General features: G+C 41.7%; 4 protein-coding genes across 35 annotated transcripts; 3 read left to right on the forward strand and 1 right to left on the reverse strand.

Annotated features, from left to right (window-relative positions):
• The first annotated feature begins 12522 nt into the window (after positions 1–12522).
• On the forward strand, positions 12523–28259 carry LOC110502505 (zinc finger protein Pegasus). Its single transcript, XM_021580564.3, has 4 exons — positions 12523–13017; positions 22032–22200; positions 25693–25866; positions 26064–28259. Exons 2-4 carry the CDS (start codon positions 22068–22070, stop codon positions 27032–27034), a joined length of 1278 nt encoding a protein of 425 aa, XP_021436239.3. The 5' UTR covers positions 12523–13017; positions 22032–22067; the 3' UTR covers positions 27035–28259.
• Positions 28260–28383: 124 nt separating this feature from the next.
• On the reverse strand, positions 28384–37438 carry cuzd1.1 (CUB and zona pellucida like domains 1, tandem duplicate 1). Its single transcript, XM_021580563.3, has 21 exons — positions 37142–37438; positions 36932–36958; positions 36625–36651; positions 36231–36387; positions 35795–35991; positions 34012–34110; positions 33848–33907; positions 33226–33324; positions 33080–33112; positions 32825–32923; positions 32136–32204; positions 31797–31895; positions 31663–31704; positions 31359–31454; positions 30974–31006; positions 30585–30741; positions 30136–30353; positions 29848–30023; positions 29276–29667; positions 28867–29111; positions 28384–28612 (listed from the first exon to the last, which is right to left on the reverse strand). Exons 1-21 carry the CDS (start codon positions 37200–37202, stop codon positions 28548–28550), a joined length of 2451 nt encoding a protein of 816 aa, XP_021436238.1. The 5' UTR covers positions 37203–37438; the 3' UTR covers positions 28384–28547.
• Positions 37439–42697: 5259 nt separating this feature from the next.
• Positions 42698–80970, forward strand: LOC110502508 (pleckstrin homology domain-containing family A member 1). 32 transcript variants are annotated; one of them, XM_021580567.3, is made up of 15 exons: positions 42732–42820; positions 53917–53962; positions 55991–56202; positions 64183–64239; positions 64595–64640; positions 70048–70145; positions 70524–70655; positions 70883–71023; positions 71140–71208; positions 71660–71724; positions 71834–71897; positions 73463–73552; positions 76445–76515; positions 77125–77199; positions 78117–80970. In XM_021580567.3, exons 3-15 carry the CDS (start codon positions 56062–56064, stop codon positions 78340–78342), a joined length of 1275 nt encoding a protein of 424 aa, XP_021436242.2. In that variant the 5' UTR covers positions 42732–42820; positions 53917–53962; positions 55991–56061; the 3' UTR covers positions 78343–80970. The 32 variants fall into 32 exon arrangements, with proteins under 32 accessions (XP_021436241.2, XP_021436247.2, XP_021436248.2 ...); XM_021580566.3 differs by lacking the exon at positions 53917–53962 and having other exon boundaries at positions 42698–42820; XM_090216953.1 differs by lacking the exon at positions 77125–77199.
• Positions 80971–83603: 2633 nt separating this feature from the next.
• Positions 83604–120108, forward strand: LOC110502507 (serine protease HTRA1A). Its single transcript, XM_021580565.3, has 9 exons — positions 83604–87140; positions 103664–103763; positions 104082–104286; positions 112732–112926; positions 113006–113038; positions 113272–113386; positions 117916–117973; positions 118226–118321; positions 119484–120108. The coding sequence occupies exons 1-9, from the start codon at positions 86681–86683 to the stop codon at positions 119650–119652; spliced, it is 1431 nt and encodes a 476-aa protein (XP_021436240.1). The 5' UTR covers positions 83604–86680; the 3' UTR covers positions 119653–120108.
• The last annotated feature ends 10635 nt before the right edge of the window (positions 120109–130743 follow it).

A 130743-nucleotide genomic window follows, 5' to 3' on the forward strand; every position in this document is an offset into this window, starting at 1 on the left:
GTAACGTGACTAGGCAACAGGATATGTAGTGAGTGTGAGTGTGTGTGTGTTTGGCGTCAGTATGCCTGTGTGTGCATGTTATGTATGTGTGGGTGTATGGTGTGTGTGTGTGTGTTTTGTGTTGTCAGGGTAAGTATGTGGGAGTGACTATGTAGAGTCCAGTGTGTGCGCATAGAGTCAGTGCAAGAAAAATGTCAATGCAGGTAGTCCGGGTAGCCATTTGATTAGCTATTTAGCGGCCTTGTTTAGAAGTCTTATGGCTCGGGGGTAGAAGCTGTTCAGGGTTCTGCAGGTTCCAGACTTGGTGCATTAGTACTGCTTGCCATGCATTAGCAGAGAGAACAATCTATGGCTTGGCTGGCTAGAGTCTTTGACAAGATTTTGGACCTTCCCCTGACACTACCTGGTATAGAGATCCATCACAAAATCCTCGTGGCAGCGGGGAAAATTAACCATTTAATTGTTAGAAATAACTATTCTGTCTCAGAAGCACCATAAATCGACCAAACACACACACACACACACACACACCCACGTGCACAGGTATACACACAGTAAGGACAATTGAACGCTCCCTGTTGGCCCCAGCGTAACTGTCCCTCCCTCGCCCTCTCAGTTCATTAATAGAAAAAAAATAATATTTGGGAAAAGGTACTATAAAAACTGAATAACTTCATGAGAAGGAAAAAGATGCTGTCTGTTTTAGGCTCCAAGTAGTGTGGGGGCGACAACCATACATCCTGGTACTTGTCAATTTTCTGTTGTTTGTGTGCCTTTCACTTCCTCTCTCATTTATTTTCCCTTTCTTCTCTCTGAGTAGGTGTGCTATTATTGGCCTGTCTATTAACCAGTCAAAATGGAGCATTGATTATTTGTAAAAACACAAGTTCAAATAAGCATTGCACAAGAAGAACAGATGACGCCCTGCCTACCTGCACACACTTAGGAAAATGGGGGCAGTTATTGACCAATTGATTTTGTACGTCTTTCCCCCCTGGAAAGACCTTGACTGTAACGTTAACCCATCTCTCCCTCCCACCACCACCACCATCACTAGCACCTAACTGTGTCCTCAATCTCCCCATGCCAGAGAGGAATCCATTCCCAGGCCCCAGAACGCAACTTTTCTGCTAGCAGTGTTATATATTTGGCTTTCCATTTCACTTTAATAGCGAAAACATTTGTAACATTAGTTTACAACCCTCCGACACCATTAGAGAAGCCTGTTGTCATTTGGATTATTAATGAAAAACTATTTTGTGCTTACTTACATTCCCCGCTTATTTTCCCCCAGTGCGACCTGCAGCAGATTCGGTTTACTTCGAAAGCCTTAAAGCCATTTCTTTATGTCTATGGGTCACTCCTCTCGATTGAGTTGGCATTGAAATGCTGCTGTGGGGGAGAGCTGTGGAGAGGGAGACAGATAGATGGAGGTTGCAGTAAGAAGAAGGTAAGGGAGGGATGAAAAGGACACTTAAGACCATGGGAGCAGGACAGGAGCCACAGGATAGATAGAGTGAGAAAGTAGTGAGAGAGGGGGATGAAGGAAGGGTAGGATGAAGGCAATAAGAAAAATAAAGTAAAGAGGGGGTATTTTGAGAAGGCACAAAGAAGACAGGAGGATGGTCAACAGAGAGAGGTCAGAAAAGAGGGAAATGTTATGAAGAAAAATAATGTGAAATTAAGAAACAACTGACCAGAAAAGGAAGAGAAACAGGAAAATTATACAGAGAAATACAGCTACTATGACAAAATAAGAGTAGGACAACAGAGAGGGGTTTATACAATGGGGCACTGGAAATGATATGTCACATTTAAGATACAAAGATTACATGCTGAGGAAACAATGGGGTATATTTAAGATGACTTTCATATTCCAGTGACCAAAATGTTAAACTTGTCACTTTGACAGGATATTTGGTGTTTTATGAATGTATCATTGAAAAACTTTGGGTTTCATTCGTGTCCATATGAGAAAAAAACTGACAGCACAAACATATAAAAAATAAAGATCCTCAGTCATGGCTTAACAATAGGGCCAGACAAAGCAGTCTATACACCCCCCTATAGAGGATGCATCCATACTCATTATCCTATACTGTACATGGTGAATCTGAATGCCCCCCTCACACACACACTTCCTCAGGGTTTGGTCTGTATTTTATGTGTTTATACAGTGACCATAATAAATTATGGTGTGGCGTAGCAGGTTTGTCACTGTCACAGGTAAATTACGTAATTAATGAGTGCGTAGGGGAGTTGATAGGGGCCGGAGAGTTAGCTTTTAAACATCTCTCCAGCTCACTGGCTTTAGGGAGGCCCAGCTGGACATAGCCAGGGGATCGATCAGAGGTCAGGGGTCAGTCAAGCCTCCTATTAGGCCGGGCCGCTCCCATCATTGCCTGACTAACGATGCCTGCAGCAGCCTGGACTGGGGATGAGGCTGGGGCTTGGACAGGGCTGAATCTGGGACTAGGGCAGGGGCTGAGGCTGGGGCTTTGCCTAGGTTAGGGTTGGGGTTGGGGCTTGGTCATAGCGTTAGAGCTAGTTATTCCAGGTTACGTGGTTGGTATGTAAAAAACTGCAAGGCCTATATGAATGTTGATGGTTTTTATATGGAAAGGTTTGATGTTTCAAAAATCAGAGCATGACAGCGTCTATAGGATAAGGCCCTTGGGCAAACTTCATGAGTCATTGGATAGAATAGAACAGAAACCAGCAGGGGAGCATGGGAAATCATTTCCAGTCAAGATTGGCTTTAATCAATACACTCAAAGGGCAGAGCCCTCATTAATCTACAACTTCCCCCACATTAGGAACACTGTCTAATTCAGACTACTCTTTCTTTACCTAGCCTGACTCAATGACCACTCCACTCAAACCATTTAGTGATCTCCACAAAACTGTTAATTTAAAGTGTAGTTATCTTCTACCAGGAAGGTAAGTGAATAGGACATACATTGCAGGCTACACTAACCATAACGGTAACCTGTTTCATGTTACTTCCAAATGGTTATTTCCCCGAAGTAACACAACAATATGTCAAACTCTAAAAATCAAGGTACACCCATTTTTTACATCTTAATTTATCAGTGAAACACAGACTTTGCCCATTATATATGACCAAGAAACTAGGATTTGTGCGGTGAATCCATTTAATCCAAAAGGGAGAACATCGGCCTCCTTCTGTTTTGAACAGTGTAGCCGACATGTTGCAAGCTGCTGCTTCACATGTTACCAGAAACCAGCAGAGCATTAGTGTTTAAGGATGTGCCAGTGGATACACTATATTATCCTCCTATGGACAGGCTAATCCGTTACAACCCTTCTTGCGGTGCGAGTGAAATGCTCGTATTAGGGCAACTGTGCATTCAGAGGCATCATTCAGGACAATGAGCTATAGCCAAGGAGTGACAAGCTAGAAAAATGCCCCCACTTTTCAGGCTGTACAAATGACGTTTGGCCACGATAACTCACAACTGGACACTGCATTTAACGGCAGGAGCGAGCTGGCCAGTCAAAAGCTATTATACCATCTTCTTTATTTGTGGCCCGTGGTTTTGGTAGTCAGGCTCTCAAATAAATACTGCTAAAATGCCACTTCAGTCCAAAATATTGTCAAATTCTTTCTCTGACTTGTTTGGATCCAGGTGGCAACCTGTTTCTGATGTTAGAAACCTTTAAGAGTCATGTGGTCAGGCACCAGAACATCAGTCAGTCCCAAACAACATCACAAGTAATAGGATATGCAAAAGAATAGATGTGGCCAGTAGTGGTTCCCTGAGGCTCCGTCCTCACCAAAGCCCAATAGTCAAATGAATTGATTACGAACTTATCATTGAATAATCACTTGCCTATAAAGAAGAAATGGCTTTGAATATATTTAAAGAATGATAGTCTTTCAAGAGTAACTGTACAATGTGTCACTGGTGACAGTCTATTTGATTGTTTTCAATATTTCATATTTCAGTCCTGTGAAAAATCAGACAGAGCCGAACTGGGCTATCACGGGGGAAGTGTAAATTATTCTAGTGGGGCCTTAAATGCCGTAATAAGGCAGTCACAGGAACATTCCGACTTCAGACTTCTTAAGGTGACAACGGCTTTATTGCGCCTCGCCTCATAAAGTCACATCAATGCTGTTCACCACTATTGTAAAATGTCTGTTTAACATGCGTCTGTGTCGCTGTGTCTGTGATGGGTGTTATAGGTTTAAAGGCCTCAACAATTCCTGTTGAAACACAAAAGGAGCAGAAATATGAAGTCTCAGGGTTACATGATACATAATATTTTATAAAGGATAAATTGCTTTGTGTTAAGATGAGACAAAAAATAAGCCCTTTCACTGCCATAGAAGTGTCACATTTCTCTTTTTGCTCATTACCCCTCCCAAAGCCTTGGCAGCCTTGGTCAATAAAATGTTTGTCTGTCCACTGAGTTGCTACATCTATTAGAAGATGAAAGTTTGTCTTTGGAGAAAAGACAATTTAGTAAAGACTGTGGTGAGAGAATTCTCTATAATCAAGGAAATTATTGAAGGAAATTGGTTTTTTGATGTGCTTATATTGAATCTAATCCGTCCTTTGTGCAGATATAGACTGCTCCAAACCTTACCAATCGGGGGCTTCACAGTAGCTTTGTGAAAGGCCACTTGTTTTGTTCTCTGTATAATTGGGGGGTGTCTCATTGCTGCGTTAAAAAAAAGAAGCGGGTGGAGGGAGGGCCAGCCTTGTTTGCCAATGTAAAGTGTGATCCAGATAATAACATTCTCATTAAAGGCGGCAATTACATTAATTACAGTGGCGCGAGGCACGGCTGCAAGGAAATTAAGTGGTGAAGGAAAAGAAAAGCTTAATATATACCTCCTTTATCCTATTCCCCATCTCTCCAGCCTTTTTCTAATGTTCCACGCAGAGCGAGGGATCTCAAGAAAGGCATAGTCTCGCTACTAAAAGAATAAATCCCGTCAAAGTCCCCCTTCACCTTTCTGCCATAGTGACGGCTCTGGCTATCGTTACTATGGCTGCACTTGTCATGGATTAAAAAGCCTTTCTTTGAGGCTAATGTCCAATGCAGCTTTTACAAGAGCCCAACATATGACTGAAGTCTTAGAAAACTGCTTAGGGGCCTTCTCAAATTAAATCCCAATTTATTTCAGGAGGAGGGAATTACTTGTTTCATGTTCTATAAAACCACAAACGGAACATAAACCGAGCCGTTGTGAAGAGAAGGAAGTCTTTTCATCCAGCCCTTTTAAATGTGAATTAGGGCAAGTGGATAACTCTTCAACCTCCTCAAAGGCAGGTGTTGTCCCTAGGCCTGTTTCACCCTGCCTATATGTGACAGACAGTAGACAAATTCAAAACAGAAACACAATTTGACATAATTTGACCAAATTGACTGATTTTGAACGTTTTTTTTTGCAAACTTCTATGACTATTGTGCTTTATAAAACACTAAACTATGTCAATTAGCATGTTAAAACAAAAAAGTTTATCATTTACCTAATCAACTAATGAGTAGCAGTGGCCTGACACACAATGCTATAAGCTACGTTATCGGTTGTCGGCATACAGTTCATTCAATAAACTATACGTGTTCCTGGAGCATATGAAGTTATTCCCATTTAGTTTTTCAATGTTACTTTTCCAAAGTGCCTGGCCTAAGTATTAATGGCTGTAAATGTCAACTTAGGCATCAGTGTAGACCTGCTCTAAGCCTCATTAATACACAATGACCTTTACTATACAGCCTACACTACATCATAGTGGGCATATCATTAATTTGAAATGATCATGAATTTGGCTAATCATTCTCACTGTGAATAACTTTAGTAGGCCATGTGCAGTGCTAGGCCTAGTGGGCCTCTGTATAAATAGCCTGCCTACCACTCCGCAAACTGGGCATGAAGGTGACTATTTCTGGAAACTAGCCCAAAATGCACTTTTTACTTTAATTTTCAGGAATACGTTTATGAAAGTGTGACAATACGGGCTTGCACTCATTGTAGAAATACTGCTGTAATGCATTCCTGCTAGTTTATTGATTGTTATCTTGCGCTGTCACGTATAATTTAAGTTAGATTGTTGTTGGAAGAAGGTGAGGACCAAAGCGCAGCGTGGTACGTGTTCATGTTATTTATTAAATACACTGAATGACAAAAAAACAACAAAGAGCGTGAACGACACAAAACAGTCATGTAAGGTGAAAAAACAGGAAACAACTACCCACAAACACAGGTGGGAACAGGCTACCTAAGTATGGTTCCCAATCAGAGACAACGATTGACAGCTGCCTCTGATTGGGAACCATACCAGGCCAAACACATAGAAATACAACACACAGAACAAAACATAGAATGCCCACCCCAACTCACGCCCTGACCAAACCAAAATAGAGACATAAAAAAGGAACTAAGGTCAGGACGTGACACTCGCATTTGTAGCTTGTGTCAATGTGCCTAGTGCTTCTTTAAATTCATGCATGGAACAAGTCATTAAAAAGTTTATTTTGACAAAAAAAACACGGTTCAGTTTATAACATTACTTCCTCAATTTACCAATTTTAGAGTCTGTGTGTTCGTCTTGAGAGCATGTGCCTGTCTCATGCACTACTTTACCTGTGTAATGCACGTAGGTTAACATTTTTCAACTTCATATTCATAATCTCCAGCACCACTCCAACATCAACATTCAGTATGTGATAATGGCACATTTCTATGTTTTGTAGTAAAAAAAAGATAGAGAAATATGTGTTTCCAATGATATTACCAACCAATTTAGTAGACAAATTGTAGGCAATGCCTACTCACAATTGGTCAAAATCACACAATGCATATCGATGACGTCATTGGAAACACTTATCTTCCTCTATATTTTTATTGACGTTGGGGTGGTGATGGAGATGATAAATATGAAGTTGAAAAATTGTGTAGTTTCCCTTTAATCCATTCTGAAATGTCAGTAACATAGTATTACGTTAAAATCCAATTACCATTATTTGTTTATTTAAAATAAATAGTTATTGCAGGCCTATCTCATTCTGAGGTGTATTTTTGTTTCATGTGTGGATCCACCTTGTAATTGGTAGACTATATCCTATTGGACTACTGTTTCAGGCCATTTACTCATGTTAGTCGAGAACGCTGGTTGTGTAGGCCTATAAAAAACATGCTGTTGATTTAGCTCTCAGGTATTAGTATATTAATACCTAGGCCTACCTAATAATAGTATGAGTATAGACTAAGCTGTCTGTTTTTAAAAAAAAAGTTTTTGCAGTGTTTAAGCATTTTGCTCTATCCATTAGGTTGCTACAGTAAGTAGCCTGGCAATAAACAAGTATGCAAAATCCTACTACACCGGCTCTGACGCTCGTCGGATGTGGCAGGGCTTGCAAACTATCGCGGGTTACAAAGGGAAATCCAGCCTCGAACTAAATGCCTTCTATGCACACTTCGAGGCAGGCAACACTGAACCATGCATGAGAGCACCAGTTGTTCCGGATGACTGTGTGATCACACTCTCTATAGCCAATGTGAGTAAGACCTTTAAACAGGTTAACATTCACTAGGCCGCAGGGACAGACACATTAGCAGTACGTGTACTCAGAGCATGCACAGATCAGCTGGCAAGTGTCTTCACTGATATTTTCAACCTCTCCCTGACCCAGTCTCTACCTACATGTTTCAAGCACACCACCATAGTCCCTGTGCCCAAGAACGCCAAGGTAACCTATCTAATTGACTATCACTCCGTAGCACTCACATCTGTAGCCATGAAATACTTTAAAAGGCTGGTCATGGCTCACATCAACACCATCATCCCAGACACCCTGGACCCACTCCAATTCGCATACCACCCCAACAGATCTGCAGTGATGCAATCTCTATTGCACTCCACACTGCCCTTTCCCACCTGGACAAAAGGAACACCTATGTGAGAATGCTGTTCATTACCTACAGCTCAGCATTCAACACTATAGCGCCCTCCAAACTCATCACTAAGCAAAAGACCCTGGGACTGAACACCTCCCTCTGCAACTGGATCCTGGACTTCCTGATGGGCTGCCCCCAGGTGGTGAGGGTATGCAACAACACATCAGCCACGCTGAGCCTCAACATGGGGGCCCCTCAAGGGTGCGTTCTTTGTCCCCTCCTGTACTCCCTGTTTACCAACGACTGCGTAGCCACGCATGACTCCAACACCATCATTAAGTTTGCAGACGACACAACAGTGGTAGCCTGATCACCGATGACGATGAGATGACAGTGTGGTGCCAGGACAACAACCTCTCCATCAGCAAGGCAAAGGAGCTGGTTGTGGACTACAGGAAATGGAGGGCCAAGCATGCCCCCATTCACATCAACGGGGCTGTAGTGGAGCGGGTCGAGAGCTCAAAGTTCCTCAGTGTCCACATCACTAAGGACCAATCATGGTCCAAACACAACAACACAGTCGTGAAGAGGGCACGACAACGCCTCTTCCCCCTCAGGAGGCTGAAAAGATTTGGAATAGGCCCTCAAATCCTCACAAAGTTATACAGCTGGACCATTGAGAGCATCTTGACTGGCTGCATCACCGGTTGGTATGGCAACTGTTTGGCATCCAACCATAAGGCGCTAGAGGTGGTACTGTGTATGGCCCAGTACATCACTGGGGCCGAGCTCCCTGCCATCCAGGACCTCTATACCAGGCGTTGTCAGGGGAAGGCCCTAAAAGTTGTCAAAGACTCCAGCTACCCAAGCAATAGACTGTTCTCTCTGCTACCGCACGGCAACAGGTACCAGAGTGCCAAGTCTGGGAACTAAAAGGCTCCTGAACAGCTTCTACCACCAAGCCATGAGACTGCTGAACAGTTAATCAAATGGCTACCCTGACTATTTGCATTGACACCCTTCTTTTGCAATGACTCTCCTGGACTGGCTCTATGCACACTCACTAGACTCTAACCACACACTCACGTACACACACATGCATATTGATAACACACACATACTGTACACACACTTACAAATATACAGTACACAATTTCATACTATTTCACACTCTTCACATACACTACTGCTACTCTGTTTATTATCTATCCTGATTGTCTAATCACTTTTACCCTTACCTATATACAGTTGAAGTCGGAAGTTTACATACACCTTAGCCAAATACATTTAAACTCAGTTTTTCACAATTCCTGACATTTAATCCCAGTAAAAATTCATTGTTATAGGTCAGTTAGGATCACCACTCTATTTTAAGAATGTGAATTGTCATGATAATAGTAGAGAGAATGCAAATTTATTTCAGCTTTAATTTCTTTCATCGCATTCCCAGTGGGTCATAAGTTACATACACTCAATTAATATTTGGTAGCATTGCCCTTAAATTGTTTAACTTGGGTCAAACGTTTCAGGTAGCCTTCCACAAGCTTCCCACAATAAGTTGGGGGAATTTCAGCCCATTCCTCCTGACAGAGCTGGTGTAACTGAGTTAGGTTTGTAGGCCTCCTTGCTCGCACACGCTTTTACAGTTCTGCCCACAAATTCTCTATAGGATTGAGGTCAGGGCTTTGTGATGTTCACCCCAATACCTTGACTTTGTTGTCCTTAAGCCATTTTGCCACAAATTTGGAAGTGTGCTTGGGGTCATTGTCCATTTGGAAGACCCATTTGCGACCAAGTTTTAACTTCCCTACTGATGTCTTCAGATGTTGCTTCAATATATCCACGTAATTTTCCTCCTTATGATGCCATCTATTTTGTGAAGTGCATCAGTACCTCCTGCAGAAAAGCACACCCACAACATGATGCTGCCACCCCGTGCTTCATGGTTGGGATGGTGTTCTTCGGCTTGCAAGCCTCCCCCTTTTTCCTTCAAACATAACGATGGTCATTATGGCCAAACAGTTCTATTTTTGTTTCATCAGACCAGAGGCCATTTCTCCCCAAAGGTATGATCTTTGTCCACATGTGTAGTTGCAAACGGTAGTCTGGATTTTTTATGGCGGTTTTGGAGCAGTGGCTTCTTCCTTACTGAGCGGACTTTCAGGTTATGTCGATATAGGACTCGTTTTACTGTGGATATATATACTTTTGTACCTGTTTCCTCCAGCATCTTCACAAGGTCCTTTGCTGTTGTTCTGGGATTGATTTGCACTTTTCACACCAAAGTACATTCATCTCTAGGAGACAGAATGCGTCTCCTTCCTGAGTGGTATAATGGCTGTGTGGTCTCATGGTGTTTATACTTGCGTACTATTGTTTGTACAGATGAACGTGGTACCTTCAGACGTTTGGAAATTGCTCCCAAGGATGAACCAGACTTGTGGAGGTCTACATTTTTTTTCTGAGGTCTTGGCTGATTTTTTTTGATTTTCCCATGATGTCAAGCAAACAGGCACTGAGTTTGAAGGTAGGCCTTGAAAAACATCCACAGGTACACCTCCAATTGACTCAAATTATGTCAATTAGCCTATCCGAAGCTTCTACAGCCATGGCATCAATTTCTGGAATTTTCCATGCTGTTTAAAGGCACAGTCAACTTAGTGAAGGTGAACTTCTGACCCACTGGAATTGTGATACAGTGAATTATAAGTGAAATTATCTGTCTGTAAAGAGTTGTTGAAAAAATTACTTGTGTCATGCACAAAGTAGATGTCCTAACTGACTTGCCAAAACTATAGTTCGTTATTAAGAAATTTGTAGAGTGGTTGAAAAACATGTTTTAATGACTCCAACCTAAGTGTATGTAAACTTCCGACTTCAACTGTATATTACCTCAACCCCTGCACATTGATTCGGTACTGGTACTCCATGTTTCTAGCTTCGTTATTGTTAGTTTATTGTGTTACTATTTCCTTGTTTTATTTGGTACATTTTTCTTACTTTTTAACTGTGCATTTTTGGGAAAGGGCTCGTAAGTAAGCATTTCACAGTAAAGTCTACACCTGTTGTATTCGGCACGTGACAAATACAATTTTGGATCCTTTTAGTACTGTCTTCTTGTCAACTAGAAAACCTTTTTGAAATTACCATTTCGTTTGACTTGAATTACTGGACTGTGTATTTATAAATATCGTCATCACTTCTACACTGTGGGACTAGAACACTGACTGTAAAATAAAAACATAATTTTTGATCACACTACTAAGTCTGTTGTCCAATTTAAGTGCTGCCAGCCCAACTAACTATGCTGTCGGGTCTTCTTTCGATAAGGCCTATCTGCAAAAGCAATCCATGTGGAAGGCTTACAAAAACAAAAATATTTAGGCCTGAACAAATGAAACCCCCTAAACACACAAAAATGTGCTTTGTCTTTTCCAACTGACAAATTATTGTCAGTGTGTGTAAATGATTTAAAGGCATCTGCCCCATTGGAAACCTGAGCATAATTAAATTGCAATAAAATAACATTAGTGTTGACAAGCTATTAGGTGATGTTATTGACTGCTCTCTGGGTCGTAGTTTAATCCAGTGAGCTGGACTGTCATGTCTGCCTTAGGCCCCAGCCGCTAGTCCCCTGGGACTGCTATTGTCAGCTGACATGGAGAAGCCTTGTTATCTTGGCAGTGAAACTCTGTGCAGGTCTATTAGCAGACTTATCATGTAGACATTTTGAATCTTAATATACCTGATGTCAACAATTGCCTTCACCAATATTTAGAGTGGAAGTTTATTTCAAGTTATACCCTTGTGTTCATGTTTATGTTATGAGTGGATGGATGCATGCTGGACACTGCTAATTTATGGACAAAATACACCATCTAGTGTACAGAAACTGAACTGGAATAAAAATCCACTGTATTTCTAAATCTGCTCATGATAGTGCTGCTAGAGACAGACTTCAGATTTCATTGTAAAGATTTTATTCTGAGTGGTCCTTGGTTCAACTTGAACAGTTCATGCCACCATGCCTCGCTGTTAGATCGTGTACATTACTTGCTGTACTGCTCTTGTAACATCACAAGGCAATGTGGCACTGAAAAGGATACAATGGCCTCACTCAAACTGCTAGTTTATCACCCTCTTTTCAATGCTTCTCAATGGTTTTCCTACAACTTGACACAAATGGGGAAATATGATCTTCTCCAAATGTCTTAACTGTTCAATTATTGATAGTGATGAAACATAAATGAGTCAAAGCTATTTAAAGTAATGAAATTGCTTTTGCTCAAATGTAGAGCTTTGTAATTAAAGGTCTATGTTTGGAAGTGTGAGCGGTTTAATCGCCTAATGTTATGGGTACAAAATAGTCAACATTTTATATTTAGTGAACACTGACAAATTAAAGCAACAGTTTCCACAATTCAATTAAATAATAATGCAATGAATGCAGCAGAATGCAATGTTAAGCCTGTCAAAATTGGGTCAATTACAGGTGACTATTATTTGGCACTGACAGCAAAACAAAGTTTGGAAAGACGTATGTACCATCTAGTTGATTAGTGCAGTCTGCTTGTATTTAATAAGATCTTGAGAAATAATTAAACTCACCCTGCTGTACTACCACAGAGTTTTAAAAGTGTCTTTGGTGGGCTACATCCACTGAGGTACACAGTATGTGAGCTACTACAGCAGTTATTTCCTAGGAACTGTTCTTCGCGCAATTATTGCACCTTGAGGTGGGACGAATTTCGCGGGTGCACTGGGTGAACTCTCACCTCCACAAATTGCTTCATTGTTTTGATTCAGATAACGTCGCTAGCTCGATATTGCACATTTATGTGATTAGAGACCAACCGACTGATTCTGTAGCACGCTTAGCTATTCGCCATAGGAACTCGATGCAGCCGTAGTCGAGTGATGCCTATGTAAACGGAACAGTTGTTTAGGTCGAAAGACAGTAGCCAGCTGGCTAACCTGAAGTTAGCAACAACAACATGAACGCTATTTCAACGGAACTGATCAGTCACTTGGACACTTGTCGTCACCGGTCAATTACTGAGTTTGCCACGAATAATCGTCTGTCTTTCACTAGCTGGCTAGAGACAAATTAATACTTGCTAACAATTTGTTTACATTTTGAAAAGGTAAGTTGATTCGCTAGCTAGTAAGCTAGCTCCTTGGTTACCTGGCCAGCTGAGTGTTCCAGCAATCAATGGTGGAATCGATGTTCTGTCGATGACATTGGCTAGCTAAAAGGACCTGCTAAAGTTTACATTTAGCAACATTATTTTGTCATTTAGCAACATTTTTTTTGTCATTTAGCAGACTTACTTACAGTTATTGCATTCATCTTAAGATACTTAGCTACTGGTAGGTGGGACAATCACAGGCATAGAAAGTACAGAGCAAGAAGGGAGAGGAAGTTAAGTGCAAGTGTTGGTTCAGGAAATGTTTTTTTGGACGGGAGGTTTGAAGTGAGGAGGTGGATTATTTAAGATACTATTTGAAGAGGTTTTCTGGTGCTTTCGGGAGATGGGCAGGACACTGCTGTCATAGTTTCAGGGTAGGGCTGGGCGATATGGCCTAAAAATCATATCGATTTTTTTTGTTTTTAACTTAACGATGTATATCTAGATTTTCAGTTTTTTAATTCTCAAAATAAGTATTGTACAATTAAAGGTCAGATATACTGCATTTCAAACAGTCAGCAATAATCTAATGAATTCAGGACTTGTGAAGTTATACCCAGGCTAAATATAATCCATAACCATTAATAATTTAATTATTTTATCAAAATAGTTTAACCTGCTATTTTTCTTGTTGCAATAATCACTGATCTGGCATTGAAGTCTGTCTATGAAAATGACATTTTTTATTACAAATTCAACTATAACCATGCATAATGCACATTCAACTTCTTGTAACAGGCATTACGGACGGCAGTGGTTAGAGCAAATCACATTTTATTTGTCACATGCGCCGAATACAACAGATGTAGACATTACATTGAAATGCTTACTTACAAGCCCTTAACCAACAATGCTTTAAGAAAAAAAAGTGTTAAATAAAGAAGAGATCAGTAGAAAATATAGAAGTAACAAATAATTAAACAGCAACAGTAAAATAACAAGCAAGACTATAATACAAGGGGTACCGGTTCTGAGTCAATGTGCAGGGGCACAGGTTAGTTGAGGTAATATGTACAGTCATGGCCAAAAGTTTTGAGAATGACACATTTATTAATTTCCACAAAGTTTGCTACTTCAGTGTCTTTAGATATTTCTTGTCAGATGTTACTATGGATTACTGAAGTATAATTACAAGCATTCCATAAGTGTCAAATGCTTTTATTGACAATTACATGAAGTCGATGCAAAGAGTCAATATTTGCAGTGTTGACCCTTCTTTTTCAAGATCTCTGCAATCCCCCCTGCATGCTGTCAATTCGCTTCTGGGTCACATCCTGACTGATGGCAGCCCAGTATTGCATAATCAATTCTTGGAATTTGTCAGAATTTGTCAGTTTTTGTATGTCCACCCGCCTCTTGAGGATTGACCACATGTTCTCAATGGGATTAAGATCTGGGGAGTTTCCTGGCCATGGACCCAAAATATCTATGTTTTTTTCCTCGAGCCACTTAGTTATCACTTTTGTCTTATGGCAAGGTGCTCTATCATGCTGGAAAAGGCATTGTTCGTCACCAAATTGTTCCTGGATGGTTGGGAGAAGTTGCTCTCGGAGGATGTAATGGTACCATTCTTTATTCATGTCTGTGTTCGTAGGCAAAATTGTGAGTGAGCCACTCCCTTGGCTGAGAAGCAACCCCACACATGAATGGTCTCAGGATGCTTTACTGTTGGCATGACACAGGACTGATGGTAGTGCTCACCTTGTCTTCTCCGGACAAGCTTTTTTCCGGATGCCCCAAACAATTGGAAAGGGGATTCAGAGAAAATTACTTTACCCCAATCCTCAGTAGTCCAACCCCTGTATCTTTTGCAGAATATCAGTCTGTCCCTAATGTTTTTCCTGGAGAGAAGTGGCTTCTTTGCTGCCCTTCTTTACACCAGGCCATCCTCCAAAAGTCTTCGCCTCACTGTGCGTGCAGATGCACTCACACCTGCCTGCTGCCATTCCTGAGCAAGCTCTGTACTGTTGGTGCCCCGATCCCACAGCTAAATCAACTTTAGGAGACGGTCCTGGCGCTTGCTGGACTTTTTTGGGCACCCTGAAGCCTTCCTCACAACAATTGAACCTCTCTCCTTGAAGTTCTTGATGATCTGATAAATGGTTGATTTAGGTGCAATCTTACTGGCAGCAATATCCTTTCCTGTGGAGCCCTTTTTGTGCAAAGCAATGATGACGGCAAGTGTTTCCTTGCAGGTAACCATGATTGACAGAGGAAGAACAATGATTCCAAGCATCACCCTCCTTTTGAAGCTTCCAGTCTGTTATTCGAACTCAATCAGCATGACAGAGTGATCTCCATTCTTGTTCTCGTCAACACTCACACCTGTGTTAACGAGAGAATCACTGACATGTTGTCATTTCGTCCTTTTGTGACAGGGCTGAAATGCATTGGAAATGTTTTTGGGGGATTCAGTGCATTTGCATGGCAAAGAGGGACTTTGCAATTAATTGCAATTCATCTGATCACTCTTTATAACATTCTGGAGTATATGCAAAATTGCCATCATACAAACTTTCACTTTGTGAAAATTAATATTTGTCATTCTCAACTTTTGGCCACGACTGTACATGTAGGTAGAGTTAAGAGGCAGGCGAGGGCTTGGTGTAAACCATAGAGAAAGAGGGGAAGCAAGAGGTTTCACTCTTGCTAAAATCTTTTTGCAAACAGCTGCCGTTTTGACTACTACCCCAAAACGTTGGAGTCTTCGTCTACTTCTCTACTATTCATATCTGTTTGCGGAACCAAAATATTCACTATGGATCTTACTGTACAGCTGCATTACCATTTTCTTCCAACTTCCCCTACTTCTCTGTTTGTCAAATCTGAAAACGGATTAGGAATGGCATCTACCAATCTGTAGATAGAGCTGTTTTAGTAACCCATCAACTGCACTCTTTATACAGTGCCTTGCGAAAGTATTCGGCCCCCTTGAACTTTACGACCTTTTGCCACATTTCAGGCTTCAAACATAAAGATATAAAACTGTATGTTTTTGTGAAGAATCAACAACAAGTGGGACACCATGAAGTGGAACGACATTTATTGGTTATTTCAAACTTTTTTAACAAATCAAAAACTGAAAAATTGGGCGTGCAAAATTATTCAGCCCCTTTACTTTCAGTGCAGCAAACTCTCTCCAGAAGTTCAGTGAGGATCTCTGAATGATCCAATGTTGACCTAAATGGCTAATGATGATAAATACAATCCACCTGTGTGTAATCAAGTCTCCGTATAAATGCACCTGCACTGTGATAGTCTCAGAGGTCCGTTAAAAGCGCAGAGAGCATCATGAAGAACAAGGAACACACCAGGCAGGTCCGAGATACTGTTGTGAAGAAGTTTAAAGCCGGATTTGGATACAAAAAGATTTCCCAAGCTTTAAACATCCCAAGAAGCACTGTGCAAGCGATAATATTGAAATGGAAGGAGTATCAGACCACTGCAAATCTACCAAGACCTGGCCGTCCCTCTAAACTTTCAGCTCATACAAGGAGAAGACTGATCAGAGATGCAGCCAAGAGGCCCATGATCACTCTGGATGAACTGCAGAGATCTACAGCTGAGGTGGGAGACTCTGTCCATAGGACCACAATCAGTCGTATATTGCACAAATCTGGCCTTTATGGAAGAGTGGCAAGAAGAAAGCCATTTCTTAAAGATATCCATAAAAAGTGTTGTTTAAAGTTTGCCACAAGCCACCTGGGAGACACACCAAACATGTGGAAGAAGGTGCTCTGGTCAGATGAAACCAAAATTGAACTTTTTGGCAACAATGCAAAACGTTATGTTTGGCGTAAAAGCAACACAGCTCATCACCCTGAACACACCATCCCCACTGTCAAACATGGTGGTGGCAGCATCATGGTTTGGGCCTGCTTTTCTTCAGCAGGGACAGGGAAGATGGTTAAAATTGATGGGAAGATGGATGGAGCCAAATACAGGACCATTCTGGAAGAAAACCTGATGGAGTCTGCAAAAGACCTGAGACTGGGACGGAGATTTGTCTTCCAACAAGACAATGATCCAAAACATAAAGCAAAATCTACAATGGAATGGTTCAAAAATAAACATATCCAGGTGTTAGAATGGCCAAGTCAAAGTCCAGACCTGAATCCAATCGAGAATCTGTGGAAAGAACTGAAAACTGCTGTTCACAAATGCTCTCCATCCAACCTCACTGAGCTTGAGCTGTTTTGCAAGGAGGAATGGGAAAAAATGTCAGTTTCTCGATGTGCAAAACTGATAGAGACATACCCCAAGCGACTTACAGCTGTAATCGCAGCAAAAGGTGGCGCTACAAAGTATTAACTTAAGGGGGCTGAATAATTTTGCACGCCCAATTTTTCAGTTTTTGATTTGTTAAAAAAGTTTGAAATATCCAATAAATGTCGTTCCACTTCATGATTGTGTCCCACTTGTTGTTGATTCTTCACAAAGAAATACAGTTTTATATCTTTATGTTTGAAGCCTGAAATGTGGCAAAAGGTCGCAAAGTTCAAGGGGGCCGAATACTTTCTACTTTTTTTACTGTAGCTGCGGTAAATCATGTCAAAAGCTAGCAGATTAATTATTTACCAACAAAAGCTGCAAATTCCAATAAAACTACATGTTTTAAAGTTCACTTTCTTTGCTTTGTCTAATAACACTATCAAGAATCTAGCAAAGTCATTTTGTGGGCCAGAGTGCAGTATTTAGTTAATATTAAAGCACAAACTTACTGTGCGTTAGCATGTTTCTCACACTTTCTTTAGCCAAAAGGCAGCAGTGTTGCCATGCAATGCTAGTTTTCCTGTCTCTTAAAATAAGGTTGGGCTGTACCCCTCTGATTGGAAAGAGCCTATTTGGAATAGTTTCTACCAATAGAAAGTTACCGCTGTTTGCCAGAGTTTTTAGAGTGACAAAAAGTGGCATGCTGACGTCATACAGCAGTTGTGTGGTTGTGGTCAATAGATGAGTGGTCAGTAGTTGTGGTTGTGGTCAGGAGTTGTGAAGTTGTGATCAAACGGTGTTTGGGTCTTTTGAGGAGTGTCAAAAAAGATACACATCAAATAACACTATTTGGCTTGTTGACCAATCAGGACCTGAATATGACTGCACGTCACAATAATTCAACGCATTGATACATTTTTTATGTAGTTATTACACATTGATTACACTATCACTCGTATTTCATGTCACAACTGTCCTATGAGGCTGGTAAAGTTGTCTTGCGCACCTACAGTGCTGGTCATAAAAAAAAGCTAGCTAGCTCATGGATGCAAATAGCGTTCTTCCCTAAAAACATAGCAAAACAACATCTGTTCTGACCACAACCACACAACTTCTGACCACAACCAAACAACTACTGACCACAATCACACAACTCTGGCCACATGTAGTGAACACAACCACACAACCTTTTACCGCAACCACAATACTGCTGACGACATCTAGTAATCACAGCCACACAACTTCTGACCACTCATCTAGTGACCACAACCACACAACTACTGATCACTCAACTGCTGACCACAACCACACAACTACTGACATCAACCACACAACTTCTGAGGATAACCACACAACTACTGACCTCTCATCTACTGACCACAAACCACACAACTGCTGACCACAACCACAAAACTGCTGACCACAACCACACACTGGCTTACCACATCTATTGACCACAACCACATAACCGCTTACCGCATCTATTGACCACAACCACACAACTTCTGACAGCAACCATACAACTGCTGACCACATCTAATGATAACAAAACACAACTTCTGACCACGACCACAACCGCACAACTTTTTACCGCAACCACACAACTGCTGACGACATCTAGTGACCACAACCACACAACTACTGATCAATCAACTGCTGACCACAACCACACAACTACTGACCACTCATCTAGTGACCTCAACTTACCACAACCACACAACTGCTGACCACATCTAGTGACCACAACCACACAACTACTGATCAATCAACTGCTGACCACAACCACACAACTACTGACCACTCATCTAGTGACCTCAACTTACCACAACCACACAACTGCTGACCACATCTAGTGACCACAACCACACAACTACTGATCAATCAACTGCTGACCACAACCACACAACTACTGACCACTCATCTAGTGACCACAACTTACCGCAACCACACAACTGCTGACCACATCTAGTGACCACAACCACACAACTACTGATCAATCAACTGCTGACCACAACCACACAACTACTGACCACATCTTCTGACCACAGCCACACATCTTCTGACCACTCATCTAGTGACCACAACTTACCGCAACCACACAACTGCTGACCACATCTAGTGACCACAACCAGACATCTAGTGACTACAACCACACAGCTTCTGACCTCATCTACTGACCACAACCACACAACCTCTGACTACAACTACTGACACACAGAACCACACAACTTCTGACCACATCTAGTGACCACAACCACACAACTTCTGACCACAATCACAAAGCTGCTTACCACAACTACTGACAGAAACCACACAACAACTGACCACAACAACTGACCACAACCACACAACTTCTGACCACACAACTCCTGATCACAACCACACAACTCCTGATCACAACCACACAACTCCTGATCACAACCACACAACTCCTGATCACAACCACACAACTCCTGATCACAACCACACAACTCCTGATCACAACCACACAACTCCTGATCACAACCACACAACTCCTGATCACAACCACACAACTCATGATCACAATCACACAACTCCTAATCACAACTACACAACTCCTGACCACAACCACAACTACTGACCACATCTAGTGACCACAACCACACAACTACTGATCACTCAACTGCTGACCACAACCACACAACTGCTGACCACAACTGCTGACCACAACCACACAACTGCTGACCACAACCACACAACTGCTGACCTCATCTACTGACTACAACCACACAACTTCTGACCACATCTTGTGACCACAACCACACAACTTCTGACCACAATCACAAAGCTGCTTACCACAACTACTGACAACAACCACACAACTACTGACAACAACCACACAACATCTGACCACATCTAGTGACCACAATCACAAAGCTGCTTACCACAACTACTGACAACAGACCACGGCCACACAACTTCTGACCACATATAGTGAACACAACCACATAACTATGGACGACAACCACACAACTTCTGACCACAACCACACAACTCCTGACCACAACTACTGACCACTCATCTAGTGACCACAACCACACAACTTCTGACCACATCTAGTGACCACAACCACACAAATACTGATCACTCAACTACTAACCATAACCACACAACTACTGCCCACAACTTCTGACCACTAATCTAGTGACCACCACCTCTGACCACATCTAGTGACCACAACCACAACTACTGATCACTCAACTGCTGACCACAACCACACAACTACTGACAACAACCACACAACTTCTGACCACAATCCCAAAGCTGCTTACCACAGCTACTGACAGCAACTACTGACCACAACCACACAACTTCTGACCACATCTAGTGAACACAACCACACATCTACAGACCACAACCACACATCTACAGACCACAACCACACATCTGACCATATAACTACCATGTTGTCTCACCAACTTTTGACCACAACTACTGACCGCTACTACTGACTATCGATGGGAATTCAAAAGGATTTCACTATTAAAATAATATAATTGAAATTCAACTTTTTAAACTTATTTCACTACCACAAAAATACGAAAGAGCTTTAGCAAGCCCCACAACTTTTAAAGTTACAATCTCGTTGTATACAGGTTCACACAGCATAGAAGAGCAAAGGAGATGAGACCGATTACAGGCATTTAGAATATTGCGCAAAAACATACATTCTAATTCATTATCGCCCAACCATACTTGAGGGGGAAGCTGGTTCCACCATTAGGGAGCAAGGACAGAGAAGAGCTTGAACTGGGATGAGCGGGAGCTGCCCTCCAGGGAGAGCCAAGAGACTAGAAGTGGTAGAACGGAGTGCTCAGGTTGGGGTGTAGGGTTTGAGCATAGCCTGAGGGTAGGGAGGGGCAATTCCTCTTGCTGCTCCTTAGGCAACCACCATGGCCTTGTAGTGGATGCGAGCTTCGACTGGAAGCCAGTTCATTCTAGAAAAGTTGCAGAGGTTTGATGGCACAAGCGGGGAGCCCAGCCAAACGCGAGTTGTGATAGTCCAGACGGGAGATGACAATTGCTTGCATTAAGACCTGCACAGCTTCCTCTGTGAGGTAGGGCCGTAATCTACAGATGTTGTAGAGCATGAACCTGCAGGAGCGAGCCGCTACTTTGATGTTTGCAGAGAATGACACAGTGTTGTCCAGGGTCATGTCAAGGTTCTTTGCACTCTGGGAGGGTGACACTGTGGACTTGTCAAATGTGATGGAGAGGTCTTTGAGCAGGCATATCTTCCCCGGAGGAAGAGCAACTCCATCTTGTTGAGCTTGAGGTGGTGGGCCAAAGAGCCATCGTCAGGAAATTAGTTTATCAAGGTGTCAAGCTCATTGAGGAACTCGCCAAGGGCACCTAGTGGGTGATAGATGACAAGCTTGAGTGAACAAGTGACAGTGACCACATTGAATTAAAATGAGTAGATGGACAGGTGAGAGAGGGAAAGGAGAGAGTATCTCTAGTTAGGAGAAATGAGTAGCCTTGTGCCACCACTCCAACGACCAGATGCTCTTGGACTATGAGAGAGAACTAGTCAGATGAAGAGAGAGCAACTGGAGTAGCAGTGTTCTCTAGGGTGATCCATGTCTTGTCAAAAAGTTTACGACCTGAAGGGCAGCATAGACTGAAATTAACTCTGCGTTCTAAATCACAAGTTATGTCAATGTATTGTCATGTTGTTTTTCGCTTATCTGTCTGCCTTTTGACACTGTCATCATCATGTGCTGTTATGGATACAGTTGATTTATTGCACCTGAAAGCATCTCTACCTTCCAATGGGCGAGGAAAAGCCAGAGACGTTGGACTTTGTCAAAGACTTCCAAGAGTATCTCAGCCAGCAGACTCAACATGTGAACATGATCTCGGGCTCCGTCAGTGGAGTCAAAGAGATGGACGACCTACCAGCAGGTAAGCCTAGCCCAGTTTAGACCTGAGGGAAACTCGGGTCTGGTTTTAACTTTTACCCACCTTGCAAGTTATTTGCCGACCGTTCCTGTTTGCTACACTTTTCCCGCTTCCTAAACTATATCCGTAATTTGTAGACTGTTCTGATTAGGAGGTCGTCGTTTGCATTGCGGAGCGGTGTCCAGGAAATAATTTAAATCCAATTGTTAGATGCTACTACCCCCTCCAGATCAAAACCAAACATTGATTCCATGTTGTGTTCTCGCCTGTCTTTCACTCCTGTTTTGTTTAGCTAATCCGGCTTGCAATATGGGCAGACATGCTGCCCTAGACGCAGCTTGAAGACCCCATGTTGAATTGTACGTTGGGCAGAAATTTGCATTTGCATCATGAAAGTTTCCTTTCACGACTTCTACAAGCCAGAATGTTGAATGAAATACTTCTTCAACTTACTTTACCAGTTGTCCATGTGGTTGGTCCTTTTTATAGGTAGGAATGTGAGACAACATATCCACAGGAATGTATAATTCAACTTTTCAAAGTGCTGGTAGTGCGTTGAGATTTCTATCACATGAAGCATGCGCTTAAGACGAAAATACATGTACGAGGTGCATGCATACTTGGCGAGCTCGTGCGCGTGTTTACGTGGTTCTACGCATGCTTCAGGTGATGAAAACCTGAAAGAACTGCCAGCGCTTTGAAAAATGTATTTAATTATACTTTCCTGTTGATATGTTGTCTCACATCCCTACCTGCAAAAGGACCAACTGCACAAACAACCGGTAAAGTAAGTTCAAATATACTTAAAAAAAAACAAAAAACATTCTGGTTTGTAGAGCTTGTGAGAGGAAATGTATGGCATTCATCTCAGACTGTGAACCAGAGGTAACACAGTCTGATTGTCTGGCAACCCCAGACTGGAAGCAGAGGAAATGTGTGTGTGCAAAGTGAGAACAAAATAACATTTCCATATTTAATAGTTTATTGTTCACTGCTTGGCGACACAAACGGTGCACTCCAATCAGTAGCTCCGGATGTTGGACACATGCTGTTAAGCAGGTACAGCCATTTGACTATGAGTTCTCTCGAACGCAGTCGCTATGGAATGCCCTTAGACCTCATTTTTATTAAATAATTAATCAGAGGTCTAATATTGGGCTACAGGTAGGCCTTACTATGGCATCAACACAAACCACCATTTTGACTGTCAACTGACTCTTCCTCTTGTCCTCTGAGTAAACTATCTGATTCAAACAGTTTTATTCAGACTGTTTCATGCATGATTCTTTTATCATTCTAAAAACCATTAATGTGAGTGGAGTGTAATGATTAGAAAGTGTGTGCCCTCAGGCCTGGAGGGAAGCAAAAGTTATTCCCCTACCTAAGAACAGTAAAGCCCCCTTTACTGGATCAAATAGCTGACCAATCAACCTGTTACCAACCCTTAGTAAACTTTTGGAAAAAATTGTGTTTGACCAGAGACAATACTATTTTACAGTAAACAAATTGACAACAGACTTTCAGCACGCTTATAGGGATGGACATTCAACAAGCACAGCACTTACACAAATTACTGATTGGCTGAGAGAAATTGATGATGAAAAGATTGGGGGAGCTGTTTTGTTAGACTTCGATAATGTCAAAAGCCGCATTGATCAAAGTCTGCTGCTGGCAAAACTTATGTGTTATGGCTTTACACCCCCTGCTATATTGTGGATAAAGAGTTACCTGTCTAACATAACACAGATGGTGTTCTTTTATTGGAAACCCCCAAGAAATCCAGGTAGAATCAGGAATTCCCCAGGGCAGCTGTCTAGACCCCTTACTTTTTTCGGTCTTTACTAACGAGTAAAGCCAGTGTGTCTATGTATGCGGATGACAAAACACTATACATGTCAGCTACTACAGCAACTGAATGACTGCAACAGTTAACATAGAGCTATAGTTAGTTTCATAATGGGTGGCAAGGAATAAGTTAGTCCTAAATAAAAGCATTTGTATTTGGGACAAATCATTCAATAAACCCTAAACCACCACTAACATTGAGTGGCTGCTGCCAACACACTGACTCAACTCCAGCCACTTTAATAATGGGAATTGATGGGAATTGATGTGAAATATATCACTAGCCACTTTAAACAATGCTACTTAATATAATGTTTACATACCCTACATTATTTCTCATATGTATACGTATATACTGTACTCTATATCATCTACTGCATCTTTATGTAATACATGTATCACTAGCCACTTTAAACTATGCCACTTTGTTTACATACTCATCTCATATGTATATACTGTACTCGATACCATCTACTGCATCTTGCCTATGCCGCTCTGTACCATCACTCATTCATATATCTTTATGTACATATTCTTTATCCCTTTACACTTGTGTGTATAAGGTAGTAGTTTTGGAATTGTTAGTTAGATTACTCGTTGGTTATTACTGCAATGTCGGAACTAGAAGCACAAGCATTTCGCTACACTCGCATTAACATCTGCTAACCATGTGTATGTGACAAATAAAATTTGATTTGATTTAAATCGTGTAATGAATCATGTGGCAATTGAGCAAGTTGAGGTGACTAAACTGCTTGGAGTAACCCTGGATTGTAAACTGTCATGGTCAAAACATATTGATACAACAGTAGCTATTATGGGGAGAAGTCTGTCCATAATAAAGTGCTGCTCTGCATTCTTAACAGCACTATCAACAAGGCAGGTCCTACAGGCCATAGTTTTGTCGCACCTGGGCTACTGTTCTGTCGTGTGATCAGGTGCCACAAAGAGAGACTTAGGAAAATTGCAATTGTTTCAGAACAGGGCAGCACGGCTGGCCCTTGATGTATACAGAAAGGTAACATTAATGATATGCATGTCAATCTCTCCTGGCTCAAAGTGGAGGAGAGATTGACTTTGTCACTAATTGTACTTGTGAGGGGTGACATGTTGAATGCACCGAGCTGTCTGTTTGAACTACTGGCACACAGCTCGGGCACCCATGCATACCCCACAAGACATGCCACCAGAGGTCTCTTCAGAGTCCCCAAGTCTAAAACAGACTATATGAGGTGCAGAGTACTACATAGAGCCATGACTACATGGAACTCTATTCCACATCAAGTAACACATGCAAGCAGTAAAATGTGACGTAAAAAACAGATAAAAATACACCTTTTGGAACAACGAGGACTGTGAAGCAACACAAACATAGGTACATGCATACAAACACACAATAACATACGCACTATACACACACATACACATGGATTTTGTGTTGTAGATATGTGTTAGTAGAGTTAGGGGCCTGAGGGCACACACTTAATATGTTGTGAATGTATTGTAATGCTTTAATAAATATATACCTGCCTTAATTTTGCTGGATCCATGGAAGAGCTGCCTTGGCAGCAGCAAATGGGGATCCATAATAAATACAAATATCGATATTTCTCTTGAACCTGTGTTGTGATTATTCCTGTACCTGTGCAGATTGCAGTCAGAATGGATTAGACCACCCCTCAGCGGATATGTCCCTTGATGACGGCTCAGGGATGCTGGTGGATGGCTTCGAGAGAACATATGACGGCAAACTCAAGTGCCGTTACTGTAACTATGCTACCAGAGGCACAGCACGACTCATTGAACATATCCGCATTCACACAGGTGAGCTTGAATAGAACAGATAACACCATGCAGATGCTACCAGATGAAGATCACTCGCTGAGCATTTTCTCTTATACAAAGCTTTCACCCTATTATTTTCATTAGGCCTAGTTAGTTAGTTATCAGACAAAAAGCAAAAAACATGACATTTAAAATGTCCTAAGACTTTATTCTTCCTCTTTCCTCTGATTAAACAGGAGAGAAACCCCACAGATGCCATCTGTGTCCTTTTGCCTCTGCCTATGAGCGCCACCTAGAGGCCCACATGCGCTCCCACACAGGAGAAAAGCCTTACAAGTGTGAGCTGTGCTCCTTCCGCTGCAGCGACCGCAGCAACCTTTCACACCACCGGCGCCGCCGCCACAAGCTCTTACCCATGAAAGGTGCTCGCTCTTCTCTCTCCCACAAGAAGATGCTGAGCGTCCTGCAGAAGAAGACCAGCCTGGGCTATGGTCGCCGGCTCCTCATCAACTTCAGCCCCCCCTCCATGGTGATGCACAAGGCTGAGCACCTGGACGACTACTCCCACGAACTGCCCCACCTGCGCCAGGAGACCTACGACGACCAGGGTGCTGGTGGAGATGGAAGCTCCAGGGACAATCACCACCATCACCACCACAACCTGGTCATGGAAAACCCCCTCAACCAGCTCTCCACCCTGGCTGGTCAACTGGCCAACCTACCCTCTGAAGCTGAGGGCGAGACCCAACAGCCTCCCATATCTCCAGGTGCAGAGTCCTGTGTGGACGAGAAGCCCTTCCTCATCCAGCAGCCTCTCCCAGCCACCGCTTCTGCTGCTGCGTCAGCCAGCACTGCCCATGCTGCCTCCTCCTCCCCCATCACCCCAGAGCCCAGGCCCCCACCACACAGCAACTGCAGCCCCGGGGCAGGTCCCTGTAGCGAGCACAGCGGGCGCACCAGTACCCCCAGCATCACCAATAGCCAGCCCAGCACACCAGTCCCGGGCCTGCCCTCGTTGCATCAAGACCCCCAGATGCTGCACCACTGCCAGCACTGTGACATCTACTTCCCTGACAACATCCTGTACACCATCCACATGGGCTGCCACGGCTACGAGAACCCCTTCCAGTGCAACATCTGTGGCCACAAGTGCAGGAGCAAATACGACTTTGCCTGTCATTTTGCCAGGGGACAGCATAAGCAGTGACTTGTCACCGGGTCAGTGACGAAGGACTGGAGATGATTGAAGGTGTTTTTATTTAATTCCATAATGGTGATTTTTATTTATTGCTGTTGATCTTTCTGAAATTGGACATGATGTAGCCTTTGCAAATTCTGTATAGTGAATTTGATTTTTACAGGAAAGAAAATAACATTTGACAGTGCCCATGTGTATGTAATGTGTAGGGATGGAGTGGTTTAGAGGTACAACTCACTTGACCGGTTTGATCGTTAAACATTCCTTATGTGGGTTTTTGAACGTGAACACCATTTTCAGCCTTACTAACATACTGTAGTTATAGATGCTAACATTGTATGAGAGTGCTCGTTTATCGGCTTTAACCGTAACCCACTAAACCATTTCAGAGTGCAAAGACGGCACCATTCATGCCTCCCAACAGTGCCTACCATATTCACAATCACTTTACATTTGTACATTTGACATCTTCATTTTTTTTTCTGTTTGTTTTTTTTAGATGCGGGTGTTATGTTGTCGTTTGATGGATTTGTAAACCGTGCCCTTCCTTCCTTAACCATCAGCTTTTTGCTAATTGGGTGTCGTGGAAAATAAAGCATAACCTTATACATTGTGTTATATTGTGACATTTAAATGGAATATGTCATTGTGAGATCCAATACCTCTACTGTCAAAGCATTATCACCATATCTTTTCTCTTTTGTCAATCCCGTTCAGTCCAGAATTGCCAAGTAGCACCAGAGATGCCATGTTTTAGCATACATGCCATGCCTTTTGGATTTCTTCTGTCCTTATATAATCAAGGCATTGCATATTAGGGATCTGTGCTTTCTTAGACATTTATTGAGCATTGTAATCTACATTTCCCGGTCGGTTAGGTGTTGTGTCAATGAAGTTGAAATTATACTGAAGTGAAGATTACTGCCTTAGCAGGGTTGTTTTGTATTGGATACTGTTGTGTCTGCATAGCAACATTTGTGGAGAACATGGTTACTGTTTCTAGGACTAATTGCATGTCACCGTGCTTACAGGCGTCCAATGATTGAGGGGTTGGGTAAAGGGAAAGTTAACAGGGGGGAAAGAACTTGTAATGGAGTTTGTTTAATGTGTTGTATCTTGATAGAGCAGGTGAATGTAGAAGCGTTTTGGCGATCATCATGTCCCCTTGGATGACAACTTGTTTTATGTGAGAGGAATATTAACACATTTCTAAGTAAAAGTGTTTTCTAACAGATCTTTTCTGTCCTTTGTCCTTTTTCTTGGTATCTATGAATTGACATTCAGTCAGAATGCAGAAGTTCACACATTTGACATATTTCAATGCTAGCACATGGAATAAGATGTTCAGACACCAATAATTGTCTGTTGAATGCTTTTAATCATTTAGCCAAAGTAGGAAAGCGATACAAGATTATAGTGTACATTAGCAGGGAATATTGGCTACTTCATTGCCTCAGGTGAAATTAATCAGAATTATAGTATTAATGATTAGAGTAGTTAGTTGAGGCTGGTCAGCTTAGTCTTAAGGTTCCACCTTAGCCTGGATCTCCTCCTTCTCAGCCACTTTCTCATCTGGCTTCTCCAGATCTGGGGAGGGAAAAGAAAGACCTGTTTTTGCATACATTTGTGTCTGCACAGTCTAAATCAGAGTGATAATATACATACCGGAACATATTCAGAACAGTATTACAGAGTGCTCCACTGCTCCTAATTGTTTGAGTGTTTTCAACAGCCCAATGCAAACATTAGCAGCAAATTAGCCATACAAATTTGCGAACAGGTTAGGGTGTCCCACATCTGTCTAGAGAAATCATAACATCATAGCCCTATTAAGAGTTAACCTTTGAGCTGGATGGGGCCCAGGATCAGGGTGTGGCTCCCCTGGGAGGATCCCAGGTCCCTGGCCTTGCGGGTGCGGCAGCCTCGGCGGCAGCGGGAGTTGTAGTCAGAAGCTTGGCAGATGGTGACTTTACACTGCAGGTACACTGACTCATCAGCTCGCAGGAACTTGAAAGCCTGGAAGGTGAAGCGGGCGTAGCTACTGGTACCAGAGGTGTAGGAGTAGTAGGTGGGGTCCCTCCTACATCTGTGGGTGCATCAGAAACAAATGTTGTTTTTAATCAAGAGCCTATGAGTGTCCTTGAAGAATAAGCACCCCTTGAAAAATGTATAAACACAGATTTTCCTTCTCAGCAATATCTCTTGGCCCTACAATTTCTGCAGGTCAGATCAGCAGTGCCTGTTTCTTACCCGTTGCGCACCAGGTCATATGATCTGGTTTGAAAGTCATGAGGTGAGGGAGAGGCCACACAGGTGTCCAGGAACAGATGTAGACTGCTGTCTGACCTCCTCAGGCGGACTTGGACGTACATGTTCTGGTTGAGGGTAATCTTGTATGGAGTCTGGGTTATCTCACTGTAGAAGTTGCTGTTTGTAAAGAAGGCCATGGTGCTGTTGAATCTGCCTGTGCCTGTTATGGTACCGTTACCCTCATCGTTGGTCTTGTACATAACCTGGACCATGGTGTCCTGCTCCATGCGACACTCCACGTGCAGCAGAAAATGAGACTGCCGCGTAATCTCGCCTGAGTCGGACCGGTAGGCACGGACGGCGTTGATGTACTCCACTCTCCCTTTCTCAAACTGTTTAGAGCGTGAGATAAAAAGGTTATTGGACAAGAAACAGAAAATTATTGGAAAATGTGAATGATAGTTGATGTGACTATATCCAGTGTTTGCAGCACACTAGCTAGATCTCTATGTAGCTTTTTATATGCCATTACGTAATCTGGTAATCACTTTGCGTTTGGTGAATTAATTTACCTTTCGCTGGGTCCCACAGGTATTGATTGGGAAGCTGAACACCACCTGGTAGCTGTTGACCTGAGGTCTACAATGCTGGTCGTTCAGGTACAGATTGTTACCATCGTAGCCCATTGAGAGCAGGTAGGATCTCTGGATCACTATGTTCATGTTGTCTGAGGAGCAGTCCACTCGACCTGAAACACCACAACATAAATAAAACCAACCCGAGGCTCCGGAGCTATAATATCAATGTCAGAATAAATGTTTAGTGTTTGATTAACTTCACCAGATTATCAATCAGACTACCTTGGTTTGATGCGAGGGAGCTGCTGAACATGGCCCTGAAGCCCCTGCTGACCACTGATTGGTCAGAGCGAAAGAGAACTGTCATGTAGTTAGAGGTGGAGTGGTAGGCAGCCAAAGAGGTGTCGTTGTTGAAGTCACAGATTGTGCCTAGCATTTGAGATTGCACAGACGATCCATCGTACACAGAGATGTAATCACAAGAGCAGCAGTTCTCCAACCTGAACCAACAAACAGCATACACTTATAGAATATGTCTAAATGTGAACTCATAGTCAATACGGACGGTCCATTTCAAGATCTGTCTTAATGCACATTCAGAATGATAGAAATCCATCAGATAGTTGATCAAAGGGAAGTGTCAAGGTGAAGCATTTTAAAATATTTTACATTAAGATGCAACAAACCAGGGTAATCAAGGGAACAATTTCTAAAGAGGAATCTTAACTCACTCCAGGTCAGTAAATGACATAAAGATCCTTTGGCCAGAGGGGGCCGATAGATGCCAGACACAGTAGGCGTTGTCATGGTAATATTCTGGATAGTATGGACTTGAGATGGACCCAGAGCCATGCAGGTTTCCTCCACAGGTGGGGTGAGTCCCTGAGACTGGGGAAGAGAAATTAAACTCAAAATCCATTTGGAATTCAAGAGTCAGACATCTTGTGACACCAAATGTGATTTCCTGTAGATAATCTTCAGGAAATCACATTTGTCATCAAGAAAGGTTCAGTTAGTTACGTTTGTGCAACACATTGATGTCTACTTGTATTGTTCTGTCATTATACAGCTTATTAGATCAAATCCCTTTTTAAATGGATGATGTGGGAAATGTTAATACCTGTTGATTCTGGTGGGGTGGTGGGGCAGTACGCTATGTGAAGGAAAAAAATAAGAATTAACAATATCCAAACCAAACTGGGTAAATGCAATTGTGCTTAAAGCTCATACAGTCATTTAGGGAGCGTGTCTGGTATTCATTGTTGAAGATCTTTTTTAAAGCTAAACTTCAACTGCATTTTAACTGAATGTATGACTCAATATTATTTTCAGATTAGCTGGGACATATTTTGCATAGGTCTACTTAGAGTGGAAGGGCAACCCAAGTCTTGGCAACAGGGATTTGTATTTTTATCCAGAATGTCTCCACATATTTGCCATCTTTACAGTGTGCTCTTTCACGGATAATACCTGGACCCATCTGATCTACTGTATTGGACACGTACTGTTGTAGTCATAGCAACAGTTGCCATAGTATTGACAGGAGCTGGAGCAGGAACACCTTCCAAGATTGAAACCACAGTTGTACCTACAGGAAGCCTCTGCAGGAGGCAATAATAACACCACTTTACAATAACACCACTTTACAATAACACCACTTTACAATAACACCACTTTACAATAACACCACTTATTTGACAAAATCTTTAGAACATTAACAGCACAACATTTTCTACACAGGTGACCAAACTAGATGATGCCAAAGCTGAGGGTTTTCAAATTTGGGTGTAAGTATTGGGAGAGAAATACCTGAGGTTGTACCAGTTTCGTACGTTGTGCTCTGGCAATAATCTGTGAGAAGGAAAGATAGGGATGGACATTAGCATAGACAATGTGAGCCTTCCCAAATACTAACAATCACAAACAGCTCTTTAACATCATACCATTGTAGTCATGACAGCAATTGCCATAGTATCGACAGGATGAGGTGCAGGAGCAACCACCGGCATAAGAACCACAGCTGTATCTACAGGAACCCCAACCTAGTGTATTGGACAGACCTCATTTGTGACCAAAGTTCATGAACAGCATTTGATGATTGTTTTCATATTATTAATATTGTCAGATTTTTTTTTTACACAGATCAGCAAACTAGATGAAGATAAATACCTGTGGCTGTGGACATAGACCCCCCCCCAAAAAAAAATATTTGACCAAAATATGTTAATTTTGTTGAACTACACTAGTTGTAAAGTACAATTCTAACACAGCTGAAGAAATACCTCCGGTTGTTGCAGTAGCTGGATCTGCAGCTGTGGTGATGGAGTCTGTGGTTGTGCCATAGCATATCTCTATACAAGGTTGATAAAATGGCACAGAAGGGAACATTTTAACGGAGGATGAGCACACAGTGTTACAATATAATTTTTACAATTATTTTCTGATTACCTGAGACTTTGCATACTTATTTTAGAATTGAAGAGCAACACAAGTCTTGGTGGTAGATATTTGTGTTCTTGTCTTGACTTCATCCACATTTTGTAGTGTGCTCTTTCTCAGACAATACCTGAACCCATCTGATCTATCTGCTCCTGTATGTCTCAGTTGGTATAGCATGGTGCTTGCATTGCTAGGGTTGTTTGTTTGCTTCCCAGGACCACTCATACATAAAATGTATGGACGCATGACTAAGTTGCTTTGGATAAAAATGTTTGTTAAAGTGCATATATTGTTTGATTTATTAGGATCCCCATTAGCCAACGCCAATGGCGACAGCTAGTCTTACTGGAGACCGATACATTAAGAAAAATACATTACAGACAAAAGAGTACAATTGACATACATTTTTTTAAATGAACATGTAGTGTGTGTGTCTTTTTTGAAACCAGGTTTTCTGTTCACTTGCGCAACATAAGATGTAAAGGAGTTCCATGCACTCAATACAATATTATCTATTGTATTGGAAACGTACCATTGTAGTCATAGCAACAGTTGCCGTAGTATTGACAGGAGCTGGAGCAGGAACAGCTTCCAAGATTATAACCACAGTTGTACCTACAGGAAGGCTGAGCTGTAGGAGAGAAGGCAATTTTCAAACTAACTCTCAGTTGCTGTAACATTACTTCTGAGACCAAAGCTTTAAAACATGTACAACATGTTCAGGTCACCAATCTATATGCTGGCAAAACTGAAGGTTTTACAGGTTTAAAATTTGAGGACAAAATACCTGTAGGTGTTTCTGTTGTACCCGGGCAATAATCTGTGAAGGAGAGATGATACCACGGGGATGGCCATTAGTATTTATCAAAGAGCACAGGCACACTGCTAGTAATAACAGAAACATAGCCTTTAACATAAATGTCTATATCATACCATGATAGTCATGACAACAGTTGCCATGGTTTTGACATGATGAGGTGCAGGAGCAGACCATGCCACTGTAGCCACAGTTGTACTCACAGGAATAATAATCTGTTGTGATGAACAGACAGCACATTACTCAAAGTTACTGTAAATCCTGTTCACTTTTTATTTATACATGAACAGCAGATTTTATTATTTATGATTTCTTTGTTATCAATCAATCCAATGTATTTATTTAGTCCTTCTTACATCAGCTGATGTCACAAAGTGCTGTACAGAAACCCAGCCTAAAACCCCAAACAGCAAGCAATGTAAGTGTAGAAGCATGGTGGCTAGGAAAAACTCCCTAGAAAGGCCATAACCTAGGAAGAAACCTAGAGAGGAACCAGGCTATGGCGGGTGGTCAGTCCTTTTCTGGTTGTGCTGGGTGGAGATTATAACAGAACTTGGCCAAGATGTTCAAATTTTCAAAGATGACCAGCAGGGTCAAATAATAATAGATGTTATGTTACTTTATGTTACATCTTCATCATGCTCTCCAAAAAGCTTTGAAATTGTACAAATTATTTTTGTGATTTTTTTTTAAATACACTAGCTGTAAAGTAAAATTCTAACACAGCTGATGAAATACCTCCGGTTGTTGGTCCTGCATCTGTGGTGCTGGGTTCTGTGGTTGTGTCATAGCAGATCTCTATACAAAGTAGCATACAAATGGCACAGAAGGGAACATTTTAACGGAGGAGGAACACATACTGTTACAATATTCTAAACTTGATCCTAACTCCCTGCTCTTACGTTGATAGTCCTGGCAACAGTTGCCCCTGTATTCACAGGAATATGAGCAGGAGCAGTTGCCAACCTGATAGCCACAGTTGTGTCTACAAGAACCTCCATCTACAAGAAAAACAAACAGATGAATCATGGTTCACTGATCATAATTCAGCAATGATACCAAGCCAACAAGCTGCTAAAATGAACAGCACATTTGTATGCATGTATCATTATTTGTTTAGTTAAAATGTTTGCGTAATGTTTGAGTACAGGGAGGAAAATAATACCTACAGTCCATTCGGAAAGTATTCAGACCCCTTAACTTTTTCCACATTTAGTTAAGTTACAGCCGTATTCTAAAATGTATTAAATTGTTAGTTTTTCCCTCATCAATCTACATACAATACCCCATAATGACAAAGCAAAAACAGGTTTAGACATTTTTGCAAATGTATTCAAAATAAAACAGAAATCATTTCCCTAAGTATTCAGACCCTTTACTCAGTCCTTTGTTGAAGCACAGCGATTACAGCCTCGATTCTTCTTGGGTATAACACTTCAAGCTTGGCACACCTGTATTTGGGGAGTTTATTCCATTCTTCTCTGCAGATCCTCTCTAGCTCTATCAGGTTGGATGGGGAGTGTCAGCGCACAACTATTATCAGGTCTTTCCAGAGGTGATCGTTCGGGTTCAAGTCCGGGCTCTGGCTGGACCACTCAATGACATTCAGAGACTTGTCCCATAGCCACTCCTGAGTAGGCTTGGCTGTGTGTTTAGAATCATTGTCCTGTTGGAAGGTGAACTTTAGCCCCAGTCTAAGGTTCTGAGCACTCTGGAGCAGGTTGTCATCAAGAATATCTCTGTACTTTTGTGCATTCATCTTTCCCTTCATCCTGACTAGCCTACCAATCCCTGCTGCTGAAAAACATCCAACAGCATGATGCTGCCACCACCATGCTATACCGTAGGGATGGTGCCAGGTTTCCTCCAGAAGTGATGCTTGGCATTCAGGCCACTCTACCATAAAGGCCTGATTGGTGGAGTTCGGCAGAGATGGTTGTCCTTCTGGAAGGTTCTCCCATCTCCACAGAGGAACTCTGGAGCTCTGTCAGAATGACCATCAGAGTTCTTGGTCACCTCCCTGACCAAGGCCCTTCTCCCCCGATTGCTCAGTTTAGCCGTGCGGCCAGCTCTAAGAAGAGTCTTGGTGGTTCCAAACTTGTTCCATTTAAGAATGATGGAGGCCACTGTGTTCTTGGGGTCCTTCTGCTGCAGACATTTTTTGGTACTCTTCCCCAGATCTGTGACACGACACAATCCTGTCTCGGAGCACTACGGACAATTCCTTCGACCTCATGGCTTGGTTTTTGCTCTGACATGCACTGTCAACTGTGGGACCTTATATAGACAGGTGTGTGCCTTTCCAAATCATGTCCAATCAATTGAATTGACCACAGGTGGACTCCAATCAAGTTATAGAAGCATCTCAAGGTAGATCAATGGAAACAGGAGGCACCTGAGCTCAATTTCGAGTCTCATAGCAAAGGGTCTGAATACTTAAGTAAATAATATATTTATGTTTTTTATTTATAATACCTTTGCAAGGATTTCTAAAAAACAGTTTCACTTTGTCATTATGGGGTATTGTGTGTAGATTGATGAGGAACATTTTTTAGTTAATCAATTTCAGAATAAGTCTGTAACGTAACAAAATGTGGAGAAGGGGAAGGAGTCTGAATGCTTTCAGAGTGCACTGTAGGCCGTTAATGTCTCTTTACATATATTTACTTAATCTCAATTCCTTACCTACGACACGATACTCTGCTTGAAACCCCTTGTACGTTGAGGAGCTGTCACTTGTGAATTGCACAGTAATTGAACTTCCGGTGGAGTAAAAGGTTGAGCTTTGTCCTCCACACAGCTTTCCCAGGAGTCGGTTGTAGGTGGAATAGCCATCGTACACGGAGATGGAATCATACCTACAGTTGAAGTCACCCTCAAGACTGTGGTCGGAGACCGGAAAGATGAATGAAGTACAATGGCGGTGGCTGCCTACTATACGCTGGTAATGTAGCACTTATTACCTCTGGTGACTGATCTGACCTGATTAGTGTCCTGGACTTGCTTTCACTTATCAAATCATTTTTTAGATAGGTGATCATTTGAAAGACCAAATTATGGATTTTGAGGGTTTTCTAACATATCCAAGTTTAAGAATAAACATGAACCAAAACCTACTTACTTGACATAGGGGAATTCCAGCTGAACGATTTGGCTGCCCGGTGGGGTCTGAATGTTCCATGTACAGTAGGCATTGTTGGGGTAGTTGCTGGGGTAGTTGGGGCTGTTGAATTGGCCCTTTGATGCAGTCAGGTAGCCACCACATGGGGCACTGGTGCCTGAGCAAAACAACCAAAAAGTGACAACGTTAAGAATGAGAAGTAGAACAGAGACTGACTGGCAGTGTCGACTGACACAATAAAAAACTATGTTGATTAATTGGAATGTTGATACAGTGAAGTATTTGAACGAACAAGAGGAATAAACAAACATGGGTTAGTTAATCAAAATGGTTGATAAACAGAGCAACATAAACACAGCTCAGAAATAGTAGCAAAATTCAGAGTTTGGAATACCTGATGGGTCAACTGTTCTCCAAGGTTCTGTAAACACAAATGTCATTAGGTTCCATGTAGTAATACTGTTACTACTGCACTGCACACCTAACATACATGCTAAAGTGCGGGAAGGTGTCAGATTAGTGAAAATAATGAAACCTTTGCAAACGTATGGTCATTGCACAATACATCTGACATTTGTATTGACCCTGAAGAGTGCAGTCTTTCTTCATCTCATTAAGTCATTTCTAGAAATTGGTACAAAGCAAAAAGACAGGACTATATGTTATTTGGGGTAAGAAATCAGCTCATCAACAGAACTTACCTGCTGTGGTCCATGTCTCCCACTGACCTGCAATGAGAAAGTAAGAGTAATTGAATATGAACCTTTGCATAAGAGAGAGACACCAGAGGTGTTACAACAACCCTATAATCATACACAAATGGAAGCCATTGTTACGAACAAACAACACTTACAATGAGAGATCGATACCAACAAAACATATATACAGTGCAGTATAAGTGAATACATTACCTTGAGCTCCATGTGAGACTATCACAGAGCAAAGAACAAGAAGAGTGGTAGCAATCTCCATGTTTCACCTTCCCCTTGACGATGACACAGTCCCAAAACAGGACAGTTTATATACCTAAAGGCAGGCCTTTAAACATCCTTATAGTGCCCATAAAATCCTGAATGCGAGAAATCCCTTAATACTCAATGTGTGTGAGAAATGACCCACCTGGGCTTGTGGTCATAAAGTAGCCGGTTCACACGGTGAACACATTAAAATGACTGTCCACAAACACAACAAGTGTTAATTTGAGCTACAGAGAGGGGGGGGGGGTGAATTGTTTTATGGGGTTTGTTTAAGATATATAGCGCATATGAAATAATTCATTTTTATGATAAGGTGACGCACCATTACTTAGAACAGGCTGATAGAGTCAGGATCATTCCCATGGACAAACAGATTCTTCATCAGTGTTGGGTTGTTGGTCTGTTTCACTATGACCCTTCCACGTGTTTACTGAACTACTACAGGCACACACGCAGTCATGAACAGCATAGTAGTCTGAAAGGTACAGTATAAGAAATGGTTCTAAACGAGACCTGAGCAAAGCAGGTAGTGATCATAAATGCTTTACTGTGTTTTCCTTAGTGGTGTGCAACTGTTAATATTAAAATACCAGATAAATAAGCATGCATGATTTGGTAGGCTCATAACATTCAAGAAACTATAGGTGAGTGTTTAGCTGGGTCCATAAATGTGTCAGGGCTCCCTCACCTTGTGTGTGCATCGAGGGTCTACAGTATGCTGGTTTTAATCCCTAATATGATTAAATGTAAAAAGAAAAAGTAGAGCATCTCTTTATTGGGCAGACCTCTCCCCATATTTACAACCATTGAATCAATATGTTTGACCATGACAGTTTACAATCTAAGGTAATACCAAGTAATTTAGTCTCCTCAACTTGCTCAACAGTCATATCTTCCATCTGTATATTTCCGTTTCTCCTCTTCCACTTTTTATTTTATTTCATTCATTACCAGATTCTAGAATTGGGGGAATGATTTGTACCAAATACAATGCTCTTACTTTTAGAGATGTTCAGAACCAGTTTATTACTGGCCACCCATTCTAAAACTGACATGTATAGGGTTGATTCATCAGCATATATACAGTGTAGACAGACAGGCCTTGTTTAATGCCAGTGGCAGGTCATTGGTAAAAATAGAAAAGAGTAGAGGGCTAAGTGTACCGTACAATCACACTTTACACGTTTAACATTAGAGAAGCTTCCAATAAAGTAAACCTCGGTGTTCTATTAGATAGATAGCTTGGTATGGCAGAGGTTGAAAAGCCATAACACACATGTCTTTTCAACAACAGGTTATGGTCAATAATATCAAAGGCTGCACTCACAATCTTCTTATTATCAATTTCTTTCAACCAATCATCAGTCATTTGTGTCAGTGCAGTACATGTTGAGAGCCCTTCTCTATAAGCATGCTGGAAGTCTGTTGTTAATTTGTTTACAGAGAAATAGCATTGTATCTGGTCAAACACCACTTTTTTCCCTAAAGTTTGCTAAGAGTTGGGAGCAAGCTGATTGGTCAGCTGTTAGAACCAGTAAAGGGTGCTTTGCCATTATTGGGTAGCGGAACAACTTTGGCTTCCCTCCAGGTCTGAGGACAAACAGATTAAAGATATGACAAATAGGAGTGGTAATTTAGTCTGCTACCATCCTCAGTAGCTTTCCATCTACGTTGTCAATACTAGGTGGTTTCTCATTACTGATGGACAACAATAATTTCCCCACGTCACCCACACTAAAATGTCACAACTCTTAGTACAAAACTCCAAACAGATCATCAAAAAGGCTTTTTTGTATTATTAGTATTTTTTTTTACATTTATTTAACATTTTTACAATTGACCAAGTACAACACACAAAATCACACAGTAGCTTTTTCACCAAACATAATGAGTGTTTAATCTAGAAATACCTTTCAAATAAAGTAATTGCCTTTCACAATGCAACACTCACAATACTTTTCATATGATTCACTCCTCATTTGTTCAAAAATACATTTGACCATCACTTAATCCAAGCATGGGCCCCATCAAAGAGGTGATAAAGGTGGGCGTGGGCCCCCTCAAAGAGGTGGACATCGGAGAGAGGGAGGCAGACAGCAAGGAACTGTTGTGTCTCATGAAGTCCGGGCCATAATCATGACAGTGTGGTAAACAGAGGCCTTACCATTGCAGAGGATGCCAGATTAGTTCAAATAATGACAATCTGAAAAGATTGTGGTGTCAATTCGATCATGAGAACATTTCGCCAAAAGAATGTTATGTATGGGGTAAGTCTGCAGGATGTGCACTGTGCTTTACCATTACATTTACAGTACATCACATATTGTAATGCATGTACATCTATTGACTGTACACTCTGTTATACCCTCAGAATTGACAGAAGACCCCATGGTGGTGGCCATGGTGAGGGTCAGGAATGACATACGGCTGTCCGAAATTAAGCAGGCCATTGAGGAGAATGATGACACCTTTGCCAATGTGGCATCCATCAGCCTACCAACAATCACTCGCCTTTTTGAAGCGGCACCAGGTATCTATGCAACACATTTACCTGGTGCCTTTTGAGACAAACAATGACCGGGTGAAACAACTGCGGGCTGACTATGTTCAGGTACAGCACTATATACTGTATTACTGTTACTATTTGATGCACATGCTACTTCACAATATTATGTTGGAACTGTACTGTAAAAATAACTAACCAAATTATATTTTTAGAGGGTGATGGTGCTTGATGCTGCAGTGAACCATCACAAGTATGTCTTTGTTGATGAAGCAGGCTTCAACCTGGCCAAAACTTGGAGCCGTGGGCAGAACCTCATCTGCCAACAGGTCCAAGTGCCTGGTCAACGTGGGGGAAACATCTCCATGTGCACAGCTATCTCTGAAGATGGTGTGGTAGGACCTATGCCATTACTTGGATCCTAAAATGCTGCACACATTGTGTTTCTCGATTAAATTGAGCAGGCCTGTCAAGGTGAAGGGGTCACCAATATCATTGTGTGGGAAAGTTTCAGGTTCCACCATGCAGAGGTGGGATCAGGCATGGTTTTGGGCCCATCCCTGATTTGTGACCATTTACCTGCACACATAGTCTCCTTTCCTCGACCCTATTGAGTGTCACCCTCCCTCTGGCCATGGATAATGTATGCGATGACATCAACGCAGACCAGTGTCAAGCTTGGATTCACCATGCCAAATGGTATTTCCCGCGTGCATGAACAATGAGGACATTCATTGTGATGTGAATGAGAATTCATGGCCAAATGCTCGAGACAGGCTTGATGCAAATTAATGCGTGCTTATACGTTATGTTTAATTTTCATTAATGTCATTTGTTTCAATTAATGTATTATATTTGATTACAGACAGTACACATATGTTGCAATTATATCTGAAAAATACAGTTTCTATTTGTATGAATGATTGTAGATGATGTCTTCATTGATCACACCTTTGATTATAAATTGGATAGATATTATGGAAATTATAGATTTTCTGTCAATTTTGTTGGCTAATGTAAGTGTATTGCCTAATGTGAAAACTGTGTAATCAACTGTCATTTACAATACTGTATCATATTGCTTCAGCACTTTTAAGGGCGATTTAAAACACATATCTTGCATTGTTTGCTATTGGATTAACTGGTAGTTAAAACAACTAAATTTAAAATATATAATTATGTTGTGTTTTGGTGATTAAACCAATGTTCTCATTATATTTCACAATAAACCTATTTGAATAAATTGTGGTGTTGTGAGAGATGTTTACAATCCAAATGAATCCAAATTAATGAAAGACTGGGTGCGTTAAAAGCAGTGGTGGAAAAAGTACACAATTGTCATACTTGAGTAAAAGTAAAGATCCATTAAGAGAAAATGACTCAAGTAGGAGTGAAAGTCACCAAGAAAAATATTACTTGAGTAAAAGTCTAAAAGTATTTGATTTGAAACATACTAAAGTATCAAAAGTAAAAGTATCAATTTAAAATTGATAATAATAAGATCACAACGTTTTTATTTATTTTTTTACGGATTGCCAGGGGCACACTACAACATGCAGTCCTGCAGATCAGAGGCAGTAGGGGTGACCAGGGATGTTTTCTTGATAAGTGAGTGAGTGCTACTAAGCATTGAAAAGTACTTTTGGGTGTCAGGGAAAATGTATGGAAAGTGTACATTATTGTGTAAGAAGTTTATTTAGGAATGTAGTGAAGTAAAAATAGCCAAAAATATAAATAGTAAAGTAAAGTACAGATACCTATAACAAAACTACTTAAGTAGTACTTTAAAGTATTTTTCTTTAGTACTTTACACCACTGGTTAAAAGTGTGACCAGTTTGGAGTTTTGTACTAAGTGTGATTTAAAAATGTTTGTAGTAGGTGCATGCTTATCAATAACTGGAAGAAACAATTTCATAAATGCATCAAGTGCAGCTTCTGGATGCTTCTCATTATTCACATCAGAACAAAGAGTATGATGTGTTGTTAGAATGAGGGGTTTAGGAGTGTTGTGCAATGGCATTATGCTTTCTACAATTTACAACTTACACTAAGAGCAGGAGGCCCATAGATATGTCTGGAAATCATCCTGCTACTGCAGCTGTACAATGTTTCCACTATAGATGAGAACATCTTGTTTGTGCAGCCATGTTGACTCAGGTGTCTAATAAGGATGAATGACATCAACTAAAAATGGTTGTCTAGCAATGACCAACAACCAACTTGACAGAGCTTGAAGATTCTTGAAAATAATAATGGATAAATGTTGCACAATCCAGGTGACTCACAGCAGTAATCACTGCCAAAGGTGATTCTAACATGTATTGACTCTAATCAAGAAATGCTGGTGTTTTATGTTTCAATCCTTTTTTCATTTATTTTTTACAAACGTTAGAATTTTTCTTACACTTTGACATTACAGAGTATTTTCTGTAGATCATTGACAATTACATCCATTTTAATTCTGCTTTGTAACACAACAAAATGTGGAAACAGTGGTTTGAATACTTTCTGAAGACACTGTACAAGTACATCGAGTCCGATTAAACTGCATTATCCTGGTAAATTGCAGTATTACCCTATGCATTGGCCTAGGGTCAACTGAAAAGCACAGCAGTGGGATACATGTATCCTTGTATTTGCTTACTGCTTTTTACATTAGATATGCCAATTAGATTAATTGTTGAAATAATATTTGTTAGATTGTTAAATTGTTGCAGGTATGTTTGATCATCAATTTGAGAATACTGGGCCTAGCTGCTGCATATGATAGGCCAATGTGTGCTATGCCTGTGTAGTATACGACATGATATGAGAGTAGGCTACCAATTGTTTGTGTCTAGTTGATGTGATCGCAATAAGATCCGGCAAGTTTCTCAAAGGAGCCATGAGCGTAATAGCGGGCAACGGTGATGGACCTTTCTTTGACCAATAAATATATCAAGTCTTTGGCTTTGCATAAAAAAACGCAGTTCTTATTTTGGACGCTAGATGGGGCATAAACGCATTATTTGACATAGTTAGCCTACGCTAACGGCAGTCTGTTTGCCCCAGCACAGGACGAGGGAATGGGCTAGGCTGAATCAAGCACTCCTGCGTGAAAACAACTTGTGTAAGTTGCAAGCCGCCAAATACCAATGTAGAGTTTATTTGAGATTGACGTATTGGTAGCTAGCTAGTTACCAAGCTATAGTAAAGGCTTCGACGTGAACTGGCTAGCATTTGAAGCGCGTTTTGAACGTGCCATGCGTTGTTGGCTAATGTTATGCTTACCAGCTAACGTCATCTAGATGTCAGAGCTCATTCTGAGTCAGGTTAATTATAACTAACTACTGAGAACGTCAAGCCGCTGTATTATTTGCTTAACAAGTTAACGTTAGCTAGCTATATCCCGACTAACTTGGCTGGTTGTAGTTAACGCGTTCGCTAGCTAGAACTGATAGCTACTAACTACATGTGAAGTGTTGTTTTTAGCTGTCAAGTTAGCGCTAGCCTTCTAACGTTAGCTATTTCATAACGTAATTAAAAGCCACAATCTGCAATTCGTTGTAACGTTTGTTCAGCCAAACTAACGTTACTGCAGCCCAGTCATTTGTATTTAGTATGGGCCTCCTAGCTAACGTTAGCTAGTTACTTTACACAGTTGCTATATTTTAAGTTATGATGGGGTTAATTAGCTATCTACCTTACTAGCCAAGACGGTTGTACTAAATGAGCTCTCTTGATGACGTTTACACTTTTTATATATAAAAAACATTAATTAAAGTCATTCAGGTCCAAAGTTTTCCTCACGTGCTCGACCAGATTCATTCACTACTTTGCACTACTAGCCTATAGGGCATTGGGTGCCAATTGGGATGTACTCTCCCTCTGTTTTACAGTCAGAAAAATACCTCGGTTACAAACGTTATATTCCATAGGGTCTACTGCCAACTATGAAATGTGCCTCTTTACTCAAATCTGTTTGATCTCGTTACTCGACAGCTGCATCTCCAGTTCATAGTGAGCAGCGATTTGGTCAGGAAGTGTAGTAAACCATGGTCATAATACCAGGGTCAAAAATAGTGGTGAATACACAACCTGTCACTGTTGTGTTATGGTGTGGTTTTGTGCAACCTCTCGAGGTTTTTCACAAGTTCTGTCATTCGTTCGGGTATGCTTCTGGTTGCTGCTAGGTCAGACTATTATTGTGGTTAATCAGTGTTGAATAGACACTCTACACTGGGTTTATCTCAAGCTTTGCTAGGGGGGCTTTCAGATATCCTATTACACTTGTTTTCTTGCCTTGCATGACAGCAGAATTGTATAGAGAACTTTAGCTGTTTTCGCTATAAAATAACAAAGGCAATATTTTTGTTAACACTAACCAACCTGTTAGGCATGTGATGTAACCTACTATTGATTCATACAGTATTTTCTTGCATCAAATACTGCCTATTTGATGGACCACATCATCCAATTTACAGGACAATTTCTTTAGGACCAAGAGAGAAGAGGGTTCTGTGCCACTCTTGCCTCGAGTGTGTTTTAGTGCGTTGTTCAAGCCCAGGCCTTTTGTGAGACATTACAAGGTCCCTCTCAAAAATGTAATATGGACAAAAGCTAGCGTTATCGCAATGCATTGCTGTTGTAGTGTATTTTGAGACCATCCAGCTATAGTTTTAACAATGTTTGGTGGGTGGACTGCGGCGATTGACTTGGTCGTGATTAGAGGTCGACCGATTAATCGGAATGGCCGATTAATTAGGGACGATTTCAAGTTTTCATAACAATCGGAAATCAGTGTTTTTGGACGCCTTTATTTATCCTTTATTTAACTAGGCAAGTCCGTTAACACATTCTTATTTTCAATGACGGCCTAGGAACGGTGGGTTAACTGCCATGTCCAGGGGCAGAATGACAGATTTTTACCTTGTCAGCTCGGGGATTCAATGTTGCAACCTTACAGTTAACTAGTCCAACGCTCTAACCACCAGATTACATTGCACTCCACGAGTAGACTGCCTGTTACGTGAATGCAGTAAGAAGCCAAGGTAAGTTGCTAGCTAGCATTAAACTTATCTTATAAAAAGCAATCAATCATCATCACTAGTTAACTACACATGGTTGATATTACTAGTTTATCTAGCGTGTCCTGCGTTGCAAATAATCGATGCGGTGCCTATTCGCGAAAAAGGACTCTTGCTCCAATGTGTACCTAATCAGAAACATTAATGCCTTTCTTAAAATCAATACACAGAAGTATATATTTTTAAACCTGCATATTTTGCTAAAAGAAATCCTGGTTAGCAGGCAATATTAACCATGTGAAATTGTGTCACTTCTCTTGCATTCATTGCACGCAGAGTCAGTCGATATGCAACAGTTTGGGCCACCTAATTTGCCAGAATTTTACGTAATTATGGCATAACATTGAAGGTTGTGCAATGTAACAGGAATATTTAGACTTATGGATGCCACCCGTTAGATAAAATACGGAACTGTTCCGTATTTCACTGAAAGGATAAACCTCTTGTTTTCGAGATGATAGTTTCCGGATTCGACCATATTAATGACCTAAGGCTCGTATTTCTGTGTGTTATTATGTTATAATTAAGTCTGATTTGATAGAGCAGTCTGACTGAGCGATGGTAGGCACCAGCAGGCTCGTAAGCATTCATTCAAACATCAATTTAGTGCGTTTTGCCAGCAGCTCGTCGCTGTGCTTCAAGCATTGAGCTGTTTATGACTTCAAGCCTATCAACTCCCGAGATTAGGCTGGTGTAACCGATGTGAAATGGCTAGCTAGTTAGTGGGGTGCGCGCTAATAGCGTTTCAAACGTCACTCGCTCTGAGACTTGGATTGGTTGTTCCCCATGGTCTGCAAGGGCCGCGGCTTTTGTGGAGTGATGGGTAACGCTGCTTCGAGGGTGGCTGTTGTCGATGTGTTCCTGGTTCGATGCCAGGTAGGGGCGAGGAGAGGGACGGAAGCTATACTGTTAACACTGGCAATACTAAATTGCCTAGAAGAACATCCAATAGTCAAAGGTATATGAAATACAAATGGTATAGAGAGAAAGTCCTATAAATACTATATTAACTACAACCTAAAACCTCGTACCTATTGAAGGAACCACCAGCTTTCATATGTTCTCATGTTCTTAAACGTCAGCTTTTTTACATGGCACATATTGCACTTTTACTTTGGCTCATTTAATTTGTGACTGACTTCGCCATGATCTGAAAAAAGCATACCAGAAATTAATGCAGTTAGGTGGAAACTTATGGTGAAGGGGAGAGGCAAATATATATATTTTTTTGAGTTTGGATATTACTCACAATGACACAGTAGGTAGCCATTGTTCCACAAGCCCTCACCCCAACATCACTTTTTTACTGTTTCCATAATTCTCCTGTCTCTCACTTCCCCCATGATCTTTTTTACTTTCTCCCTCCCCTTCCTTCCCCTCTACTTTGGTGCTATTTTATTGCCCGGCCACTTGGTTACCAATGGTGGACAAAGCGTTCTCTCACATACGAAGAATGAGTGTGGATGCTGATGTTCGAGTTAGGACTAAGCCCAGAGTCTATGGTTCACTCCCCCCTCTGACCTTCTTGTTTGACCTTTCTAACATGGTGGCTCTGCAGTCTATAGCTTGCCCTCTTCCATCTCAGTTTTTGAGTGCTCTATTCCCTCACACATCGAAAACCCCAGTTTATCTGCACAAAACAGAGGCTGTTGCTTGTCATTTGTATTTATGGATCCACATTAGCTGCTGCCAAGACAGCAGCTACTCTTTCTGGGGTCTGGCAAAATTAAGGCAGTTATATAATTTTTAAACATTACAAAACATTCATAACAGATTTCACAACACACTGTGTGTGTGCCCTCAGGCCCCTACTCCTCTATCACATATCTACAATACAAAATCCATGTGCACGTGATTGTATAGTGCGTATGTTATCATGTGTGTATGCATGTCTCTGTGCCTATGTTGGTGTTGCTTCACAGTCCCCGCTGTTCCATAAGGTGTATTTTTGTTTTTTAAAATCTGATTCTACTGCTTGCATCAGTTACCTGATGTGGAATACAGTTTGATGTATTCATGGCTCTATGTAGTACTGTGCGCCTCCCATAGTCTGTGCTGGACTTGTGGACTGTGAGGAGACTTCTGGTGTCATGTCTTGTGGGTTATGCATGGGTGTCTGAGCTGTGTGCTAGTTGTTTAAACAGACAACTCGGTGCTTTCAACATGTCAATAACTTCTCACAAATACAAGTAGTGATGAAGTCAATCTCTCCTCTACTTTGAGCCAGGAGAGATTGACATGTTGATGTTTGCTCTCTGTGTACATCCAAGGGCCAGTCGTGCTGCGTTGTTCTGAGCCATTTGCAATTTTCCTAATTTCTTCTTTGTGGCACCTCGCCACACGATTGAACAGTAGTCCAGGTGCGACAAAACTAGAGTCTGTAGGAGCTGCCTTGTTGATAGTGCTGTTAAAAAGGTAGAGCAGTGCTTTATTATGGACAAACTTCTCCCCATCTTAGCTACTGTTGTATCACATTTTTACATTTTTAAAACTTTTATTTAACTAGGCAAGTCAGTTAAGAAAAAAATATTATTTTCTATGATGGCCTAGGAACAGTGGGTTAACTGCCTTGTTCTGGGGCAGAAAGTCAGATTTTTACCTTGTCAGATTCGATCTTGCAACCTTTCGGTTACTAGTTGGCTACCGGCAGCTCCACCCACTATTCTTAGGTAGCGGAATGATTTTTGCTTCCCTCCAGGCCTGAGGGCACACAGTTTCTAGTAGGCTTAAATTGAAGATGTGGCAAATAGGAGTGACGATATCGTTTGCTATTATCCGCAGTAATTTTCCTTCCAAGTTGTCAAACCCCAGTAGCTTGTCATTGTTGATAGACAACAAAAAGATGTTCACCTCTTCCACACTCACTTTATGGAAGTCAAAATTACAGTTCTTGTCTTTCATAATTTGTTCAAATATACTTGGATCTGTAGTGTCATTGTTTGTTGCTGGCATGTCATGCCTAAGTGTGCTAATCTTGCTAATGAAACATTATTCAAGTAGTTGGCAATATAAGTCGGTTTTGTGATGAATGAGTCATCTGATTCAATGAATAATGTTGTTGAATTTTCCTTTTTTCCCAAAATGTAATTGAAGGTCCTCTAAAGCTTTTTTATATAATTATTTGTCATTTATCTTTGTTTCATAGTGTGGTTTCTTATTTTTATATAGTTTAGTCACATGATTTTAAAATTTTCAGTACGTTTGCCAATCGTTTGTGCAGCCAGACTTATTTGCCATTCCTTTTGCCTCATCCCTCTCAACCATATAATTGTTCAATTCCTCATCAATTGACAGGGGTTTAACAGTTTTTACAGTCCTTTTCTTAATGGGTGCATGCTTATTCGTAATTGAGAAGCAATTTCAAGCACATTTCTGCTGTGGGATGTGATCAATACATGTTGATTTCATTCCTGTGCTGTTTGTAGGGTTGCATATTTTGGGGAATATTCAGAGGTGGAAACTTTCCGTGGGCATTACCCGGAATATGGGAATTATCGGAAATATATGCAAATTATATTATTACCATTTAAATGCAGATGTTTTTTGTATTGTGTATATATTTACCATATCATATGGAGACAGAAACATCAACCTTTTACCTTATCATAAGTAAACATAATTGCTAATGATTAAATGCTTCCAATATGAAAAAAAAAAAAAAATGTAGTTATGAATTTAACTTTAAATGAGTTGACTTCACTAGTGATGCACCGGTATAACATTTTTTGGCCGATACCGATTCCAATATTTTCCTTGCCAAAGAAACCGATAACCGATATTAACATTTTTAAGCTTTCTAGTACAGTTAAATAGTTCACACACACATGGACGCATCGGTCTAAGGCACTGCATCTCAGTGCAAGAGACATCACTACAGTCCCTGGTTCGAATCCAGGCTGTATCACATCCGGCCGCGATTGGGAGTCCCATATGGCGGCTCACAATTGGCCCAGTGTCGTCCGGGTTTGGCCGTCATTGTAAATAAGAATTTGTTCTTAACTGATTACCCATTACCAGTAAGACTTCATCAAAACCGATTTCTTTTACTTATTTGCGGTTCTGTTTCGTTGTTCATTTCTTCAGTCATTTCATTCTCAACCAGGATTTCTATGGAACGCCGTTTGGGTCTTTGTGTGTCAACAAAGATACAATTTAGCACTATTTGACGTGTCAAATAAGCCTATTGACCAATCAGGACCTGAATATGACTGCACATTACATGATAATTTAATGCGTTCATACATTTTTTTTACTTGCTAATTACACACTGATTACAGTTAGTTAGTTAGCTAACTATATAGCTAGGTGTCATCATCTAAAATAACCCCAATTTATAAGACCCTTCTTATGTGAAGCTAGCCACAATAAGGATTAGCCACAGTAGTAGACTTTATGGTTAGCCTTCAAAATAAAAGTATGGCATAATTCTACTATTTGTATTCATTTGCATCACTGTCAAATACACTTTTATTTTGAAGGCAAACCACAAATTCCACTTTGTGCCCAATCCTTATTGTGGCTAGTTTAAAAAAAGATAACACATTGCGGTCGAGCCTAACTAGACAGATGAAGCTAGCTGGCTGCTTGCAACATTAGCTTTGGGCAACAGGATTAAGTAGCTGGCTATTTATTTATGTACTGAAGTTCAATTTCATTAGGCGAACGACAAGTGGCAACCTAGCTAATACTTATTCACAACGATTCCTAAATCATTGCTAAGAATAATGAAAATGACTGCAGTTGATGCTAGCTAGGTACCAAGCTGAAGCTAGCTACCCCAGAAGTTGCGGTCGATCAAATTATGCTTAATTACCAACGCGGTATTGTAAACACATCGTTCGTGGCCGGTGTTTGCTTGTTTGCAGACTTTTTTGTACAGCTTTGACAGTGCTACTGTAACTTTTATGACACACAAAGACCCAAACGGCATTCCATAGTATGTATGTTGTGAAGCTAATAGCAGTGACACCATTACTGTGTAACTCCGGTAGGGCAACTTCTGAAAAACAGTGCACTTGGTAGTGTGTAACAGTGCTCGATCAGTCGGCAAAAGCCAACATCGCCCACGATAGAGAACGGTTGATTGTCAAGGGTCCATTATCTTGGCTTTAATGTATTTTGCCTTGAACATCAGACTCTGAGGCATCTCTTCACTGTCACTTTCCAACCTTGTTGAGGATGGCTCGTTGTCAGGCTCAAAAAGCCTCAAATTTGCCCGGATGGCCACCAATTTTTCAACCCTTGTATTGGCCAACCTGTTGCGTTGATGTATGTGTTCCCAAACAAGGACCAGTTGCTCTCTGAGGCGGCTGATGTTGGTGGGATTTAGAGGATGATGGAGGCAACGGGAAAGAGCCTCAGATCCACAAAGTCCCTTCCACCAGGTGGCTGATGTGATATGTTGGCAAGACTGCCATATCGCATCTCCATCCCAAAGCCCTTGCTTGGAAGTAATGATTTGCTTGACCTTCACTTGAACTCTGTTGAACTCTGTATCCAGCAAATTAGTGGATTAAGCATGTCTGGTTGGAGGGCTGGGTAAAGAACATTCAGGAATCTCTTCCAATACACATTGCCTGTGAGCATCAGAGGTGAACCAGTTGCATACACAGCTCGAGCAAGACTTTCATCAGCATTTCTGACTACGTTCCTCCATTGAGTCAAAATAAACTTGAGCTGTTGCTATCGATAACCATGTTATCGATGACCATGAGCTGTTTCTATCGATAAGGTGTCTGATTCATCATTTTCACCTAGAATATAAATAGAGGGACTTTTGTCATAGGTTGCTTGTTGTGAGCGCTGAGGGAACTTTATGCACTTGGCCAGATGATTCTGCTTCTTTGTTGCATTCTTCACATATGATTTGGCACAGTTTTGCAAATGTACACAGCTTTTCCTTCTACGTTAGCTGCAGTGAAATGTCTCCACACATCAGGTAGTGCCCGTGGCATTTTCCTGTAAAGATTAGAAAAGTTAGATTAAACAACTACTTTGTAAGATAAATGTTTTAAAATTAAATATATTGAAACGGGTGAATTAACACTCAGTAAGTAGGCTCAAGCAAGCTAAAAGTCTTTCGACTCTGTCAATCACAACATTCTTATTGGCAGACTCAACCGCCTTGGTTTTTCAAATGATTGCCTCGCTTGTTTCACAAACTACTTCTCCGATATAGGACAGTATGTCAAATCGGAGGGCCTGTTGTCCGGACCTCTGGCAGTCTCTATGGGGGTGCCACAAGGTTCAGGCTGGGCCGACTCTCTTCTCTGTAGACATCAATGATGTCGCTCTCGCTGCTGGTGATTCTTTGATCCACATCTACGCAGACAACACCATTCTGTATACATCTGGCCCTTCGTTGGACGTTGTGTTAACTAACCTCCAGATGAGATTCAATGCCATACAACTCTCCTCCCAGGGCCTCCAACTGCTTTTAAATGCAAGTAAAACTAAATGCATGCTCTTCAACCGACCACTGCCCGCACCTGCCTTTCCGTCCACCATCACTACTCTGGTCGGTTCTGACTTACAATATGTGGACAACTACAAATACCTAGGTGTCTGGTTAGACTGTAAACTCTCCTTCCATACTTACAGTAAGCATCTCCGATCTAAAATTAAATCTACAATCGGCTTCCTATTTCGCAACAAAGCATCCTTCACTCATGCTGCGAAACATACCCTCGTAAAACTGACCATCCTACCGATCCTTGACTACTTCGATGTTATTTACAAAATAGCCTCCAACATTCTAATCAACAAATTGGATGCAGTCTATCACAGTGCCATACGTTTTGTCACCAAAGCCCCATATAATACCCAACACTGCGACCTGTATGCTCTCTTTGGCTGGCCCCCGCTTCATACTCGTCGCCTAACCCACTAGCTCCAGGTCATCTACAAGTCTCTTCTAGGTAAAGCCCTGCCTTATCTCAGCTCACTGGTCACCATAGCAGCACCCACCCGTAGCACGTGCTCCAGCAGGTATATTTCACTGGTCACCCCCAAAGCCAATTCTTCCTTTGGCTGCCTCTCCTTCCAGTTCTCTGCTGCCAATGACTGGAACGAACTGCAAAAATCTCTGAAGCTGGACACTCTAACCTGCCTCACTAGCTTTAAGCACCAGCTGTGAGAGCATATCACTGCACCTGTACATAGCTCATCTGTAAATAGCCCATCCAATCTGGGTGCGGCAGGGTAGCCTAGTGGTTAGAGCGCTGGACTAGTAACCGGAAGGTTGTCAGCTCGGGGGTTTGAACTTGCAAGGTACAAATCTGTCGTTCTGCCCCTGAATGGGCAGTTATAACCCACTGTTCCTTGGCCGTCATTGAAAATAAGAATGTGTTCTTAACTGACTTGACTAGTTAAATAAAGGTTAAAAAATTTAAATAATAATCTACCTCATCCCCATACTTTTATTTATTTGTCTTGCTCCTTTGCACCCCAGTATCTCAACTTGCACATTCATTCTCTGCACATCCTATCATTCCTGTGTTTAATTGCTATATTGTAATTACTTTTCCACCATGGCCTATTTATTGCCCTACCTCATTTGCACATGCTGTATATAGATTCTCCTACTGTATTATTGATTGTATGTTTGTTTATTCTATGTGTAACTCTGTATGTGTCGAACTGCTTTGCTTTATCTTGGCCAGGTCGCAGTTGCAAATGAGAACTTGTTGTCAACTAGCCTACCTGGTTAAATAGAAGGTGAAATAAAACATTTATTAAAAAAACCACGTGGTAGCATTAACGAATTAGCAGAAATTGTTAACCTCTCTAGGGGGTGTGGGACGGTAGCGTCCCACCTGGCCAACATCCAGTGAAATTGCAGAGCGCCAAATTCAAAAACAGAAAAACTCATTATAAAAATTCATAAAACATACAAGTGTTATACATCAGTTTAAAGATTAACTTCTTGTTAATCCAACCACGGTGTCAGATTTCAAAAAGGCTTTACGGCGAAAGCATACCATGCGATTATCTGAGAACAGTGTCCAGCAGACAAATCATTACAAACAGTTACCAGCCAAGTAGAGGAGTTACACAATTCAGAAATGGCGATAAAATTAATCACTTTGATCTTCATATGGTTGCACTCACAAGACTCCCATTTACTCAATACATTTTAGTTTTGTTCGATAAAGTCCCTCTTTATATCCAAAAAAAAGTATCAGTAAAGTTCGTAGAAACATGTCAAACGATGTTTAAAGTCAATCCTCAGGTTGTTTTTAGTCATAATAATCAATAATATTTCAACTGGACAAAAGGTTTGTCAATATAAAAGGAAAACAAGAAAGGCACACTCTCGGTCGTGCGCATGATAAACCTCTGGGACACTGCAGTGTCCACTCATTCAGAGTGGTCTTACTCCCTAATTTTTCAGAATACAAGCCTGAAACAATTTCTATAGACTGTTGACATCTAGTGGAAGCCATAGGAAGTGCAATTTGAGTCCTAAGTCAATGGAATCTGTATATACAGTCAATGGGAAAACTACAAACATAAAACAAATCCCAATTTCACCTGCCATTTCAGTTCTGTTATACTCACAGACATTATTTTAACAGTTTTCGAAACTTTGGAGTCATATAAAATATATTTACCCCACCCAGTATTGTAATCAAAACTTACCAGAAAGCATGTAGTCCTTGGCTCAGACAGTGTACTAATGTGGGCTCAATAGCATCTCATTAGTGTGCAAGATTTTGAGAATCAGCTGTACATGTGTTGGACGAGTGCACTGCACATGTGATTGAAGAATGCACTGTGCATGCAGAGTGTTCCAATTCCATTGAATTGGAGATAGTTTAACCAAAATATGCCATAAGACTCTTTTGATGAATTTAAGCAAAATTCCCTAAATTCCCGCACTTCCCATGGACAATTTCCGGAAAAATGCTGGAAATTTACTGGAAAGTTTCCAACCCTAGTTGTTTGTAACTACCCTGGTAGGTTGACTGAACCTGAACCAGGTTGCAGGCACTGGTTACGGTATGAATGTTTTTCTTGAGTGGGCAGCTTGATGAAAGCAGCTTCCCACAAGAATGGGCTTTAGGTGAGGCAGATGAGCCTGTAGCCATATTACTTCAACAGTATTTAATTAACATGAGATCCTCTCTAATCTTTACAGGCATGTGGCTCTGAATGCAACACCACCACTGGCATTTGTATTTTCTGTAAGTGTTCCACTATCATCAAAGGTATTGTCTGAGTTTCAGAGTTGGTCAGAATATGAATTGTATTTCCACCAACCCTCTGATGCCTGACACAGTCAGTGTCAATTGGAGTTATAGGCCTACAAGTTGCAGCACTATTGAAATCTCCCCAAGAGGATATTACTGGAAGTGTGTGTGTGTGTGTGTGTCACTGTTGACCAAGAAACATCTCAGGCTAGTCTGAACCTCACCTTCATACACTCTTTAAAGCCAATGTTTAGGATCAGCCCTGACAGGGTGTTTGTCAAGCGTGTGTGTGTGTCTATGGAATGACTCCAGTGGATGCGGAGGCTAGCCCTGACGTCACCCCTTTACACAATGCACAACAAGCAGGCCTTTTGTCCCCCTTATCCTCCCACATACTGCTCATAATGTCCCGAACTCTTTCTCTGAATCAGAGGGAGGGAGAGAAAGAGGGTCCTTTATCATGGACACCAAAAGGTCTGTTTCATGCCAATTCCTTCAATCAGAAATGATGACAGTAGGGATGTTAATCGGTTAGCCAGCGGAAATACGTTTGACTTGTCATGCATATCGGTCTGTAGGTTAGTTTGCGAACCTCCCGTTCTTCATTCGGATGCATAGGCTATAGCCCGCCTACCTTTGACTATCAGCGCATCTCCCACCACTTTGCAATGTGAGCTTGAGGCAGTATAATTGTTTGAAACCTGAACGTTTTACTTTACTTATAAGGTAAGTCTTACCTTGCTCCAATGTAGCCTTGCAAAAATCCATCCATAGAAATGTAGAGGCAATTATAATTATTTTATAAAGAATTGCTCATGCCGTTAACCAGCATTTTTCTCCTGTTTTATTGGTTTTCATATCAATTTTCTTTTGTTGTTCAGAAGCCAAAAGCACAGTCCTAGTCATATTTCTTTCTAAGTTTCTAATGGAAATGTTCATCTGTCACGTGGAACTACTCACATTAGGTGTGCAGTTTAGGAATGTGATTTCCGCAAATTGCATTTGGGCAAGTGTTTGAAAATGTTTTATATTAGGTGCTTCATTACAGGAGTTTCATGTTCAATAATAGGCAATAGCCTTTTCACTGTTTCCATTAAGCTCTTAATAAGAGCTTAATGGCATACTTGTATGCATGCATAGTTTCAGAGAGGAAGAGGCGAAGCAAGAGGTTTCACTCTCTGTCCAAAATAAGTCCAATGCATTTTCTATGGCTTATTTTGGGCCTAAGCTTGTCGCCTGCCTTCCCACCTTGGTACGATTCCCGTTCGTTAGGGCGAAAACATAAGCATCCCGTCATTTTATACAGATCTCTGATAGTATTTTCTGTTGGTCACTTCATTTTACTGTTTGGAAAAAATTTAACCATTTTGTTGAGCAGTTAACGAGGGTCAGTTAGTCAGCAGCAAAATTGACATAAATTTGCATCCCTAGATGACAGTTTAACCATGCTACAGCAATGTGTGCAGTATTATATCCACACAAGTTTTACGTTTACCTACATGTTGTAAGCTTTCACTAGTCTTGATTTGGAGAGTTGAAATCAAAATGTGTAATTTGAACCACCAGGAGATGTCAGTCAGTTGGTTGGCTGGCTGCTCAGGCTTTGAGTTAATAAATATTGCTCAACCCAGCTCCTCAGAGTATCTGGTTGTTGAGATGTTGACTGAGCTCCAGGTCTGTACTGGAAATGAAACTCTTCTCAGTCAAGTTACCGTCTATGAAATTATTTCTCAGCTAATTCTCAGCTTTGAGTTTGTAGAGGCGAAAGAAAGGCTTGGGTAGACGGCAAAGGCTTACCAGATGTGAAGGGAGGGAGGAGAAAAAAGGATAGGGGGGATGGTAGAGTAGGTGACAGAAGGAAACTGATTACATGGAAAGGGATAAATGAGAGAGAGTTTAAGTTTGTCACACGATCCTAGTACCAGGTGGCTGAGAGGCTGCCAAGGCTTGCCAGAGAACACTGGACTGGACAACTCTTCAATACACCTTATCCATTCACTTCCCTCTCTTCCTTCCCTCCAGGCTCTCCTCCATCTAACCCCTTCTCCTCCTCTCTCCTGGCCCCTGGGTCAGGGAATGTGCCAGCCCCGGAGATGCCTTACGTGGATCGGCAGAACCGGATCTGTGGCTTCCTGGACATCGAGGAAAACGAGAGCAGTGGGAAGTTCCTGCGCCGCTACTTCATCCTGGACACCCAGCCGGGCAGCCTGGTGTGGTACATGGATAACCCTCAGGTAACATACAGTAGGACAGCTGGCGAATATTAGCTGTTAGCATTATGGATGTTACTTTCAGGGATGGGCATTTTTGAAATATTATATATTACAGGTAACTGCCAAAATAATAGGGTGTTGTGCCACCACAAGCCGCCAGAACAGCTTCAATGCAGTTTGGCATGGTTTCTAAAAGTGTCTGGAACTCTATTGGAGGGATGCAACACTATTCTTCCACATTGCATTCTATCATTTGGTGTTTTGGTGGTGGTGGTGGTGGAAGACGCTGTCTCAGGTGCCGCTGAAGAATCTCCAACAAGTAGGGCCCTGTAAAAGTTTTTTTTTTAAATTCCCCCCAAAGTCCTTTTTATTTTTCCAGGTTTCTGTTTCCCCCCCAGCTTTTTTCTTGCAAAATCACACTTTCTTTTAATAGAACATCCAATTGAGTTGTTTTTCTATGTTGACTACAATTCTTAACCACATCAGGAAACTACGTTTTAGGTTTTAGATTTTTCTTTTTTTATGTGCTCATTAATTCCAGTACGCACATAGCAAGAGGCTGTTGGTTAATGGTGTTTTTGTAGCGCACGTGATGGTAGAGTTGAGGCAAATAATCATGATTTTATTCTGCCAGGTAAGCATAGGCTACTTTGTAGTTAACATTGAACTGTTTTTGGGAAAGCCTTTCCATCTACCAGAAGATTTTTCATTAGCATCATTGCTAACGGCTACACAATGGTAGCTGTGCACACCGTACATACACAGGGGGGGACTCGTTGCCTCTTCAAAAAGTTGCAGGAAATCCAAGTCACTGATGCATTCTAATCATGTCTTATTATAAACTTTATTGTTATTTGTTAAGTTAAATTACATATTATTCTCTGGATTCCGTGATTCCGGCCGTGTTTTCCGTTTCGCAGATTTTATATGGCCCCACATAAGTGTTCAATTGGGTTGAGATCTGGTGATCGACACACACCCTTTAAACCCCCCCTCCCCCACCCCTTATACTCCTTTTAAGAAGGAAGTGGTCCGATGATGCAGATACTAAGCTACAGGACCAGCACAGACTGGAATATGTTTCTCGATTCATCTGATAACATTGAGGAGTTTAACACATCACTCATTGCCTTCTTTAAACCCCTAGAACGGTGGTCACCAAACTTTTTGTGAGTAAAGATCACTTTCACAGACTAAAAGCTTTTTTTTGCATTTACCAAATAAAAATAGTTATTTAGGAATGTGGTTTGTGCAGTAGGCAGGCCTTATACATTATCACAGTATATTGGCTATATGCCTCGCCTGCCAATATTGTTCTTCTCAGACCATATTCTATTTCAAAACTAGAGCCTTTGATAACAAAATAGATCACTTCAGGGCCTGACACTAACTTTTTTGTTTACAAATCTACCAGCCACTGAGATGTTTTACCAGCAAACATGTTTGTGCCATTATTATACCAAAAACAAAAAACAGATGAGCGTGCTTTGTAATGTTTCAAAAACAATACATGTATTACTAGTAAGCAGTTGCGACCCGCCATTCAGGGCAGGTGGGGCAGAGCCATTCAGGGCAGGTGGGGCAGAGCCACCTGTTTTCAGCCCCACCTGTTTATCTAAAACAAATATATTTTTTGTTTCCTGTTTTTGCATGTTATTTTTGGCGTTAATACATGTCACATATCAGTTTGCAAACAATGTCAAAGTTAATAGCGCCACATACAAGTTAATAAGGCCAAAGACAACTATGGTCTCTTATTTTCTTAAGGCAGCTCCAAAATGGAGGTGTTTCACCCTTGCTCAGTGCTTTCTGTTGTGGTGGGGCAGTCAGCAGAAAATACACAGCGTAGGGGTTTTCTTATATTCTCTAGTTGTGCCGGAAATGGCTCAGTGTTCTGTCACTCTTGGGGACACTCAGCGCAAAATCTACAGGGAGAGGTAGAAAGTTCAAGCCCCTTGGGTGCTGCCATAGATTTATATTAGAAGTGTCCATCCAAGAAGGCTCAAGGTCATTGGCCACAGATAAAATGACATCAAATCACGTTATATCTATCGTAGCTTTGATTGGACTGATCATGTCAACATCATACTTTCAAAAGCTTAGCTAGCAGGCTAGACAAGCAGGCATCATCATGAATCAAGTCGACAATCTACTGGCAAATATTTTTCAATCTTTGTCATATGAAGAGAAATTGAAGATATAACGTATCGGTGCTCATCGATACGAGTTGGAAATCGCAAATTCAAAAATGATTGGTTTGGAAGGAATCGGTGGCTAACTGCAAATGTTGCAAAGCAATCACTAGCCTTCTATACGGGGGAGAGGGTATGTGGTCCAAGTCTGGGTTTTTTCCAAGCTTAAAAGGATAAACATGCAACACCATGGGCCAGAAAAGGTTGATACATTGACTGTATGGCCAATCAAGCATGACTTCTACCGCGCTCCAAACAAATGGAAACTTAGAACTGGGAAATCTCAGATTTCAGTGAGTTCAAGACAACAGAGCTCTGGGGGGGAAAAGACTAGCTCTGACTGGGGAAATACGTTTTGAATGGTCATTCTACTTGGAATTCCAAGTGGGGAACTCGGGCCTCTTTCTAGAGCTGAAGATCATTGACATAATGATTCGACCTCGTTTTTTTTCTGAGTTCCCAGTTGTCTTGAAAACACCATAAATCCAGAGAACGCCAGACTTTGACAAAGTTTGATGACAAAATTTGACAACAAGGACTGCCGCGCCACCTTGTTCAAGTGAGCACCGCACAACAAGGTGAGTCCAAAAATGTCTTGTATGCTGCTGCATAAATTATGTAATATGCCAGCGAGATACAGTGCCTTGCGAAAGTATTTGGCCCCCTTGAACTTTGCGACCTTTTGCCACATTTCAGGCTTCAAACATAAAGATATAAATATACTGTATTTTTTTGTGAAGAATCAACAACAAGTGGGACACAATCATGAGTGGAACGACATTTATTGGATATTTCAAACTTTTTTAACAAAAACTGAAAAATTGGGCTTGCAAAATTATTCAGCCCCTTTACTTTCAGTGCAGCAAACTCTATCCAGAAGTTCAGTGAGGATCTCTGAATGATCCAATGTTGACCTAAATAACTAATGATGATAAATACAATCCACCTGTGTGTAATCAAGTCTCCGTATAAATGCACCTGCATTGTGATAGTCTCAGAGGTCCGTTAAAAGCGCAGAGAGCATCATGAAGAACAAGGAACACACCAGGCAGGTCCGAGATACTGTTGTGAAGAAGTTTAAAGCCGGATTTGGATACAAAAAGATTTCCCAAGATTTAAACATCCCAATGAGCACTGTGCAAGCGATAATATTGAAATGGAAGGAGTATCAGACCACTGCAAATCTACCAAGACCTGGCCGTCCCTCTAAACTTTCAGCTCATACAAGGAGAAGACTGATCAGAGATGCAGCCAAGAGGCCCATGATCACTCTGGATGAACTGCAGAGATCTGCAGCTGAGGTGGGAGACTCTGTCCATAGGACAACAATCAGTTGCATATTGCACAAATCTGGCCTTTATGGAAGAGTGGCAAGAAGAAAGCCATTTCTTAAAGATATCCATAAAAAGTGTTGTTTAAAGTTTGCCACAAGCCACCTGGGAGACACACCAAACATGTGGAAGAAGGTGCTCTGGTCAGATGAAACCAAAATTGAACTTTTTGGCAACAATGCAAAACGTTATGTTTGGCGTAAAAGCAACACAGCTCATCACCCTGAACACACCATCCCCACTGTCAAACATGGTGGTGGCAGCATCATGGTTTGGGCCTGCTTTTCTTCAGCAAGGACAGGGAAGATGGTTAAAATTGATGGGAAGATGGATGGAGCCAAATACAGGACCATTCTGGAAGAAAACCTGATGGAGTCTGCAAAAGACCTGAGACTGGGACAGAGATTTGTCTTCCAACAAGACAATGATCCAAAACATAAAGCAAAATCTACAATGGAATGGTTCAAAAATAAACATATCCAGGTGTTAGAATGGCCAAGTCAAAGTCCAGACCTGAATCCAATCGAGAATCTGTGGAAAGAACTGAAAACTGCTGTTCACAAATGCTCTCCATCCAACCTCACTGAGCTCGAGCTGTTTTGCAAGGAGGAATGGGAAAAAAATTTCAGTCTCTCGATGTGCAAAACTGATAGACATACCCCAAGCGACTTAAAGCTGCAATCACATTAAAAGGTGGCGCTACAAAGTATTAACTTAAGGGGGCTGAATAATTTTGCACGCCCAATTTTTCAGTTTTTGATTTGTTAAAAAAGTTTGAAATATCCAATAAATGTCGTTCCACTTCATGATTGTGTCCCACTTGTTGTTGATTCTTCACAAAAAAAATACAGTTTTATATCTTTATGTTTGAAGCCTGAAATGTGGCAAAAGGTCGCAAAGTTCAAGGGGGCCAAATACTTTCGCAAGGCACTGTATGTATACTGTAGCAAAGACAGTAATACTAAGTGTATGCTGTGTATTAAGCTGTTAATAGCCCATGTGCCTCAACCCAATAATTTGGTCCCTTTCCCCCTCATAACTTAGCCTACTGTTTTGACTTGGTGGCGCACATGTAGCCTGTTTTAGAAAAACGTCATAATTGAATATTGTAAGAACTTCAATTATATGCCCCCTTTATTTATCCTATGGTACTGACTTTGTGTACAGGAGAATACTGTAAGAACGGCCCATGTTCTGAATTCTGATCAGCTATGTTTTTTTTAAAGGCAGTAAATGAGGCTGAATTAACTGTTTCGCTGCCAGACAAGGTTCCGCTGATAGCCAGGTGTAGCAGTGGTAAGGATTCACGCCATGGTGCTGAGAAGACAAGCAGCCATACTGCTTGTTCTGCGCATGATTTCCTGCGAGACAGGAATGTCAGTGTTCTGCCATGGCCAGAGAAGAGCCTGGATCTTAATCCCATTGAGCATGTTTGGGACCTGTTGGATGTGAGGGCTAGGGCCACCCCCCCCCCCCCCCCCCCCAGAAATGTCCGGGAACTTGCAGGTGCCTTGGTGGAAGAGTGGGGTAACATCTCACAGCAAGAACTGGAAATCTGGTGTAGTCCACGAGGAGGGGATGCACTGCAGTACTTAATGCAGCTGGTGGCCACACCAGATGCTGACTGACTTTTGATTTTGACCCCCACCCCCCCCTTTGTTCAGGGACACACTATTCCATTTTTGTTAGTCACATGTCTGTGGAACTTGTTCAGTTTATGTCTGTTGTTGAATATTGTCATGTTCATACAAATATTTACACATGTTAAGTTTGCTGAAAATAAACGCAGTTGACAGTGCGAGGACGTTACTTTTTTTGCTCAGTTTACTGTAGTAGTAAAGGCCAAATTCAATATTTGATCAAATAATTTAACAACAATTTTTTAAATACCTAAATTGATCCTTAAATTCATAATCAAATATCCAAATTATCCATGGTGTGACCTTAAAACAATTCCAAATGTCAGCTTAGACTTTTAAGACTTAATGAGTGCATCAACAACATTGTCCCCACAGTGACCATACAATACGTACAGTGCCTTCAGAAAGCATTCACACCCCTTGCCTTTTCCACATTTTGTTGTTACAAAGTGGGATTGAAATGGATTGAATTGTATTTTTTTCGTCAACGATCTACACAAAATACTCTGTCAAAGTCTAAGAACAATTCTAACATCTGCTTTTTCCTGAAGTCCACGATCATCTCCTTTGTTTTGTTGATGTTGAGTGAGAGGTTATTTTCCTGACACCATACTCCGAGAGCCCTCACCACCTCCCTGTAGGCTGTCTAGTCATTGTTGGTAATCAAGCCTGCTACTGTTGTCTTCTGCAAACTTGATGATTAAGTTGGAGGCGTGCATGGCCACGCAATCATGAGTGAACAGGGAGTACAGGAGGGGGCTAAGCACGCACCCTTTTGGGGCCCCAGTGTTGGGGATCAGCGGGGTGGAGATGTTGTTTCCTACCTTCACCACCTGGAGGTGGCCTGTCAGGAAGTCCATGACCCAATTACACAGGGTGGGGTTGAGACCCAGGGCCTCAAGCTTAATAATGAACAGCATTCTTACGTAGGTATTTCTCATGTCCAGATGGGATTGTGCAGTGTGATGGCGATTGCATCGTCTGTGGACCTATTGGGGTGGGTAGCCAATTGAAGAGGGTCTAGGGTGACAGGTAAGGTGGAGGTGATGTGATCCTTAACTAGTCTCTCAAAGCACTTCATGATGACAGAAGTGAGTTCTATGGGGCGATTAGTTCAGTTACCTTTGCATTCTTGGGTACAGGAACAATGGTGGCCATCTTGAAGCATGTGGGGACATTGAATATGTCCGTAAACACACCAGCCAGCTGGTCTGCGCATTTTCTGAGGACTCGGCTTGGGATGCCGTCTAGGCTGGCAGCTTGTGGGATTTTTACTCGCGTCGGCCACGGAGAAGGACAGCTCTCAGTCCTTGGTAGCGGGCTGCGTCTGTGGCACTATATTATCTTCATTCCCAGGCAAAGAAGGTGTTTAGTTTGTCTGGAAGCAAGGTCAGGGTTCTGTGCAGGCCAGTTCATCTCGACAAACCTTTTCTGTGTGGACCTCACAGGGTGTTATCATGCTGGAACAGGAAAGGGCCTTCCCCAAACTATTGCCACAATGTTGGAAGCATGGAGTTGTCTAGAATGTCATTTTATGCTGTAGCATCAAGATTTCCCTTCACTGGAACTAAGGGGCCTAGCCCGAACCATGAAAAACAGCCCCAGACCATTATTCCTCCTCCACTGAACTTTACAACTGGCACTATGAATTCGGGCAGGTAGCGGTCTCCTGGCATCCGCCAAAACCAGATACTTCAGATTGTGAAGCGTAATGCATCACTCCAGGGAATGCGTTTCCACTGCTCCAGAGTCCAATGGCGGCGAGCTTTACACCACTCCAGCCGACGCTTGGCATTGCACGTGGTGATCTTAGGCTTGTGCTCAGCCATGGAAATCCTTTTCATGAAGCACCTGACAACCAGTTATTGTGCTGATGTTGCTTCCAGAGGCAGTTTGGAACTCGGTAGCGAGTGTTGCATTCGAGGACATTAATTTTACGCGCTTTAGCACTTGGTGGTCCTGCTTTGTGAGCTTGTGTAGCCTACCTTTTTGCAGCTGAGACGTTGTTGCTCCTAGACTTTCCACTTCACAATAACAGCACTTACAGTTGACAGGTGCAGCTCTAGCAGGGCAAAAAAATTGACAAACTGACTAGTTGGTGTCATCCTATGATGGTGCCGTGTTGAATGTCACTGAGCCCTTGTTTGTTGATGGGGATTGAAAGGCTGTGTAGTCACTTTTTATACACAAATAGCCAAATCCACTAATTTGAAGGGGTGTCCACATACTTTTGAATATATTGTGTAGCTTCCTCAATTACCTCATGCCCCAGCACATTGACTCAGTACTGTTACTCCCTGTATATAGCCATGATATTTTTACGCATAATTGTTATGCGAAATGGCCCCGCTTAATGTCAAAATTGTTGTTTTTGTTCAAATGTTTTGCGCTTGTAATGCATCTTTGAAAAATAACTATGACATACCTAATGAATAAAACACGGCTTTGGTGACACCCCCCTGTGTATTTGGAACTTTTGGAAATGAAGCTCCTCCTCCCTGTGCCAGCCCTACAATCTTTACAGACTTAGCGAGTGTGCTAAAACGTACGTTATTCATGCCTTTTGCGGAGAGTGAATAATTCCTCCATGTTCATTTAATAGAGAGAAAATCTAAGTTCAATCAGAATCTTAATAACCGAACAATATAGCTTAAATCCACTTTTGTTCTCATTTTTTGTTGAAGTTCCCTCGTAACCCAGTGTCTCTTATTTAGAATACCCCAAATGCATAATATGAGAGCACCCCGCATATAAGGTCATGGTTTGCATCAGGGTTTATAACAATTTACAGTATTCAATGCTGTATAATAGTTCCTCACCTAACTATTTCCCAAATAGAACCTGCCCATTGGTGCGGACTGTGTTGGCTCACTCAAACTCACATACATCTCCAAGGTAAGAGATTTGCTCATGAATTTGCACATCATTGATTTTATACAGTCTCAATAGGTGCTTGTTGAAAAAAGGGATATTAATATACACTGAGTAAACCAAAAATTAAGAACACCTTCCTAATATTGAGTTGAACCCCCCCCCCCCCCCCCTCCCCCAGACACAAACCAATGTGCCTGGCATTTAATATTTCTTTAACCCTCATCTACACTGATTTGAAGTGGATTTAACATCAGTAAGGAATCATAGCATTCACCTGGTCACTCTGTCATGGTAAGAGCAGGTGTTTTAAATTCTCTGTGTACGTTCACTGTGAGCAGTCGTTAATTGTGGTTTTTGTACTTCTCTTGACTCGTAGGTCAGCGACGCCACTAAGCAAAGGCCAAAGGCGGAGTTTTGCTTTGGTAAGATTGTTTTGAGAATAACAATTCTCTTTCCTCTGATCAATTCATATGGAAATGTTTGCAACTTGGCTGGGCTTTTTATGACCTCTTCAGTATTTATAAACCATAGCCACAGATTCTGTTAACTTAGTTCTAGATTTATTTATCTTGCTCCTTTGCACCCCAGTATCTCTACTTGCGTTTTCATATTCTGCACATCTACCATTCCAGTGTTTAATTGCTATATTGTAATAACTTCGCCACCATGGCCTATTTATTGCCTTACCTCTCTTATCCTACCTCATTTGCACATACTGTATATATACTTTTCTACTGTATTATTGACTGTATGTTTGTTTATTCCATGTGTAACTCTGTTTTGTATGTGTCAAAACTGCTTTGCTTTATCTTGGCCAGGTCGCAGTTGCAAATGAGAACTTGTTCTCAACTAGCCTACCTGGTTAAATAAAGGTGAAATAATAAAAATTGAAATAAAAGTTTATATGGCCATGGGCTCTTTTTCCCCAGTTGTGTTAAGCTGAATTGGCCAAATGATGAATACATATGGGGGTAGCTGAGTCCATGTTTCTGTCCAGCAATACATTCATATCTTTTCAGGATTGACAATGACCATCTGTCTGCCCTGACAGATGCCACTATGTACACAAGGCTAGAGTGTTTAGATTAACTTGAACCTGTCACCTCTTTCACCTCTGCATGCTTTCCCCTTGGCATGCTAAGGACATACCTGCTTAGGTTCAACAGAGGTATGCAGGGTAGCAGCTGACCAGGGTACTTACTGTATAAGGTCCCTTCTTGCCCTCTTGGTTTATCTGGTTCAGGTGTGTGTGTGTGTGTGTGTGTGTGTGTCAGCATTTAAAGACGATTTTATTGTCATTCCGGCATCTGCATTGGCCGTACAGCATTTTCTGAAGTCAGGGCATTCATACTACTAGTGCTTTGTGGTGCAGAGCTGTTGTCACAGATGTGAGTTTGTGTTTATACAGGACGTACAGCCCCACCTACCGTCAACCAATCATGTCAGTGTGCAGCTATACAGAGCCCTCCGCATTGCTAAAACATTTGGGAGGCGCACAGCCATGAAGTACGGAGCTTGATTTGGCCTTCACAAGCCTCCAGAGGTTCCGCAGTTGCGTCGCACCCTCTGTCCGGTGCCTCAGGACCGTATTGCCACATCAGGCATAAATTGTCTTTTAGACTTGGGTGGTATACCTTATAGAGGCATATTTGGAAATGGCCACTGTATGTTTTATATTTTTTCAATAATGTCAATACCGTTAACTATTTATTTTGAAGTTTTTTTTAATACATTTGAATATTTGTAACTACTTTTTAACCTCTTAAATGTGAAATCCCACGTTTGGGGGACCTGCGCTGTTCTGGTACCGGTTCCGATCGACATCTTTGCTTATAAATTGATCTGTGGACACCATAGATCGAAATGAGCAATAGCTCTGGTTCCCAACAGACACAGTAGTGTAACTTTTTTTTTTTTATCCCGTGTGACGTAGGATGTGAGATCTGAAACCACTTGTATCTGGGATGTCCCTCGTACCATTTAATTCGCTCTTCCGACTTTCCATCAACTCTTGGCTGAACTCCCCACTGACAAAGCACATGCGTGCAATCCTTACAATGTAGTGCAGATGGAGAGAGTGGTTTCATCACTGTAGCATATTCAGATATTGATTTATAGCCATTCATCTAAAATAAATCAGATAAAAAAAATAAAAAAAAATACTTTTAGGTCAATATTAATGGGATGAAAGGTGAGTTCCTAGCAAGTTCAGGAAGCCAAGCTAGAGCTCTGTGAGCCGTTCACAGCGATGGGGGCAGACGTTTTGATCAAGAGAGAAAATATGCAATGTTTCTTTAACACTTAACATACAAATATGTATTTTGCAGTTATAAGGAAGGTGAAATCTTAATTTTATAATTTGATGACACTATATTTATAAAGCATACAAGTCCTTTCAAGCCTTGTTCATACAGTTTTGTTGAATAGGATATGCATCATAAAATATTTCATATTATACTTGAACTTGTGTCCTCAAAAGTGACTACACCTCAGCAGTTTAACATTTTTCTTTTTACCAGAAAGATGAGATTTTAACCTTTTTATTTGAGTATGCAGCATTACTAGTTATTGTTTATGGCCATCTCATTATAAACAACTTTTGGGGGTTACTCAGATTTACATTTAACTGGTTTTATGTAAATACCTGCAGTCCTCTTGTGCAATACGGTAGGAGATACATTTTCCAGTTAGGTGATGTTTGTTTTAAAGGCACACAACGACGAGAGAACCTTGTGAGTCACTCACTGTTGTGCAGCACACGCCAGGTGATTTAGTTACAGTATGGAATTCACAATAAATGTTTGCCAGCTAAATATTTTTTAACATTAAGTTAAGTCTGAAATGTGCTAAATGCTTTGCAATTGTGCATTTGGTTTGATCATTTAGTAGCTAGTTGACTGTCTAGCGAAGGGGTTAGCTTCTTCCAAAATCAAGCTTCACTTGAGAGAATCCCCAATGTTTGTTTTGTGCTTGAAACGGAGTATAACAATTTGTTTTATTATTTGTATAGCTTTATAAGCTGGCATATATGTCCTTAAAATAGGTCAGTGGATCAGTGGGGTTTGAAAATAGTGCACCTGTGTTGAGTTCCGGTATTTCCGAATATCTTGGTGGCACAAGGTATGACAATCTGGATACCGCCTAAGCCTAGTCTTGGCTCTGATGCTGCTGTGTGACTCAACCACACACGTTTTTTGTGTGTGATTGCAGCTGTGAGTCAGATCTTAGACAACCTCTCCCAGCTTGTTATTCACTTCTATTGATAACCCCCACCACCTTTGGTACACACCTCTTCAGCCAGACTGTGTTGGTACAGCTTAAAGTGGGGTAAATTGTTTGTGGTAACATGGCATACACACCCCTGTCAGATACCATTTTAGCACATTTAGATTAATTGCCTAATCTTATTTTATTCCATGGTCTACTTGTCTCAGTATGTTTAACAAAATGCCCATGCCATGTCTGCCTGTTACTGATTCTCTCCCACTCATTGAATCACTCATTTATTCCACAGCATTAATGTTCAATCAATGGTGATGATCTCTCTGCTTTCCGTTTCTATCACTGTGGGATTTGTGTGGACATGACTTGTGAGAAGGACTCTAAAGTGCAACCATTTTATTGTCAAATATTTTGCTGTGCCAGATAACCTTTGTAATGATTAGGCTTTGCTGTACCGCTGTTTCTCAGTGCCCTAGAGCACAGATTCGTGACCATGGTGGTTGCACCATTACTACAGAGAGCCACTTGTCTCAAAAGTTGTCACCCATATTACCGGCATAAAGTTTATTTCCTTCTATTGCGCGCTGGTCTGGATGCATCTCTGTTGGTGGGTCGAATTTTACATTATTAAACTGTCGCAGGCTGTTCCAAAACCACTTGCGGTCCATTAACACCTTGTCAGTCATGTTATCTCTAGTCCTGCAGATGAAATAATTGTTCCTTTTTATGATGCAAGTATCAAGCTTGGTACACTAATACAGGATACCTTCAGGAACATTTTAAAGATTGGAGGCAGTCAACCGGATTTCCTGTTGCAAGAAAATAGGTTAAAACGGAGAGAAGGCGGTGAAGTTAGGGGGATAATAAGAGCCCAAAATCTGTCTTCTCCAGCAGGTACTGTTTTTTCATATTTCTTTGCTCACCAAGCAAGGAGTTTTTGTATTGACGGTCAATGAGTGTCAAATTTCAAACATTTTATGGCTTATTTGCTACGTGTGGCTTATTTGATTGTATAGATGTTTTGTAATGCTTAGGTTGTGATGAGTGTACTCATTTAACTTTGAGAAGAAACACTATCGGAATTGTGCCTTTTGTTCACAAGCGTGTAGCCCTCATTGGCCCACCTGATCTTGCCTCCGCCTGACTGTTTTCCATTTTTGAATACATTTATTTTTAATTTTAGAGTGGTATCTGGTCAATATAATGGGTAATCTGTGGGTAAATCATTCCAAACAATATTTACATTAATTTGTCATTTTTATCTAGGCTTGGGCGGTATCCAGATTGTCATACACTATATATTCAAAAGTATGTGAACACCCCTTCAAATGAGTGAATTCGGCTATTTCAGCCACACCTGTTGCTGACATGTATAAAATTGAGCAACCAGCCATGCATTCTCCATAGACAAACATAAAATGGGTTTCTATGGCCAAGCAGCTTCACACAAGCCTAAAATCATCATGTGCAATTCCAAGCGTCGGCTGTAGTGGTGTAAAGCTCTCTGGAGCAATAGAAACGTGTTCTCTGGAGTGATGAATCACGCTGAGAGAGAGACTTAGTGATGATGGTGTTTAAGTTGTGCTTGGCCATGCAGTCATGGGTGTACATGGAGTACAGGAGGGGACTAAGCACTCACCCCTGAGGGGACCCCGTGTTGATGATCAGCATGGCAGAGGTGTTGTTGCCTACCCTTACAAACTGGGAGTGGAGGGAGGTCTTTACTACTGGGGTCTTGATTGAGATTGTGTCATCTGTGGATCTGTTGGGGCGGTATGCGAATTGGAGTGGGTCTAGGGCTTCCGGGATGATGGTGTTGATGACCAGCTTTTTAAAGCATGAGCTACCGGCATGAGTGCTACGGGAAGTAGTTATTTAGGCAGGTTACCTTCGCTTTCTTGGGCACATGAACTATGGTGGTCTGCTTGAAACTTGTAGGTATTACAGACTCAGTCAGGGAGAGGTTGAAAATGTTGGTGAAGACTATTGCCTGTTGGTCCGCGCATGCTCTGAGTACATGTCCTGGTAATCGGTCTGGCCCCGCGGCCTTGTCAATGTTGAACTGTTTAAAGGTCTTGTTCACATCGGCTATGGAGAGTGTGATCAGAGTCGTCCGGAACAGCTGGTGCTCTAAAAGGCATTTAGCCCGTCTGGTAGGCTCGGCTATAATGTAATTTAACACATTGATCAGAAGGGGAGAAGGCGAAAAGTAGAGGAAGTTGGGGATTAAATAATTAAGAGATAACGATATATGGAGACAGGAGTGCTTTCTGTGCCGGAATCAGGAATTGACCTAAAAACCCTTTGTGATTGACAAGTGCGTGTGTGATTTGTGATGGCCTCCAGACCTTTTTTGTTAACATTGGGGATGAATGGTCATTACAAAGGGGATGGGTAGGGCTGCTGATGGCTTTGATGCCATTTTCCACTCTCATAATGGACTCAATGCTCCTGCTATGCCTCGTCTTATTAGTAACAGCAGACAATCCTCTCTATTCCCTCTCAACCAAGCTCTAATTAAGCTACAGTGTTTTATGTTGTCAACTTTTGAATTGGGTCACTCACTATTGTCTTCTCTTTCTTGGCCTTTCCCTTCCTCTTTCTCAGTCATCAATGCTGGCATGAGGAAATTCTTCCTCCAGGCCAATGATCAGCAGGACCTGGTGGAATGGGTGAATGCTCTCAACAAGGCCACCAAAATCACTGTGAGTCTCACTCAATTCTGCACTGTCTTCTAATACTAAGGACCTGAAGACCCAGCCTAGTCCTCTTTAGAAAACAATGATTTCCTGTTCATGACTGAATATTTCCTGTTAAAGTGAGTAAAATCTCAAGATTTCACTTGTGTGTGAGTCAGAGAGTGACTCAGGATGGTGTATTGTTGGTAGAGACCTTTCTGCCCTTGATTTGGGGGAGCTGTGCAGTACTCCCACTCTAATCTTGGAATCTCTCCAACCTCAAAAAGGGCTAGAAACAGGAGAGGATGTCTGCAGAAGTGATTAACCAACATACACAGAAACAGTCACAGAATCGAGGTCTACTGTACATGTTATGAATGTTTGTCACACTGTTTTCTCTTGCAGGTGCCAAAGTCATGTAATGCCCAACAGAATGTGGAGAACCAGAAAGCTCTTCTGGACATCCTGGGACCCAGGAAGCAGGTCTCCTACAGGACTGACATCATTGGGGGAGTTCCTATCATCACCCAGACGCAGGTAGCCAAGGCTAGCCACCCTACCTTTCCCTAACCCTAGCGAGTTGCAGTTGATAGTTTGAGCATCTACAGTCCTTCTTTAGGGTCCTTCTTTAGACATAATGACTTATGTCTACCCCCATAACTCGGCCTCACTAGATATTGCCTTACCTAGTCAGCCTCTTAAGTTGTAAATTTAACTGAGATGTTGTGGATGTAAATCACCTTTGGTGTATTTCCCTCCAACAGCAGGAAGGGGGAGAGGGCCAGGAGGGTTCGGAGCGTGAGTTGCTGCGGAGGTCGTACAGCCAGCTGCCATACTTCCTGGGCAGGCCGACCCAGGACCGGGCGGTCATCAAGTCTGGATACTGTGTGAAGCAGGGAGCTGTGGTGTGTGTATAATGGACTATGGTGGGGTACAGCGAGAGGCTCTGAGTTTGGGGTACTTTAGGTTAAAGTATGAGGCCATGAGTATGAGGAAGTAAATTGCTATTTTTTTCCCCCAGATGAGAAATTGGAAAAGGAGATATTTCTTACTGGAGGATAACACCATGAGTTACTTCAAATCAGATCTGGTAAGCAATTTTCATTAACACTGGAAAGAATACCGGAATGACTTATTACACGCACTCACACACTCACACTGCGTTTGTCCTCTTGTCCTGACACGCTCCGCCTCAAGTCCTTGGAATCTTGTGCCATTGTTACACATGTCCTAGCATGCCCCTGTCTCTGTGCCCTACCACGCACGCACGCACACACACACACACACACTCCACAAAGCACTTCCATGCTTGCCTATATTTTGCACCAGCATGTGTCTAATTTGCGTAGACAGTCTTTCTCCCTTGTCTTCCAAATATATTGCATCAATAAGGTCTTGAAAGTTGGTTTTACTCAACAAAGATGATTCCTAAAGACTGTGGAGCAAGTGTCATAGCACACGTTATAGCAGTATGTTATACATTTTGGGCTCTTTAAAATGTTATTTTTCATTTTCTTGAACTGCTCCCCCTCTCTCTTCAGGAGAAGGAGCCTCTGAGAATGATTCCATTGAAGGAGGTCCACAAAGTTCAGGAGTGCAAACAGAGGTACTACACAACCCTCAACATTGTCATGGTAGAACGTAGCCTCTACAGCGACCTACATGTGGCATGTTGCCAACTTTGATTTTGATCACTGTTGGATTTGTATTTCCAGTGACATCATGATGAGGGATAATCTCTTTGAGGTCGTCACCACTTCTAGGACTTTTTACATCCAGGTGAGAAGAGACCCAACATCTTTTTACCAACACACTATTACATAATGTCTAAATCAGGGATGGGCAACTTTGGTGGGGCCACAAAAAAATCGGAACTAATGATGAGGGGCTGGAGTGGCCGCTGGTGTACCACCCGGGGGACCCACAACCATACACTGGCTGAATTCAGTCGATGATAGGACATAGACAAGTTGTAAATACAACAACATGTACTGATATTTTATCATACAAAAATTGAGACGTATGGTCTGTTTACATATATTTTAAAGGCTATTTATGCAGAAAATGTGTAAAACCAGTACAAACTGTATTCATGAGTATGCGACAATGTTTTAGGTTGACAAATTATATTACGCAATTTCTGATATCTCCTGCATAAATAAAATCAGGATTTTGCCTCTACAGCCATTCATTCCAGTTAGATTGGTTTGATATTCTCCCTGACTAATATGTCTGCCATTTTCACCCCATTCTGGAACTTGGAGGGTTTATGACATAGCCCCTCTGGTAATTTAATAGAATCTATGGTCGTCCCCCTTTGGGCCAATTGAGATATCACGTGTGACCTAATACATTTCAGTTAATTACGATAGCCCCTGCCTTGGGCCAATCAGTGTATTTTTGTAAATGCTGGCCCTCTATGGTAAGACGCATAATTTACCCAAATTTCATCAGAATCCAGTGCTGTCTGAGATATCACGTACAGCGACAGGTCCACAGTTCCCTCCCCGATTTCACCTTGGGGGACAATTTGCAGTTTTACAGCTCATTTCCTGCAATTCAACACATTTTAACATAGGGTGCAGAGACATGTTTGCATTTTTAGGCTAATTTCCTGCAATTCTACACATTTTGCCCTGCCCTCTGCCATGTTAATATAATATCTGAGTGAGAGTGATTTAAAATCATTGGGGCCCCACCGGTCAGTAATTCAACCATGATAGCTAGCTAGACTAATTTTCCAATCCCCCCAAAAAACATTGCTGACATGGGCTAATTGAGTGATAATGAATCATGTTCTGAAAGCAGTTCTGCAGTGGTCACTAGCTGGCACAGCCACAGTCATATAATCTAATTTTAAACCTACCCTTAACCACACTGCTAACCCTAATGCCTAACTTCAAATTAAGATCAAAAAGCTCATTTTTGTTTTCATTAATTTTTTGTTAATTTTATAGGTCATTTTGATTTAGCAGAAGGCCTATCTAAGGGAATATCGCTCAGTTCTCCCTCCAGGACAAGACTTGTGACAATAAATGTAAACCGGTGACTGACATAACACACAAAAAAACTGCTGATGCACAACTACATTACAAAATCGCACCTTGTGTATTCTACTATTGTAACTCAACCGTAAAGAACCCCAAGAATGTTTTGAAATATATTTTGGGGAAATTGATCCACAGGCTGGCAGCCAGTTGCCCGTCTTTGGTGTAGATTAACGTCAAGAATTTTACCCCTTCGGTATATTTCTTTCCTTCACCCACTTTACTATTTGCCCCTTATCCCCACTCCCTTCCTCCACCCCCCTCCCTCATCCTCCCCCGTCTCCTCTTTCTTTGCAGGCTGACAGTCCAGAGGAGATGCACAGCTGGATCAAGGCTGTCTCTGGTGCTATCGTAGCCCAGCGGGGACCTGGGAGATCTGCAGCCACAGTATGTAACCACCCAGCAGGCCACTGGGGTTATAGGGCTACTGCATGCGCTGTCACTTCTGGCCAGTCTCCTGTCTCTCTGGTCCTTAGTAGCAACACAAACTGATCTGATCTCCATTTGTTTCACGTGTTCATGGCAGCCCAAGCCAAGAGCGATGGCTCAGACACACACTACACACACAAACAGTGAGGATGCAGGGAGGAGTGAAAAGTACGTCACATTCTGTACTGACTGCAGAGGGTAGAGGTTGGCATCCTCACCCAGGTCCCCCTTCTACTGTAGGTGTTTGCCCTCTTCGTGGCATTGCATAGGCAATCGCCACATCAGGGTTTCCATTAGAAAACTGTGGCACCGGACATTTGACTGGCAGCATTTTAATTTACTGGACATTTGAGAAATGTATCCATTGGGTGCGTAACCTGATAAGGGCGTCCACCCACTGTGCTCAAAATGACAGATCACAAGTCAAGGATGCAACGACGACTTCTGTTGTGCGTTTGAAGATGTTAGAATAACTGTCCACGTGTACTTTTCCTCAGCCAACAAGACGAGTAATGAACAGCAACATCACTAGTCTATGTCCCCTCTACTATCCCCCGTAGTAGAAAAGTGTATCTATTCTATTGTTCAGCTTGTCGTTTTGTGCGAGAAAGAGATGGCGTATTCCAAACAAACTCTGGGACAGTTGTGGGAGGATACATCAATATTCATGTAGCCTAGACTACATCAAAAACATGTAAAAAAGCAATGAGGCTGATGCAACAGAGCAGAACGTTTAGCTTAAAATGTTGATCAACTATTCTTTGTTCACATTATAGGCGCAGCAATGCGCACAAGGCAGTAGACTACTTGCTGATGTTCGTTGCATAATGCAGTTAACATTAAAACACTGTAGTCAAAAGCGCCCTGCACATGCGAGCGGTTTCATGAGCCTGAGATGAAAATATCTGTCTGAAAATGGGGAGGTCTGTTTTCAAATGATGACGCAAAGAACATGATAAAAATGTAACAAGAATGTTATGTCTACAAGAATCAATACCACTCCCTAAAAACACACCCCTATGGAACAATCCTTGGATAGCTTTTCAAAATTCACAGATAAATTGTCCCACATGGAAAACTAAAGGCATAGAAACTGTAAATTACTTGGTAATAGGAAATACAATTATTTCCATGACAGAATTAAAAAGCAATTTTGGACTGACCAATGTAGATATTTTCAAATGCATGCAAGTTTCATATCACTACATTTCGATCTAAAATCTTTCGGATATCAGAGCAATGTTGGGGGAATTCTATTTGAGCCAGAAAATGATACTCATATGATAGATAATATATACTAAACCTTGCAGAGATCCTATCCAACTGACAGTTTCTTAGAAAAAAATATCAACTACTGGTACCAAGAGCTAAAAGGATCTGATATCGGCACAAGATGGAGTATTGGAACAAAACTAACGAAATTATAGTTAATTAAAATGTATGCTTAATCCAGTATTGACTAATGTACCGAATGTATTATACAAGAGACAAAATTCAGAAATTCTACAGCACAACGGTTGAGTCATGTCTTAAGCGTAAAACCAACACTGACTCGATGATTCATGCCTTCTGGGAGTGCTGTAAAGTCTGAACGTTATGGGCAGAGTTAGAAAGTTGGCTGTCAGAAGTTTTACAATATACATTTACTTTAATTCTGTCTGCATATTTCAAGACATGGCATATGAGGGTTGGTTGAGACCCAATGGGTTGTACTGTACTTTTCTCATCAATCATGTAGAAAACCTTTGCTTAAATGAAAATCAAGTGATCCTGCATTGTTGGGATGTTGGAACAATCAAATGCATTATTATTTGAAGATTGAAAGGGTGTGGGCGACAGAAGGGAAGAGTGGTGCAGTTTGAGGCCATGTGGAGTAGAGCATTGCAGGCGCTGGAGATTGTGGTGGTGGAAACGTGGGTCTGGGCAGATGCGATGTCGAAGTTTGCGTCTGTCTGTCTGTCTGTTTGTCTGTCTGTCTGTCTGTCAAACAAAATGAAATCTTACAAAAAAAGAGAGTGGAGTTCTTTTGGCTGCTGGACAATGAAAGATAAGTGACTTGAAAGCCAGTAGAACATGAGAGAAATAGGCTACTGGTTTCAATGGCATATGGAAGGCTTGATAAAATATTTGCCTCCACGTTTGGTCATCTTTTGGTTAGGCTACTTTGAAGCTAGGTAAACAAGCCTCATAATATATAGTACAACATTCAGGTTTCAAACAATTAGGCATATGTTAAAAAAAAAAATGCATACCGTTTCCAGATCATTGCAAAGTGGTGTGTGGCGCGCGCTGAAGCTTGCCTACCGTTATATCCACTTGAATGGCGAATGCGAAGTGCGCTTCAATTATCAGTTGAGAAATAAAAATATCATCTCTTTTTAATGGTGGCAATCAAAGCAGTTAACACACAATTTTATTAAGAATTGTTTCACAGTGATTGGGCTTATAAAAGCTCATTTCACTCCAGGAGTTGTAGCAGCAGCTCTCGCACTGTCAGAGCCTAGTTTATCTCTCAATCTTTATGCTGTGCCAATTTAATTCCACCAAATTATGCAAATGAACCCATCGACCGATAAGCATGACATTGACTGGTATTTCCATTAATGAATAGGCAAGAAAGCATTTTGCAATGGGATTTTTTTATTATCCCGGACAGTTGGCTTGCGCCAATTTTATTTATCAGCTTTTAATTTTTTTTTATCGGCCAAAAGCAAGCTATTACCGACTAACGGAAACCCTGCTCCACATGTATACTTCTCTTTCTACCACTCCCTCTCTTCCCCCTGTACTGTGGGCTAGGTTGGCCCTCCCCAGCCTGCTCTAATCCAGCTGTCCACTGTGTTGTTGCAGATGCGGCAGGCCAGACGGCTGTCAAACCCCTGTATACAGAGGTATACGGCCCGAATCGGGGAGTGCAGCACGTATGTCAGCTCCTGTACCCCAAAGTGCCTTCTATATACTGTTGGTTTTCACTCACTTTTTGTTTTTTTATGTCATGGTGTGGACTGGAGAGTCACCCATCTGCCTCCCTAAAAACCAAACTGTACATGTCCCTCCCTGTGTGGGCATTAACCCCTCCACCCCGCTGCCCATTCCATAACTTCCAACTCAAAGTCCTCCTCTCCTCTACCTCTGCTTCTTTGCTTTTCCTGTCTTCCTCTCCATGCTCTACCTCAGCCCTGGGGTTAGTCCCATAAACTCATTCCCTTGACTTAATGTAGCTTAACCTCCCTGGACCTCTGCAGCTAGTCACAACCTCCCATTCACTTCCACACCCCACTCACTCCCACTTCTTGCTATTATTGCTGTTGTCACCATTGTTGAAGATGATACAACTTTTTAAACATCCCTCTGTAACTTTGAAACCCTTACTACACACACACACACACACACACACACACACACACTCTAATGCCTCTCTGGTACAGTGATGAAAGCTGTTGCACAGACCTGTTTCCTGTCTCTTGTCTATGTCCTGTCATGTCTCTTCATATGTCTCTGACTCTCCTTGTCTTTCTTTCTCTCTGCAGTCTCCTGCAGCTGTGTACCTGTCTTAGATGTCTCACATCCTGCCTGTCTCTAGTTCTACCTCCTGTCCGCTGCCTGTATGTGTGTTTACTCTCTCAAACTGTTGACTTGCATAACCCAGTTAACTTCTCATTTTCTAAGCCAAGACAACTTGCAAGTCTGAATGAATGTTGTCTTTGGGAACTAAATAGTCTTCTTAACATCAATAACAGTTTAGCTGTTGGTGTGTTTTGTGTTCTGCATATTTGTATGATGACGACTTCTGTATAAGCACATGTACTCTGAAGCTCTTAAACTAACCGCCCTGGCATACTTGAAGAATCACGCAGCCCTTTGTTTACTCACACATAAGCCGTTGCGGTGTAGGTGTTTCCATTGCATGGTCTGCTTCAAGTCATGCACATATGTTTTGGCAAATGTTCTGTGCCCGGCTGCATGATGCGGAATTATGATGACTTTGGTGATGCTTTGCACAACAGATTTGGGAGAAAATATATTTTTGAAAAGCCAGCAAAGGCAATCAGGAGTTATTTAAGTATCTGTCACTAACTATTTTTCCTGGGTAAATGGATTGGGTAAGTAGGTGCAGCTGCGTATGTTGCCTCCCAATAACAACACCAACTGGTCACTGACATGTTTTTCTTTTTTACTTACTTTATTCCCCACCCCCTCTTGTTTTTGTTTTTTTACAGAGATTGAAATCTGACTACTAACTGAATACTACTACTGAATACTAACTTTAAAAAAATGAGCACTACCACTTCTTCTGCTTTTCACTACCACTGCACTCCTCCCAGCACCCGTCACTGCTCTGCTAGCACTTCTACGGTCTGCAACTGCGGCTACTACTACCACTACTTCTACTACTACCACTACTTCTACTACTACAACTGCTGCTGCATCAGGTGCTACACCAAAAGTCTGGCACTGGCTCTATTCACAACTCACCAGATGACTGTGATTCTGTGGGACACACCCCTCCCTCCTCTCTCAGCAGGAGCACTGTGGCCGTTCCTCCCCTTCAACATTCTACCGCAGCCAACCGGGGCCCCCCTTCCCTCGCTCGCCCATATCTGCAGTGCCACCCTACCCAGGGTGCCCTTCTGTCGCGGGCAGTGCACGCTCGGAGCCTTGCGTGGGACAGCGAGCACTTCATGAGCCTCCTGCCGCGACCCAACCACGCCCGACTGTCCCTGCAGGAGACACGCCTTTCCAAGTGACCGCCGACACTGACCTCGAGTCGCCATGGAGACGGCGCAGCAGCTTCGAGCCCTACCCACCTGAACCGCCCCTTGACCTGGACGCTGACGACTTGCCGGTCAGCGAAGTCTGACCCATGAACTACCCCTACACTACCCCATAACCTGGCAGAGGGGGTGGGCTACAGAGGAGAGGCTGTATGACAACGGGGGAAATGAGAAGAATGCTTTTGAATATCTGTGAGTAGCTGAACAGTGGGCCGCTTGTCTCATTTCCACAAAACTGAACAGAAGTCATCTGGATGGAAATGACAGAAAGCAGGCACTGAATTCCAAGCCAAAGTTGGTCTGTATAATGTGTCTGACTTCCAACCATCTCAACCCCCTGTTCGTGAAGCTGTTAATCTACCCCAGCTAGTCAACCCTAGTCACATTAGAGTTGGAGGTCACTCAGACAAAGAGACAGGGGGGTTCTGTTCTCTCGTTTTCATTGTTAGGCATCTACTCAGTGGTCAAGGCATGTGGACACACATGATGTCCTGGAATCCCTGGAATCCGCTGTCTCTGTGTGGGCTGGGAGGGTGAGATTCACACTGAACTCTACACCAAAGATTCCGCGCTATTTGCCATTGTCTCCCACCTGCTTGCTGTGTTCTTATTTATTTAATAGGGTTAATTCAGTTTAGAAAACGTTTTTATGTTGATTTAAAATATACACACCGAGTGTATGAAACATGAGGAACACCTTCCTGATATTGAGTTTCATCTCCTTTTGCCCTCAAAACAGCCTCAATTTGTCAGTGCATGGAGTCGAAGGTGTCTCAAGTGTTCCACAGGGATTCTAGCCCATGTTGACTCCAATGCTTCCCACAGTTATTCAGTTGGCTGGATGTCCTTTGGGTGATGGACCATTCTTGATACACACGAGAAACCCAACAGCGTTGTAGTTCTTACCCACTCAAACTGGTGCACCTGGCACCGACCATACCCTATTCAAAGGCACTTCAATCTTTTGTCTTGCCAATTCTCCCTCTGAATGGCACACATACACAACCCATGTCTCAATTGTCTCAAGGCTTAAAAATCCCTTCATCTACACTGACTGAAGTGGATTTAACATGTGACATCAATAAGGGATCATAGCTTTTACCTGGATTCACCTGGTCAGTCTGTCATGGAAAGAGCAGGTGTTCCTATTGTTTTGTGCACTCTGTATACCTGCAGCTCATGACTACGTGGACTCACACAGATTAATTCAGACATTTGTGAGGCTAATATGTTATACCACTCTGTGCCAAGCAAGCTAGTAAGTGGGTATTTTTAGGTCCAATGCAACATTTATCTCACTATCAAATAATTTATGGGTAACAATTAAGTGCATTACTGTTAAAATTACAAAAATAGCTTCTTAGCAAAGGGCTATTTCTCAATCAAGATTTTTGCTTGGTCTTTCTGGGAGTGGTCTGAGTGAGGGGCATAATTGTAAGACCCTAATGGGAGGGATATCTAACCTGAAAACCATCTGTTACTGGCAGAAGTTTGAAACTCCTTTTTGTTTGTAGTTTATTCATTTATACCATCACCAGGCAAGCCAATCTCATCCCACCAACTTGCATTATCTTCACAATTTCAAAGTATTATTCCAACCTCATAGTGTGGAAATATATACAAAACACAGAAAAATCATGTTTTTGACTGCACTGCGCCTTTATGGCAGCAAGCTATATTCTCTAATGACTGAATAGTTGTCAAGTAACATAGAACTAATCATACCTGTTCATTTCATGCATTCACTGTTGTTTTTATTGAACTAATGTTGTCTTTAGTTATTTGCTTTAATTTATGGTGTATGACCAAATTATTCTAACATACATTTTCTTTATCTGACGTTAAAACCTATAACAATCCCACTCTCCCCACACCATAGTATTACAGTTAGAAAGTTGTTGGTAAACGCTGTGGACTGGTACGAGAGGACTGTGCAGTTCTAAACCAAGCCATGTACATTTGCCTAATCCTAATCCTGCTGGGTACTGTAATGGGGTTTGGATTTGTACCAATAGGACTTCGGTGAGAGAGTAAGTTGTGCAACAGAGCGAGGTGGCTTCATTAAGGGACCAAAGTGAAAAGCAGTTACTTCTAGGGTAGGGATGGTCATTGTCTTGCAGAGGTGTTTAAATTAATACTCCTACCAACATGGCCACCAACATGCTTGACCCCTGACCTCTTCATACCTGTATACTGAACAGTGGCTTTAACCATTTTTTTTAGTGACTGCTGCCCGATTTTGTTTAGTTATGACAAAACTGACACTGACTGCTTTGTTCTGCGTGTGTGAAAACATGGTTTTCTTTGGTGACAGTTTGTTGGGATTGTTTTATTTTATGTTGTAATATGTGTTTAGATGTATATTTCCGTTTGAACTTCCCTGTGCCTGTATTGCAGGGTAGTGAAGGTCAACCCAACCATGCTACTCAATGGTCTTATTTCAATAGATCTCATTAGTGGTTCTGCAAAACCATACAGCTGCTCAAGTGCCTGCATAAATTCTATTAAAAAACAACGCTGTTCTAATCCATTTTGTCTTGTGTACTAGATTTTAATTGTCACTATTTATTATGTGGATGACTTGAAAGAAATAAACACTTAAATGCTCGTGTTGATTTGAATTATTGCAATTCTGTTCAACCTAGATGAGCAGCGGCTCGTGATCTGCTCATCCAACTTTCCCACTTGCCATTTACACAAATAAAATCAAGGACTAAATCCAGATGACCCAGACAATTACAATTCTATGAAATCATAAACCTGGCTAAATACTAAAAAATGGTTCAACCTCTGTTACTCAGCCTAATAGTTAATTGTATGACTACTCTGCCCCCTGGTGGTGAAATATTAACATTTTGCTTTCTTCCCAGAGTAGAACTGTCACTACAACTCGCTCCTATACAGACTGACCTTTTGTAATAGTCAGTTAGCAGTCAACATTGTTTGGTGTTCTGTGTGAGCAGTGTGTGATATAAGTTGTGTGTGTGTGTATGGTTGAATGGAGGCCCACGGTGACAGTGATGTCATAGTTGCTTGTGGACAACAAAAACAACATCTGGATAGACTGTGGGCCGGTACGGCTCTCAGCGCCTGGAGTAGCCCAGTCTCTCTGCCTTTATTGGCCTACAACGGGCTTTTGTGGGGCATCTGAGAGACAAATAAAGCTGCAGTTGGCCCTAAGAGACCTTTGCATGTACTCATGCAGAATGATACATCACACCAACAATGTGTCCAAGTTGAGATTTGTCTTGCTTTATTTGGACTTATTAGGGTGTAACCTAAAATCGATTTCATCCAAAGGTGTTTTATTGGGTTGATATTGACCCTATAGGTTGCTATGTCATTTTCACAAAATACATTCAAATGGCAAGAGTGTTTAAAACACCAAATGTCATGAACTCCCCTCTTCTTAGCAATGCAAGACAAAGTGAACCATTATGAAAACAGGACCCTCTCCATTGGGATGGAGGAGGATGGTAGGCAAGCCCCATAGCACCACAGGGGGCCCTAGGCAACCTCCATCCCAATGCCTGGGCCATGAGTATTGGTCCAACCACCTCATTAAACCATAGTCATTAAAATATCCCATAACCAATCGTATGTGAGAGCGGTTTATGACGGTGATTCATTGGTCCATTGTTTGCTGGATCTTTTACAGCCCACCACAGGCATCTTAACATAACTGAGCTGTGTTGTTCACTACACTATATAAGCCACTAGCTATAACATAGGAATTTCCGCTTCTCACACATGCAATTGGCCTATATTTCCTCCAATAACAACAATTTGTGTAATCTTCAATATGTGCAACTTCAGAAAACTGTTTGGATTTCTGTTAGAATACCACGAAGAACAGTTTGCTAATTATCATAGGATCAATGTTTGTTGAAATAAAACGCTTTGAATGTTAGCTTTGCTTACAAAATGTATTGTGATTCATCCCCACCCAAGTTCCCCTCAAATTGGTTTCTGCTTTGTTTTGTTCATTTCTGACCACACATATGGCATAATTAATGAATTAAGAAATGGTGTATTTTTTTATAAGATTGAGCAATTATTTTATAACTGGCTTATAACCCACAGCCACCATAAAACCCCTCACACCATCACTCAATGTTTTTGTAGCCTAATTACATGAGTTGAGTAAGTTGCTAAGAGTGACTAGTTCGTATAGGGAACAGTAAAGAACTGGATGTTTAGGGCTGAAACTACATAATCTCCCTGGCAGACCTATATACATGCTTAATGACCAGGGCTGTAAAGTAATTAAGTAGAAACACTTTAAAGTACTACTTAAGTTGTTTTTTGGGGTATATGTACTTTACTATTTAGATTTTTAGAATGTAGTGAAGTAAAAGTAATACGAAAATCTAAATAGTAAAGACAATTATCTTATCTTAATTATTAGCATTCAAAATGTAATGAGTACTTTTGGGTGTCAGGGAAAATGTATAGAGTAAATGTAAAATGTACTTTTTACTCCATACATTTTCCCTGACACCCAAAAGTACTCATTACATTTTGAATGCTTAGCAGGACAGGAAAATCATCCAATTCTGCCTCTGATCTGGCGGACTCACTAAACAAACATTCTTTGTTAATTAGTCATTTCTGAGTGTGCCCCTGGCTATCCGTAAATAAAACATTTAAAACACAAGAAAATGTTGCCGTCTGGTTTTTAAATAAGGAATTTGAAATGATTTACACTTTTACTTTTGATACTTAAGTATATTTAAAACCAAATACTTTTACTTTTACCTTTGAAAGTTACGGTCACAAGACGCAGGCCTCCTTACTGTCCCTAGAATGTCTAAGCAAACAGCTGGAGGCAGGGCTTTCTCCTATAGAGCTCCATTTTTATGGAATGGTCTGCCTATCCATCTGAAAGACGCAGACTCGGTCTCGACCTTTAAGCCTTTATTGAAGACTCATCTCTTCAGTAGGTCCTATGATTGAGTGTAGTCTGCCCCAGGGGTGTGAAGGTGAACGGAAAGGCACTGGAGCGACGGACCACCCTTGCTGTCTCTGCCTGGCCGGTTCCCCTCTCTCTACCGGGTTTCTCTGCCTCTAACCCTATTACGGGGACTGAGTCACTGGCTTACTGGTGCTCTTCCATGCCATCCCTAGGAGGGGTGCGTCACTTGAGTGGGTTGATCTTCCTGTCTGGGTTGGCCCCCCCCCTTGCGTTCGTGCCGTGGGGGAGGTCTTCGTGGGCTATACTCAGCCTTGTCTCAGGGTAGTAGGTTGGTGGTTGAAGATATCCCTCTAGTGGTGTGGGGGCTGTGCCTTGGCAAAGTGGGTGGGGTTATATCCTGCCTGTTTTGCCCTGTCCGGGGGTATCGTCGGACAGGGCCACAGTGTCTCCCGACCCCTCCTGTCTCAGCCTCCAGTATTTGTGCTGCAATAGTTTGTGTTGGGGGGCTAGGGTCAGTCTGTTATATCTGGAGTATTTCTCATGATTTATCCGGTGTCCTGTGTGAATTTAAGTATGCTCCTTCTAATTCTCTCTTTCTCTCATCTCTCGGAGGACCTGAGCCCAAGGACCATGCCTCAGGACTACCTGGCCTGATGACTCCTTGCTGTCCCCAGTCCACCTGGTCATGCTGCTGCTCTAGTTTCAACTGTTCTGCCTGCGGCTATGGAAGCCTGACCTATTCACTGGGCATGCAACCTTGTCCCGGACCTCCTGTTTTGGACTCTCTCTCTACCGCACCTGCTGTCTCTAACTCTGAATGATCGGCTATGAAAAGCCAACTGACATTTACTCCTGAGGTTCTGACCTGTTGCACCCTCTACAACCACTGTGATTATTATTATCTGACCCTCCTGGTCATCGATGAACATCCTGGCCATGTTCTGTTATAATCTCAACCAGGCAAAGCCAGAAGAGGACTGGCCACCCCTCAGAGCCTGTTTCCTCTTTAGGTTTCTTCCTAGGTTCTGGCCTTTCTAGGGAGTTTTTCCTAGCCACCATGCTTCTACAACTGCTTTGCTTGCTGTTTGTGGTTTTATGCTGGGTTTCTGTACAGCACTTTGTGACATCGACTGATGTAAAAAGGGCTTTATAAATACATTAATAGAAAATCAATCAAATGTATCTTTACTTTTACTCAAGTATTACAATTTAGTACTCTTTTCACCACTGTTTATGACCTCTCATAATCTCTCCTGTTGTAAGGCAGTCTGTGTTTATAGCTTTCTATTGATTTGAGAATTATCATATCAAGTTAATCAATGTTATAATGGCCCACACAAATGAATGGGAATTTATTATTCACTATTTAATTTTCTAAACAGCTATATTAAAATGGTTATCTAAAGGTACATATTTTGATTACTCCATCCATTACAGGTACAGTGCATAAGGAAAGTATTCAGACCCCTTCCCTTTTTCCACATTGTTACGTTACAGCCTTATTTTAAAATGGATTAAATACATTTTTTACATACAATACCCCCACAATGACAAAGCGAAAACAGGTTTTTAGATTTTTTTTTGCAAATGTATTCAAAATAAAAAAACATACCTTATTTACATAATACAGACCCTGCTATGAGACTCGAAATTGAGCTCCGGTGCATCCTGTTTCCATTGATCATCCTTGAGACGTTTCTACAGCTTAATTGGAGTCCACCTGTAGTAAATTCAATTGACTGGACATGATTTGGAAAGTCACACAACTGTCTATATAAGGTCACTCAGTTGACAGTGCATGTCAGAGCAGAAACCAAGCCATGAAGTCAAAATAATTGTCTGTAGAGCGTCAAGACAGGATTTTGTCGAGGCATAGATCTGGGGAAGAGTACCAAAACATTTCTGCAGCATTGAAGGTCCCCCAAAACACAGTGCCCTCCATCATTCTTAAATGGAAGAAGTTTGAAACCACAAAGACTCTTCCTAGAACTGGCCGCCCGGCCAAACTGAGCAATCAGAGGAGAAGGTCCAGAGTTCCTCTATGGAGATGGGAGAACCTTCCAGAAGGACAACCTTCTCTGCAGTACTCTACCAATCAGGCCTTTTTGGTAGAGTGGCTAGACTGAAGCCATTCCTCAGTGAAAGGCACATGACAGCCCGTTTGGAGTTTGCAAAAGGCACCTAAAGGATTCTCAGACCATGAGAAACAAGATTCTCTAGTCTGATAAAACCAAGATTTAACACTGTCCTAAATGCCAAGAGTTACGTCTGGAGGAAATCTGTCACCATCCCTATGGTGAAGCATGGTGGTGGCAGCATCAAGCTGTGGAGATGTTTTTTAGCGGCAGGGACTAGGACACTAGTCAGGATCGAGATGAACGGAGCAAAGTACAGAGATATCCTTGATGAAAACCTGCTCCAGAGTGCTCAGGACCTCAGACTGGGGTGAAGATTCACTTTCTAACAGGACAACTACCCTAAGCGCACAGCCAAGACAATGCAGGAGTGGCTTCGGGAAAAGTCTCTGAATGTCCTTGAGTGGCCCGGACATGAACCCGATCAAACATCTCTGGAGAGACCTGAAAATAGCTGTCCAGTGATGCTCCCCATCCAACATGACAGAGCTTGATAGGATCTGCATAGAAGAATGAGAGAAACTCCCCAAATACAGGTGTACCAAGCTTGTAGCATCATACCCAAGAAGACTTGAGGCTGTAATCACTGCCAAAGGTGCTTCAACATAGTACTGAGAAATACTTTTTCTCAGTTTTATTTGTTTATATATTTGCCAAAATATCTAAACCTGTATTTGTTTTGTCATTATGGAGTATTGTGTGTAGATTGATGCAGGGGGAAAAACGTTTTAATCCATTTTGAGTCAGGCTATAGCTAACAAAATGTGGAAAAAGTCAAGGGGTTTGAATACTTTCCGAATGCACTGTATCTAACTACCATCGTGGGTTCGTCCAGCCTGTTCAAAGGGTCTAGTCATTCAGGCCAGTACTTCGATCCACTATATATTCTATAAGTGTAGCATATTCCAAGTTAAGCCTATAATTAATTCAAATAAGCCTAAAAGCAAAATAAATAAATACCGAAGCGTTAGGGCGTCACACTCATACACCAATTGCAATGCGTTTTATTGTCTGGAAAGTGTGCCGGGTCATGTGGAATTGAATAGGCTTTAAAAATGCAGTGCCAGCAAAAAAACGCTAAATCTCATATTGGTGCGCAGTGGAAGTGGATCTTTCCAAATCCCGCTGTATCTGCAGTGGCTGCTCTGCTCTACAATTTTCAGCTAACATATTCAAACGTAATGCAAGTTTTAGAGTAGCCCTGACACTTCTTGTTTACTTCACAATTTTGGGGCAACAGTCCGTTTCACAGTAATCCATCATGTTTTGGTCACTATTGTGCGTAACCGTTTGCTTGGCATCCCTACCTGCCGAAGCACAGATCTCAAATAGGTACGTTGTCGGCTGTCCCAGTCGTTGTGACAAGGCGATGTGCCCACGTATGCCAGTTGAGTGCTTAGCAGGAAAAATCCTCGACCACTGCAACTGCTGCCCGGTGTGCGCCTCTGGAGAGGGCGAAGCGTGCGGCGGCAATGGAAAGCTTGGAGACCCGGTGTGTGCAGAGGGGTTGGAGTGTTCGGTATCGGGCGGAGTGAGCTACTCTGCCACCGTCAGAAGAAGAGGGAAGAGCGGTGTTTGCGCCTGCAAAACTACGGACCCTGTATGTGGCAGCGACGGTGTATCATATCGTAACATCTGCGAGCTCAAGAGAGTCAGCAACCGGGCGCTGAAACTTCAGCAGCCACCTGTTCTGTTCATTCAACGGGGAGCTTGTGGAAAAGGTAACTTATTTTTTAGGCATATTCTTTCATTCCACCACTTGAATGTGCTAATTGTTTTATTAGTCCTTCTGGTGGGTTCCTAACTTTAAATCAGTGCTAGTGTAACTCCGCTTTAGACGCAAATACAATGTCTTCAGAAAGTATTTATACCCCTTGACTTATTCCACATTTTGTTGTGTTACAGCCTGAATTGAAAATATATATTTTTCATCCATATACACACAATACCCCACAATGAAAAAGTGAAAACACGTTTTTAGAAATGTTTACAAATGTATTGAAATACTGAAATATCAAATTTACATTAGTATTCACACCCCTGAGTTAATACTTTGTAAAAACACTTTTGGCGGTAATTACAGCTGTGAGTCTCTTTGGGTACGTTTCTAAGAGCTTTGCACACGAGGATAGTACAATATTTGCCCATTCTTTTCTAAATTCTTTAAGCTCTGTCAAGTTGATCATTGCTAGACAGCCATTTATTTTCAAGCCAATTTAAGTCAACTGTAACTCGGCCACTCAGGAACATTCAATATCATCTTGGTAAGAAACTCCAGTGTAGATTTGGACTTGTGTTTTAGGTTATTGTCCTGCTGAAACGTGAATTTGTCATACCAGTGTCTGCTGGAAAGCAGATTGAATCAGGTTTTCCTCTAGGATTTTGTCTGTGCTTATAGCTGTATTTGGTTTATTTTTATCCTAAAAAAAAACTCCCTAGTCCTTGCAGATGACAATCATACCCATAACATGATGCAGCCACCACCATGCTTGAAAATATGAAGTCATACTCAGTGATGTGTTGTGTTGGATTTGTCCCAAACATAACTTTTTGTCCTGAATATAAAATGTTAATTTCTTTGGCACATTTTTTGCAGTATTTCTTAAGTGCCTTGTTGCAAACAGGATGCATCTTTTGCAATAGTTTATTCTCTACAGGCTTCCTTATATTCACTCTGCCATTTAGGTTAGTGTTGTGGAGTAACTACGATCTTGTTGACCATCCTCTGTTTTCTTTTATCACAACCATTGAACTCTGTAACTGTTAAAATCACCATTGTCCTTACGGTGAAATCCATGAGCAGTGTCCTTCCTCTCCGGCAACTCAGTTGGGAAGGATGCCTGTATATTTGTAGTGACTGGGTGTATTAATACACCGTCTAAAGCCTAATTAATAACTTCCCCATGCTCCAAGGGATATTCAGCGTCTGTTGTTTTTTTTTTTTACATACTGTATATAGCATCCGGTGTCTCTTTGAGGCATTGAAAAACCTTCCTGGTTTTTGGTGTAATATGTGCTTGAAATTCACTACTCGTCGATTGAGGGACCATACAGATAATTGTACTGTATGCGTGGGGTACAAAGATAGTGATTATTGATTTTTAAAATGATTTATTAATGACACCCTATTGTTGAACCCCAAATGAGTCCATGCAATTTGTTAAGCACATTTTTACTCCTGAATTTATTTAGGTTTGCCATAACAAAGGGGTTGAGTATTTACATTGAAAGTATATAGTGCAAGTGATCAATGCTGTTCAAGACTCTTCACAAATTATTAAAGCAATTGAGAAGATCTCCACGGACCTGCGACCTTTGCATGCTATCTTGAACATGTACACTTTCTATTATTACATAAGAAAAGGTTTACAGTTAGACTACAGTAGGCTAGCCTCAAAATGTGGCTATGGATGTTACTCATTTGAAGGTTGCATAAATACTGTTAGGTAAGAGAGCCTTAGTTTCAGGCTTTTAACTGTATTACAAAAGTAATATTGAATTGTTTGGTGGACAACACAAACACATATCAACATTTAATGCTGGGATAGTTACATCTGAGCCACTGGCTTAATCTTATTTTTGTACTTTTATTTTTCATTGATTTGAGGACATGAATCCAACATATAATTTGTTAGCCTATTAACTTGTCGACAAGTTATTTACTGTATTGCAAAAGTGATATTGAATTGTGTTTGGTTCTCAACGCAACCAAATATCAACATTTGAAGATGTAAATACTATGTCACTGACTTAGTCTTGCTTTGATTCCAGTTTGTCGACAAATTAGTGATTGATACTTACTGTATGTTGGATTCACGTCTCCATCTCAACCAAACATCTACAGTTGAAGTCGGAAGTTTACATACACTTAAGTTGGAGTCATTAAACCACATTTTTTCAACCACAACACACAAATTTCTTGTTAACAAACTATAGTTTTGACAAGTCGGTTAGGAGATCTACTTTGTGCATGACACAAGTCATTTTTCAAAAAATTGTTTACAGACAGATTATTTCACTTATCATTCGCTGTATCAGAAGTTAACATACATTAAGTTGACTGTGCCTTTAAACAGCTTGGGAAATTCTGCAAAATGATGTCATGGCTTTAGAAGCTTCTGAAAGGCTATTTGACATCATTTGAGTCATTTGGAGGAGTACCTGTGGATGTATTTCAAGGCCTACCTTCAAACTCAGTGCCTCTTTGCTTGACATCATGGGAAAATCAAAAAAAGTCAGCCAAGACCTCAGAAAACAATTGTAGACCTCCACAAGTTTGGTTCATCCTTGGGAGCAATTTCCAAATGCCTGAAGGTACCACGTTCATATGTACAAACAAAAATACGCAAGTATAAACCCCATGGGACCACACAGGTACAAAAGTATCTATATCCACAGTAAAACGAGTCCTATATCGATATAACCTGAAATGCCGCTCAGTAAGGAAGAAGCCACTGCTCCAAAACCGCCATAAAAAAGGCAGACTACGGTTTGCAACTGCACATGTGGACAAAGATCATACTTTTTGGAGAAATGTCCTCTGGTCTGATGAAACAAAAATAGAACTGTTTGGCCATAATGACCATCGTTATGTTTGGAGGGAAAATGGGGAGGTTTGCAAGCCGAAGAACACCATCCCAACCGTGAAGCACGGGGGTAGCAGCATCATGTTGCGGGGGTGCGTTGCTGCAGGAGGGACTGGTGAACTTCATAAAATAGATGGCATCATGAGGAGGAAAATTACGTGGATATATTGAAGCAACATCTCAAGACATCAGTCAGGAAGGTAAATGGGTGGCAAAGGGGTCTTCCAAATGGACAATGACCCCAAGCATACTTCCAAAGTCGTGGCAAAGTGGCTTAAGGACAACAAAGTCAAGTTATTGGATTGGTCATCACAAATCCCTGACCTCAATCCTATAGAAAATATGTGGGCAGAACTGAAAAAGCGTGTGCGAGCAAGGAGGCCTACAAACCTGACTCAGTTACGTCAGCTATGTCAGGAGGAATGGGCCAAAATTCACCCAACTTTTTTTGTGGAAGGCTACACTAAACGTGACCCAAGTTAAACAATTAACAGGTAAAGCAAAAAAATACTAATTGAGTGTATGTAAACTTCTGACCCACTTGGAATGTGATGAAAAAATAATAGCTGAAATAAATCATTCTCTCTACTATTATTCAGACATTTCACATTCTTAAAATAAAGTGTTGATCCTAACTGACCTAAGACAGGGACTTTTTACTCAGATTAAATGTCAGGAATTGTGAGAACCTGAGTTTTTAAATGTATTTGGCTAAGGTGTATGTACATTTTCGACTTCAACTGTGTGTTAAAGAATAGGACTAAATCTAATTAAACTTGAAATGCACTTTAAATCAAGTTTGATTTATTCCTATTCTTTAACTTTGATTTTTGGTTGAGATGGAGATGTGAATCCAACACAATGATTAACTTGCAGATTACTTTTGAAATCAACCTAAGCTTAAAAACCTAGGCCGCCCAAATGTATTGTCTATTTTAAGTTGAACCCTGTGTTGAATTGAAACACCAGCTGTTGATGACGTTGAAAATGCTATATAGTCCAAAATAGTATCGTTGTTATACTGTATGATTTATAAAGTATGGTTAAGTTTAATTTCCCCTGTTAAATCTACCCTATGAAATGACTGATAGCATTAGTGAATATATTTAGCTATTAAAATAACTGTCAATAATCGTTCTCATGATACCACATTGGTTGTAGTCAGTGACAAACTTCAAAGCTAAGCAGAGCTGGGCTTGGTTAAAACCCTGGATGGGAGATCAAATGAATAGCTGTTTATAGATTAACTCTCCAGTAGGAGGTGCTCCCCAGGCTGTTTTTTTCTTCTTCTCATGCTGGCTATAAATCTTCTTTGGGATAGGGGGTGATATTTTGACATCCGGATGAAAAGTGTGCCCAAAGTAAACTGCCTGCTACTCAGGCCCAGAAGCTATGATATGCATATTATTAGTAGATTTGGATATAAAACACTCTGAAGTTTCTAAAACTGTTTGAATAATGTATGTGAATATAACAAAACTAGTGGAAGCTAGTTCCTATGGCTTCCACTAGATATCAACAGTTATTGGAAATTGGTTGATGTTTTTCCTTTGAGAAATGAAGAGGTACGGCTATTCAGAATGAATGTCAAGCCAAGTATACTCTTTTGTTTGGGGCGCCCTCAAAACAACAATTGATTGTGTTAGTCTGAATTTGAAATTGATTAAATCAAGATTTTATGTCACTGATCTACACACAATACCCAATAATGTTAGAGGGAAATTTGGTTTGTAGAAGTTAAAATGTGCTCAACAAATTGCATATTAAGTTGCATGGACTCATTCCATTTTAAATAATAGTGGTTAACATGATTTGATAATGGCACCCTACCCTATTAGGGTACCTCAATCGACTACTGAATTTAAAGCACAGACCAGGGAGGTTTTTCAATGCCTCGCAAAGATAGACACTGGTTGTAGATACAGTATGCAAAAAATAAATAAAGCAGAAGCTGAATATCCCTTTGAGCATGGTGAAATTATTAATTAGGCTTAAGATGGTGTATCAATACACCCAGTCGCTACAAAGATACAGCCGTCTTTCCTAACTCAGTTGTCGGAGAGGAAGGAAACTGCTCAGGGATTTCAACATGAGGCCAATGGTGATTTAAAAAAAGTTCCGGAGTTTAATTGTTGTGATGTCAGAAAACTGAGGATGGATGAACAACGTTGCATTTATTGCAATAGGTCATTGTTGCTGACTTTATCATGGAGTAGCCTATATTAATTTCTAGGATTAGATTAGAAAAATTGTCCATTAAGTTACAAAGAATGGAAAATTGTCTTTGGCGCTGCTGCTTACATAAACAATATAAAAACAGACATAAAACATACACATTACACACATTGAGCATTAACTCACGTCAGTTCATCAGAATCTTATTTAGGATTGTCTCTGCGGAGGGGATAAATAATTTCTTAAAGGTCCAATGCTAATCATTTCTGGGTAACAATGAAGTATCTTACTGTGATTGTTTTCAATGAAATGGTCAATGAGAAACAAAAATAGCTTCTCAGCAAAGGGCAATTTCTCAAGCAAGAATTTAGCTATTATTTGCAGAGAGGTTTGGTTTTCTTATTGGTGATGTCACCATTGGCCACAACTCCATCCCACCAAAATAGGCTAAAATGTCAGGCCTTTTCAAGCAGCTTTTACACTAAAATGGCATTATCATAATTTTCACAATTTCATAGTATTATTCCAACCTCATGGTGTGGAAATGTATATGGGCTTTTAATGCCATTCTTCCTTGCAAGTGGCACCTTTTGTTCTTCGAACGGGCGGCATCATTTGGATGGAGGCATGCCGCTTGTGGGTGACCTGAAGTGCTTTCCTTGTAAAGTTCTGTGTGTACACTTTTTGGAGTTGTGACTGATTGCCGCCAACTATTTTGCTGGCCTGATAGACAACTTGTGCCAGTTTACTCCTGTTTCTTACTGAAACATTCTCATACCAGAAGATGTTGAAGGTTAAAACACTCTGTAAGTGATCTGTACACCATGGTCAGTGTGTGTTTGCTTGCATTAAAACTTCGTAGCTTCCTTTAGTATAAAAACACTACCTTTTGTATGGACTCTACTCTGTGAGTCCTCAGTTTCAGCCAGTGCAGCTGAGCTGCAATCTGTGACGCTTGTAATCAGAATCAGTGGGACTCAACATAAACCAGACCGTCTATCCATCCCAGATATGTTTTTGTTATGAAATATAACATTAACAATTTGTGGCAACCTTTTAAGGGGTTGCTATTTCCCTCCTCAACTTTGTCATTGCTAGAGCATTGTGTCATATAGCCTTGTGAATTATCATGGCTGGGCTTGTGTCATATAGCCTAGTGGATTATCATGGCTGGGCTTGTGTCATATAGCCTAGTGGATTATCATGGCTGGGTTTGTGTCATATAGCCTAGTGGATTATCATGGCATCTGATGTTGTTTCAAAAGTAGAATTTCAACATATTTTTACAAGGTTTGTCTGGGCATAAGCAACATTAGAATAGTAGAATACATCAAAGTTTGGTTGTGCATCAGCAGTTTTTCTCTTGTAATGTCAATCACTGACAGTCACTCAATTAGCCATGTCAGCTAACAATTTTTAGCAATCTAAACTTGTAGTAATACAGGGGGCCCCCATTGATTTAAAATGTTTATTTGTCATATACACATGTTTATCAGATGTTATTGCGGGTGTAGCGAAATGCTTGTGTTTCTATCTCCAACAGTGCAGTAAGTAAGTCACTCTCACCCAGATATCATTAAAGAGCAACAGACCCTAAAAAGCAACTTCTCATTTTGAAAATGTTCTATGTGGCATCGATATGAGTCAGAATATTCTAGTGTCAAAATGGACTACTAAGTATTGATAGGATCATTTTGGTCATAAAGTCGGCCTCGTCCAAAACTGAGATTTGCGAGCTGATAGGAAAAAATTATATGTCAAGGGTTACCATATCAGTTTTTCTGGCAGCACCCAAGTAATCATCAATTCAGATTACAGCTTCACGCGACCCAATCATAATGTGGTGGTCAATTTGTGTTGACATTCAATACCTCTATGGGGCTAGTTAGGTCCCATTTACATTACATAATGTAAATGGGACAATATTTTTAAATGTCAAAGGCACAAACAATAATGACTTAATGACATACCAACTATAAGTTGTAGAAATTCATATACAAATATTGGCACTGCATCTGTTCCTAACATTTTCAAAATGTGAATGACTCTGAGGAGGATGATGCAGAAACGACCTTTACACTCACACCTCACCCACTGGTGGCAGAGAGATCAACAGTTCTTTAACTGTGTTCTTTAACTGTGTGTGTATGTCTGATGTGTTTATAGCAGAATCCACCTCTAGGCGAGTAAACTTTCACTGCGTCAGCTGCTGTGTGTGTGCATGTGCTCAGTGCATATCACAGTATTTGTTTTCAAAATGCTGCTTCAGTGTCAGACAGTTAATGTAAGTGTACAGAAGGCTATCTGAAGCTTTTTGAAGGTCTCTGTGTATGTATACCTTTTCCAACATGAGGACACACAAGGCAGGCCAAAGTTATGTCTGAGAGTGTCTCCTCCGTGATTGAGCAAACATTTGGGATGCAAATACTTGATCCAGCTCTTCTCCAGCTCCAGTCAGCCTAAAAAAGCAAAGTGCAGCTCTGTGCCAAGCTACATGAAGGCCTCTGGCCAAGTAAATAGAGGCTCCAGACTACTGGCCTCACTTAAAGCAAACGCATGAAATTACACTTGGTACATGATGTAATTTGCATCTAGTTTCTGAAGTTGTCGATTATGCAAGTTGTTTGAAGTGTCACAGGATTTAGGTAAAATGTTGCTGTCCCATGGGCCCCTCTTGTGTTTTCTCAACTCATTTAGTCACAGACTGGGATATATGACCTGCAAAAACTAGTTTTAGATTTATTGGTATTTTACAAGAGGTAAGATAATACCAATGTTGACTTTAGGATGTTGAGAACAACCTTTTCATTCATTTCAATTCACACCCAAAGGAACAGCAACATTATGCACATCTCTGGTGAGTGATTGGGGCTTGCTGCTTTTACAATGGCAAGCTGTGTTGATGTGCTTTCAAATCAAACGAAAGTTAATTGGTCGCGTTCAATGGGGAATGTGAATTGTCTTTGATTATGCTTGGTGGCTCATATACAGTATGCTGACCGTGCACATATTTCCTCCCAGCCTTCTCGTCTCTGCCTCGCTTTTGCCACTCTTCCCCTGTTTCTTTCTTTCTCTATAACCATGTTTCCATCCACAGTTTCAGGGAGTCAAGTCATATAGTATGAAAAAAAAAAGTTTAAATCACGACAGTTGTGATGGTAACAGAAGGTTTCGGTGTAATTTTATAAATGCCGACAGATAATGTGTTCGTTCTATATGGTGGGATCTTTTTGTGTTGTTAAAATGAATTATGCAGGAAATGGCATTGGAAACCCATTTATGCGCAAATATTGATATAATAACTATCATATCGAAAGTACATTTGGAGTCATGCGATGATATGGTGTTTGGTCCTCCCACTAAAATTTGGGAAACCATGCAGTTTTCAGGCTATAGATTAAATAAATGATGATGAACTTCACAGGGTGGTGTATGAGCATGATGCTCCTTTCCAATAAATGTGGAAGGTCCCATTCTGGTGACATGATGATCGATGCTTGACTGCCATTTCACAAATATGAATATTCTTGCTGTTATCCATAATAGGTGAATCTCGTCATGTAGACTAGCCAACCTGCACAGCCTACCCGTACTGTCTGCGAGCTCTTGGCTAGAGCGCATGTACCAAGACCGGAGGAGGCCATTTGGTATTTAACGCAACAGTTTTTGTGACAAAACTATGGGTAGAGTTGAAAATGCTATGGAAACACATTGAACTTTAGATTTGTATTCGGTACATGAGAAATTAAGCGAATATTTTTTTTGTGTTCACTACATCATCACGCAGTGATTTTTATCTACAACAAGTCCATTTGGTGGAAACATACTGTACCATTGGTGGAGAAAATGTGCATATTTTCTTTATGTGGAGTCTAGAATATTCTCATGAAAATATGTCGGCAATTTGAAGAGAACCTAGTTTACTCCTTCCTCTGCTTTATCATTTTCCATATTTCTTTCCCCATTCCTTTCCCAGTCTCTGATCCCAAATATAAGGCACATTCCCAGACTGTAGTTCACTACCCAGTCCTCTAGACTATACCCTTTCTAGTTTCACACTTTCAGTTCACCAGCAAGGGTCTAGGGTCTAGGGACAGTGACCAGGGATTGAATTGGGATTGTGCTTTTCTGTGTTTGTTCACAGAGCTCAGTGACTATGTTTCCTTTGACTTAGGGACTCTCTCAAAGGCTTAGTGAATGTGTATTCAGTGCAGCCAATGCATTTGCTGTATCACAGCCTCGCGAATTACAGTAATACTGCAGAAGGAATGCAATCCATCTGACACTGCAACCCAATCCCTCTGCATGTAGGATGGGGATAAGGAAGAGCAGCTTCCTTAGGGAAACTCTCATAAAGTAACACGGAGACTGGTGTGTGTTGGGGAGTGCTTGATACAAGAGTGAAGTTTGGTTTCTTGATGAGGTCAGTGAGTTGGAGTGTGTCTAATTAGAGGGAGAGATACATACCTGGGTGGAATGTCTCTTTGAGAGGAGGTTACTGAGCTGGCCCTTGGAGATCATGACTATCTAAAGAAGCTCATTGTTTCATGAGCATTTGAGTGGTTTTGTGTGTTGCTACATGTTGCATAGACATAACGAGACATGTAGAGAGAAAATGTGGCTCCATCCTCCTCTACTCTTTCCCCCAGTTCCCCCACTTCTGAGGAGGTAAAGTTGAGGGCACAAAATTGAGGGCACGGCCACTCTGCCAGACAGCCAGGCCAGACGAAGGTAACTGATAAGACAACATGGACCACCATTCAGGGAGCCAGAAAAGACACGACTAACATGTAGCCTGCAGGGTAGGAGTGTTTTGCCAGTAACCGAAAGGTAAAAATCTGTTGTTCTGTCCCCGAGCAAGGCATTTAACCCAATGTTTCATGGGTGCCATGGATGCTGTTTAAGACATCTCCCCACACCTCTCTGATTCAGAGGGGTTGGGTTCAGTGCGGAAGACACATTTCAGTTGAATACATTGTTGTACAACTGACTAGGTATCCCCCCCTTTCACCCTTAGATGACGATAGGCTTTGCTTTGCTTCTGATGGTACCCCTCTCTCTTCCTCTGTCTCAGTCTGTAGTAAAGCATGCCTGCCTGGGGATTGAGCACTCAAATCAAAAAGCCATCTGTCTCAGTTTAACTATTTGTTTGTAGGACCTTTTTAAGTATATTTTATTTGACACAATTCAACATTGAAATAAATATTGCCAGTGAATGTGGGTCGACTAAACTTATACAGTATATCATTCTGTAAGGAAGCTTATGCAGATGTCCTCTATTTCAGAACAGTAAAAAACTGATTGTTTTTCAAAGGCATTCCAATGCTATTCACGATTTTTTTTAAACCATTATTTAACTATGCAAGTCAGTTAAGAACAAATTCTTATTTACAATGACAGCCTAGGGACAGTGAGTTAACTGCCTTGTTCAGGTGCAGAATGACAGATTTTGACCTTGGCAGCTCGGGGATTCGATTCACCAACCTTTTGGTTACTGGCCCAATGCTCTAACTACTTGGCTACCTGCCGCCCAGGTTTAAGTAGATGCTCTCCATCCTTGGTCCATATGCTTTTTGATTTGTCTTGTGGTCGACTTCATTCCATCCGGCGTTGACCTGATCTGAACCCCAGCTCCTCCGACAGTGTCTCATTAATAAATAACCTGTCACTGTCTACGTACAAGGCAACAGTACCTTACACTGCTATGGAAGGAGCGCACACTGACTACATCTGGTTTGTGATTTTCCGCAAGAAAGGTTTCATCATCAACTGGCACAAACCCACTCTCCTTCATTTCCACTGCAATGATGTGTCTGTGGAAACAAATCAGGTATGTCTGTCAAGAGGGAGAGCCAGGTATCATCATAACGTTGAGAAGTGAAGAAGACAGGTTGTAAATTATGACCTCTCTAGAGAGACTTCAGACTGATCTTAGGTCTAGATGTGAGACTTATCCCTACTGTCCAATCCCATTGTGTTTGAGCTATGTTCTTTTCCATTCCGTGATTTTCTTGTTTTAAACTTTAAGGAGAATACTTCAGACCCTGACCTTCATTGCAGATCTACTCTAATTGTACTACACCAGCTTAGCTCAAATGCTCGTCGGATGTGGCAGGGCTTGCAAACGATTACAGACTACAAAGGGAAGCACAGCCGAGAGCTGCCCAGTGACACAAGCCTACCAGATGAGCTAAACTACTTCTATGCTCGCTTCGAGGCAAATAACACTGAAACATGCATGAGAGCACCAGTTGTTCCGGAAGACTGTGTGATCATGCTCTCGGCATCCGATGTGAGTAAGACCTTTAAACAGGTCAACATTCACAAGGCCTCAGGGCCAGATGGATTACCAGAACCTCTACCACAAGCATGCGCTGACCAACTGGCAAGTGTCTTCACTGACATTTTCAACCTCTCCCTGTCCGAGTCTGTAATACCAACATGTTTCAAGCAAAACACCATTGTGCCTTTCCTCAAGAACATTAAGGTAACCTGCCTAAATGACTACCGATCCGTAGCACTCACGTCTGTAGCCATGAAGTGCTTTGAAAGGCTGGTCATGGCTCACATCAACACCATTATCCCAGAAACCCTAGACCCAATCCAATTTGCCGATGACACAACAGTGGTGGGCCTGATCAACGACGAGACAGCCTATAGGGAGGAGGTCAGAGACCTGGCCTTGTGGTGCTAGGACAACAACCTCTCCCTCAACGCGATCAAGACAAAGGAGATAATTGTGGACTACAGGAAAAAGAGTACAGAGCACGCCCCCATTCTCATCGACAGGGCTGCAGTGGAGCAGGTTGAGAGCTTCAAGTTCCTTGGTGTCCACATCATCAACAAACTAACATGGTCAAAGCACACCAAGACAGTAGTGAAGAGGGCATGACAAAACCTACTCCCCCTCGGGAGACTGAAAATATTTGGCATGGGTCCTCAGATCCTCAAAAGGTTCTACAGCTGCACCATTGAGAGCATCCTGACTGGTTGCATCACTGCCTGGTATGGCAACTGCTCAGCCTCCGACCGCAAGGCACTACAGAGGATAGTGCGAACGGCCCAGTACATCACTGGGGCCAAGCTTGCTCCCATCCAGGACCTCTATACCAGGCGATGTCAGAGGAAGGCCCTAAAAATGGTCAAAGACTCCAGCCACCCTAGTAATAGACTGTTCTCTCTGCTACCGCACAGCAAGCAGTACCGGAGTGCCAAGTCTAGGTCCAAGAGGCTTCTAAACAGCTTCTACCCCCAAGCCATAAGACTCCTGAACATCTAATCAAATGGCTACCTAGACTATTTGCATTGTCACTTCAATGCATGGTCACTTCAATAACTACCTACATGTACATACTACCTCAACTAACTGGTGCCCCCGCACATTGACTCTGCACCGGTACCCCCTCCTGTATGTAGTCACACTATTGTTGTTTTTACTGCTGCTTTTTAATTACTTGTTACTTTTATCTCTCATTCTTATATGTTCTTGTATTTTTTGAAACTGCATTGTTGGTTGGGGGCTCGTGTGTTCGGCGCATGTGGCTAATACAATTAGATTTGATTTAAGATACTATTGGGTGTAACAAACCCAGTCATTCATGGATGAAGTTTTAACATGGGCTTTTGTTAGACTAAAATGAAACAAGTTGCCTAAAGTTATCATACTATATGACCCCCTTATTTTGGGGGGAAATCACAGCTATGCTGACGATATGAAATATGAATTCCATTTAGGAATTTCCCCTCTTGAACAGGAAATAAATGGGGTATGCTGAACGTATAATTAAGTGCAGTATGTCAGGCTAGTGCTCATTCTACACCTGTCTTGGGCCTCAAGCAGAACGTTTTTTTTTTCTTCTCAACCCATCACAGTAACGTTAAAGTTAGACTAAAAAGATTTTGGAATAACTTCTAATCATTGGCAGACCTATTCTTCTAGGTTTATGCACACCACTTTGCATTGGATGGCGCGTAATAGAACTTTATGTCCACTACAGCAAGGTGTAGGATTGTACGACAAAACATATTTTGTGCTCTCTTTCCATGTGTTTAACATCATTATTTGAGGAGGATGTGGAAAGATACGAGTTGTTTAAAGCATGATTGTTGTATTTACTTAAATGGGCAATCTGCAGTTCAAATAATAACAAAGCGGACACCCCACCTCGGTTTTGGTCAACAGCTCAGGAATCGGGTTGGAGAAATGTAACCTCTCTCACATTCATAGACTGAGCTATGAAAGCAAGGAATGACCGTCCATGATTTCAAAATTATAGTTTTAACCATGTTTTGAGGCTACATAGTCAATGTTTGTTTACAATTACATTGTTTTACTCCAGTTTGTAAACAATCTTATATTTGGGATTTCTGATCGGGTGCAACAGTTGAACTAAGCTCATGAGGCATTTTTAAGTTATATTCTTCAAGAATCACCCCATTCACGAAAAAGGTTTGTGTGATCGTGGCTTTCTAGGTAAAGCAGGCAGACAGGCATAGAGGCATTCAGTTACTGTTCGATTGAACGTTAGACTGGGAAAAACGAGTGACCTAAGCAGCTTTGAGAATGGTATGATCATTGGTGCCAAGCGCGCCGGTTCCAGTATCTCAGAAACGGCCTGCCTCCTGGGCTTTTCACACACAACAGTGTCTAGGATTTACAGAGAAGGGTGCGACAAACAAAAACATCCAGTCAGCGGCAGTCCTGTGGGCGAAAACAGCTCATTAATGAGAGGTTGAAGGAGAATGGCAAGAATCATGCAAGCTAAAAGGCGAACCACAAAGAAGCAAATAACGGCGCAGTACAACAGTAATGTGCAGAGCGGCATCTCGGAACGCACAACTAGTCAGTCCTTGTCATGGATGGGCTATTGCAGCAGACGACCACACCGGGATCCACTCCTACCAGCTAAAAACAAGAAGTGGCTCCAGTGGTCACACAATCACCAACACTGTGCAATTGAGGAGTGAAAAAACATTGCCTGTTCCGATGAATCCCGTTTCCTGTTACGTCATGCTGATGGCAGAGTCAGGATTTGGCATAAGCAGCATGAGTCCATGGCCCAATCCTGCCTGGTGTCAAATCAAATCAAATTGTATTTGTCACATACACATGGTTAGCAGATGTTAATGCGAGTGTAGCAAAATGCTTGTGCTTCTAGTTCCGACAATGCAGTAATAACCAACAAGTAATCTAGCTAACAATTCCAAAACTACTACCTTATACACACAAGTGTAAAGGGATAAAGAATATGTACGTAAAGATATATGAAAGAGTGATGGTACAGAACGGCATAGGCAAGATGCAGTAGATGGTATCGAGTACAGTATATACATATGAGATGAGTATGTAAACAAAGTGGCATAGTTTAAAGTGGCTAGTGATACATGTATTACATAACGATGCAGTAGATGATGTAGAGTACAGTATATACGTATGCATATGAGATAAATAATGTAGGGTATGTAAACATTATATTAAGTAGCATTGTTTAAAGTGGCTAGTGATATATTTCACATCAATTCCCATCAATTCCCATTATTAAAGTGGCTGGAGTTGAGTCAGTGTGGTGGCTGTTTAACAGTCTGATGGCCTTGAGATAGAAGCTGTTTTTCAGTCTCTCGGTCCCAGCTTTGATGCACCTGTACTGCACCTGGACCTCGCCTTCTGGATGATAGCGGGGTGAACAGGCAGTGGCTCGGGTGGTTGTTGTCCTTGATGATCTTTATGGCCTTCCTGTGACATCGGGTGGTGTAGGTGTCCTGGAGGGCAGGTAGTTTGCCCCCGTGATGCGTTGTGCAGACCTCACTACCCTCTGGAGAGCCTTACGGTTGTGGGCAGAGCAGTTGCCGGACCAGGCGGTGATACAGCCCGACAGGATGCTCTTGATTGTGCATCTGTAGAAGTTTGTGAGTGCTTTTGGTGACAAGCCGAATTTCTTCAGCCTCCTGAGGTTGAAGAGGCGCTGCTGCGCCTTCTTCACGATGCTGTCTGTGTGGGTGGACCAATTCAGTTTGTCTGTGATGTGTACGCCGAGGAACTTAAAACTTACTACCCTCTCCACTACTGTTCCATCGATGTGGATAGGGGGGTGATCCCTCTGCTGTTTCCTGAAGTCCACAATCATTTCCTTAGTTTTGTTGACGTTGAGTGTGAGGTTATTTTCCTGACACCACACTCCGAGGGCCCTCACCTCCTCCCTGTAGGCCGTCTTGTCGTTGTTGGTAATCAAGCCTACCACTGTTGTGTCGTCCGCAAACTTGATGATTGAGTTGGAGGCGTGCGTGGCCACGCAGTCGTGGGTGAACAGGGAGTACAGGAGAGGGCTCAGAACGCACCCTTGTGGGGTCCCAGTGTTGAGGATCAGCGGGGTGGAGATGTTGTTACCTACCCTCACCACCTGGGGGCGGCCCGTCAGGAAGTCCAGTACCCAGTTGCACAGGGCGGGGTCGAGACCCAGGGTCTCGAGCTTGATGACGAGTTTGGAGGGTACTATGGTGTTAAATGCTGAGCTGTAGTCGATGAACAGCATTCTCACATAGGTATTCCTCTTGTCCAGATGGGTTAGGGCAGTGTGCAGTGTGGTTGAGATTGCATCGTCTGTGGACCTATTTGGGCGGTAAGCAAATTGGAGTGGGTCTAGGGTGTCAGGTAGGGTGGAGGTGATATGGTCCTTGACTAGTCTCTCAAAGCACTTCATGATGATGGAAGTGAGTGCTACGGGGCGGTAGTCGTTTAGCTCAGTTACCTTAGCTTTCTTGGGAACAGGAACAATGGTGGCCCTCTTGAAGCATGTGGGAACAGCAGACTGGGATAAGGATTGATTGAATATGTCCGTAAACACACCAGCCAGCTGGTCTGCGCATGCTCTGAGGGCGCGGCTGGGGATGCCGTCTGGGCCTGCAGCCTTGCGAGGGTTAACACGTTTAAATGTTTTACTCAATGGTACAGGCTGGTGGTGTTAGGGTGTGAGAAATGTTTTCCTGGCACACCTTACATCTCGATACCTATTGCGCAATGTTTCCATGCCACGAAGAATTCTGGCTGTTCTGGAGGTAAAGGGGTGTCCAACCTGGGATGGGTTTACCTAATAAACTGGCCACAGAGTGTATATTAATTCAAAAGTAAAAAAAATAAATAATGTATGTTACAGTCACAGATTGCTGACTTAAAAAGCAAAATGTCTATGATAATCTTCAGAAAAGGCTTAATTCACAACCTGGAAAAAGACAGCATGATATAATTACATGGCATATCATCAACATTTCCTGACTTGTCTTCTTACAGAAGACTTCAAAAGGCACTTACAGACACAAACACAGGATAGTGTCTATGCCACAAACTGTCATCGTTCCCCTTCTCTTCAGATAATTACCAGTTTCCTATGCTGGACTTATTCTTGCACTGCTGTTACATTTTGTCATTGTATTTGTGTTTCTGGTGAGTAAATTCTTATTGCAACATCCTGTCTTTGTTGTATTTCTAGCCCAAGACAACCCTAACAGTCTGAGACACAAATACAATTTCATCGCTGACGTGGTGGAGAGGATTGCCCCAGCCGTGGTTCACATTGAACTCTACCGCAAGTAAGAGCTGTGTGTGTGTGTGTGTGTAGGTCCTTGAATATCTGTAGACAAATACCAGAGTTTTCTTTACGACCCACCTGGATGTAAGAATACACTAGTTGGGACAACACTTAAGTACTTATCCTTTTTCATTATCTCTGCCTCTCATTCTCTTTCTCCATATCCCCTGTCTCTCCATCCCCCTTCTCCCTATTTCTATTCACCCCTCCCTTTCTCTATAAATGTATCTCTCTCTCTCTGCATCTCTTTCTTTCCCTTTCTCTGTATCTCTTTCCCTTTCTACCCCTCTCTCTCTATCTTCCCCTCCCTCTCGCTCAGGATGGCATATTCTAAGAGGGAGGTGGCGGTGGCCAGTGGCTCAGGGTTCGTGGTGTCGGAGGATGGACAGATCGTGACCAACGCCCACGTTGTGGCCAATAAGCATAGAGTAAAGGTGGAGCTGAAGAGCGGCGCCACCTACGACGCCAAGATCAAAGACGTGGATGAGAAGTCCGACATCGCACTCCTCAAGATCGACTCACCAGTAAGAGGGGTCACTAGAGGTCACGGTCATAGTTACAAATCAAATTGAAATAACTTTATTCAAACAACTTACCACATCAATAGTTAACATAGGAGCCAAACGGAGGCATAATGAATGGGTTTGCAGTTAGAAACATTTGCAACATGTTAGTTTGCCTGTGTGTGCCACCCACTCCTTCACAAAGATTGTCACATTATTTCTTCAAATGGAAACTTTATGGAATATTATAAGCGACATAAATAGTGGGTTTGAGGAGTGTGGCTTTACACAGTAGCTCCCACGCTTCAGTCCTTTTTAATTCCTGCCTATGAGAGTGTGTGGGAATGACATTGACAGTTTCAACACCCGGGAAGCAGATTGGATTTTAAATACAGCCTTTCAGGCCAACAGCAGCCATCTTGGTGCCGTACTTTCCTATATTTTACAACTGCATATCGAGGCAACGTGAGCAACAATTGAACAACAATTACTCAATATTATTCCCTATAAAACAGCAGGGGAGTCGGAATTGCAAGATGTTATTGATAGAAAAGTGTTGTTCAGCTTGATAACATAGAGAGGTGATTGTTTGAGTGATGCATCCAAATGGTCCTTGTAAATGCTGTTGGCAAATGGCATTCAGAAGAAAAAAAACGTAATAAAACAGCAGTCATTACGCAACGATTCTCAGAAATATACCGTACTTGGAAGATATTCCGCAAAGACTCATTAACAGCAGATGAAAACCCATGTTATGCTCCAATGAGAAAATAGTTTGGATTGCAAAAGTTTTGCTCATAAATGGCCTTACAGGCCATGTAAGGTTTTTGCCACGGGAAAGTACAGTAATATTGAGAGGCTGTTGCTTTGTGGACCAGCGGGATACACATCCCACATGAATCATAGTCGACAACCATATGAAGGAATGCCTGGCACCTAGTCAAAGCCACGGGCTAGGAGTAACTGCACAGCAGAATGCCTCACCAAGCTTTCCCTTGCTTCAATGCACAGCTGAAAAGACACTCACGACAAGAACAGGGCTACACACTGCATCAGCCCAAAATGTCAAGACAAGCACAAGGTTATTTTTATGCAGCCTACATTGGTTCCCCATACTGGCCCTGAAAGACCACTGTGCTATATTCTCAGGTCTACATTCAAGACCTATGCTAGACAACAGTCAGGTGATATCAGACCCAAGGCAGTGATCCATCAATGTCTGAAGAAAAGATTATGGATGGAAATAGTTGTTGTAAAGAAAACCAGCATAAATATTATAATTCTCAAAACAGGACCAGTTGCAAGACACTGAAAAGTCGAATGCTTTGTGCCATGGTGGTAAAGACTACCACCCATCGACTGGTGGACCATGACAGCCCAGCGCTGATTGTGGATTGACCATACACCCGGGGCCCCATTGTGGCTCCATAGCTAAGACCTCTTTATATTTAGTTTATTTGGATCCCCATTAGCTTTTGCATAAGTAGCAGCTACTCTTTCTGGGGTCCACAAAAAAACACAAAACATGACAAGTAACAAAACACTGATAGTCAAGGACAGTCACACCATTGATATACAAACAATACAACAACAAAAATAATACAAACAATACAAATATATATATATTTGTGTGTTAGAGTGTGTCTGTGTTTGTTTGTGTCCCCATCACAGTCCCAGGAGTTATTATTTAATCCGTTTTTAAAGGTAATTTTGCTGTTTGCTTGAGTAATTGGAGGTGGAAGGGAGTTCCATGCGATGATAGCTCTGTATCATGCCATGAACTCGTTTTGAACATGGGGACTGTGAAGAGACCCCTGGTGGCATGTTTTGTGGGGTATGTATGGGTGTTTGAGCCGAATGTTGTTTGATTATGCAGACAATCTGGAATTTAAGTCACAGTAATATTTCTCATAAAAACTAGATGTGAAGCCGTTAATCTCTCGTCAACCCTCAACCAGGAAAGACTTGCATGCATGTTGTTGATGTTAGTTCTGTATGTGCAGTTAATGGAAAGGCCTGCTGCTCTGTTTTGAGCCAGCTGCAGCTTTGCAATGTCTCTCTTTGCTGCACTGGACCATATTACCAGCCAGTAATCAAGATGGGACCAGAACCTTAATAGCTAGTACAGTTGATTTTTGTGTCAAAAACACAGGACTTATTTTTAATAACAATATATCCCTCCCCTTCTTCAGATCAACTTTGTCAATATGACTTGAACATGATAATTTGGGCTCACGAGTGGCGCAGCGGTCTAAGGCACTGCATCGCAGTGCTAGAGGCGTCACTACAGACACCCTGGTTCAAATCCAGGCTGTATCACAACTGTCCGTGGTTGGGAGTCCCATAGGGTGGCGCACAATTGACTTCCCTACTTAAATAAAGGTTAAATATATTTTTTTTAGCAATTGACAATCCAATGTTATACCTAGGAGTTTAGCTTCCTCAACATGCTCAATGGTCACACCCTTTATGTACAACTCCAGTTGAGGTTTAGGTGTTAGAGAATGTTTTGAACCCAATACAATGCTTTTAGTTTTAGATCTATTTAAAACCAGTTTACCTATTCTGATACTGACTGTAGCTCCTTATTAGAATCTCAGTGAGCTCACTGGCTTTGGCTACTGACATGTAGAGTGTGGAATCATCAGCATACATAGTCATTCTAGCTTCATGTAAGATCAGTCGAAAATCATTTGTAAAAATAGAGAAAAGTAACGGCCCAAGGCAACTGCCCTGAGGGATTTGGCACTGTAGATATCTGATGTTAGAGAAGCTTCCATTGAGGAACACACTGTGGGTTCTATTGAATAAATAACTCACCAAACCTGTGATGGCAGGTGATGCGAAGCCATAGCAAGTGAGTTTTTAAGAATTTAAGATCAATAACATCAAAGGCTGCACTGAAATCTAACAATACAGCTCCAACTATCATCTTAATATCCATGTATTTTAATCATCTGTCATCTGAGTCAGTGCAGTACAAGTTGAATACCCTTCTCTGTAGGCATGCTGAAAGTCAGTATTATTACATATTATTCTATTTGGTCAAACAATCCTCTCCATCAGTTTACTAAGAACAGGCAGAAAACTGACTGGTCGGCTGTTAGAGCCAGGAAAGGGTGCTTTACTATTTTTAGGTAGTGAATTACTTTCGCTTCCTTCCACGCCTCTGGGCACCCACACTCCTTTAGGCTTTGGTTGACGATATAGCAAATAGGATTGGCACATCCAGTCTGCTACCATTCTCAATAGTTTCCCATACCTGGTGGCTTATCATTATTGATGGATAACAATACTTTTCCCACCTCTCCCACACTAACTTGACCAAATTCAAAACAGCCATCCTTCTCTTTCATTATTAGATATTTGATTAAAACAAATATGATTGTTCAATGTTGTCATTTCACTTCTGAGTTTTTCCACTTTACGAGTGAAATGATCGTTAAAATGATTGGCAATATCGAAAGGTTTGTTATCGATAACCCATTACCTTCAATGGAGATTAATTGGGTTTTCTGCCCATTACATCATTTAAGGTACTCCAAAGTCTTTTTTCCATTGTGTTTTATGTCATTTATCTTTGTTTGGGAATATAATTTCTTATTTTTTTATGTTTAGTCACAAAATGGCTCAATTTGTTGAGCCAGCTGTTGAAATCTTTGCCCCAGTTGTCCCTTCTATGTGAGACAGTGTCTACCCAGTTCCATGGGGGACAGCACATCCTTAATGTTAATGATACAGGGGGTAGGGGAGGGTGTTTGTGAGGGAAAGAGTCGAATAGAGATGGAGAGTCAGTGAAAGAGAAATTAGAGGATGAGAGAGGGAGGGAGATAATTAGACGGGGAAATAAAGGGAAAGTTGGAATTTCTTAATTTGAAATGTAAGGGAAAATATAGTCAGTCGTCACAGTTTTGTCCTCAGTGCTTCAGGTCTGTACTCTTAAGTATTCATCTCTTTCCCTCTTTTCCTCACTCTCCCTCCTTCTCTGTATCTCTCTTGCTTCAATTGGGAGTCATTATGAGAAGAGGTTACTATTGTCAAACTTTGTAGTGCATATAAGCCCACTGAGAAAGAATCAATCACACATGTGATCTTTGAAAATGTACTTTTTGGATGTAGAATACCCTTTCTTCCCCCTCGGCGCTCCATGAGAAGCAGAGTTTATTGGTGGCTGGGTTGGTCCGTTCCTGGGTTGTGGTGTGGTGTGGTGTACCCCCGTCTCTGGGGAAGACATTAGTCTGTCTGCAGCAGCTGGGACTTCAGAGGATGGGAAGGGAAAAAGTGCTACACTCCTTTCTGACAGAAAGAGAGTGGGATAGAGAGAAAGGAAGAGAGGGAAACAGTTCCATATGTCTGGAAAGCTAAGTTTGCTAATAGGCTAATGAGTTCTCTGTGTGATGTAGCGCTGGGAAGATATTGAGAGAGGTCATCATGTAGGGGAAGGAGCAGCTTGTTAACCCTATCAACTCACTGCCTAACTTGTCTCTCATACACAATAGTTCACTGACGATGTCCTCAATTTGGGCAGTGCCAATAAAAACTGAGGAAGTCATGTCGACAGACTGATTGCGGTTAAACATACCTAGCCAAAAGAGGACGCCACATCATCATCACTAAATGTATTAGCTCTTATTGGTTTAGGAGTCATCCAGGACATGCTCTGCTCCTCATCTTGTGGAAAAAGTGGTGTTCTTCTAGAAAGAAGCAGAGGGTAAATGAATCACATCCTCGTCTCATCCTCCATTTCACTCGCTCTCCCACAATCGTTCTCATCCATTTGGATGCAGCGGTGCGGACGAGGGCCAGGGAAAGCCGACTGGCCTTGCTCTTCTATTCCATGCTGCAGACTTGGCCTAGTTTGTAGGTGGTTGTTTTCCAATCCAGCGATGCAGGGAAGAGAGACCCAAACATCCCAACCGCATCTCGTCAGGTCTGCATGGCCCAGAGATCAAAAGTGTGTGGCGTCTAGCCGCCGTCAGTGAGATGTCATCCAGGGTGTCTGTAAACCTGAAGGAAACACAGAGAGAGCTTTTGACCACGTGTTGGCTGGGATATTTACAACAATGTGCGCATATTGTTTTTCTGTCCGATATCAGTGAAGGTTAGGTTAGCCAGTATGGTTGAAAGGTGTTTATATTAACTAGCCTATGCTATTAAATATTGTTCAGATGGCTAGCAATCAGTGAGGGAAGGGACATTTATTTTTCTTATGACATAGATTTTCCCCAGCCCCATGTGATATAGTTGGGTGCGCGCGTAACTCTTTCCCTGAAACTAGCTGTTATGTTGAGCTCACACACATACGTTTCCTGCCACCCCTCAGCCAATGCCGATCCCCAGAGCTGATGGTTCTACAGGTGTGAGCATGTCGGATCACGCTCCTCTTTATTCATTGTGGCACAACCCTTGGGCTAAAAGTTCACGTGTAGCCAAAGTACTGTACACCAACAGTCACACAACTTGCTAGTCCTCCCCATGATACCTACAGTATAATCTCTGCGTGGTAGCACAGTGCTACAAAGATAACATAATACCCACTGCCTTGATTTCCCCTATAGGAAGAACACAGTAGTGACCACAGTAAAGACCGTAGAAGTTGTAATAGGTTTAATCACCAAACAAAGGGTGTATGTATTTCACTAGCATGTCTCTTAAAACTAACGGGTGCCAGCTGTGTTGGTGTGTTTACAGTTGTGAATTTGTTGGGTTAAGTCAAATGAACCCGTTTTCATATATTTACGTGCACCTTTTAAACTATTAGCGACACTCCATCACAGCATGAAGCTTGACAAAACAAGTTTGCACCTAGGCTCAAGTCATAAAATAGGAGTTAATGCAGTAGGTTTTAAAAGCGATTCCAAACTGCCAAAGCTGTAATATGAAACAAAGGCTCGTCTATGGCAACAAAGGAGGCATTTTCCCTGTCGGTCCTTCCACCCCCTGCCATAGCAGACACTCTAGATGTACTGTACAATTTTCTAGAGATGGTTGAGATGATGAATATATGAATATCTGGAATGATACCACCACTTCTAGGTGCCCCTGTCATGCAATACTTTTTCTGGATGGCTACTAGTAAATACGGGCTTTTCTGTTGAAGTATACTGTCTCTGTCACTATCTCAGCCTCTATTAAAATCTGAAATTGTGCCATTCTCAGTTATGTATGAAGCAATCGAGAGCTTGGAAAACATTCATTGTTTAAGAATAGAGTGGTTGAAATTTCAATTAAAACGTTTTAACTTGAGACTGAGGACCAGGTATTAGTGCCTTTAACTGAAAGCATCTCGCATGATGTTGGGGGACGGCCAATGCAGGAGAGGGTTTCCTGCTCCTCGTCTTCTACCGTCAACCACCTTTTCTTAATGTGTAAAAACTGTTGGTAGATAAATCCGGCAAGATCTAGGACCATGAAGAAAAAAAAAACTGTCTGTGCAGTTGGCTTCTGCGCCCTCTCACCCGCTACTGACTGAATGCTGATATACTTGGTTCTGACTCACTACAGGCTGTCCGGCAAGAACAGTACGGAAGCTTCTCACAGTCCAGGACTTTTATTATCTTCATCACCACACACTGTAGTGTGGTAAATGTTGGGGATGAGTGTTAAGGCATTAAGACCGGCCCATGGTTCAAAATAACCTGGTGAGTCACTTATGGTCAAGTGAAGGTCAGAACCACCAAAAATTACATATATAGTATACGACACGGAATCCACAAGGACAAAAAAGTAGCTGCAATTGGTTAGTAGGTGATAGCTAGACTAACAGTCATCACACATGAAGAGTCACTGCATTTAATGTTTCCTTTGTGCCTATTCACACACACACTTCCACTCTCAAAGGGCTCATATCAGCTAGTCTAGGCATTCACAGTTTATGAGTGAATGTGTGTAAGCATGACTGTACCGCCCTCAAGACAGTGGCAGCATTGTGTGTAAGCAGATGGATATGTGCAGGTGTGTGTCAAGATGTGTTTTCATCATTCACTAGGCCGAGACATTTCAATAAGCACCAGTCGATTGTATAACAATCACGCTGTTATTACCACTATCACCACAGCAAGCGGCTGGCAGACAACCAGTCCTGACGGTCTCAGTGACTAAGACTCACCTGACCTCCTCTTGCCAACGTGTGCCTTTTCTATCTGGTTATCCCCTCACCCTGGTCAGGTCGGGGTAGGGGCGGTGTGTGTGTGTGTATTTCCACACAAGGATAAGAAAATTCAGACAAGTGGGGACATTTCGCCGGTCCCCACAAGGAAAAATGCTATTTTAGGCTTAGGGGTTAGGTTTAGGGTTACAATTAGGGTAAGGGTTCGAATTATGGTTCGGTTTAGGGTTAAAGGTTAGGGTTAGGGTTTAGGCAAAATAGGATTTTGAATGGGAATCAATTGTTTGGTCCCCACAAGGATAGTAAAACAAATGTGTGTGTGTGTGTCTTTGTTTGCGTGTGTGTGTGAGTGTGAGGGTAGGGAGTCACAGACTGAATAGCAGTTCAGACTGCTATTCCGGTATCATGTCTGGATGAAGGGAATGAGAGGGGGAAGGAAGAGAAGGTGGGATTGGGGGATGTGAAAAGTTCCCCTCAGTTACGCACTCATCTTCTCACTGTCATCTTCTATTAATACTTACGCTACAACTCAGGGGCCGAGTTCACATTGAGTTCCCGCAAGCTAAAATGGCGTATTATAATTTACATCAATTTTTATGGATTAATACTATTTGTAGGCCTATTCAGCTATTGTAGGCAACAGTCAGCAGTAAAAAATTACTCTAATGTTGTGTAGGGATGCCAATCAACATGTGTATACACTATATTGGAAAGGGGAATGTAGCGTTATCATATTTCATGATGGCAATATGAATACGCCTGGGTAGTTGACGACAGGGCGTGTTTTGGTGTTTGCATACAGAGACTTGGCTGTGTAAATCTTTGGCTTGTTGGCCAGTCAGTCTCAGTTACCTTAGCTTCCCACACGGTGACTCTATTTATAACCCAGGGTAAACAAAATGGATACAAGGAACACATGGGAAAGGTCTCAAGATGGTGCTGTTGTCAGGGAATTCATGGTGGGCACTATCGGCTTAACGTGATGCAGTGACGCTTTGGCTAGGACCATTCACTCATTGGCTATGACTGGACGGAATGGAAATTATTTCATGCAGAGAGAAACTGTGGCTGGATAAATATACCCTCTGTCTGTCTGTCTAGGCACTGTCTCTGGCTTGTCATGGTTGCCTAGCCATGGAGTCTGTGGTCCCTGAGTTTAACATAAATGGATTTGTACTGTTTCATGAGGTACTGGCCAGTAGTCACTTATAAAATAGATGCACTGTTGAGGGGGTGGACTGACCATAGAGTGAGAAGAATTGGAAGGGTCTATGGAATTGTGCTTGAAGGACTTTAGCTTCACTGTAAATATTAATGCTGTAAATAAATATGCCCTCCCTAACTTGTCCCCCCTACAGATCAAGCTTCCTGTGCTGATGTTGGGGCTTTCGTCAGACCTGAGGCCTGGGGAGTTTGTGGTGGCCATCGGAAGCCCCTTCTCACTCCAGAACACAGTTACCACAGGAATAGTCAGCACAACCCAACGAGGGGGCAAGGAGTTGGGCCTACGCAACTCTGAAATGGAATACATTCAGACAGACGCTATTATCAATGTGAGTCTGTGAACACATGCACACACATCCCAAAGGATTGTGAACTGAGAACTGAAGTGATGTCCTTTTTTGTTGACAGTATGGTAATTCAGGAGGCCCTCTGGTGAATCTGGTGAGAATACTCTTTGTTTATTGACAGTTAAACAGTATTTCTACATGTCTAATAGAAGGCAGACACTGTGTCTGCATGATGGCACATTCTAGTTTGAAGCTGTATGCAAATGTGTGATTGTGGTACAGTGTTATTAGTGTGTCACTGTGTGGTTTTCAGACACTAAATTGACTATTGTATATTGTTGTTGGATGATTGTATTATTGACTTCATTATTGACGGTGTTATTGTAGGATGGTGAAGTGATCGGGATCAACACTCTGAAAGTGACAGCTGGTATTTCTTTCGCCATTCCCTCCGATAAGATCAGAGAGTTCCTGACTGAATCCTACGACAGACAGTCCCGAGGTAGGACGTTGAATCCCTATAATCATTCTGGGTGTAACATCTAAATATGTCCCCCTAGTGTATGGTCCTGTTTACACGGAACCTAAACCGGCTGCGCGCGTGAGCCATCGTGCATAAATGTATTTTGTCCCCCTACACCAAACGCAATCCCGACACACAGGTTAAAATATCAAAACAAACTCTGAACTAACGACATGAATTTGGGGACAGGTCGAAAAGCATTAAATATGTATGGCAATTTAGCTAGTTAGCTTGCACTTGCTAGCTAATTTGTCCTATTTAACTAGCTAATTTGTCCTATTTAGCTAGCTTGCTGTTGCTAGCTAATTTGTCCTGGAATATAAACATTGAGTTGTTATTTTACCTGAAATGCACAAGGTCCTCTACTCCGACAATTAATCCACACACAAAACGGCCAACCAAATAGTTTAGTCATCTCTCCTCCTTCCAGGCTTTTTCATCTTTGAATTTATATGGTGATTGGCATCTACACAGTATTTCCACGACAACCTGCAAAACATTTAGTCTTTCAATCATCCACGTGGGTATAACCAATAAGGAGATGGCACATGGGTACCTGCTTCTATAAACCAATGAGGAGATGGGAGAGGCAGGACTTGCAGCGTGATCTGCGTCAGAAATAGAAAGGAATTCTATTTTAGCTCTGGGCATCGCAGATGCACGTTGGCGCGCGCGAGCAGTGTGGGTGCAATAACTGAATAACATGGATTTCTAAATTTATTTTGCAACGCTCGCGCACACGACGTGTCCGGTCTGGTCAGCATGTTAGCCATGTTTTGAGGATAACCATAAACACTTACAGACATTTTGATTCAGACCCCATTATAACTAAGCATATTCCATGGCTCACATCAACACCATCATCCCAGACACCCTGGACCCAATCCAATTTGTAAAGAAAGATCCACAGATCACCAATCTCTATTGCACTCTTACACCAGGGGCATTTCTTGGATTTGAAGACATTCGGGCCCAAAGCCAGTAGGGGCGTCCAGGGGCATTCTTCCCTGGCCCCCAAAGAAAGGAATTGTCTTTGAATTTGGCGCATTTTGACACGAACACCGAGATTAGAACATTTAGAGCTTAGGAAATGTTCAGGTAAATTCTACCTTCCTACCTGCCACAGCAGACACTGCCAGTACTCAATTACAGTTGCTACTGTGGGGGTCTCTACTCTGGAACACATACATCTACAGTGTATTGCCAAAAACCACTCAACAACTTCAAACAAACTGAGAGGGACACACGCACACACACAAACTGTGTCGTAATTAGAATCCATAGAGCAGCTTTAAGAGATACTGTCTACTGTGTGCTCACCCCTCCTCTGCCTCTCTACATCGCTTTCTTTCATCACTTTTTTTCTTGTCTGCCTCATCAGAAAGGTCTCAAGGTAGAGGTGCAGCATGTCATTAGTTCGTTTTAAAGTGTGACTGCATTATAGATTTAGTTTATTAAGAAATGCTAGCGTCCATGACTGAATTCAAATGTGAGTTGGTTTCGGGGTGTGGTTTGATGTGGGTGTCTCCTGTGTGTGTTCGCTGGTGGCAAGAGTTAGCCAAATTATTTAGCCAATTAGCTTCAGCCGGGTGGTGTACAACCTGACTGAATTTGGATAGCCTATCTCTCGGGCAAGTTAGGGACCATCAATAAATGACAATGTAAATGAGACAATATTTTTATGTTGCACACCATTTTAATTTTTTCTTCATTTCCATATTTATGTATGCATTTCTGAAATGTATCATTGGTTTGAGGTTAAGTAATTGATATTTGGAGCTATTGGAATTTTAACATGTGTGCCCATTACATTTTGTAATTAACCGATTGTCCCTAACTAGCCCCATAGGGATATCCAAAGTCAACCCAAATTTACCACAGGATTTAAGATCAGGCCGCATGCAGCTGCACTCCGAATTGATGATTACTTGTGTGCTGCCTACTTGTGTGCTGTGGGCATGTAGGAGGGATTGAAACAAACCCAACAATAATTTATGAAGTCACGACCACAAGTCTCACAAAACTCTGTTTTGGATGAGACTGACTTTATTCCCAAAATTATCCTATTTACAGTTTAGTCAATTACAGTACAATAAATGTTTCTGACTCATATCAATGCCACATAAGCTGTTTTATAAATGAGAAGTTGGTTTATAGGGGCAGTTGTCTTTAAAGTTACTAATGGGCAGTTCTTTTTACAAATAGTTACTTAGCCTATATGGAAATAACAGACATGAGCCAAGCATGTTTACCTTTAGAATGGAATAGGTTATAAGACCTCTGTGATTAATTTAATTTAGTCAGTTCTACCAACTCAACATTGCTCATTTTCAACAGGGGTAGCCTTTCCTGCAGTCGAATAACCAAAGTGCCCTCTAGTGGCCTCATGAGTGGGATTTTATTAATATTTTTCATAATTTCATAATTAATGAACTTAATTATATTTTTTTAACGGCCCAAAATCCGGTGTTTCTATGTCAAATGGTTTTGTTATATTTCATTCTTCTGCTATGTGTATAAAGTGTAATATTAGGATGCAAACTCAAAATTGAATACATTTCAATTCTATATCTGACATGGTACAGGTGTCTTCTTTTTTGAAGCCCATAACCATGTGTGTGAGGTATATACTTTTGTTTCAAAGTAGATTAGTTTAAGACTACCAAGAAACACTCTGTGCGACCCTGATTTAGCCCACTGCAATAAAAGGCTAAATATAATGTTGTAGTAAAGTTGAGCTTCAGTCCACAGATACTGTATGTGCTTCAGTCAGAAAAATGTCTTCGGTCTCAGCTAGCTAGCCAGTCAGTAGCTACCGAAGTGGCTAGCCATCCATGCTAGCGACAGATACGAAACCCATTAAATACACTCGCAGTAAATAAACACTTGTCCTAATACGACTTATATCAACATTCTTTGCTTGCCCATTCACTAAATATACTGTTAAATAACTCTGAATGACACCCAATAGCTTTAGGATGCTGAGCGCTAAGGCTAGCTTATTAGCATTAGCCAGCCCTTACGCTAAAGGAGACTAGCTAGTTAGCTACCACCAACCCTGCACAAACATGTGGCTAAATCTGCTGCTGCTTAGCTGCAGTTTGACTGTTCCGTCCGCTCCACCTCATTCATTGCTGATTTCAACCGGCTCACTTTTTTTGCCTCTCTTTCGGGAAGAAGTTCAAAATATCCATATTTGCTCTGTGCTATGATGAAAACTCTGACTGAGTGACATGCGTTTTGCTGAGTGATGACATTGACATCTAACCAGTGCTGTAAGGGTGGGCAAGGGGTCAAGGGACATCAGCAGTCCACCAGCAGTGTAGTTATAGAAAGTCATAGACTGAAATGTGAAAAACAAAAAAAGGTTTGGGGTTGGACCAAAAACATCTGGGGCTGAAGCCCCAGCAGTCCAGGCCTAATGACGACACTGCTCCACACAGCCCTTTCTCACTTGGACAAAAGGAACACCGATGTGAGAATGCTGTTCATTGATTACAGCTCTAGTTTTTAACATCATAGTGCCCATCTAGCTCATCACTGAGGACCCTGGGACTGAAAACCTCTGCAACTGGATCCTGGAGTTTCTGACAGGACGCCACCAGGTGGTAAGGGTAGGCAATAACACATCTGCCACGCTGACCCTCGACACGGGGGCCCCTTAGGGGTGCATGTATAGTCCCTCCTGTACTCCTTGTTCACCCACGACGCCAACACCATCATTAAGTTTGCAGACGACACGACGGTGGTACAGTAGGCCTGATCACCAACAACGATGAGACAGCCTATAGGGAGGTATGGCAACTGCTTGTACATTACTGGGGCCGAGCTCCTTGCCATCCAGGACCTATATATACCAGGCGGTGTCAGAGGAAGGCCCTAAAAATGTTCAGACTCCAGCCACCCAAGTCATACTGTTCTCTCTGCTACCGCATGGCAAGTGGTACCGATGCACCATGTCTGGAACCAACAGGGCCTTGAACAGCTTCTACTCCCAAGTCATAAGACTGCTAAATAGTTAGTTAAATAGTTAACCAAATAGCTACACGGACTATCTGCATTGACCCTTTTTGCACTAACGTTTTTGACTCATCACATACGCTGCTGCTACTGTTTACTATGTCACTTTATTCCTCGTTATATGTACATGTCTACCTCAATTACATTGTACCCCTTCAAATCGACTCGGTACTGGTACCCCTTGAATATAGCCAAGTTATCATTACGGATTGTGTATCTATTGTTACTTTTAGTATGATGTGTTTTTCTTTTCTATTATTTCTCTATTTTCTTTCTCTCTGCATTGTTGGAAAGGGCCCAGAAGTAAACACTTCACTGTTAGTCCACACCTGTTGTTTACAAAGCACCTGTTGTTTACAAAACATTTGATTTGACCCAGCCTCAGAATCACCCAGATATTCTTCGAGTCAAAAAGAAACCCCTTTTGCATATGATTAAAGAGCTGCCCTCTTCCTGATTTTTTTCCCCTTCTTATTGTGTTCCCTTAGGAAGAGCTGGGGCAAAGAAGAGATACATTGGTGTGAGGATGATGACACTCACTCCAGCGTAAGTAGATCCTAATTAACTGGTCATATTTGTAATGAAAAGGATGGGACGTTTTCTTTTGTCAACTCCTGATAAATACAATGAAATACTTGAGACTGTGAAAGTGTGCACTAAACTGGAGAATGTAGTTATCCAAAGCTGTCAAAAATAACATATTTGAACTGGGCCTGGTAAACTGCATTTCAGTTGGATACAGACAACTAAGCACTTTTTCTTAATGGGTTACTTAATTTCTTCCCCTTCACTCTCTAGGTTGACCAAGGAGCTAAAGGTGCGACACAAAGACTTCCCTGATATCACCTCTGGAGCGTACGTCATGGAGGTGATCTCCAAAACGCCGGCCGCAGCGTAAGTACAAACTAACAGGGAAAGAAAGTACAAACACACTCCATCTCACCAGTAATATGAGTTTATTATGAGTGTGAGGACAAGTTGTCTGACATTTTATGTGCTCAGGGGTATTATCTTTGGCTCTTTCCACTGTATGTACACGTTTAAAATGTATATAGACCTTCAACGTCCAACTCTCCCCACAAAAACCCACTTACATTCACACACTCTCTCTCCCATTTTCACGTGCAAATGCATACACACACAACCCCCCTTAGTAAAACATTGCTTGTTCACCCACTCAAAAATCATCCTCCTCCCACATCCTCAGCAGCACATTCAGTGTGATCATCTCTGGTGACCACAGTTCTACCAGAGAAGGGTTGTGGTTGGAGAGACGCTGAGGTCAGCTATTCCATTCATCCCTCAAGTAGCAAGGGGTTTGCTGTGGTTTTCCTGGTCCCTCTCACCCTGCCCTAGTTCTTATATTAGGCCTTCTGTGTCTCATTGGTGGTGTAAGTGTTAGTCCTGTTAGCCTGAGTACAATGAGGGGAATGTGGAAGTATTATCAGTGGTGGTGGGAGAGTAGTTGTGTGAAAGTGGAGGCTTTGATATCACTTCTGGGAACCACTCCAGTCTTTGTGTAATTTGGTTTTACTAGATTTCTATTCCGGGTGTGTTTGGTCTGTGGGAGTGTGTTGCGCAAAGCACTTTCCCCGGACTAATTATTGTGGTCCGGATGAAGGATACATATATGTTGTCATTTAGACTCTTATCCAGAGCCACTTACAGGAACAATTAGGGTTAAATGCCTTGCTCAAGGGCACATCGGACGATTTTTTTTCCCACCTAGTCGGCTCAGGGATTCGAACCAGCGACCTTTACGGTTACTGGCCAAACGCTCTTAACCGATTGGCTACCTGCCGCAGTTAATTTCAGTTCATTCCAACACATTTGTCCTGCACTACAGATTAAAGCATCAAATAATGTGTGAACTATATTTACCTTCTAACAAGAAATATAAAGGCAACCCGGCCAATGGAATCCATTCCTAGCTGAATGTAGGTGCAATAAAGAGCAATCGATACCTTGAAATAACAATCTTATTATTATAGCTAACCGTTCTATCAAGCATGTTTGTTGCTATAGTTCTCATTCTGTTGTGTTCCTCCTCTCTTAGTGGCGGTCTGAAGGAGCATGATGTCATCATCTCCATCAACGGCCAGCGGATTTCCTCTGCAACCGACGTGAGCACCATCATCAAGAAAGATGCCACGCTGCAGGTGGTGGTGCGCCGTAGTAACGAGGACGTCATCATCACCATCGTTCCCATGGAGATCGACCCCTGACCCCCCAGCCCCACCCATGAGCTGATGCTCATTAGCATCACCAATGGACCTTATATGGACATGTGTGTTTAATCGCGCCCCAATCTGTGGCCTTTAGGGCTTTGTGGCATCATGCACATGGACTCCGCCTTGAAAAGGAACGATTGTATAGAGCATCTCAGCAGAGTTGTACTTCCTCATCCATGTGTATTACACTTTTATTATTGTTCGCTTCTAGTACTGTTAACTGTTAAACACTAGCTAGTTGACCTGTTTTGACTTGTTTGTTCTGTGTTTTTTTTATACTGACTGATTGTTCAGATGGAGGCCCACCGTGGCAATGTAAAACGATGTAGAGAGCAGCTCTGAGCGAGTTATGCAATTATTTTTTTTCTAAATTCCTATTCTAAGTACTGTAGTTTTGTGGTGTATTTGTCGATGACACTTACAGAGAAGAGAATAAAGTCTTAAGTGTTTTATGATGGTAACTTTGATGTTGGAGATGAAAGGATCAATCTGAAGAGCTCACGTATCACAATCTTTTTCAAGCACTTTCTCTCCCCACCTCTTTCTGTATTGCTCTCTTTCACTCACTCACTCACTCACTCACTCACTCACTCACTCACTCACTCACTCACTCACTCACACGCACACATACACACACACAAACATACAGACACACACACACTGTGATGGACTGCTCCCTGACTGAGATTAGATTTACAATATTTTCTTTGCATGTGTATGAGCTTAGCCATGACACACACACACACACACACACACTCACAAGGAGGACATAAAAATGATGTGGGGCTGTTTTTTATTTAGTTTTACTGCCCCCATAAGGGTTTGATTACTGGCCTACTGTGGCAGTTGGGCTGACCTCACAGAGAGGATAATGGTCCATACACGTAATCCAGACAAGGTCCTACAGATGAGACACTCACATGAACACACCGTAAATGATACAGACAACATCTTAGTGTCATTATACTCCTTATAGTGTGTTGTAACATATCAAGTATTTTAGTTCAGAATCTAGACACATTTCCCATTGATTTATTCAACATTAAAAATATTGATATTAATATCTCAAAAGTAGATTTAGATTTAGTTCATTTTAAGAGTTACTGTTTGGAACAATATACTCTACAAGTACATCAAATTCACAGAGTGGGCTCTGCTAAGCTCTGATGAATTTTATGAGCACCAATAGAGTGAATGGGAAAATGGATTCAAAGAGACCTCCCTCTGCTGGTGATTTTCAGAATGTGCAATCCTAAAAGAGGACTGTGATTGGTTAATGACCTGTAATGTACATTTCTATGTATGAAATTGGTAATATAATTAAAAGTACCAGAGAGCCCACTCTGGAAATTTGATGTGTTTGAAGAGTATATTGTTCCAAACAATATGTCAAAAAATAAGACTTGAGAAATTAATATTCATAGTTTTTATGTTGAATAAATTAAGGTGAAAAAAATTGCCCTATAGTATCCCAAAAATGCTGGAGTTCAGTTGGTGTAGGCCTAGATTCTAACTGATTTCAGTGGATGAATAACATGATCAAGACCACTTAATCACACCTAGAGGAGATAGTGCAGAGGGTGAGGATCAGGATTTTAATCTTCCCAATTCAGTATTCACATGCTACACATCAGAGTAACATGAAGAGGAGAGCTTATATAACATGATACATTAGATGTTGTAGTGCATTTTCAAGTACAGTAAAAATGAAACATGTTAAGCAACTGCTGCCATCTCACGGTTCTATGAAACACTACATCCTGGTACACAGAATCAAAACACTTCACTTTTTCTGTCTCGGTCACACAGATGTTTCAAAGTGTTGCATTGATAGCCTTCACTCTGCAAAAACATTGTTCCAGTGGGGTTGCTAACTGACCCAGAGACAGTGAAAACATCATGCATATGTCACTCCATGAGTGTAGTCGTGGATTCAGCTGTGAATGGAAGGGTGTGCCTATGTATGAAGTCTACTAATGCTCTGCCAGGGTTTGTGCCCAAACCATCAGTCATGAGGGTCATGCATAGCCCTTTCCACAGAGGGATCTAGATGGAACCCAAAAGTGTTTCACCTTGAACCAAAAAGTTTCTACCTGGAGCCAAAAAAGGGTTCTCCTATGGGGACAGCCGAAGAACCCTTTTGGAACCCTTTTTTCCAAGAGTGTAAGCTTTGTCTATTAGCCCTGAGGGGTATCCTACGAAGCAGAATTGAGGAGTTATCGAGGTAACTTTGATCAACTCTGAGTTCAACTCGGGATAACTGATCATACGAAAGTGGCTCACCTTTTAGCCAAGTCAATTTCTATGACAATTAATAAAATAACCTGCTTCAGAACTAACCTGCACCGGGGCAGGCTAACTTTGGGCTAACTCCATTTATCCTGAATGAAGTATCTGAGCCACGAGTTGGGTACCAATGAAATCAGAAAGCCTCCCTCTCACAAAGATGGTGTCATCATCCCCTTCATGTGATGAAGATGACTGATTAAGTATTTTAGTAGGGGAAATAATCTTGAAAATAATATTGGATGCAGTTTATGTTCTGTTCAGTTTGAGAAGGAGAGCACGAAGATAACGACCAGAGGTCAACTTTGATAACGTGCTACTCCTATATTGATTTTTATTAAAAACAATATATTTTTTGCCGATGATGTAGGCCTATTTATCATAGTTATTGACCTGACAATAAGACATACAGTGCCTTGCGAAAGTATTCGGCCCCCTTGAACTTTGCGACCTTTTGCCACATTTCAGGCTTCAAACAAAGATATAAAACTGTATTTTTTTTGTGAAGAATCAACAACAAGTGGGACACAATCATGAAGTGGAACGACATTTATTGGATATTTCAAACTTTCTTAACAAATTAAAAACTGAAAAATTGGGCGTGCAAAATTATTCAGCCCCTTTACTTTCAGTGTAGCACACTCTCTCCAGAAGTTCAGTGAGGATCTCTGAATGAGCCAATGTTGACCTAAATGACTAATGATGATAAATACAATCCACCTGTGTGTAATCAAGTCTCCGTATAAATGCACCTGCACTGTGATAGTCTCAGAGGTCCGTTAAAAGCGCAGAGAGCATCATGAAGAACAAGGAACACACCAGGCAGGTCCGAGATACTGTTGTGAAGAAGTTTAAAGACGGATTTGGATACAAAAAGATTTCCCAAGCTTTAAACATCCCAAGGAGCACTGTGCAAGCGATAATATTGAAATGGAAGGAGTATCAGACCACTGCAAATCTACCAAGACCTGGCCGTCCCTCTAAACGTTCAGCTCATACAAGGAGAAGACTGATCAGAGATGCAGCCAAGAGGCCCATGATCACTCTGGATGAACTGCAGAGATCTACAGCTGAGGTGGGAGACTCTGTCCATAGGACCACAATCAGTCGTATATTGCACAAATCTGGCCTTTATGGAAGAGTGGCAAGAAGAAAGCCATTTCTTAAAGATATCCATAAAAAGTGTTGTTTAAAGTTTGCCACAAGCCACCTGGGAGACACACCAAACATGTGGAAGAAGGTGCTCTGGTCAGATGAAACCAAAATTGAACTTTTTGGCAACAATGCAAAACGTTATGTTTGGCGTAAAAGCAACACAGCTCATCACCATGAACACACCATCCCCACTGTCAAACATGGTGGTGGCAGCATCATGGTTTGGGCCTGCTTTTCTTCAGCAGGGACAGGGAAGATGGTTAAAATTGATGGGAAGATGGATGGAGCCAAATACAGGACCATTCTGGAAGAAAACCTGATGGAGTCTGCAAAAGACCTGAGACTGGGACGGAGATTTGTCTTCCAACAAGACAATGATCCAAAACATAAAGCAAAATCTACAATGGAATGGTTCAAAAATAAACATATCCAGGTGTTAGAATGGCCAAGTCAAAGTCCAGATCTGAATCCAATCGAGAATCTGTGGAAAGAACTGAAAACTGCTGTTCACAAATGCTCTCCATCCAACCTCACTGAGCTCGAGCTGTTTTGCAAGGAGGAATGGGAAAAAATGTCAGTCTCTCGATGTGCAAAACTGATAGAGACATACCCCAAGCGACTTACAGCTGTAATCGCAGCAAAAGGTAGCGCTACAAAGTATTAACTTAAGGGGGCTGAATACTTTTGCACGCCCAATTTTTCAGTTTTGATTTGTTAAAAAAGTTTGAAATATCCAATAAATGTTGTTCCACTTCATGATTGTGTCCCACATGTTGTTGATTCTTCACAAAAAAATACAGTTTTATATCTTTATGTTTGAAGCTTGAAATGTGGCAAATGGTCGCAAAGTTCAAGGGGGCCGAATACTTTCGCAAGGCACTGTATTTGAGTAACTTACATTGTGCTGCTGAAACTTGAAGCAGCAGACATGGCACATTCAATCAGAAATGGACAGCTCATGGTGCTGAAAGTAGGCAAATTCAAGTAGTCATAATTAATTTAAACTGGCTTCATTTTAATTAGACTTTACAAACAACAAGAGGGATTTGTGTTGGAGCCTATTTCTTCCTATTTGACAAATGAGAGGTACTGTACATTTACCTGTTTGACAGACTAAATTAGGTTATAGGCTGCTATATCCATAGATTTGTTGGTCAATTCCTCCACCCACTATGCACTCATGGTTTTGATTTGTGTGTGTGTGTGCATGTAGTAAAAAACATGTTGACTCTTGTTGTCATAGGCTACCTGTCTAAAATGCTTGCTCGCTAGCCTAACTTTCTTTCATGAGCAACGTTAGCGATTAGCCAGCTAGTTAACATTAGCCTTCTACATCTAGCTACATATTGCATTTCTATCCTCTCCATCCAGGGGTAAAATGTGTATGAATTTATGGTTGGATCAGAATGGCCCTTATAATCATGGGCGAGGGGACGGTCGGACAAGCAATATCCACCGTCATAATTCGGGTGAAGCCTGAGCTGGAATCTGAAGCTGGTTAGTTTTAGAGAACCCTTCGTAGATCTAGCATGCTTCTTAGGCTACCCCTCAGCTGTGTCAATATTAGTTAATTGCCTTACATTGGTAAATTGTGTTTCAAACTCAGAGATGGATCTAGATACAAAAATGGCTCAGACCTTCTAGTGTAAAATGGAGCCTTTTAAATGTAGCTACCTAGACTCAGAATTGTTAGTGATGGAGAAACAAAGCTTCCTGAAGCATTGGGGCTTTCCAGCAAATTGTGTCAAAAATAGGTTCATTACTCTAGGCTTTGATAAACAGTGTACAGTAGTGGCACCTGCTGGTCAAAATCATTTAGAACAGACACATTTTTCAACATAACATCCCACATGCCGTAGCACTTGTGCAGCGTAGCCTTTTTGTCTTCTACCAAAACCAATACCAAACCAATCAGGTTCAACTAAATGAAGCTTCGGACGTCATTGATCACGTGCTTCTGATAAAGTGATAAAGGCATCGACACTCTGCTTTGAAGTATACTGCTTAGCGATTTCGACGCATGCCTCGGAGCTCCGTATCAAACGTAACATCACTAACCATTGTCCATGTTTAACTCAGAAATGGTTTCAGTTGATCATATAGACCTTGTTAGCCTGATGTAGGGGCCCATAGGTCAGAGGTACCGATCCAAATACTTTGCTTTGGAGTTTGAAATAACTTAGGGTCAACCTTCGCTATGTGATGTCATGCACATAGCTGAGCTAAACTGAATTCTAGGGGTTATGAGACCTGTGTTTAACATTAGTGCCGTGGGAATCTCTACCAGTCACAATGAGTTATGTTCCACATGAGCTCCCCTCTGTTTTTGTTATTGTATAGTCATTAACAAAAAGCTGTCCTCTCCTTGTTCGGATGTAGGCCTACATGCCATAAAATTGTTCCATGTAATTAAAGTCTGACTAATAGCTAGTAATTTCAGTGTTGATACAGTTGGTACAACTTGCCTCAGAGATGTTCATGAAGCAGTGTTCATTTAAAAACCTCTGGGTCCCAGTTCAGTGCCAATGCTTGTACAATTTTTTTTTCCAACTTCTACTCAGCGCACAGATCATCAACTAGATTCTGCCACGGGGCAATTTCTTCTCTAGCTGATGGTCGGGGGCCGGAACGTAATTACAAATCATTTGTAGACTGCAAATGAACCGCAAGAAGTCCAAATAGATAAATGGTTGACTAAAACATAATAATTTCAAACTCTGCTTACATTTGTATCCAATCACATGTCTCTCTATTAAGAGTGGGAATGCTTGGGAACAGATGTATTAAATTGAAATCACTTGTTTTTAAAGTATTTTATGTCCAACAATTTAAAAAAAATCGATAAAAAGTTATTTTTTTGCTCAGAAACCTTGGGGGGCTAATAAAACCACAATTCGACCCTCGGGACGCCAGTTGGGGAACCCTGACATATAGGCCCTAGGTTACAGTTGGTGTTATTACACAACCTGCCATGAAGTTTATTCATTTTCAGCCAGTTTGTTAATTGTGTCAGTAATTGATCATATCATGTGAGTTTGTGGATTATCCATTCTTCTTGTTCTTGTTTCTTTGGCTGAAGATAGTGGTGCTGTTTATTTATTATAAAAGGGGGTATACTATACTACAAATCAGTATCAGTAATTTGCCAGAATATGTTTATTTTTTAATTTTTTTAAGATAGGTTTGAAATGCACATGGTCTACGAAGACAACAGGGGCTGATTTTTCTTTTAATGTCAAAGAAGAACTTTAAGATTTACATATGACAAACATCTCAAATTTCTGGTAATGTTACCGTAGTTGTGTGCTCATTCCACACTGTGGGCAGTAGACTTCAGCAGAACTGTGGGTTTTCTGTCCGTTTTTATGCAATCACACACGTTTACTATCACAACGCATCAAAGTCGTTGGGGTACTAGAAAACATTCCATTTGATGGTTGGTCAACTGTTATCTTGCGGTGAAGTGACCGATTTTCTTGGCTGTGTCCGAAGGAAACAGGAGTGTACATTTTAATTGCAGTCCTTGGGTGCTGAAAACTGCATCGGAGGAGGCTGAGGCCAGAAAGGAAGAAGATGGTGGATGGCGAGAAGACGCAAAGCAAAAATAAGGGCACGATGTTCAAAACCCAAAGCAACATCTGTGAAATACAAGCCAAGGACATTGTCATTTTGAGATAATTACATGTTACGCTCCTGAAAACCCTGAGCAGTCAACGGAGAGTGAACTCTCAGAAATTGAACCTGACAGAAGTGAAGACGAGGAACTTGCGCCGACAGGTGAGGTGAAGACTTCCAAGCCACACCCCAATGATCAGGAAAATACCTGAGATGACTCTGGCCCAGTGGGAGTATGATTCGTGGAGAAACTGAATCCAGGACATTTACATTTTAGTCATTTAGCAGACACTCTTATCCACAGCAATGTACAGTTAGTGCATTCATCTTAAGATAGCTAAGTGAGACAACCACATATCACTGGGGTGCCAGGACAGAGAAGAGCTTGGACTGGGCAGAGCGGTAGTTGCCCTCCCATAGGTGTGGGAGTGCCAAGAGACCAGAGGTGGCAGAACGGAGTACTCGGGTTGGGGTGTAAAGTTTGAGCAGACCCTGAAGGTAAAGAGGGGCAGTTCCTCTTGCTGCTCCATGGACAAGTACCAAGGTCTTGTAGTGGATGCGAGCTTCGACTGGAAGCCAATGGAGTGTGCGGAAGAGCGGTGTGACATGGGAGAATTTAGGAAGGTTGAACACCAGGCGGGCTGCAGCATTCTGGATAACTTGCAGGGGTACAGATGTTGTAGAGCATGAACCTGCAGAATCGAGCCACTACTTTGATGGTTTTCAGAGAATAAAAGGTTGTTGTCCAGGGTCACACCAAAGTTCTTTTCGCTCTGGGAGGCGAACACCGTGGAGTTGTCAACCATGATAGAGAGGCATTTTGGCCAATCTGTTTGTGGTATCAGACTGGGTGAAGAAGGTTATATCAATTCGTCAAAGTATCCAGAAGTGGACTTGTGGTTGTTTTTTGTGTGTCTGCTGCCCAGAGGGAGAGGGCCAATGCGTTTCGCGACTCTCGGCAGCAAAGCAAAGCTAAAAGGAGTGATAACTGGGGTGACCTTGCAGCAGTATATCAGAGGGAGCATTTGTTTTTGATAGTGAATACCCCCCAGGCATGTAAAGCTAGAATATAAGAGGTAAGGAGTAAGATATTTTTTGTCAAAACCACAACAATGCAAAATTGTTTCAAATGTGTGCAGATGGAAGGAGTTAACGGAGAGATCGAAGTGAAGAATGGCCATGTTGCAATTGTGGTGGGGATCATGACCCAGTGTTCATGGAGTGCTCTCTAAGGGTGAAGGAAGTTAAGGTGGCTAAAGTTAGGGTGGTCAATTGGATCTCCTATGTGGAGGCAATCAAAAGTATTGAGAGAGAAAGTGACACTAGTGTTTAAGAGATGGTTGTGAATGCACCATAGCCCATAGTGAATGTTTGTCAACTAAGAAAACCAGACATGCTGTATGTAAAAAAAAAGTGGATTTTGTGGCGTTCATTGCAACTGTGATAAACTGCAAGGCTCAAGTAAGCATGGAAGTTGAAGAAAATGGACATCATTGTGGCTGCGGCGGGAAAGTATTTGGGGCTTCATGAATTCACAGTGGAAGAGTTGCAAAGGGTTATTAGCAACAGAAGATGTGTCCCCATCCCAGGCTCCTAAGTACCCCCCCCCCCACCCCCCCCAGAAGTAGTGCACCGAGCTTTTACAAGTCCTGTATTAGCGGACTGATAGAGCATATTGAGTGACTTTCTGGTTGTCAGTATGAGTATTTTTATCCACATGCTGCAATTGTTGTCTTTTGGGATCTTTTATTTTCATCCCACACAGTAGGAGGCAGCAATACAACTTTTGGATGTAGTCCGCTGTAAAACCCCTACAAAGAAGAAGATGAAGGTGTTGGGTCAAGGAAAGGGAGGCTGAAGGAAGCGAGACAGTGGATGGCGGTTGGAAGAGCGTGGTTGTTTAAAATATTAAAGCGTCGCGGTAGCTATTGATAAAGAAGAACATCAACACAAGGCAGCTGCTTTATAAGTGGGATGCACTGGCGAGCGCAACATCCCGAGGGGTTTGTGCTGATTGTACGGAGATTGTGACAGCCAATTAAATTGCGTCCCTTGAGAAGGCAAGAACAAGATGTATTTCAGGAGAAGTGCAATATTATCATAAGGAGACGTATACTTGGAATACGGAGGAGGAATGGAGGGAAAAAGAGAGGCAGAGAAGGTCTAAGAGAGGGAGGGAGGAAGAGGGCGAGCTTGAGTCGGTTAAAAATTGTGGGAAAAAAGGAGGTGGTTTGTTAAATAAGAATAATAGAAAGTGTAAGCAGAGTGAGCTGAAGACAGGAGGAAAAATGGAAGTGAATGAGGGCAAAGTTTCGGAGGTGGTAGGTGTGGTGAAGTTCCCGGAGCCCGAGGGTCGGGATAAAGATGAGTCTGTGACAAAAAACATTTATTTGACTAGGCAAGTCAGTTAAGAACAAATTCTTATTTACAATGACGGTCTATCCCATCCAATACCTAACCCGGACAACACTGGGCCAATGGTGTGCCGCTCTATGGGACTCCCAATCACAGCCGGTTGTGATTCAGCCTGGAATTGAACCAGGGTCTGTACTGATGCCTCTAGCACTGAGATGCAGTGCCTTAGATCGCTGTGCCACTCGGAAGCCCTAGGAGTGAAGTTTTTGGAAAAAGTGGACCCTTGCCTTTTGACTGATCCATTTGTAGTTTCAGGGTGTGTGAAAACAGAGTTGGGTGCTGTGGAATCGGTGAGGGTAACCAGAAGTAGTCTTGTGATAATTGTTTGTGTTTCTGCTGATCAGAGGGAGCAGGCCCCCCATGTTAACAAGTGGGTGCAAGAGATGTGAATTGTTTTGCTCTCAAGAAAAGGGCGCTATTGAAAGGAGTGATTACTGGGGTAGCGATAAATGTAAAAGTTGACCAGCTGAAGGGGAAGATTGGCGGTGTTTGTGATGCTCGTCGTTTAGTGCGACGCAGACAGGGTGGCGTGAGTGGTGAAACAGAAGAGTCGTTGTCTGTTCTTTTGAGTTTTGATGTTGAGTGTTTGCCCGACCAAGTGATGTTAGGATATATAAGTTATTATGTACAAGCTTTTGTGCCGAATACATTATGTTGTTACAGGTGTCGAGCTTATGGGCATGTGGCAGCAGTGTGTGGGAGGGAGGTTCCTAGGTTTGAGAAGTGTGCAGAAAGGCATGAGACAAAGGAATGTGTAGCATTGGGGAAAGTATTGGTATGTGTTAATTGTAAAGGTACCCATGGGGCTGGGGATCAGAAATGTCCCGTGCGAGAGAGGCAGGTTGAGGTTTCCAGGGTTGGAGTAGTATGGAAGTTGTCATCGCTGAGGCAGTGAAGAGGAAAATTGGTCAAGGCGGAGGGATCCTGTGAGGAGTGGTGTGAGTAGTAGATCTATACCAGTACAGAGAGAGATCAACCAACAAGTGATATACACTACCAGTCAAAAGTTTGGACACACCTACTCATTCAAGGGTTTTTCGTTATTTTTTTTACTATTTTCTACATTGTAGAATAACAGTGAAGACATCAACACCTTGAGATAACATACATTGAATCACGTAGTAACCAAAAAAGAGTTAAACAAATCAAAATATATTTAAAATTTGAGATTCTTCAAAGTAGCCACCGTTTTCCTTGATGGCAGCTTTGCACACTCTTGGCATTCTCTCAACCAGCTTCATGAGGTAGTCCCCTGGAATGCATTTCAATTAACAGGTGTGCCATGTTAAAAGTTAATTTGTGGAATTTCTTTCCTTTTTAATGCGTTTGAGTCAATCAGTTGTGTTGTGACAAGGTTGGGGTGGTATACAGAAGATTGCCCTATTTGGTAAAAAGCCAAGTCCATATTATGGCAAGAACAGCTCAAATAAGCAAAGAGAAATGACAGTCCATCATTACTTTAAGACATGATGGTCAGTCAATCTGGAAAATTTCAAGAACTTTGAAGGTTTTTGTGACTGCACTTGAACAAACAATCAAGCGCTATGATGAAACTGGCTCTCATGAGAACCGCCACAGGAAAGGAAAACCCAGAGTTACCTCTGCTGCAGAGAA

Source organism: Oncorhynchus mykiss, chromosome 23 (assembly GCF_057628025.1).
Source record: "Oncorhynchus mykiss isolate SJ-2025 chromosome 23, ASM5762802v1, whole genome shotgun sequence".
Taxonomy (NCBI): domain Eukaryota; kingdom Metazoa; phylum Chordata; class Actinopteri; order Salmoniformes; family Salmonidae; genus Oncorhynchus; species Oncorhynchus mykiss.

What these genes read in the sequence shown, in the direction of transcription:
- LOC110502505 (XM_021580564.3), top strand. Translation starts at nt 22,068, where the DNA reads ATGGGCGAGGAAAAGCCAGAGACGTTGGACTTTGTCAAAGACTTCCAA. An exon ending in GATGGACGACCTACCAGCAG is followed by an intron (nt 22,201 to 25,692) that starts GTAAGCCTAGCC and finishes GTACCTGTGCAG; the next exon opens with ATTGCAGTCAGAATGGATTA. An exon ending in ACATATCCGCATTCACACAG is followed by an intron (nt 25,867 to 26,063) that starts GTGAGCTTGAAT and finishes CTGATTAAACAG; the next exon opens with GAGAGAAACCCCACAGATGC.
- cuzd1.1 (XM_021580563.3), bottom strand. Translation starts at nt 37,202, where the DNA reads ATGGAGATTGCTACCACTCTTCTTGTTCTTTGCTCTGTGATAGTCTCA. An exon ending in TACAACAGAAACACCTACAG is followed by an intron (nt 32,924 to 33,079) that starts GTATTTTGTCCT and finishes TCTCTCCTACAG; the next exon opens with CTCAGCCTTCCTGTAGGTAC. An exon ending in CGAAACTGGTACAACCTCAG is followed by an intron (nt 31,455 to 31,662) that starts GTATTTCTCTCC and finishes TGCCTCCTGCAG; the next exon opens with AGGCTTCCTGTAGGTACAAC.
- LOC110502508 (XM_021580566.3), top strand. Translation starts at nt 56,062, where the DNA reads ATGCCTTACGTGGATCGGCAGAACCGGATCTGTGGCTTCCTGGACATC. An exon ending in AAAGGCGGAGTTTTGCTTTG is followed by an intron (nt 64,641 to 70,047) that starts GTAAGATTGTTT and finishes CCTCTTTCTCAG; the next exon opens with TCATCAATGCTGGCATGAGG. An exon ending in GTTACTTCAAATCAGATCTG is followed by an intron (nt 71,209 to 71,659) that starts GTAAGCAATTTT and finishes CTCTCTCTTCAG; the next exon opens with GAGAAGGAGCCTCTGAGAAT.
- LOC110502507 (XM_021580565.3), top strand. Translation starts at nt 86,681, where the DNA reads ATGTTTTGGTCACTATTGTGCGTAACCGTTTGCTTGGCATCCCTACCT. An exon ending in TCCTCAAGATCGACTCACCA is followed by an intron (nt 104,287 to 112,731) that starts GTAAGAGGGGTC and finishes TCCCCCCTACAG; the next exon opens with ATCAAGCTTCCTGTGCTGAT. An exon ending in AGACAGACGCTATTATCAAT is followed by an intron (nt 112,927 to 113,005) that starts GTGAGTCTGTGA and finishes TTTTGTTGACAG; the next exon opens with TATGGTAATTCAGGAGGCCC.